This window comes from Falco cherrug, chromosome 1, assembly GCF_023634085.1.
Source record: "Falco cherrug isolate bFalChe1 chromosome 1, bFalChe1.pri, whole genome shotgun sequence".
Lineage (NCBI taxonomy): Eukaryota > Metazoa > Chordata > Aves > Falconiformes > Falconidae > Falco > Falco cherrug.
The window spans coordinates 78,376,468-78,518,006 of record NC_073697.1 but is presented as its reverse complement, the minus strand read 5'-3'; the positions used below and the strand labels follow the sequence as shown (position 1 = coordinate 78,518,006).

At 40.9% G+C, this 141,539-nt stretch overlaps 2 protein-coding genes and 1 non-coding gene across 3 annotated transcripts; 2 read left to right on the top strand and 1 right to left on the bottom strand.

Moving 5' to 3' along the window:
• Positions 1 to 7,420: 7,420 nt before the first annotated feature.
• LOC129735278 (protocadherin-23-like) lies at positions 7,421 to 9,534 on the top strand. Its single transcript, XM_055700964.1, has one exon. The coding sequence runs from the start codon at positions 7,508 to 7,510 to the stop codon at positions 9,422 to 9,424; it is 1,917 nt and encodes a 638-aa protein (XP_055556939.1). The 5' UTR covers positions 7,421 to 7,507; the 3' UTR covers positions 9,425 to 9,534.
• Positions 9,535 to 54,612: 45,078 nt separating this feature from the next.
• On the top strand, positions 54,613 to 127,591 carry DCHS2 (dachsous cadherin-related 2). Its single transcript, XM_027804509.2, has 20 exons — positions 54,613 to 54,645; positions 55,721 to 55,912; positions 64,518 to 64,749; positions 80,193 to 80,429; positions 81,820 to 82,839; positions 84,246 to 84,433; positions 84,923 to 85,022; positions 91,661 to 91,818; positions 93,059 to 93,899; positions 94,829 to 95,068; positions 100,178 to 100,312; positions 100,533 to 100,742; positions 101,995 to 102,846; positions 108,707 to 108,817; positions 111,377 to 111,588; positions 113,090 to 113,241; positions 116,105 to 116,235; positions 117,685 to 117,971; positions 121,342 to 121,480; positions 123,970 to 127,591. The coding sequence occupies exons 1-20, from the start codon at positions 54,613 to 54,615 to the stop codon at positions 126,588 to 126,590; spliced, it is 8,091 nt and encodes a 2,696-aa protein (XP_027660310.2). The 3' UTR covers positions 126,591 to 127,591.
• On the bottom strand, positions 119,443 to 119,549 carry LOC114015694 (U6 spliceosomal RNA). The gene has a single exon (XR_003559757.1). It is a non-coding gene; the product is annotated as a U6 spliceosomal RNA (small nuclear RNA).
• Positions 127,592 to 141,539: the final 13,948 nt, after the last annotated feature.

Genomic DNA, 141,539 nt, shown 5'->3' with positions numbered 1-141,539 from the left:
GTGTGATCTCTGCGTTTGAGTTAAAAGTTTAAAACCAGTGCTGTGACACTGTGGTCTCAAGCGTCTCATAGTTGATGTTCCAGCTACCAGGGCAGAAGGTACAGAAGAGCAGAGCTGAAACTGGTAAAAGCCTGCATTATTTTATTCTTCAGCACACCAGGGAAAAAAGGTCAGCAGTCAAGTCAGCTAGAACAGGCTGGGAAAAGCAAAACAAGCCCAAAGGCGCTGCTTCGGGATGCAGGAGCTGTAGGTTGCCTTGCTGACTCCCTGTGTGACTGGGCACGCTGAGCTAGTGCGCGGCACAGAGCCCTTCACCCCAATGTGCAGATACGCTAGTTTGGCTCTGGCAGCTGTGGTGGTGAGATAGTTGGGGGGCTTTTACAGCATAGAACCCACCCCTCGAGTCTGTTATTTCAGGCTGGGGACCCTGAGGGGTGGTGTTACGACGTCTCCAGTGGAAGAGCAAGGTTAGCTTTACCTAAGGGCTCTCTGTCCATTGCAGGATGCAAATGTGCCCTATGGACATGTAATTCAGTGCCTGTGTGTGGTCCTCTGGAATGGTGAGAATGAACCTTCTCAGCCCCATAAAGATTCTGTGAAGATAAACTCTGTAAAAAAGGATGAGGACCTTGGATAATTCAGTGAGAGCACCATAAAAATAAGATTTCCCCCTACAGACCTGAAATGGCTGGAGGAAGCTGGCAGAACTGCTTCTAGGTGCAGTTTGCGTGCCCTAAATTAAAATACGCAATTAACTTCTGTCTCCAGCACTCAGACTGGCTTCTTTTCAAGCAAATAAGATCCATTAATTAGGACTTGCACAACTGTGTTTTCACACACAGTAAAAAATGGGTGCCTATTCAAAAGCTGCTAGGTGCTCCGCCACCACTTACTGAACTGAAACGAGCAGAATTAGCCAGCACCTTCAGCTGCCAACAAAACCAAACCTGCTACAGGAGGTAACGCAAACATCTGCTCCCCTATGGCTCCTGATGGGTTTCACCCCATCCAGCCCCACCTCCAGCTGTCACCTCCCCAAAGAACCACCTAGTCAAGTGTAGTAATCTCGTGTGACCTGAAAATCGGCAGGTCAGGGCACTCGCATGCTGGGCGAGCAGGATCGCTTTGGTCTCATGTATTTATAGCCGGGTCTTAATGGGTTCGTTAAGAAAACAGGCGAACCTTTTAGGATCGAAATTATGGTAGCGTCAGTTGGAGCACAGCAGCCAAGACTTGGGCATCCAAACTCCTTATGAAATGATCATCTAGAAAAGGAGTGCAAAGACTCAAAAACTGCTGGTGAATTTATGGCTTTTAGTGTTTGTGTGCATGTGAGAGAGAGAAAATAGCCAGGGGCCTGAATTCACACATGGATTACAGTATATTTTACTTTTAAAAGCAAAGCCCTTTTCTGATTTACAGCTATTTTAAATAATTACGTAGCTCAAACCAGCAAGGGAATCAGCTGGCATAGTGGTTTAGCATATTAAGATACAACTTTATGTGTCAACCCTCTCTCCACTCAGTGCCACAAGCTTGAGTCCTCAGCAGGGACTGCAGCTGATGAAGTGGTAGCAGCCGGTTTCCAGATCTGAAGCACGCTGTGTGGGCTGCTCTTCTGCGAGGAGGGCAGCCACCCTGGGAAACGGGATTTTCATGGATGTGAAAGCCAGAAAGGAACAGTCTTAATCATTTAGCCTGACTTCAGTTTGCTCGGTAATTCCTGCCCGAAGCCCTCTCATTTGTGGCTGAAATGGAACATGTCTGTTAGCTGTCTAACCTTGATTTAAAGACTGCAAGTGACAGAAAATGCACCCTCTCTGTGGCATGCTGTTGCAATTGTTCTTGCTGTTTGCATCTTGTTTGCAGTTTGAACTCTGCTGACAGGCTTTTAACTTCCAACTACTGTATTTTGGGTTGCTGGCACCAGTGGTGCTGTGCAGTGTTAGCCAGCATTAACATCGGCTGACTGACATGCCTGAAGGCAAATCTGGGAAGAGCTAATTCAGAGCAATCCTCTACTTGATGACTTCTTATATCTCCAGATATGGTTGTAATGGTTTTGTTTTGCTTGCTCTCAGCCAACTCTCGCTTTTCATAGGATATTGTATCCTGTAGATATGGAATAACTTCTCTAATGCTGTGCTCATGTCCCTGAGTTAAGAGGCTGCATCTGGATGAAGATTATCTGTGGATTTAGAGCTCTTGCAGCTATGTTTGGTCGTTGCGTACTTTCAGTATCATCTGCAGTTCAGAAAAATACAGCAGGCAACGAGCTTTGGTTCTGTTTTGTTTCTCACGCTTGTGTCTTTTTCTTTTGTTCTTGCACACACACAGATTTTGACCACTGGATCTGATTGCAGGTTGTGATATATTATTGTGTGAGAAAAGCTGATAACCTAGATAATCTCATACATTTCATGTGAAAATTCAACACAGTAGTAAAGGGAGGTATTGTATCAAGGCAGTATTAAACCCAACCTGGGATTATATTTTATCAAGCTTTCTGGAGCTCACCTCCAAGTTTTAGAGAGACCACTAAGCTCTGGATGCATGGTGGCAAGCAGATGGCAAAAGACAGCTTTACTTGAAATGCAACCCAAGTAACGGGAGGTTCTTGCATGTTTATTCCTGGCCCGAAGGGGTGAACCCTTTGCCATCTTAAAGGGATTGCTTCAGATCTGCATCAGCTTGTCAGAAGAACAGACAGCAAAAGAAAGAAGCCTTCCTTCTGTTTTAAAGATAACTTTATGTTACTTATGATACAGATTACAAACCACATGATGATATGAACAGCAATCACAAATAGGGTCTTTCACTTTGGGATAAATCCCATTGCTAGAATAATAAAATCTGTGGCTACGTTTGTGAACCAAATGTGTGTGTGTATATATATATATATATATAAACGGTTTGTATGTCAATATCTCAGTGAATATCTATCTAGTAGAATTGCATTTACTTATTTTCATATTTTATTTAATTTCATATTTTCTAGAAAATTTGTTTATTAAAGAGGATGTTAGGTATTATACGTAACAAGAAATGTCTTGATCCTGCAGAGGATAGTGGGATTAATATGATGTCAGTAGAAGACGTTCAAATTTTCCAGGCAGATCCAGATATATTTGAGCAATCATCTTGACAAATGATGTGACACTTGGTTTTGCAGCTGGGAGGGTGTGGAGTAGAAACAGAACAGGATTGACAGCAAAGAGACTAATGAAGATCCACAAGATGGAAACAACATTGGGACAGATGATTAGGACTGGATGAAAGCATATGAGATAAGCGAACTATAAATAAAGTTAATGTGAAAATATTGATCTGGGTAATCCTACTTAGATGGTTATATCTGAATGACAGATTCTGAAATAATTGCCCACAGAAGGTGGCAGCAACGTCCACTCCGCAGACAGGGTGAAGGCATCACAGTACATCTGGAATGAAAGGAAAAGAACCCACTACTACTATTTGTACCATAGCCTCATAGATCTCAAACCAGCATGAAAGTCTTTCCTACCTTTGAAGACAGACTCAGGTACATTATTTCCAATCAGATTCTGGCAACAACATGATCCTTCATCAGTGGAGGCAAAACATCTGTTCCACAGAAAAATTAGTTCAGCAAATTAGTTTGTGATCAAGAGTGAAGGGCTGGCTACCAGTAAAAAACCCCATCACTCTTAACTACGTTTCACTGCATTTATAAGGAAACCAGTCCTTTACATAGCTTTCTATTATACTAACTGTAACCGGCTTTTGTTTGGTCACCAGCAAATCTTTTGTGCAGCTGACACTCCTTCAAAGAGGTGTTGCTGAAATCAATAGACATGTGCCTGGGGAACCATAAATAATGGAACACCTGATGCTCTGCAAAGTTAACACTTTCTCCATACATCACATATTCCAGGCTGAACATCCAGAGTGACCCCGGGCAGAAGACAGACATCCTTTCTTAGATCCAGCTGCAATATTTGAAGACACTAGTGCTTCCTTACCCCACAATTTTGCCAGAAAGCTGATTTATATGGAATCTCTGTAATCCAGCATAGGAAAAAAAAAATCGTCAGGGTTAATGGAAATCACTGTTTCAGTGTTGCTTAAACTAATCTTTGTCCTTAAAGGTAAAGCTACAGAGGATGAAGGAACACCACCTGGTAGGCAGAAATGGAAGCAAGATACCCACTGGCTGAAAGGCAGTAACAAACAGCTGAGACCATACTGCCTTGGAACAGCACAGGAAATAACTTCATGGAAAGATTTTATGTATTTATGTATTTGATTTGATTCAGCTCTGTCTGGAGCAGTTCAGCCACTCTCTGCCCTCAGCTGGCTGCTACCGCCCATGCGATGAGCACTGGAATGGGACACGCTCCCACCCTGCGTCAGTCCCGAGTCAGCTGGTTTGGCTGAAACTGCTGCTGCTGTTGCTGGTTTGGTTAAGAACAGTCATGCTGCTTTTCCACCCCAGCCCTCCAGGTCTTCAGCGTGGGAGGGTCCCATCTTAAGCTGCCACAGCTGTTGCGTGGGCCAGGCGATGTTTGTAGGTAGAATTAACTCTAAAACTGTTGGACCTTCATGGTTGTAACAACACTTCCCTTGTTTCAGTGATCTTTTGTGCTCCGGTATCGTACCACAGCTTCAGTTTGCTACAGTTTAATTCTTCCTGAAAGAAAAAGAATTTCCAATTAATCCAAGGAGGATTAAGCTACAGCAAATATTGATTTACAAATACCAGCCAATTAAATTTGAGCAGCTGAGACGGTTATCACCTTCCCGTTTCATTCCTTGCTGCTTTCCTGGAGGTTGGGTCCCTGCCACAAGGACAGCTGAACTGGCATACGGAGCTGCTCCGGGAGCACCAGGGTCCCCTGCCTTGCGGAGGGGAACAGAGCGATGCCCACCCAGGGTTGCCTGAAGAGGCAGGGCTGGAAATTTCAGTGGTTTAAAAGTGGATTCACCTGCTGTTCACCTGCCTACAAAGTCAGAGGTGGCCATCTCCAGGAAAAGGATGAGAGGAGAGCTGGAGCAGTAACTGCTGCTGCTCCCTGAGCATGCTGCCTCACAGAGAGACAGTCCCTTCCAAACGGGAATGCACAGGCATTTAGCACGCCTTAACCAGCATCCCTTGCCTTCAAACACGGTTATGCTACTGTCCACTTTTCACACTAAAAAACTTGGTAGATCTGAGGACCTGGCAAGTGTCTTCGCCATGAGAATGACCTGTTGAGGATGGAGGAGGTAACTTGTGCACTAAAACTTTGCGCCCTTCCTTCCTTTGGGATAATGTCATTGTGGCAACCTCCCTCCGTGTCTTATGTGATGCCTCTTCTCTTTTTCCTGTAGGTCAGCATGTCACTGTGAAGACAGGGAACAGCAGGGGTAGCTAAATATATCCAGAAGATGGCAAAGATCTCCTCAAGATTTAGAAACTTCTGTTTATGATTTGTAGAAGAAAAGGAATTAGGTCATGAACATGGCAGAAGAGTGGGAGAGAAAAAAAGGGAACAGAGGAAAGAAGAAAAGGCTCAGACTGCAGAAGACGAAGAAGGTGGAGGAACACTTATGAGGCAAGGCTCATATTCACAGTAGATAGAACATCTGTAGTGTCCCAAAGATATGGTATTTCTGGAAACATGCTGTAGTTGGGCAGTGCTTTTATATGACTTGACTTGTTATAAAACCGTTCAAGTGTCCTGGTCTCACAAAACACATGAACACTGCCAGAACCACAGATAGCCACCTCCACCTCACTTCTTCCCCTGCTATCTTCATGCACGCTGTGTCTGAATACAGGATTTTGCTTTTTAGGCTCTAACTGACCTTGGCAACAGAAGGTTTTGTTTAGTTTTTTCGGTTAATGTGCCTGACTGAACGTGATTCACATGTTTTCTTAGTGACTGCATGGGCTGCATGGGACATGGCTGTTTTTCCAAACTTGCTGTGATTCAGTGGAATTCAGGCATTTTCATATTGAACATCTGTGACTTGGGGAGGATCCATGTGTTTTCTCAATGAATATGAATGAAACTGGCAAAAGCCTCAGCATTTCCTTCTTGCTTCTATGCTTGTAATTATCACAGTATATAAATACACAGAGACTTTCTCAGAATGTGCCTAAGAAGATCTGATAAAATCTAGGTTTTGCTTAGCCCTGTCTCTCTGTGTAAGGAGGCAAGTCAGATCCAGTGGATACAATCTCCTGTGTCTCCCCTCCCATGCATGCAGACACACATGTGCACCAAGGCTTCTGGACTTACTTTAGAACCTAATTCTTCCTCTCACCTGGATATGCAGAACTGTCGGGTCCCGACAGTGTTGGAAAAACCACTCGCTTCTCTTCCCCTTCTCCTTCACTGCCCGGATACATCAAGGGCTGTTGCAGCAGCTTTGTCCCCTCCTCGGGGAATGGCTGCTCTGGCAGCAGTGCTTGGGTGGCTTTTCTGCAACTTGGAGCAACTTTGCAATAAACAAACTTCGCAAAGTGGCCACCAGCAGAACAGCTGCCCTGCCAAGTGCCCTTGGTAGGGGAGGACGGAGCTGCAGTAACTCCTCCTGCCACTTTATTGTCTTTGCCCTGGTTTTACTTATCTGTCCCAGAGTGAATTTACTTTTCGCTGACCCAACTCTTGCCAGAATGTTGAAATTAAATTTGGTAAAGGACCAGTGGGAGCAGCAAGAGACTGGTAACTGTTGAAGCATTGTACTTAGCTTTCATGGAAAGATGGATGCCTGCTACTTAGCATTTATATGATGCTGTATATTCTCAGTGTCACTGAAGAAACACTAATTCATTCTTAGACCACTCCCAGCTAGATACGGGAGTCAGGAACAGTGAGAAAGGCAGGCAATACCGCTCTCACTGAAGCAGATGGAAGTTTCTACTTACAGCTTATTTCTGGTAAATGTTTCCCTGCTGCGCTGAGCGCTATTTACTGACCTAATGCTAGGATAACGAGCAAGCCTTTTCGCGGAAAACGAGGACCAGAATATTAAGGCAAGAAAAATCCTTGCTGAACTGAGCAAACCCGTTTATCCTTGCAAATTTCTGGCTCATTTAAATTCTCGTCCTTCCCGAGGCATGCCTCCGCAACCAGAGGCAGCCCGTGCGCCAGCCACCGCTTTCCCCCATCCCAGCTAAGGCAGCTGATCCCCTCCCGCCATGCCCCCCCCCGCCCCCCGAGGAATCGGTGTCGGTGAAGACCTCTCCGGGCTCAGGGCGGCCGCAGAGCAGCGACGTGCCCGTGCACACTGCGCCCGCGGGGGACGCCAGCCCCGGCAGCGCGGCGGGGGCGGCGGGGGGCAGCGGGGGGCGGCGGGGCGGGGGCTGCGCGGGGCGGTGGCGGAGGGGAGCCGCCCTCCCCGCCCCCTCGCACAGGCTTGTCCTTCCCAGCACCGGCGGCGGCGGCTGGGATTGCCTCCCGAGGCGGCGGGGCGAAGCCACCTGCCGGGGAGCGGCGCGGCGCGGTGCGGGCTGCCCGCGATGCCGGCTTAGCGGCGGGGCATGGCGGGGCGGCTGCGGGGCGGCAGGTGCAGGGGCGGGCGAGGCGGCGGTCCCCCGACGGGGCGGGCGCTGGCGCTGCTGGTGCCGCTGTGGCTGTGCGCGGCGGGCGGCGGCGGAGCGGCGCCGGTGTATAACCTCAGCCTGGCGGTGGACGAGGGGCTGCCGGCCGAGACGCTGGTGGGGGACATCCGCGCCGGGCTGCCGGAGGGCGCGGGGCCGCCGGGGGGCTTCCTGCTGTCGGAGGGCAGCGGCGAGTCGGCGGTGCTGGCGGACTTCCACGTCCAGCCGGAGACGGGCATCATCCGCACGGCGCGGCGGCTGGACCGGGAGCGGCGGGCGCGCTACAGCTTCGCGGCGGCTACGCTGCGCGGCGAGGTGGTGCAGGTGGAGATCGCGGTCACCGACGTGAACGACCACCCGCCGCGCTTCCCGCGGGACCGGCTGCAGCTCAACGTCTCCGAGCTCAGCCCGCCCGGCACCGCCTTCCGCCTGCCGGCCGCCCGCGACCCCGACGCCGGCCGCTTCGGCACGCAGGGCTACGCGCTGCTGGAGGAGGGCGGCGCGGCGGGGGAGCCGCCGCTCTTCCAGCTGCGCTACGGGCGGCCGGAGCCGCTGGAGCTGGTGCTGCTGCGGCGGCTGGACCGCGAGCGAGCGGAGGTGCACCGGCTGGTGGTGGAGGCGTGGGACGGCGGCAGCCCGCGGCGCAGCGGCCGCCTGCGGGTGTGGGTGCGGGTGCTGGACGAGAACGACAACGCGCCCGCCTTCAGCCGCGGCGAGTACCGGGCGCGGCTGCGGGAGGACGCGCCGCCGGGCACGGCCGTCTGCCGCCTGCGGGCCACCGACCCCGACCTGGGCGCCAACGGCGAGGTGCGCTACGCCATCAACCGCCGGCAGAGCGACCCCGACGGCTACTTCGCGGTGGAGGAGCGCAGCGGCGTGCTGCGCCTCCGCCGCCCGCTGGACCGCGAGGCGCGGGCCCTGCACCGCCTGGTCGTGGAGGCGCGGGACGGCGGCGCCCAGCCCGAGGTCTCCAGCGCGCTCGTCTCCGTGGCCGTGCTGGACGTGAACGACAACCGCCCCGCCATCCGCCTGCTCTACCTCACCGAGAGCGGCGGCCCGCGGGTCTCCGAGGGGGCGCGGCCCGGCGACTACGTGGCCCGCGTCTCCGTCTCGGACGCCGACGAGGGCGGCGGGGCGGAGGGCGGCGGCGGCATCGCGCTGGCCCTGCTGGGCGGCGACGGCGCCTTCGCGCTCCGGCCGGCCGGCGCCGGCGTCTTCTTCCTCTGCGTGGCGGGGCCGCTGGACCGCGAGAGCCGCGACCTCTACGAGCTGCGGCTGGTGGCCACGGACGGCGGCGCGCCGCCGCTCTCCGCTGAGGAGCCGCTGCTGCTGCGCGTCGCCGACATCAACGACGAGGCGCCCGCCTTCGCGCAGCCCCACTACCGCGCCGCCGTCTCCGAGGCCGCCTCCCCCGGCACCGCCGTGCTCCGCCTCAGCGCCTCCGACGCCGACGAGCCGGGCTCGCCCAACGCCGAGGTGCGGTACGCGCTGGAGGGCGACCCGGCCGCCCTGGCCCTGCTGCGCATCGACGCGCGCAGCGGCGCCGTCAGCACGCGCGCCCGCCTGGACCGGGAGCGGCAGGCGGCGCTGGAGCTGCGCGTGGTGGCGCGCGACGGCGGGCGCCCGCCGCGCGCCGCCGCCTGCCGCCTCAGCGTCCGCGTCGAGGACGCCAACGACAACGAGCCCCGCTTCGAGCGCCAGGTCTACCGCGGCCGCCTGCCCGAGCACGCCGCGCCCGGCCGCTGCCTCCTGCAGGTGAGCCCCCCCCCGCGGCCCGCCGCCCTCCCCCCGCCCGCACCCACCGGCGAGAGCCCGGCGAGCGCAGGGCGGCCGGCGCGGAGCGGCACCGGGCCTTAGGGCCGTGCGGCGTGGCGCGGCCGGGGAGCGCCGGAGCGCCGCCGGTAGCGCCGGTGGCCTCGCAGACGCGTTCCTCGGCCCAGAGAACGTGAGGCGCGGTAACGGGCGCGGAGGGTCAGCTCATCGGCGAGGGCCGGGTGCGGCTCTCCCGAACGCCCAGAGGAACTGCCTGTGGGGTGTCCCCCTGGGGATGGGGAGCGGGACCCCCGAGGGCAGGGGGGAGCCGCTGAGGGGGAGCCGAGGGCCGCACCGTGCCCGGGGGGCAGGAGTTCCTTCGGGGCCTGGCGGTATGTCCAGGGCTCCCAGCTCACGGTGAGAAGCAATGCACGCTGCCTTCGCAGAAACCTGTCGGTGCCAACCCGAGAAATGTTCTCCTTGTCCATCGAAAAGCCCGTTACTCTTTGGGAGTGCGTGGAGTGGGGGCTTGGTGGGCCCGGGGGCTGCCAGCCCTGCAGCTTTTGGCTTGGCAGGACGTTTTGGAACCGTGAACCGGGCAAAGTCTTTTCCACCCGCAGGACAGTCACAGCGGTAGGTCCTTAGGTGAAGGTACAAGCATTTCAGAGGTGGTACTTTACATGAGTCTGGAGGAAAACGTGCTTAAAGAGGAGACGTATGGAGAGTTGCAATGTGTTTTCTCAGTACTTTTAAAGAAAAATAATTTTATCTTTATCTCTGCATGGCCTACTTTATTTGTCTTTTAAAATCAGGAATCATTGATGATGATCAATGGTCTAAGACCAGTTTATTTCAACAAAAAGCATTTTCCTCTCTTGGTGTTTGTTTGGTAGGTTTTTTGGGGTTTTTTTTGTTTGTGTTTTTTTTTTTAATTTGCACTCTGAACTTGAAATGTACAGCTGTAATGAAAATCAAGCTATAAAAAGTTTGGGAGGGTTGAGCTCATGGAGCTTTTTATTTCATATCCCAAACTGACAAGAAAATTCCATCACTGCCCTTTCTGTGACCTCCAGCCCCTGGGGAAAAAAACGCACTGGCGCCCCAGGAAAAGGCCGGGAGAAAGTTAATAACGTAATTTAAAAAGTTGTTTTTCTCCGGGGAGGAGGGGGGGTCCCACTGCCGCAGGTGGGCGCGGGCCCGGGGACGCGCCGTCGGCGTCCGTGGTGCTGAACGGCGGCGGGACAGGAGCCGTCGGGGTGCACGGCCACAGCCCCCTGCCGCGGCTGGGCGTAACGAACAGGCGCTTTTTGCTTTTGATTTAATCAGAAGCACCCTAAAGGGTTCCTGAAGCGTTTTAAAGAAAATTACCTCTGATTGTGCTTTTATTATTATTTTTTTTTCTTGTAGGCTTTGATGTATTAATAGTGCAAATTTTCGAGCAGTTCAAAGGTGTGAGGCACTGTGGGTATCACCCGTGGTGTACTGAATTTTGAAAGCATCACCATGCTGCCGTAATCCTGTTCAGAGTGTAGAATGAAATAGTTAGGTCCTGGTGCCTGATGGATCAAACGTGGCATATTAAAGCCAAAGGTGACCGAGAATGAGGCATCAGAGACACGTGCAGATGAGCATCCCATGAACTGCCGGGGCAGGAAGGTGGTGTTCCTACTTGCAGGTTAATCCTGGGTCATCATAGTGATGTTCAGGTTTCATAGTGCATTGTATAATAGGCTTAAGCTTTAAATGTACCCACCTTTTAAGCTTTAAATGTACCCACCTTTTAAGCTTTAAATGTACCCACCTTTTAAGCTTTAAATGTACCCACCTTTTAAGCTTTAAATGTACCCACCTTTTAAAATTATCCTCTTTCCCCCTATTTTCCTTCTACTCAACCACTGTGAGCAGGAAGAGCTATCATAAACCAGGCAGCTTCATTTATGTTGCTCTAGGAGTTGCAGCTAGTGGTAAGAATGAAGAAAACGGTTTTGGTTTTGGCCAAGCCATTTTTCAGGGTCTGTGGTATGAGTCCTGTCTCTGATAATGGCGCTTGAACTTAAAAGCTAGCATGAAAAGGAGATAGCCACAGGCCGTGCTATTGCTGCTCCTCAAGAACCGAAAATGAACCAAGACACTGCAGGAGACTACTGAAGTCACTTAGCTTCCTCTGCTCTGCAACCCGAGGGACAGCAGAAGAGGACTGTGGGTGTTCATCACCTATTTGTGATAATCATTGGTGCTCCTTTTTATGTTTGGGTCACAGTCATAGTAGCTGGAAGTCTTCTAAAGCTTCCCGTCTTTCCCTTCTGCAAGCAGAGGGGCTCTTGCAATAGCGCATCACTGAAGTCTTGTTCATTAGTAACCTTTGCTTGGGGACCAGCTGGTGACAGACCATCACTTCATAGGTTGTAAGTCTGTGTAGAGGCATGAGGGCAGTGGGCTGATGAGCATTGATAACATGCAGCTGTGGCCTTGCCTCGAAGGCAGTGGGTTGGTTGACATGGACCATATGCAGCTGTAGCTCGTTCCCTCTAAGTAGTTAAATAGCCCTGAGGAGTGTAGGAGAGGGGGCTGGGTGGAGGAGGGGCAGTGTTGGGGGCTGGCCTCTGGAGAAACAATGTGGATGGTAGAATCTGACTGATGGTAAAGCCCTCTTAGCAGCCTGGTAGCTTGCGGTGCTGTAGCATGTCTGCAGCTTTCTGCCCTAGTGCTTTGCTGTAGCTCTGCCCAACTGCCAGATACCAGGTGATTTATTCCCTTGTGTTCTTGACTGCATGTTGGTAATAAGAGATTTCTTTCTTCCTGGGAGTTCTTTTACTCCTGCTGTGATTATTATTTAGGCTATCTTTGTTTCCCCCCTACTTACTCTTCACAAATCTAGCCCATGATGTGGGCTAGATCTATGAAGTGTATCAACTTGCATGTAAGTCTGTCTTTTAGTCCTTTCTCCTGCTCCTCAGGAATTCAGTGGTTGGAGGAATTGATTATGCACTTAGAAGACCAAGTTTTCAGCCACTTCTGGAAATGCTGCTTGATTCCAGGCATATGTATGGGCTTTTCTGTGTTGACAAAAGGCTTTCCCTTTCAGTGCAGATTGACTAGTAAGGCTGAATCCGCCTCCTGAAAAATAAGTGGAATGTGCTTGCATCAGCTAATATAAGAAAGAAATGTGCCAATATGATGATTGTGCCATTGGGGAGGATAACGCAGGTGGAGATCAGAAATCTGAGCAGACAAATAGGGGCAAGTCTAAATGGGGTAAAGGGAAAGCAATGGGTTATCAAACATTAGAAAGCAGAGCAAAAGTATGCAGTGAAACACGTAAGTAGATTTTTGAAGACACTACAGTGTTTATCATATTTTTGTCCATTTTTGGATACTGAATTTCTGGTTTATTATTGGTTGTTATAGATACACCTGTGTTAAAATTTAAGCTTTACTAGTGGGATGATTAAAAAGAAGAAAACTAAAAAAGATACAGGCACAGGGAGGAAAAGGTGAATGCGGTTGGGGAGAAACTGTAGTGCATTAACAAACATGGAAGTAGCAGTAGCACTCTTTGTGTGATGTCAACAGAAGGTTTAATAATGCTTTGGGTTTGGTAGATGTATTGGCATTCTTGTCTCTTCATGTAGAGGTATGGTGCATTATTTTTGAGTGGTCGCTGGCCTCGTGGATATTTCTTGTTCAATTATTGTGATGAACTTGAATCATGAACTTGAATATAAATCTGTTTCCTGGAGACCTAGTGTGACCTAGAAAGGCGGTAAGATGGAGGAATGAGTGAGAGCACCTTGGGCTTTCTCCTGTTTTACTTACTATACCTTTCATCCCATTCTCAAAGACCAATGTGATTACAAATGCCTGTGGACTATTGAGTGATGGTGATGATTATGCCCTATTTCTGCACTCTTTGGTGTCAGCTTGGCAGTTTCCGGTGGATTTAGCATCTGCTGATGCATACGTCTGTGACGATTGCACCTCTGTGGCCTAAGAGTGAGGAGTGTGACAAAGTGTCTCTCTTCTGAGCCATTCTCTTAATCCTATGAATGAATTAAGGAATAAAGCTCTGCTATAGACCTGCCTTGGTAACATAGATTTAACTGTGACTGCAGATTTTATTTTCAAGCTTTTTTAGGTGGTTGCAGTGCTTCTTAATACTCGTTGTGACAGTCCTCTTTATTACAACGTGTCTCAAAATTATAGTACTGAGTTGCTAGGTTTGTCAGGATTTTCAGTCTTCTAGCTGAAGCAGCAGTATATGATGCACCCTTCTCTTGTGTCTTTCATGGAGCAGGCTAAAACTTGATCTAAAGGGAAATAATTTGGCATGTCAGGCTGACATCAGTTTTCTTTGTTGCACCTTTTACTTTGATGAGGTGGAAACACCCCATTCTGTTTCGTATCCTCTGGGGACTCCCGCATGAAAGAGTATTTCGCCCCTACTGGGCAGTGCAGAGCTTATAGTTAGCAAGAGACCTGGTGACTGTGGCAGCTCTCAGCTGAACTTGTGTTTTGAACTTCATGAAGGTATTAATTTTGTGTTATACAGCATAGTATATTCTGTATATGTTTGGGGTTTGTAAGTTAAACTTGCTTCTACTGTCAGGGTGTGCTGACAGATTGTAAGGTACTCTGTGGCATAAATGTCATTCATTTTATACTGCCACATGCATTCTTATGAAAAGTATAACGAGTTACGTACCTGTAATTGCATCTTGAACAGAACATCAATTGTCATGAATTAGTGATAGTCATGTCAGTTGTTTTTTACTGAATTTATTTGCTTTTATGGTTTATTAGAAAATAAATGTTTGTTGGCTTTAGAGTCATCTCTGACGGAACAGAGGAAAAGGAAGAATGCATGTTATCTGTCAAATGATAAACACTAATATGCATTCCGCTGTTAGGAGAACTTGTACTTTTCTGGTCCATTAAGGAGGGTGTTTTAGCTCACTGGTTAGAGCTCCTCAGTTCTTTTTATTTAAAAGTAACAGACTTTCTTATGCTGAGATTGGGTGGGGGGTGGGGGTGTAAATGCAATGACAGCAAAGAAAGATTTTGTTTAAAGCTGTTAAAGCTAACCTATAGTATTACGGAATAATAAACCTGTGGGGTTTTAGAAAATGATATTTAAAGGTATAATATATGCAAGCAGAATGCATGGATTTTGAGGACTTTTTTAAAGTACTTCGTGTATTTGAGAGAAGTTGTTCATTCTTACTTGAAATACACATTTCCCAGAGGTTGGATGAGAATGGGAGAGTTCTAGAAAAGACATTTTAACGTGTATGTTTTCCTAATTTTTCTCGGCTTTCTGAAAAAGGAAAAAGAAAACTAGGAGGACAGAAAGGCATGGCAGGTGCATCCCTGCTGTGAGGGATGGAGACTTGAGACTGTAACCTGTCAGTGAGCTGCTGAGCAGGTGGCAGCATTGGCTGCAGACTGTATTTCTCTTCCTTTTCTTTCCCTGAATGTTGAAGCAAGGAGCTAAAAGGACAGTCCTTTCTCTAACGGTTTTGGTCCTGGATCATTTAGTCCATATTACAATTACTGAAACCAGAAATGAAGCCAGCAAACTAGGCTCACATAAGTTATAAAGAGCTATAAAATCAAGTTCATCCTAGTTAGAGGTAAGACAAAAAGAAGCTAGAAGAGATCAGGGCATGCATTCCTTTGTTGGCTTCCTGAGCTTTCCAGGTGTAATTTTCACTGCATCCAATTTAAAGAAGTCTGCTGCAGAAAACACAGATTTTGGTTGTTGGCTTAGATTGCTACTGTGTTTTAAAACTAGTACAGTTGACAACAGGAAGACCAAACTGCAGACTGAACTACAGTTACAGCAGAGAAATTCAACACCTAACCTATAACTATAATGCAAAACTGTTTGTTCATCCAATTGCTACTGTTATTTTACTGAGTCTAAAAGCAGTTAACATGTCATCCTTTATCTGTTAGGTGTATGATTTTGTAGTTATTTCTTTCTAAATTCACAACAAACATCCCTTTGCACTCCAAAAGCCATTTAGTAGATTCTCAGTAGATTATGATAGCTTTGTAGCTAATCACTTTTCATGGCTATGTACAACTTTTTGTAATCTACTAATATATGGCTTTAGAAGCAGGATAGTCTGGGCTCAGAGGTTAATAAATGTCTCTTTGAATCTGTGCAGTAGTGTTCTGATTGCAGTGCTGAGCTGATTGCATGAAGGGGAAAAATGGAAAAAAAACCCACCAGAAAACTTTAATTATAAATGAATAGGATTTCTACTTTTGCTGAAGAATTCTGATTATGGTGCCCTTCTAGCTTTTTAATAATAGGAAAACCATTCCATTTAATAACTAAAATGTTTATAAGAATGAGTCTGTTCCTTGATGCAGTCCTTTCAGTGCCAGCATCCAACAGTGAATGGGTGCTTTGTGGATGTAACCAGCTGTGATCCTGAAAATGCAAGGATGTGAGAAATGGGAGGTAGAAGCCTGGGACTTCTGCTGCTCTTAGTTTGTAGTGACTTTTAAATGTGGGAAGTGTTAAATTTTCATTGTCCGCTACCGGCAAAAAACAGATCTCTGGAGGCAAGTAATTCCCCCACTCATGTACTGAATCTACAGCTGTTTGTTAACTGAACACACCGCTTGGAGAACATACGAAACATTGAAACATCGCAAACATTGACATGGAAATACTTGGCTTTTATTTGAGGATTAAAAATTATGTGAAATTTTGAGAACAAAAACATTTCTCAAATTGATGCAGAAAAGGACCTTCTTCCCCCAGTTCTTGGGGGAGTCTTAACTGTCGTCAGCAAGCTGGGTCTGGGAAGAGGGAAAGCGTGAAGGCTTATGCATGGCTAAGTCTGAAATTGTCTGCACACTTTGGTCTATAGCCATGATGAGAAAAGGGATATGCATGATAAAGGTGGTAGTAGAGAAATTAGATGTATCCCTAGCTTTGGGGTAGTGGAGGAGGAGTGACGATACTAAGTAGTCTTAATAACATGCTTTATATTGCAGAAATCTCTATTAAAATATTAGCTAAAAACCTACTCTGATCACCAGTGGCAGAGTCCTTGAATACCTTTGGCTGCTAGTTTTGGAGAGTTCTGTAGCACAAGGAGTAATCAGTTAAGTGTCCAGCAAGCATTCATTTATAGCTACTGACCTTCTGGAGTAATGATGGTGAACTATTTTAGATGGAAGGCCTTCCAATTCAGAAATGTAGTGGTTTTGCTGGTGTTCACCTTCATACAAGGAGCTGACTTCAGCAGTTGTCTTATAATACACTTGAGCAAATTATTAATAAAGCTGCAAATGGTTGGTTATGGCCTGTCTGTTCATTTATCAAATATTAATGTCAGTTTATCATCTGTATAGATTTTCATAAATTGCTGGGTCAGCAGAAGGCTCAGCCTTTCCTGGAAGGCTTTAAAGTACTGGGAAATAGATGAGTTGGGAATCTTTAAGTTCCAGCTCACTATGCAAACAGATTGACCCACGGCAGAACGAGCCTTTTTATTTTACTTCGCTGCGCAATTCGTTCTTGAAAACAGACTTCTAATTGCATGCTGAAAAAAAGTCAATGATTTACAGGGTCTGCATTTCTCTTTTAAAATGCATGAGTTTAATTTAGAACCTAGTCAGAAGCTTTATGGGCTTCAACATGCATGTAGATAGCTTGAAGAAACTTACACACACAGTTAATGATAGTTTGATAATGATAGAGAGAATGATAGTCTGAGCAATCCCTACTCTACATTCGGTGTAAAATGGTAAGTAATATGAACACTGCTGTAGCAAGGAACGGGGGTGTCTGTCCCACTGATTATCCAAATCCTGCTGCAGGTGTCAACAGTACAGAGGTGCAGATGTGAGCTAACAAACACTTTGGGAAAGTATCACACACTCACTTGGCACAGGTGTTCCACCTAAGAGCCTGTCTGTGTTGTGTTGGACCAATATCCCATCTAGCCCTATATCCATTTTCTCATAGGCGCTAAAAGCATATGCCCTGCATGAGTATTAGAACAGGGCAAACGTGAATCTTTCCCTCATGGATTCTCGGTGTTCAACTGTTTTCAGCTTAGAGACATCCCAAGCAAGGTAGAGTTTCTATGTATTTGTAACCCTGAATGGATTTTGTTCTGTGAAACATACACACAGTGTACTGTGGCAAAGGGTGTGCTCATCAGCTGCTTGCTCCGTGAGGAATCTCCCCTTTCCTTTGAACCTGGAGACGGGGGATGGTTGGTCCTGACTACTTGTGATTTCACATGTCTGTTGTATCACCTCTCCCTTGTCCAGTACTTACTCTTGTTAGCTCGAGGAGGAAAAAAAAAAGCATTTGGCCAATAGCTATTCTTCTGAATGGCAAATGCAGAAATGTGACACTAGTGAAAATATAAAATAAAGCCTTGTTTGTTAGATACAGTAGAAGAAAGTGCACATTTCATATAATTGATAGAAAATACTATCCTTGCTCTCAGTCTGTGAAGAAAGTTTACTAATCTATGTAAAAAGGCATTTATTTTAGGAGGAGTAATAGATTTTTAAAATACTATTTATAAATCACAGTTCATTCAATCAGTTCTAAGCTCTTTGAGACTGTAAGAAGCTGCACAAAATCAGGAGCTTTTTAATTTCACTGGCACTTGGGTGAAATCCCTGGTCAATGTTGAATTGCAAGGGATTTATGTCATGTCTGGAAGACATGTCCAGTGGTGGTGTATTTAGCATTGCAACAGAAATGTGCAAATACTTCTCACCTTTTGTTCTCACTGAACTGCTCTCCTATATAAATTTGTATGTATAATTTTATATACAAAATTTTATATACAAAAATTGCAGCAGATTCAACAGTTGTATCCTATCTAACACATACATGACCAAATGAGTAACTGTCAGTGTTATTTTGCTATATAATATATAAGATAGTAAATAACTGCTGATGCAGAAGGGATGTTTATAAGGACCTGGTGTGCTGGCTGGCTGTGTTTGGATGTAAAATCTCTGCTGATTCCTCTTGATAATGACTTGGTTAGGATTTTCACAGTAGATGCAGGAACTACATACCAAAGTAGGTGGATTGCTGATGGAATTGTGCTGTGTATGAAGTAAATTCTTGTTCCTCGCTCAGTCCCATTTAAATTCAGTAGTGCAGAGGTTTTCACTAGGCTTCCCTTAATGTGGGTAAACTTGACAGCCCAAAGCCTCACTCTTCATTGTAGCATCTGACAGTGAGTGTTAGCAGAACGTGTGTTCAGGGACAGTGCTTCTGTTACAGCCCTTTTCTGTGCCGATTTCCTCACTTCCACAAGCTTCCCATTGACAATGTGAGTCATTCCAGATGGAGCAAATCTCTGGACTTTGAAATGGTGCTTTGTTTAGAAGTGAGGTTTTGTTCTGTAAGTATGGCATTAGAGATGCAGCTCTAGATTCTGTCTCTTTCCTTTGCACTAAACAGAAACAAGTGTTACATTTATGCCAGACCTTACTAGCTCCATTTCCTGCTGGATATGACTTAAAATAAAAATTGGGATGCTGCCATGCCTATTTACTTGTGCTCACTGCTTTAAGCATGAAACTGTTGCAGTACCAACACTGTTGGCTGTAGTAGAAGCAAACCCACTAACTCTCAGCCTTGACAGTTCTCTGGGTCCCCTGCACTGACCTTGTGTAAATGTTTTTGTCTCTGCTTCTCCCTCCCTGTCCCCAGCGACTTCCCTCATGCAGACAATTAAGTCCTCATGCTTATGTCTGCTCCACTTCCACTGGCTGGTGCCTACATCTGGTACTGGGGAAGGGGTAACAGGAAGGGCAGTTTTTTAACTGATGTCTGACTAAACACATGCGAGACAAACAACTTGTGTATGCCCTGGTTTTTTAACAGTTATAAACAAACACATATGTTTTCATGCAGTCTCCAAGGAACTGGATGTATCTTGCCAGTCAGAGAAACTGCTGGAGACAACTGCACTTGGCCTCTGAGACATTACTTTCTACGTGACCTTTTGTTTTCAAATGTGTAAAAACCCCAGTAAATACAGTTTTATCCTACACACAGTTTTTCCTGCTATGTTTTGTAGGTGCTTTGAATTCAGTCCAGACAGACCAGCGTTAGGATTTACCAAAGCCTTCTCTCCCAAGTGTCGTCCTGCTGTGTGACTCCATTGGTAACAGACCTATCATTTTTAAAAGCTATGTTTTCTTATAGACAACATGTTATCAGTTACAGATACATTGATATCTTTATCTGTGCTTCTGTACACAAATGGGGTTACATATTAAGTATTCTCCATAGGTATAGGCACCTAATTATTTTTACTTAGGGATACATTATTGATCTTTTGATAGGCTGTTGCCTTGGGCATTTATGCAGTTTGATTCTGTAAGAAATCCCACAATTTTATTAACTAGCTGATTTTATGGATACATTTCAGTTTGGTACTTTTATCGCTATGATGCTTAATGACATTTCTGTAGGATTGATGTGCACTTACATGGGCATGAACTCAATAAAATGTGTCTGTCATTCTTTTTGGAAAAGATTTTTGATTGTCTTAGAAGCTCCCAAATGGAGGAGATTAAGCTCTTTGAGACAAGGATTATCGCTCTGTAATGCTTACGCTGTATGTTGTACTATAAGTGCATGATGTATAGATAGGGTTTTTGGTGTACTGTTAGAAAATATGTTAATCTCAAGAATTTAACAACACAATGTAAATCCTAAAATTTGCAGTTTACATTTGGGGGAAGGCGCAGTAACCTGAATGTACCAACTCGGCGCTTGCTCAGTTCTCAGCAGGTTGGTTCCAGTTTTGAGTGTTTTGTGTGCTGTGCTGTTACTCTTGCTCATGAAGGCATCACAAAGAATTTGATTTTACAGTGTTTCGAGAAATGAGATCACTGAAAGCACTTCAGTGTTCCTGGGGCATGTTGTGTTTGCACTTGTAGTTACTCCAGTGTGGTTCTGGGGTGGCTTTTTAGGACCATTAGTACAGCAAGGGTTGGTCAGGGTGTGGAGCCCCATCAGGTTCTAGTCTCTGGTTCATGGTGCAAAAGGCTGGGGATGAAATTGCTCAAATTGAAGACTGGCTGTTTAACCTCAGAGCACAAAATTCAGTAACACCAGATTTTAAAAATGACCAAACCTGGTAATTCCTGTCTGCTCTGTGTTGTGTAGACCTGTAAGCCTGTGCAAAGTAAATGTAAAATGCTGCCATATGGTAATAGTATACAACAACATTGTGCCAGTTGATGGCTGCACAACTTGTGGGGCACCGGGAGGGTCTTTTCAGAAAAGCTGTTGTTGCACAAGCATGCAGGGAGCTTAGAAACATAAGCTGCAATGAAATCAGCCACAACTTGTTCTTTGCGGGGGTGTGTGTGTGTGTGTGTGTTCAGGTTCTCGGGATTTTGAAAATCCCAAATAATTTAATGTGTCTGTGGGTTTCTGAGGGGGAGGGGGGCACTGTATGCATAATGCTGTAGGAGCAAGGGAGCGGAATGAACTCCAATACAAATGGGATGTGCTCTCCCAGACAACAAAACTTATTCTTAATGTAACATATTTGAAAACAATATGTGCTGCCATCACTAGTAATAGTAGAATAATTATTTCCCCCAGAGTTTAATTTGAAAACAGTCACAATTTAGACAATGCTTTTTCCTTTAGATTTACGATTGTGTAATTTTTAAAAGATTTAAGAGACAGAGTTTAATTCCAGTTTTAAAAAGAGGGAAGAAAGGTACACCCCCTTATATTTGGCCTCTCTTGTTTGTTTGCTCCTTTTGTTACTATTAAAGTAAACTTCCATATGCTAGAATTTGTTGTTTCTTTTCTTTTTTTTTTTAGCTGCCTTTGAAGTTGATGTCTTTAGCAATAATTTTGGCAGTGCTGCGCCTTGTAATGATTTTGCTCTGATACCAAGTTCCTTTTGTGTTCTCTTTCCACTGAAAAAACCAAACACCAAGTCTCTTAGATTTGTAATCTCCAATTAAAGAAGTAAGGTTTAAATTTTCATGGAACTAATCAATAATTACTTTTTAATTTATTTTAATCTTAATTTGTGCCCGTATCTGAGGTGGGGGGAAGAGCTAACAATTTAAACTTTTTGAAAGGCTGACTGCTTTTAATTTTCAGAAGTTTGTCTGAAGAGAGGACCCAAGCCAGTATTTGGGAGTTAGAACAGAACTTGTGTTACATTTCCAGAACCCTGTGGTTATGGGACACTAGTTATCCCACGGTTTCTAACACTGTTGTTGAAATGCCATGTTGAAAAAACCATATGTTTCCTGGGAGATGTTTGATGTCTATTGTATCTTCTTGGAGGGCACTTAAAGAACTTTTTGAGACTTTGATTTTATGCTATGGCATTAATCTTACAAATTGCTCATAATGGAAAGAATGTTTTGGGCCTATGCACTGAGTCGTGGTTATTTTTCCTACAAAGTGTGGATGAAAGTTGGAAATGTTGCTGGGGATTACAGGTGCAAATCTCAGCACCAACCATCCTCAAGGGCTCCCAGTGGCTCCAGCTCCCCTTGCCCACCCCATGTTTCTGGGAAGCTGAGCAGAACTGCTGTGCCATCTGAAACGCATGGGCAGGCACGTGTTCTCATCAGGTGTCTGGCTTTAGCCAGGTCACCAGACCTCTCTGTCCCATCATCTTTACTCAGTATTTTCAAAATGGGAACTGATAAGTTATTTGCACAGTAATATTAATACTTATCTGGTAATATCTCACCTAAATCAGTTCACACTTGTCTCTTTTTAGGCCAGATCATGTTGACTCCATCATCCATGTATTTTTTTTTCTCCTCTTCAGTATCCAATGAATAAATTTTCAGCTAACAGCAAAAAAATACTAGTTTATTGGTATGTAATTTCATATTTTGTCATACCATATTTATCATTTCAGTATTCTGGTTCTTCTGTGTAAAGATACTTGTGATCTTCTACATTGAAAGTGCTTTTCTAATTTCAAGAACTGGTGAATGTTATTGGAAGTGCTTATGTTCTGCTTTTTTTTCTGGTTAATGAATAGACTTAACAAGCTGGTTATCAATACAACCAACCCATTTGTTATCTCTGTTTTTCAAAACATCTTGTTTCCATTTCTTTAACTAGTTTTTTACCATATGATTCTTTGACTAATGGCTGTGTTGTCTGTACTAAATGTAAAGAAATGTAATTTACATTGGTTGCTTTACTAAATCCAGATCAACTTACTTCTGTGCCTAGAAAAATCTATTATGGAAAGGATACTGAGGTACTTGGAAAAATGTTTTATTTTATCATCTTTTCTGTCTTTATCCTGTGAAACTTGTTCAAAAATTTTTATCTGTTTAGGTCAGGCTGATAGGATTATAGTGACTGCATTCAGTTGTTCTCTTTTTCTAAATGTAGTCCCTCCATTTGGTATTTTCAAGAGAGATGGTTTTGTTAAGATCTGGAATGGTTATGGCTGCAAGCTTGTAGTTTATTTGTCAGTTCTTCAACAGTTCTAGGTTGGGTCCTGCCACTCTGAATGCTGTTTGAATTTTAACTTTAAGGTGCATAACTTCCATTCCTGTGTTCTTAGTCTAGTTACGATGGCCACAATTATTGCTGATGACAGAAGTGAGGAACATACTCAGGTCTAGCACAGTGGCTAATTTTTAAGTGTGCTATCTTCTCATCTGAGCACACCCATTTCTGCTTATTCTCTTCTGTTCATGAATACCTATATGTTTTTATCATGATTGACTGAAGTCCCAGACTTCTGTCATATCCAAACCCTTTTTTTATTTGTCTTTAAGTGTTAATTTTTAATGTATTTATCACTTAAAAATTTTGAGATGCAGACTAACTGTTGTTTATTCCTCCATTTAATATAAACTTAAGTTACAATTACATGGTCTGAAGTATTCATGTCCAATGGCATTATTGTTTTCACTGATTTGTGAGTCTCTGAGAAGTTAAAGCTTCTCATAAAGATATGATTCCTGCTGATATTTTTTTCTCCAAGAGCATTATAGTTCTCTCTGTGTATCTTCAAGTCTAACCTTGGGGCTGAGGAAGCCTGTAGCAGATACTCAGCTCTATTCCATGTGATGCTGGGGAAGAAATCCACAGAACAACATAGCCTCTGAGCATTAGCTCAACAATTTACAGCCGTTAAGATCTCATCTTCTTGCTCTGAGGACTAGCTATTTATGTTTCTCTTGGCTCATAGACTTGTATGTGAATTAATTCTCGGTTTTTGTTTGGTGTTTTTTTTTAATAACATACAGGTTAACTGGGGTTGCTAGTAGAGTTCCTCTGGTGAGACCTTTTACCAGCTGATGTATTAGAGATTTATTTCGTTAGGCCATTCATTCTTTAAGCCCCTGGCATCTGAACCTCCATGGCGTCTCTAAGCATCTTCTGGAGATACTATAAAGCTACTGCTGGGATTCAGTCCAGCTCCTTTTGGCTTCTGCACCTTCCGGTTTTCTTCATAACAAAGCTGTTCTCATGTGAATCTTACATGTCTCCAATTAAATAAGACATTTTCTTTCACTCCTCTGAAAATTACTGAGATTGCTTCTTATGTAGGCTCTTCTTTCAAGTATTTTTAAGCTTGTGCTTTTATCTGCTCTTAGTAGTGAATTTTTCTTACTTGGGTGTTCTCTGGTCTCCCCACTTCCTCCTTGTGGACAAGCAGGAGAAAACTCATTCCTGACTTTGATCAGCCTCACCCAATGAAGCAACTGTTAGTGGCCAGTCATTCTCTGGTGGGAGTGGTATGGCTGGAAATAGTGTGTATGAGAGTTACTCAATGAGAAAACAATATTTATAAAAGAATTTCCAAATGTCAGACAAAGTCACTTACAGGGAAGATTCCTGGCCTGTCACAGTGAGCATGGATGTTGTCACTGTGCAGTACCAAAACTGCTTTTCTTTGGTGTTAATGAAGCCTTCAAAGAACCTCAAGAGGCAGACAGTCATCTGTCATATTCCTCGTCCTACTTTTAAAAATGCTCTAGAAAATGCAGGATATCTGAATACTTAAAATATCTGTAATCCCTTTCAGAAAAAATATTTATTGAATTAAGATGCATCCCTAAAAAGCAAGAAATAGAAACTATGACTGGGGAGAACAAGCATCTCAGTCTTACTCCTCATGTGTCTGTGATGTTCTCAAGTATGAGATCTTTGGCAGCTATTATTCAGCCTACTTCTGTTTATAACTTATATATATATATAAAAAACTGTTTATAACTCCCAAATGGGAGAAAAGAAGATGACCCAAGTAATTCAAGTACTGATGGAAGATAAAAGCTGTTGTAAAGTATCAGAAGGAGGCAGACTAACAGAGACAGAGATGAGACTGCAATATTATGCTGCCATCAGCAGTAGCCAGGAAAAAAAGGCATTGTGTCATTATCCTGACTTAGTGGTCAGAAGAGAAGGGTGACCAGAGCAAAGAGGAATGTGAATTGTCTCTGAGAGAGTCCTGCAGAGTGTTTAGGTTTGTGTGAGTTGTATTGCAAGTGTATTTCAATTAATGTGCTTAAAATAATTGAAAAGAAAGAATTGTAGTTAGAGAATGAGTGCTGTTGTGAAAGTTTCAGCTGGTCAATAGGATTGAAGTAGAGCTCTACAAACTGCCAGAAATTCATTTAACCTTTTAGAGCAAAAGGCTGTATCAGTTTTCTTTTTGTATGTAATTGAACACTGTCAGTGTGAAGGATGCTCACCCAGAGCTTTGTGTTACGGAGTTAATGATTTGTGCAAATGGTTTTGTAATGATGTGAAGATACATATGATTAGCATTAAATATACTTGTCTCCATTCTGATCTACAGGACCGCTTTCCTAGCAGTGACACAGGAACAGGCCATCAGCTGCAGTAGCATTTTTGGGAGAAAGTCAGAGGCACTTATGTGCTCAGTATGTTCTGGTCATTTACAACACAGTAATGTGAGAGTGTAGGTGTATGAGGCTTCAGTTCGATACAAATTTCCATTGTGTAACAAACTGATCTAAAAACAAATTCTGCAGTGAGTGGGTGGGGAAGAGGAGACTAATGCATATCAGAGAAGAGATTTCCTCTAAAGTAGTAAATATTTTTGTTGGAAACCATAGAAGGGGACATGTTGGGAGAGTGATAGGCAGGCTGGCTTATTTTTGTTTCTTGCTGTGAAAAGGTCCGCTTCCAGAGTTAGCTGTGAAGCTGATAGCCCCATTTAATACCATATACAACTAAAACAATTTCTTCTCTTTAGATATCTGCGTGCTTTTTACCAAGTATACAGTAATCTCTCCATTCAAGATTCTTGTCATATTCTTTTGCAAAAATAAAGTGTTGGTGTTAGTCTTCTTTAAAAGACAGTGACAATGGGATTCACACAGATACAGAAGCATAAGTTGAGCTGTAGTTATTTGGATACTCTTATTTAAAATGTGAATTTCAAGAACACTTTTTTTTTTTTTTGCAAATGACCCCTTTAGGATTATTCAGCTTGCTGGAATAGTACATGTCCTCCTTATCTGTGCAATCATTGTAGACCTTGCAAACTGTAATGTAGTACACAGACTTAGATATTGGGAACATTGTGTGTGCTTGTGACAATTCCGGGAGGATTTTGTATGTTAAGAGAACTAGTAGGCTTGTAACCATATTAATCTCTTGTAGCTGCAGCATCAATAATATGGGTAATCTTTATGTGATGAATTAAACTTAAAATATAAGTATTAATTTGGTAGAGCAGTCTTTAATTTGTTCTTTCAATAGGTGTTTTTTGGGGTAATTTATCAATTTTTGGTAACTCCAGCACCATCGCTAAGAAGTTTTTAGGTGAATTTTTGGATCATCAATCTGGTTCTGACACTTAGACCAGCAGCACAGAATAAGTAATAGCAGTGTTAGGCTGTTACTGATATTTTCTCTACTTCACATCCCCAGAGCTGTGGCTTCTGTTGGCTCCTTCATCACACTTATTCTGGTTTGGTGCTTCAGATTTTGTCCTGCCTTCTCTGAGCTGAGAAATTATTACAGGCTTTCAATTAGAATGAACCTGAAATTTATTTTATTGCTTTTTTCTATTTCAGATTAAATATGAAACTAACAAGGTATTGCAGGCTGAATGAAACATTGACATTCTTCAGAAATAAAGCCAATTTTTTTTGATCCCTCAAAGAAAGCAATGAAATGGATAAAGTAAATGTTATTTTTTTTTTTTCCTGATAGCTCAGCTGTTAATTCACTCATACAGGGACTGAGGCAGAAATCAAGCTCCCATTTCCCATTTTCTGGAAAGTGGTGTGTGATATCTGCAGGTGAAAACTTTTCCTGATCATTAAAACTAGACACAATTCAGACTATTTTCCACAATCACAGCTGTAGAATTGTGCTTGGAAAACATTTCTAGTCTTGAAGGTGTTCTTAATCATTGCGATATTATTCTGGTGAGACGCTGTAGCATGCCGGGATGTTTCCCAGGGAACTGATGATAAGAAAACCAGAACATGGAATTAATCTTGTGGAAATAAGACTTAAAGGAAAGTTGAAAGAGAAAGAAAAGTCCCAGACAGTAAAGCAAGGATCTCTTTCATGAAGGACAAGTTACTGTGACATTTTGGTTTTCTTTGTTTGTACTCCTTGCCTGTCACTGCTGTTTTAATTTTCCCTGAGGCCACTTTAATACTGAAAGCCTGACTTAATTGTCTTGAATTAATTAGTTCAATTTAAAGTAGAGGACACTGAATATCAGTGGTTGACCGTGAGGGACCTGCAGTGAAGCTGTACAAAGGGCATAAAAATGTGAGTCTGGAGAAACACTTGTGGAGGTACAGTTGCTGAGTGGTGATGAATTACCTCGGGGCCTAATTGCTTTGTCCAGGTGTTAACAATCTAAAAGGGAACAGCCTCAGCTGTGTTCACTTTAGTGGGATGCAATGCTGTAGGCAGTTAATTGCCTAACAGATTTAATTTCTGTGGGAGAGATTACTAATGTATTCATTTCCATTCCCTAGAAATGTCACCTGTTCAGCGTTTAATGTGCCACTTGCCTTTGCTTGCAACTTAGTAGAGTACTGTGTCACTGATCCCTCTGCTGCATGTTAGTCTTTGTTTTTTTGGTTAGCACATGTTGTGAGCAGGAAAAATAGGTTACTGGAAACTTAAACCTGTGTATTATAATTAAAACCTCACTAAGTTTAGATAGTGTCATGAATGGCTGTTGATCACAAAGCTCTTCATTTTGGTAGTTGTATGTGGGAAAAGCCTTTAGTACTTTCAGGTATTTGTGTCTTAGACTTTATTTTCCTTTGAGGATTGTATTTTGGTGAACTCTGCTTAACTCGAGCTTATGCTGTGGCTCCCTGCAATTGGCAACGGATGGGTTTAAGAAGTTAACAGTAGATGTCTTTGTCATCTTCTTGTCTTTATTTAGCCATTTTGATATCTCAAAAGTATTGTGAAGATACTGAGATGTGGTAAGTGCGTGCCCAATTTAAAGTCCCCAGGTTAGACTATAGAGCTCCTTAGGACAATGTGTTACAGTTACAGTTAGCTTGCTACTGCACGGGAATAGTGACTTACTCTGCTGTGCACAGGCTTTACTATTTGATTGGAAAGTCCCCTTTACACTTTAATGTCAGGTTGTGGTGAGTCTGCACAGCAGAAATTAGGAGTTTTTTACATTTTGGTAGAGGTGGTATCTAGAAACTTCCACAAGTCCAGCAAATATTTGAACCAGATCTTTTGGAGAATTTTAGACATCAATATTTCTCATAGGAATTGTGCAAAAAGATGCACTGATTTTTCTCTGTGACACCAATGTTCGTAGGAAAGGGAATTAAAAATAGTGATTAGTTACCTTTCCTACTCCTACCTATGCCAGAGTCCAGCTCTGACCCATATCTTGCCTCATGTAAAGCCTTTGGCCTCCAAACCCAGCAGTACGGAACAGGGAGCGTGCCCGATTGCCAAGGCTTTTCTGCAGTCGTGCTTTCAGGTAAGCCAGTGTCACTGAGCAGTGAGCGGGGGTGACTGATAGTGCTTGAATTGGCATGGGAGGGAGGGTTCTTCACTCCTACTTTGCTCTTCTACACAACCTTCAAAAGCAAATCTTGTTTCTTCTGTATTTTTAATGTTTTTATCAAGGTGTGTAGTGTTTTGACCCTCTGACTGTGTGACTAGTTGACTTTTCTTACTTGATTTGCAACTGAAGGTGTTTCAGCTTCTTACATCTGTCATGTACGTTCCGGCTGGACAGATACATTCCTTCCAAAGGCATCATACGAAATGCGTGTACTGCTGCACTGTGCTTTATCCCATGAAACTCTTCATGTTATAAGCAATAGCATAGTAAACTGACATATACATGAACTGTGAAGACTGATTTTGATACAGTAACATTTCCAAGTATATAAAGCAACTTCAGTTACATGGGGTTTCTTTCTAATTGTTCATGTTGAACTTTTACATTATATTCATCAGCTCAATAGAATTGTTAGATTTTTTCATAGCATGAGCCAGGATGGAGACTTGTTCTGTATGCTGTTAAGAAGCTTGCTCATATGAAAAATGTGCTTTTAATAATACAGATGGCAGTAGATTATTGAAGCAGCTTTTATGTTTGTCAGCAACCTTTGCATTTTCATGCTTTAACAGTCAGGAATGCTTAGTAACATCAACGTGACAAATGTGGAACATTTAGTCCTGTCATGATGCATTTTTGGTGCGTGGCAGAGTTTCTCTTTTTCTAATGAGATCAAGCAAAGACTCTTTTCTTGTCCCTCTGTGGTGTGGCTGGTTTCAGTCTTACTCAAGATAGTGGTCAGTCTGTTTCATTCCTGCAGAGAATTACTGATGCATATTGGCAGACTTTTCCAAATGTCAAAGATTAGTCTATTAACCATCATGCTTCTCTGGTTTTCTCAGTGTGGTTATAGTTTTCTATCAAAAAGTATATTTTTCTTCTGTATTCTTGGTCATGATGATTCTTTACTTCTAGTTCAGTAATTGTGGAATTGAGTATATAGTCTTATAATTCCTTGTCTGCTCAAGTTCAAAGCTTTAATTGCTAAAAACGGGGTGAAAATAATCGCTCAGGGATGGTTTCTCAGCCATTTGTTCCTCTTCCTGCTGCTGTTCTTAGTTTTCACATTTAGTACTGACTTGAAAAGAGATCAAGTGTCTTCTGTTGAAGCTGTTGATTACCCTCTGGCAATGCTGTCCAAAGTTTTAGAGCAAAAGTAAAATCCTTCTTGCAGTCTAGTCCTGTCTTAAACCCTTGAAAATGGCTGGTACTGAGGGCTTTACCAAAACATGAATGTACCTGTAATTATAAAGAGGAAGACCAGTTTTAATTTTATCACTATTGGTTCTCTGATGTCTGTTATAATATTACTCTTCCTGTTTATTTAGATCTAGCTCTGGGTAGTGTACTTTTATAGCAGTTCAAGCTATCTCATTGACTACAGTCATAGCAGCCATGAAAAACAGTAAAACTCAAAACGCTTGGCACTGGCATTTAGATTTCCATTTGTTTCTGGAATCTGACGTCACTATTTTCATTAGTATTATAGTATAAATTCCTTATAATTGTGAGTAACCTTTCTAAGGTTTTCTACTTTATAATTTTTGCTATTGTGAATTTTTCTCTAAATTTCTGTGATATTGTGAAGAGTTATTCTGAACAAACATTCTGATTCATTGCATCCTGTCTTTAAATGCATCTATACAGGAGGAGCAGATTGATTTCACTGTCTTAGTCCACAGGTGTTTAAGTTCAAAACCTGAATTCTTTGATACTGCTGTATTGCAGCAGGAATTGAAAAACTTTGTGGGATCACTTTAGTTGATGGTAACTGCCAAATTTCCAGGTGCCTTTATTGCAGAAAAATTCCACCCCAGCTGTGTAGATTTCCTACGTATCTCACAGATACAGTTTGTCAACAACTGTCCTAAAACCAATCTAAAGCCACACATTTTATAGCTTCAGAATGACTGCAGGCAGTATTTTATTACAGAATGAAACTTGCTTTCTTCCGGAGCTGAGCAGCTGTAGTGTGTCCAACTGCCTTCATCTGAGGAGCTCCAGAGCCAGCAGGTCAGGTCCTATTGTGAAAAAGAAACCAACCGCCCACTTTTCTTTGTAAAACAGGATACTGACTCCTCACTGTGAAATCAGGGCTCAAAGGAGAATGAGAAACTCAACAGCTGCTTTTAGTTTCTCTTGAGAAAGCTCACATGCTTCCGTGAGGCTTGTGTTCATTGTCCTTAGGTAGCAAGAAACCTGACTACTCTCATTCCTTCCACTTGCCTGGATGTTATTATTCTCTGTGCTTGGGTGATGACTGTTTCCACAGCTGCTTATCCTCAGCTCTGACTGCAGAGAATGGGTAGATGTGTAGGTAAGTAGGTGTGAGCAGACTTGTTTTCACAAGCAGCTTTGCTCTTGAGGCTACATGACAAAAACAAACGTGGATTTCTTGGGAGGGAAGAAAACTTCACAGGGCAGAACCTAAAATGAACCATAAAGAGTACTTTTTCCATGCTGGCACTAGGTGCGTGGGAGATGCAGTTATAGTAAGGAGGGAATTGTGCATACATTATCTTCTGGGACAAAAGCAGCCAGTGTAGCTGACCTGCTGCTTCTTGGGAGTAGAAAGTCTTTATGGAACACGACAGAGCTCTGGTGCCACCTCCTTATTCAGACCCTTGGGTTGGAAGCTTGGCACTGCCAGATGATACACTTTAATAACTTCTCTGTGTATAAAATGAGGCACCACTATGTAACATTAATGACTGGAGAAGGAGCACATTAAGTCTAATTTATAAAACTTGTCAATGTACTGGATTTTTGTTAGTGTAAGGAAAAAAAAATCTGTTTTTCTTAAGCATGTTGAATAACTATACTATAAAAATACTGTTTTCATAATATGTCCTTGTGAGATTTTCATTTAGTAGTTACATAAATGCTTAGCTTGTTGAAATGGCTATATTGAAAAGAGGCACTTCTGACCTTTTGTGAAGTAACCCCTTAATAAGCTTCAAGTCCTCCTCATCAACTGTGTTCAAAGTGGTTTTGAAAAGGAAGGATTTTGTCTGTCAATAAGAATACATAACTTCATAGGTAGGTAGAGTATGATAGTGTTGAAAATGTGAGAATTCTCCTCTGCCTCAACATTGTGTCAGATCTTGTTCCTCTAATGGGCATCAGCAATGTCTTTTCTTTAGGCCCCAAATAACAGTAATTCTTTCATTGGCTGTAATTCTCCTTCCGCAATTCCATTCTTTCCTTTCTCTCTCCCTGTTTACATACCTGTGTTATACCCAACTGTCCCCAGCCTCTCCAGAATCTGCCAGTGCTTCTGGGAGTCTCCATCCTTGCAGCGTGGGACCTGTCTGAACCACAGCTGTAGATTGCTCCCACTGAACAGCTTCTTCAGTGTTCATTGCTTTGTTAAGAAGGGAGGTTCTGTAATCATCTGGAAAGAATTTAAATTTCTTTAAGGGAAGGACTTTCACGTCTGCCTCCTTCAGAAATCAGTGGTGCCGTTGGCTGTGGTACTTGTTCGCCGAAGGGAACGCAGATATGTTTCTTCCTTTCTTTTGATGGTGCTGACCAAACACTGCTTACTTGGTAGGGAGATGAATTTTGTGTTGGCTGTTACTGTCAGAAGAGTAGCTTGAGGAAGTGGGTTTTGCGTTCTATTTTGATAAAGCAGGTTTTTCATTGCCCTCATCCTTTCTGGAAACTATCTCCAAATTTCTTTTGTCCCCACCACAGAAAAGACCATTTGAACATGTAACTCGAAACTGATAGTTCTTTCACTTCAGGAAATTAGTTTCTCACCATAGGGGAGCCATTTCCAATGGAGAGGTCTAAAGGTAAGGGTGGGATCCTTAAATTTGACCTGTTGTTTAATGGAGAGTTAGTCAAAGGAGAACAGACTGAGAGGAGATGTGCTGAGTGACTGTAGCTGCTGAGCAGCGGCCTTGCTGCCTTTCAGTCTGGTTGGAGCCTTCGTAGAATTCAGAGTTGTGGTGTGTTCAGTTATCTCCGCTGTTGCAGTCAAAGTCGTGAGGCCTGAAGGTGAAACAGCTTGTGATTGTTGTGATTAAGCCTAGTGGTGGTGGGAATGGGACTCTTTGAGCTGCTCTGGCCTTCTGAGTGTTTGGGGAGAATGAGAAATTCAGGTGAATACCAAAACAGGTAGCCTAATGATCTGTAGGGAGATTACATTTGATACAGGTGATCCTTGAAAGGTGGTATGGCTTTTTTAGCAACTCTTCTTTTCCAGCAGCACCAGCTTAGGATTGCTAGGGTTTACCTAGCTGTCTAGCATCCACATGTAGATCCTACATCTTGGTTATCTAGGAAATAGCGCTTTCATGTTTGATAGCAGAGAGGGATATTAGCAGTACATAAGCCATTATACTTTAATTTTTCCTCAGTGGTTTTGTGAAGAGGAAGAACAGGGATGCTTTATGAGTTTTTTTTAAGAATTGCTCTGAAACCAGCTCAGCACAAGCTCTGTAACCCCTGTGAAGTGTTTATGGCAGTAACATCCCAAGCCAGGAGGAATCCCACTTCTTGGAAGTTGTGCATAGACTTGCAGGCAGTTCTTGTCAAGTCTCTTACTTGGCTTCCTTGGGAATTGGGAGGTTGTATTACAGACAGTGAGTAGAGGTGTTGAACAAATGGAGAGCCAAATACGCTGTGCTTCAAAGGAGACCCTTCTTGAAAGAGTTTTAAGAGGGAATATGATGTAACTGAAAAATAAGGAAGAACTTAAATTTGTCCTTATCCTACAAACCCAGATTGTTGGGAATAGCTTTGTAGCATGTTACTAATGAATGCTTTTACTCTTCACTCCTCCTTAGCCTTCAGGAATGGGACTGAATGTCTTGGGCTGGTTACTGCTGCTTCATTTGTCTTTGTCACAGAAACCACTGTGGAAGAAGCTGCTCCTTTTTGCAGCTGAGAAAAAAGAAGAAAGTCCAAAAGCGTACAGATAGTGAAACCTCTGTACTAGAAGTGTGTTCCTGTGTAGTTGGTGCTGATATGCATCAACAAGATCAACTCCTGTTAGAGGAGAGAAGGGGTTTCATTTTGCCAGTGCTGTTGGTTTGGAGCTTTTATGGGAAACCAAATGTATGTTAAGGAAATATCAGTTTCCCACGAAATTCATAAAGTCTCATTACACTTGTTTACATTAAAAGGTCCAAATGCAGTTGTTCACATGGCATTATCTGGTCACACACAACGTGACTGCTGTGTGACCTTTCAAATTTGATAAAACTAGTATGTAGTTGTGGACAGTTTAACCCAATAGACAAAATAATAATAGTTACTTTACTGAGTGATTAAAGCCTAAAAAAGAGGGAAAGTAGATCTGTTTAGATATTACCCAGCCAAATAAAATAAGGATAGAGACCTCAACAGTAGCTGAGATTTATGGGATTCTGATGCTCACTGGAAAAAAATAATTATAACAACTATATACTACCTTAAAATGAATTCAACTTCTGTAACTTCACATCTATATTGTAACTGTATTTATGTGTTTAAACATGTTAATGTGTGACAGCTGCTACAGCTTCATACAGAAATGAAGCCCACATGATGAGCCATTTTTGCACACAATAAAGGATCTAGTACTATTCATGCTTCAAAGTGTTGCAGAAAAAGGCTGTTTCACTGCAGAACTTTGTCTTGGTGCTGAACAAGCAGTAAGTTGTATCGCGGTGCTGGTTTTTCAGATTGCCACTGGTTCAAAGTTCAAAACTGTAGATGCTTGTTATCTGCAAACCAGCAGAAACTGGTGTTGGTAACACATATGAAGATGAGAAGCTTTTAAAGATTGCCAAGGGGCCTGTCAATGACCAACATGTACATGGATGATGTCAGGTGATCTTTGGTCAGTAGTGCTAATTACTCAAAGAATGCAGAGGAGCTGTGTGTGAAGTAAAGCATACTGCAAACACAGTCACCGCAGGATTTGTTTACTAAAGATTCTGCTTTTTTTACACTTGATCTTTTGAGTTCTGTCATTTGCTGTCATGTAATTCTTTTTTTTTTAGTTAATGAGTTTTTCCAGGTGAGATCACTCTGACAGACACAATTGTATAATAAGCAGGTATTTGTTAAATCTTTAAATTCTTCTGTTGAGTTCTGTGCTAATTTTACTTGTTTGAAGAGGCTTTGAACCACTGTATTTTGCAGCAAGATATAGTTCTCACTTCAGTCATGAAATTATCCCATCCAGTATTAACAAACCCTCCTTGCTTTTATTGCCAAAAGTCCAGAAATTAAGAACCATAGAACTGAATTTTAGAAGGGGAGTTTTTATGCTTAATGCATGAATCCTACAGCTTGCTTAATTCCTGAAATGCATTGGGTTTTTCCCCCCTGTTGCATTTGGTATCGAGGCATTGGTAGCCTGGGCTGTGGGCAGGGCTCTTGGCCCACAGTGGTATCATCCATAGCAGCAGTCACTCCTGCCCGTGGCTGCCTGGAAGCAGAGGGCACTCATGAAGTTGTAGTCCAAACCAGTTGATTGTTCCAGGTTTCCCATAATTTGTCTTTATCCCTTTATTTATTTTGCAGAACATTGACAATACTTAGTAATTTATTTTCATAGTCTTTGGGGAAGTTATCCTGATGTGGTTGATCTGGGCACAGGTATCAGGTGAATACCTGCCAGCCTGACTTTACACACATTTTATCACTGATACTATTGCCATGGAATGATGTTATTTTCTATACTAGATGTGAAACAAGCTTTGAATCAGGCATGGAGTCTGCATTACTTTTCCTTTAAATGCCAAGGTGATGACAATATAAAGCTAATAATATTTTTTCTGAAACTTCATAATTATTGCTAGCATATTAAAAAAAATAGTGGAATTCTTTGCAAGGGGCAAGATTATTAAAGAAGGCTAAATATACCGTGGCACAGTTTGCTTTTGTATTAAATATATTTTTATTCATTCCATAATAAACAAGAAATTGTATGAGTGTTTATTTATGAAAATTTGTAGTTCAAGAATGTTGAAACACTGCAGATGTAATTCTGGAATTAAAGGAGTCATTGAGACAAGGGGGAAGCTAGAGCAACTAGTAGTTACTTTTCATCATGTTACAGATTAGGTGGCAGGGCAGAAAGGAGACAATAATGCTGAGAAAGAGACCTTGCTCTGCATGCTGGCCTGCATAAAGGGCTTTTCTTTTGTCTGGAACCTACAGGTGGTGACAGTGGGGTTAATTTCAAAATGTGTTAAAGTGCGGTCATGGCCAGTTAAAATCAGTCCCTTGGGATTTCATGCCGTAATAGAGAATACAGGCTACGCTGGGAAATGGATTTTGACATACATTTTGCAAATGCCTTTGCGTGCTACCGTGATAGTGTTATTAAAATCCTGAATTCCTCATGCTGCAGAACAGTAGGAACTAATAGCAGTGTTGCGATGTAGTTTTTATCTTTAGCACAAGAGCAATTATGTTGCTTTTTTAATTTTTATCTTTGTAGTATAATTTTATATTAATTTTATAGTGGAATTTTGTAACATCCCCCAAATTTTGCTTTTCCTATCAGGTCTCTGGCTTTAGGAAATGTTTTTTTTTTTTTCACACATTTTCTACAGTTTTCTTTGTCCTTTCTTTGGTGTCAGCCTGTTGTTCCTTTGCTTTCTTCTGTATTATGTACTTTAAAAGGTATTGGCCTGTGGCCATATAATTACAAAACAAATATGAACTTGAATTTGCTCTTGGGTTTTTCAGTTTGCTCTGTGTGTGGCTGGCCACAGCTTTTCCAGGAAGACATGCAGCTAGAGCAATGCATAACTCTGGTGTCAGTGTCTTTACATGAAAGCTCGTTCTTTCCTTCAGTCGCTTTGTTTCCTTACACGCCAGCAAAATTTGAATGGAATTTGCCCTTTTGACTTGTTCAGCTTACTCTATTCTTTTGCTTTAAAGTTGTCTTTTTAGTGTAAATAATTTAGGTTACTAAACTTTCTCTTGAACTGGAGAGGCCTTTTTTCTCCATTCTTTTTTCTCCTGCTAGTAGGCTGAGATGGAGGAACCATAATGACTTCGGAAAGAGTATTTTTTGGCTCTGAAATTATCCTAGAAATTGATGTTACTTTTTATGAATGGGTAAATTGCTCTAATTTGGTGGAAGTGGATCTTTATGTGAGCAGAAAAGGAAGACCTTTGCATTGTGGTCTGTGAAAAGCCTGACACTGTAGCCAGTATGGTGTTAGTATTGAGAGCAGCTTTAGTACAAAGGAGTGTACCACTTGGTACCCATGATGTCTATCTTGTTTTCTCTGAAGGCTGAAGACCTGGATTTCTCTGGTGATCTCATTTTCCTAGAGATTGGTGCTGTTTCCCCTTCACTCCATTTCTGCTTTTGTAATGAAATTGCAGTGTTGTTTTTCGTAGTGCTCGGTCCAAGGGTTGATATTCTCATGTCTTGCATTAATTATCACTGCTCATAATAATTAAAGTCTTGGTCTGTGCAACAAAGTATGACTAAGAGCTGCTGATTTTGAGGTATTCCCTAGCTTCTTAAACAGTGCCTATAGAAGATGCTTATGGAACTTAGTGGAAATGAAGTACTCCTCTACAGAAATAAAGGTAAAATACCCCAGGATTTAGTAAAGGATCAGTTTGCAGTTCCAGCTTTTTGAACTACTGTATAGAATAGCTTTTTATAATTGTGTGGGACCCCCCCGATATCTTTATTGCATTCTGTTATTTTATTCTCATTACAGATGTTATTCTGAAAATAAAAGGAAACATTACTTTAGCTCTTTAGTCATGTCTTTCCAAGCACAGTAGTGACATACGTGCCATGATCCTGCTATGACACAAGAGGGGTGGGAACCCTTGGTGACCCTAAAATCCCCCTGTTACTCTTAGGACGAGACAACTGAACCTTCTCTGACCATTATTTCCAATTAGAGGAAAAGTAAATTAATTTTGTTATGAAACAGATGAATTGGCTGTCAGTATTTGCCTGGATTGTGCATACTAACTGCAATAGCATACAACATGTAGTGCCCCAGTTGACAGATGGTTCACAAACGAGCATGTGTGTACAGTGCACAAGTGTTGTCATCGGGAGTTGTGCAGTGTTATGTACCTTTACTCTAACTGGGGAGAAGTAAAGCAAATACTGCAGAGTGGGTGGAAAGGAGAAGGCTGCAGGAAATGAGACCATGGTGTTGGCACTGTACAAGTGACGGAAGAACCAGGAGATTACATGAAGGGTCTTTTAAGGATTGGTTATGTTTAGCTAGTGAATCTGTCTCCTTTGGCTTTACTGGAGGCTGCTTAAATAGTTTGCAGGAGTTGATACAGTCAACTTCCATTAGCTGTAATGGTGTGTTCCTGGCACAACTAGGCAAAAAGCTCCAGGCACTTACTGGCCTTAACTTACCAGTTTGGATTTACATTATAAAGTGTAGTAGTGGTGCATGTATGAAGCAGTGCATTTGCCTGTATTTTCTCTTGATAATGGCAATCTTTTGTGAGTAAAGAATACTACGGTTCCTATGGATAGTTTTCAGACACAGAAAAAACACTTTAAATTCTCACTAGTGAGAGAAAATTACTGTACATCTTATCGTTCCATCTTACAGTGCCTTTGGAGACTGCCTCTGGCAGATGGAGAATGCATTGTAACTTCAAAGAAAGTTTTGCCCCTCAGTGAGAACACAAAGTATCATCATTGTTTATTTTTTTCTATAAATCTCTTTACCTTGCTTACCAATCTTTTTGAGCATATTGCACAGCCTAGCAGGTAATTATTGTAATCAAATACTTGGCAAGCATCCCCTGCTGTGTGGCAATCGGATTTAGGTCAGCTGCTGTCAAGAAGCATCAGTTTCTTTTTTCCATGTAGGCTATTTGTAAGCATGTGTTAATGGTAAAGTAGTTCTACCAAGAATTATTAAAGACAGCTCGCTGTTCCTGAGCTTTGGCTGCTACTGACATGGTCACTGCATTCTGGATGTACTGCCAATCCATTCAGCATTCACTTCAAAACACACTCACTTTATATCATCCCACCTGTGCTCCTGGTGCATGCAGTGTGCACGACATGACCAGATGTATGTTCAGGCTGGGCTGCTGGAGCATTAGGTTACAGATGCAAAAGCAGCTCGAGTGACAGAGTTGTGAATCTTAATGGAGCACAGAGCATGGTGGCTATGTGGAGACCCTGTTTGTTTCCTGTCACAAAAACCTGCATCTGCAAAGTGCAGCAGTTGACTTCTAAAGTGCACAGGCTTCTCTTAATTCTCCTAAGAATTAGAGCACGTGTGTAGCTGGTGGGCCAGATGGTCTACACTTACTTTGTGGTAGAGCAGGTGCTTTCCCACCAAACCCCATCACTCTCAGTATAATTAATTCTTTCATACGTTTCTGAAGTGTCTTTTTTAACAGTAATAAGAAGAATCAGTTATAAAACATTATTTTACTGCTTTTTTTCCTGTTAGGATTGCTCTCTGTTCATTCTTAGTTTTCACATCGTTCTGGAAAGTCTAGTTCTTTGATGCTAGCACACATGCATAGTCATGGTGGGCTTTTTCCCTTGGGACTGACTTTTTAAAAATGTCATTTTTTAACTTTAACATTTGCTGTTAAGACACTGGGTTTCCTCCAACTGCATGCCTTCCCCCTGCCCCCATCGCTTCTCTGCTGGAGTTAGAGCTGCACAGGTGCCTTGCTTGCTTTAGGTCCCATGTGTTCTTCTATTATTCCTTAATGTCAATTTGTATTTTTTAGCCTTTGTATTGGTTGATTTCAGTCCTGCTCTGTGTACCGTTATTGCATCCTACCTTTAAATCTGCACACTGAATGCTTCTAGCATTACAGTAAGTGATCTATTTCTGCATTTGAAAAATCTGCTAATTAAGAGTGCAATAGTTTATGGTGAAGTGAATCTAAATGTCAGAAGTTGTGGTGGAGGTATGCCACATCGGTGTCTGTTGATGTCAGCTCAGAGGATGATAAAGATCTAAAGAAGGTACATCAACTAGCTCCATCTTCCTTCTTGATGGAGGACTCTGGCACATTAGGGTCTTTCCTGTAAGAGATTACTTCATGCCTTTTCATCTTCCTAAGTGATCATTAGCAGTTATTGGTTATTAGTCATTACTAGTGTTCCCACAGGCTCAAGAGACCTTACTGCAATTCCCATGGACAGAAGTATGGGTGGACATCAAGGATAAGTTGATCATGTTCAGTGGAGAAAGATCTTTACTGGTACTGCTCCACCATTATCTAGAACATTGTCAAAGACTCAGGTTTCCCTTTTCTACTGTGCTGACTAATGCCAGCTTCATACTCAAAGGGGTGGGTTTTTTATGGCTGAATGATGGGAGTCTGCAGATCAGTTAGCCTGCTTTCTCAGTGCAAGCTGTGACTGGTGTCAAATGTTTTCAGTTTGAGAAATAGGAAAGAAAGATTGGTATTGTTTATCTTGGCCAGAAAATGAACAAAGGGATGTAGTAGAGGAATTAAGAAGTAATGAATAGTTCAGAGTAGGTATTAGGAGCTTTTCACTCCTTGTTTAACAACAGGAATTACTCCATTAAGTTGAAAAGACATAAATTTAAAAATAATGAGATAGAATTCTTCCTGAGCAGAAAACTTGTAGCCATGACTTGTCTTGGTGGGTAGCGTAATGTCTTTGGAGAAAGCTTGGAATTTATGCACATAAAATAAGTAAAGACTGTTCATTCAGAAAAGTTTGGGCAAGAATAAACCCTGACCTTTGGTTATTAGTCTATTTAACTGTTATGTTGAATCCTTCATGGGGGAGGAGAGGGGGAGAGAGTAGTTTTATTGACTGGTTTTCTTGCATCTTACTGTTCAGGCTCTGGAACTGGCCATAGTCCAGAAACAAGGTCTGGGACTAAAGGCTCAGTTGTGCTCCAGTGTGGAAGTTTTACATGTTTATAATGTTCTCTCAAAAGCTAGAGTTTCACTTGGGGAAGGAGGAAGGGAAGAAAAAAAAAGAAGTTATAATGTGGTTGGACAAACTAGGAAACAAGCTGTAATTCTGTGCACTGGAACAAGATCTTGAGAATAAAATATGCGGGTGTATTTACAAGGGAAGTGGAAACAGTGGTGCAAAGTGGAAAGAGCACACATTGTATCCCAGACATCCCCGTCTCTACTGTACGCTCTCCAGTGTCTCTTGTGTGGCTGAAATATAATAGCTCTCTTGTGAAATTTTAGCTGCTGTGATTCCCATTTGTGTAGTTCAGCAGGAGCCAGGTCTCTGTAAGAAACTGTTTAGCAAGTTAAATCAAAAGACTCTTGCTGTGTCTGCTGTATAGCTGCTGGGGAGGGGGGGAGGAGCTGCCAGTCTCTGCAGAGGTCTGGGAAAGGATGGAACCAGGGCTAGGGATGAAATGGCATGGCAGAGCTTGGGAAAAACAAGCCATTTTTTTTTGTCCAGATGGTGAAAAGCTCCAATGAAGGCAGCTGAGATGAACTAGCATTATGGACAGGTACCAGCAGTATGCATGAGAGACAGAAGCAATTGAGAGCAGAATCTCATTATTGAGCAGTTCCCTGTTCTAATGTGTCTTTTTAGTTTCTCCAGAAAGCAGAGGAACACTACACAACAATGAAAACTAAAGAGCTACAAATTTAGTACATAGATGTGACAAAACTGCAGGGATCCTTTTGGCTTAATAAGAATATCTGGTCTGTTTATAGTTTAAATACCATGCTACAAATGGTCTCATCCATTAGTTTGAGAAAAATGCGATGAGGAAATAAGGACTGGATAATCTAAAAGTAGCACATGTGATAAAGTGATTTAGTATTAGAGACATACTGTCCGATTATTCAGGGAGGCCTCAAGCCTCCTTGAACATCGGGATGTACACATTCTGCGTATACCAAGTTGGACATACACTTCTTTTTGGAGTTGCTATGTTTTTAATTTTTGTTTCTGCAGACCAGATACTGAAGAATGCCTCTACTTGCCAGCACCACCTCGCTCTTGTGATTGCTGAAGCTGAAATCCATTCTGGTTAACTGTATTGATCACTGAAGGAGCTACATCCAAAATGCTCAGAACCAGTCCCCAGAACAGAGTATTTCCTTTTCCTAAGAGGAGATAAAAGACTTGGGAGAGTTCTGGAGCTGAGGAAATGGGCCTAGCTATCTGATTTTCATCATCTCCCACTTCAAAACAGCTTTCACTACTGCTGTGCAAGAAATACAGGAACAGCATAGGGCTCCAGTGTCCTGGTTGTGGAAGATTTTCTTATCAAGAGAAAAAAAAAAAAGGGATGCTTGTCTGTATCACTGATGTGGTCAGTTTATGCCCTGTCAGCCCTGCCATTTTCTTCCCTGAACTTAATTAATCTGTTGCTTTTACTCATGAAAATTTTCTGCTAGTATACAGTGTGCTTTCCTTAGATGTTACACTATAACACTTAGCCGTATTCTGTGCTTCTAGATGTGCTTGAGCTACTCCCACATACGATATTCCATTTGTTATGTGGTTTATTTCGTAAAGGCTTAAAGGTTCCCCAAGTATTAGATCATGATGCTTTAAAAACTCTCAACTTGTGCAGCAAAAGATACTATGAATAAAGTGAATGGAGCTTGTAATACATCAGCTGTAATGGCCTGGGATCCACTTGTGCTGCAGGTTTGTTATATATAAATATATATATTTATATAACATAAATCCCCTGTCTGCTTTGACACTGTTAGTTGATCTGCACGGTTCTGGCCTGAGAACTTTTGTAACCGGACGTTTCTCAGCTGTGTAGTGGTTGTGGCCTGTGGTGACGCAAGTCGAGGCGGACTGAAAAGAAACACTATGTCTGCGTGGCTGGGTTCGGACAAAATGGCCTTTATTGTTTATACAAACTATTTATATATCTTAGTGCAGGTGTCAGACCCTGATAGGTTTTTGTGTCCTTCTTCTTGCTTGCTATTTGCTGTTGCTGTAGGTGCCCTTATGCTGTGTTTCTAAGTTCTGGTTCTTCACATCCTGTTTACATACCTGACAATTTGTGGCTGTCTTAAAGGTACACAGCTAAGTCTTTGAAGTCAACTAACTTGTCTGCAGACCCCAACAATGGCCCAGCAGGACAGTCTACTCCTGGATCCCCATCTGATGGAGGCACATCCATCGTGTTGTTAAATGAAACGTGCATGTCATGCACCCTGTGCCTGTGTGTCCTGACTTGCATACATGGAACATGCTGGTCTCGTGGCTCATGTAACTGGGGTTGTGCACGGAGGGTGTGTGGACAAAGGTGGATTGTAGGAGAAGGAGGGCTGATGCACATCATGGTTTCATTCAGACATCTAGTCCGATCTGCAGAGGGGATAGAGGTATTTCTGGCCCCAAAATTCTGAGATGGTGAGTTAATGACCTAGATGTCACGGTGTTCGTTTGAGGATCTGTAGCTTGTGAAAGGGTATGTACACACAATTATTTTCATTATTGATATGTATGGCCTAGTTGGCATGATAATGTGTATCAGGTAACTTATACTAGCCCTTCACTAAAGTTTTCTTTGTATGCATGTTAAGTGTAATTCTTATAATGCTAATTAGGATTTGTAGTTTGGGATAAGGAAGTAATTTATAGTAAGCTCCTTTTAGATACTGAGAGTGCTTGAAAGCTCTTTTTAGAAGAGCTTGTGTTAACTGAGTGGTACTTTGTGGTACTTCTGCATATCATTGCTTGAACATCATGGATCATAGCTGATGTCCTTAACTTTCTGGGAGTGGCCCTGCCACCTCCATGCAGTCAGAGCTGGGCCATCTGAATCATATTTTTAAAATATATATACAACAAATTGAAGTTGCTGGCTTGGTTACACACATTTTTTGTGCACTTGGGGGGCTTTCTCTTTCAGTACAAAGTATTACAGTATAAAGTACTAAAGGCTTCCTTTTTGACGGTATCCCAGATTTTGCTTCCTGTCAAGGTTTTGCTTCCTGTCAAGGTTTTGCATGTTCTGTGCCTTTTGATCTTTCTGATGATTGCTTATTGTTGCACGTTGTAGTCTGCTAGCCTCTAAATTGAGAGACAGAGCAAAAATAGCTAGAGATATAGACGTGCAGCGTTGGAGAGTTAGGAAGCAAAATTGGTGTGTATAATTGATTTAGAAGGAAGGAGGGGAGAAGTGTCTTTATACTTTGTTAGGCTTCATTTCTGCACCAATCGCTAGGAGATATATAGATCCCTTGCTAATTTTTTATCTACAGTGAACAAAATAAAAAAATATTTTAAGTGCTATGAATACATTATCCAAGCTGTGAGTTTGGACATGTTGAAAATTTTCCATAAAAGCAGAAATGAACCAAGAGAGACCTCATCTGCTTGCTTCCAAATATAAATTGGCTATGATTTATAAGACTCCAGTTACACAAAATACCTGTTTTCCTTAGGGGAGAGTTTATTATTCTTTTCAGTGCTTAGGGACACAACTTTTACAGGGAGTAAGTGAGAGCAGTGTGCAGGCTATATTTCTGAGAGCCAAGCTAAGGTTCTAATTGGTGATTAGGAGATGGTATTAATAGTGTGATTTTGCATATAAGCACATTAATAGATATTAACAAGAGGACAGGGCAGTAGGGGCCAGCTTTCTGAAGAGATTCAGGTGCTACAACGTACCTGAGATAATTTGCTATGGGATTTGCAAACTTCTGTGACTCCTGTGGATGCACAGACACCTTAAGCAGAACAAAACTGAAATACAAACCAAAAAAACCCCACAAAATCCAACACCCAACCAAAACAAACCAAAAAATAAACCCTCAAAAGGCCCAAAACCCAAACCCCGACCAACCCCAAAAAGCCAGCCCAAAACCCTCTTGATTCTAACTGGTGTCAGACTCCTTCAAGAAAATGGTCAATCACCACTTGCAGAGCAAGGAGCGGGAAACAAAAGCATTACTGACTGACCGCTGTTGTCCAAGTCCAGAACACTCATGGATTATTTTTTTTTCCCTGTGTCCTTTCACATATTCCCTGTGGGGCAATTCAAGCTCATTTTTTTTCTGTCATTCTAACTGCTGGAGGACGTGGGAGGAGAGTCGGGCCTCAATCTGTAACCAAGCAGTGTCAGAACACTGGAAGGCATTTCTTACTTGTTAGTATTTGGCAGCAGACTGTTTGAGCATTCATATTCAGAGCATTAGAGGTGCAAAGTGATAGAAATCTTAGCCTGCCTGTGCTGATGTGTCCTGTAAAGCCTATCTTGAAGTGGTGGTGTTGAACATCACCAGGCTGATCAAAACAAAATGGTATTGCTGTTATCTGACCTACATTAGTACCATTGGCTGTAGTCATTACAAAAGCTGACTTTTAATGAATGCAATAAAAATACCTGTTTTTCAAGGGTGTTTGGATGAGCGTAGGTAAATTTAACAAATCCGTTGTTACTTAACTCATTGACTCATGTAGCAATCAAAAGGATAAATATTTTTAAAATAATTATGGCTAGAAGGAAGCCCATCACTAATTGAAGAAAGAAAGAAACTGAAATGGCGGGTCAAAAGCTGATGCCATGAGGAATGCAAAAGAGGCTGTCTAGCTTTGGTCAGCTTGTTTGGGGTTTTTTTGAGGACTCCTTCCTGATTTATGGAAAGGTGGTGACTAGCCATCAGCAAACATCCATGTGCAATGCATAGAATAGCCACAGCTGTAATACAGGCTTGGGGGGGATGGAGCTCTGGGTGGACCTGCTCTGAGACCTTCTCTGGGCCTGAGCAAAGCTGTACATTTTCTGAAGCAAACTTCTGCTAGGGGTCTTTGGGCCAGTAATATTATCTGTTTTGACTTGCTTGTCTGGTGACAGCAGGCTTCCAGCTGGCCTGCCAGACTACCCTTTCCCCTATGCTAAACCACCACATGTACCCAACAAGTGCAGCAATTTACAACTGTATTCGTAAGTGGCAATTTAGGCACCCCACACATGGCCTTTATTTACCATAAAAGTGTAATAACAAACCCTTTTACTCTTGACAGCAAAATCAGTCTAAGAGATTTCTACTCTGGATACTCATTGATCCTTGCTAGTGTGATTCTGAAGCGAATTAGGAAAAGAATTTTTGAAATAATCTGACTAAATACAAATAAAGCTTCCTGGGGTTTACTCTGTTTTCTTTTTCTTTCAGTGGAGGAATTAAACTCTGCTTTTAGTGATCTTGTTCAAAACACTGCTTCGTTAACAGTTGTATCAGTCTAACCAGGAGTATTGGTAGGAGCATTGTGGTTTGTGGGCAGGAATAAGCAGCTCAGACTGGTCTTGGGGCTTGGAAGACATTTGCACAAATGTGTAAGTGTGCATTTTCAGCCTAAGTCCACGGCACTGCTTAAAGAGCTTGTAAGTTCTACCTGGACTGCATTTCCCTGCCACCCTCCTACTGTTTGCTCTGGGGTCGGCTGCATGAGGAACTGGCTTGGCTGAAATTTAGTGCTGCACCAATAATGAACTGTTTACGATGAGCTTTTACTGGATTATCTCTCTGATCTGACTCGAAGGCCAGTTGCACAAACCTGTGTGCCAGAAGGAAGGGGCAGCCCGGTGCAAGGTTGCTTATCCACTGCTGCAGTTCTTTCTCTCCTTTGTAGCATCCTCCTATCATTTCTCTCTTGGAGACACCAGTATAGTTGAAAGATCTTTTTGTCATTCATGTTCTGTTTCAAGGTTACACACCTAGCCTGTATTCAGGATCATTTTGATCATTTAGGCTCAGATAGTATATCGCATTGCAGCTTTATAAATATAGTCATCATATTGATTGATCTAAGCAAAAAATTTTGAATTATTCTAAGTAATTTTAATCAATGTAATAATACATGCTGCCAATAGAAGTCGTGTTATCTACTTATCGTTCATAGTAAGACTTCCTAATGGGAAAAACATCCTAAGCAACAAGATAGCCAATACCTGGCATCATGCTTTCTAAACCATCTTATTAAATATAATTTTAAAACTAATTCTCCTACGAAAATTTAAAACATGCTCCACTGCAAGATTATTAAAATAACATGTTCTGTACACAATATTTCTTTGTGTAAAAGATATTCTGTATTATTAAATCCATGGCTCCTTGCTTTGTGCCATTAGCACAGAATAGGGAAGTTTTTGTGCATTGCTGTTTCTTGGCAGAGGTACTCAGACTTGGAGCTCTGTAGCTTACTAAAGTTAATGAATAAAAATGGATTTGTACTTAAACTCTTAACAGTGCATAGCAAGGTTTTAGCATGTTATAAAATCTAAAATTATAGCAGAATATGTGAGCAGCATTAATGAAATGATAGAGCTTTTACTGAAAAGTAGGGGTCTTGACTTTGATGATTAAATAAGACTTTAGACCTGCAAGTACTTGCTAGTTACTATGAAAATTAGTTTTCCTCCCTCAGAAATACATTCTATTTTCATTCCCGTTTTTCCAGTTTACATGGGCATTTAAAAATAAATGATGTTCTGTTTGGTTATGTTAGCATGATAAGAAGGGTGGCAATGTAGACCAAATAGACTGACAGAATAGATGGTCCTTTTAGCAGATACTTTCAGAGCTGGAACCTAAGCTTCCTGCTCCTAAAACGTATTTTATAACCACTACTCTACCACGTAATAAGTAGGCATTAGCAGCACTGCTGCTTGCTATAAATTCAGACATCAAAACCTTTACTTTGTAGCAGTCCATATTCTATTGGTGTGTTCAGAATGAGAAGGGCATGCCTTCCAGGTTGGACCTGCATCCCACGCTTTGGGACCCTGGCTAGTATCAGTGGGATTCAGCTGCTTGTGCTGTTTCACAGGGGGCACAGCAACAAAACTGAAGGCATGCCAGGAACTTTTTGGGGTTAAATAGGGGTGTGTTCAGGCTCTGGCTAGCCATAGAGCAGGAACTGTGGATTACTGTACAGACTGAAATGCCCAGTTCTTCCTGGATCTGGACCTGGCTTGCTGGATGATGTCTGGTTTTCAGAATGAAAGCATGATGTTGTAATGTACTTACGCTGTTTCCTCCTCCAGTAATTTTAATCTTTCTTGCTTTCTATAGACTAACTGGAAGCAGTAAATCAAATATATGTCAATATTTTTTATTGGCAGGTTTGTTCATTGTCATCAGTTATATACACAGAAGAGCAGAGAAGGCAAAAAGCTAAAATCTCATACTCATTCATCAAGGAAAATTGTTTCCTTTCGTTTACTTGTCTTGGGGAAGATACAGAATGTTATAAAAAAATCAATGTGTTATTAAAAAGATAAAAATCAGTGTGATCTTTCGTGAGAGATTCATAGGTAAAATGGGGTTAGTCTTACCTCATTTTAAAACCCTGTAGTTTTTTGGGAATTTTTATACCATTCATGGGGGTCCCCATAAGCAAAAGAAAAAAAAAAATGCAGGTAAGCACAAAATGCATTTGGGGAACTATTTCATAACTGTTTGAAATGCCAAACCAAAAGCCTTATCATAATTAAGAAATGTGATGCTTTCTTGAGGTTACAGCACATTCCATACGGTGTCGTTGAGCCCAGAGGGTGTCCACACTCTTTCTCTGCTTGTGTTTAGGCTTCTGTGCTTCCATTTTAAAGGTTGTAGAAATCTAATTACCGAGTATTTCTGATGGGACTTGAATCGAGCGGTGATGAGCACCTTTGGAAAACTGATGACAATTCTGGAGTGACCTGGGGGAATTGGCAGATGCTGCGGGAGAGATTAACAAGGTCATGGCTGTGTGGTGCTTAGTTGGTTGTTGAGCTCTGGTAGTCTCTGTGCTATAGTAGATGAAAAGAATGCACAGACTGAGATTGGTCACGTCAATGGACTTGACCAGCATAGTGGAGATATTTTGCATCAGAGCAAGGATGAAGGCTAAGGATTTTGCTGCCTTTTTTTTTTTCCTGAGTACATTGTACCTGTGGTGGTTGGCAAAGTGAGCATCAGTGTCAGTTGAATGTTCAGCTTAAATTCCAGATACTATTTTGGTCTGTGGCTTTCCAGATGGACCCCAGTTTGAGGATGAGGAGTGGGGTTTTGTTGTCAATGCCAGGTGTTGTTCAAGGACATGCTGTTAAGTCCTCAGGCAAACGGTTCCTGTTCTTGAAGTCAATGTTTATGCCTCTAGGACTAAAGCAAGTAGATCTGAAGCTTAATTCCTGTTTCTGTATGTTAAACCTGCCATACCAGGGAGATGGGCGGTGATCATGCATGTTGAGACGGACAGATGAAAATCCAGAGAAGTAATATATTTACTAGAATTCTTCAGGTTTGGTGTCAGCATTGTCTGCACTGCCTTAGGTAGTTAGGAGGTAAAGATCATTGGTTTTTGTTTTATAGACTGTTTTCTTGCCAGCCAGGGGAATAAGCGAGGGCACTGAATTGAAGACCTCTGACGCATGTCTCTGGTATCTCAGGGGATAATCTCACCGTTACACCCAAGGGACTCTTCAAGAGTATCAACTACCAGGAATTTAACTGCCAGTATTCCTACAGTCTCATCTTACTGACTGCATGCCACCAGCACAGGCTGCACCTCTCCTTCCCTGTGGCCATGGACCTGCCATGAAGGTCTGGCGTAGCAGACACTTTCACAGTACTGGTGGCCAGCCGTTCCAGTAGCACTTGGCTTGCAGCATTCCTCTGGTAAGGGTCTGCCATCAGGCATTGCTGTACCTACGCAAACAGGCCCTTCTGTCCTTCAGTCCTTTCATTGGAAGGATGTACGCTTTGTGTCGGTGGTGTCTGCAGGACGGGGCTGTGCTTACACCATTCAGCAGCAGCATAACTCTCCTGTTGAACTGTTTCCTTTCATTTTCCTGGTAGGTTCCCTCTGTCTGTATCCACCTGTTTTGTCCGCCTTACATTTTGATGATGAATATTTTGGAGTAGTGGAGTATGTTGTTATTTACCCTACATTCTGATTTTCCTTAAAACCGACTGCTGGCAATTAACATGCTTTTCACGATAGCGGTACAACTGAAAGAATTAAACACGCTTTTTATGCACAAAATAAACTGTCTCATGCTCTGACATTGAGTCCCCCAAACAGATTTTATAAGCTATAAAAGCTGTGTCTTGGTTAGCTGCAATCCAATCAAGTAAACTTGACAAAATTTGTGGTATGGGAGCAATTCTTAAGCCATGAAAAATTGATTTAATATTTTTTTGTCTCATTTAATTGCCATCGGAGATGACCGCAGTCATGAGTTATGTGGCCAAACTGCCTGCTCTTTCCCATTGTAGTCTACTTTATTCTGTCAATCTGAAAGCCATAAAATTAATTATGGTAACCCACATGTGAAACTCAGCATTGCAAAACAGTCAGATTTAAGGCTGCATACTGTGAATCCTACAAATGGTCTTTATATAGGTCCTGAATTTTTGATCCGCACAGTTAATAAGATTGTATTTTCTGATGTGGTTTTGAGTGCACAAGCAATGTCTCCCATTTTGCATATGAAATAAAATATTTGCTCTGCTTTTCAAAATATTCAGTTATTGTAAAACAGGATGCAATATATATAATGCCTAGGAAAGAAAATAAAAAAGCTGAATCTATAGACAGGAACTTTATTTTAATCTGTTCAAATGATAGGATGACGCACCTAAATACATGTTTGAGGATTTAAGCACTGGAAATAATAAAAAATAAAAAAAAAACCCAACAACAAAAAACAGGGGACTTTTCTCATAAAATAGCTTAGTGTTTAAGACAATCTGGGCATCAGGAGGTGATATAATTCTCTAAAATCTTGTTTACTATTCTCTGATTGGTAACACTGTTTTCCTGGCCATAAAATATGGGGACATACTGCCCGTTGCTGTGAGTTGTCATCATTCCACTGACGTGAATGCAAGCAACTGAGGATCTGCCAAATGTTTGCTTTCTATAAGCTCTAAAATCTTTCCTTCCTCAGCAATATGGTTCTATTCCCTCCTATTTAGAGGTATTGCCAGCATTTTTTTCTCCTTCAAACTTGCACATGTGTTATAGGATTAAGGTGTACATCTAAGGTGAGGTTCATTAGTGAACACTAAGGTGAGTGTACACTTAAGATGTACACTCAGGTGTACATCACATAAGATGAGGTTAATTACACAGTGGTTCCCTTTATTTTCTTTGAGATGAACCCCTCTTTACGAATGCACATAGAAAGGTTATTTCTGCACTTCCAACACTGTTTAATTTTCTTTATCTTTTTACACCCTTTGGTGTCTGCCAGTTTCCACCATTTATTCTCCTCATGCCCTGGTCTGTCTGAGCATCACATAGATGGGTCGATCAGCCTTTTTTAATTGTTCTCTGTAATGTTTCTCTAGGTCCCCCTTTTCCTTCTCCTGAGAGGATGTCTGCATTCTGAGCATTTATTACTCTATTGGCAGTGTGAACAGGACAGAAGAAACTTAATTTTTCTCTGACAGATTTGCAGTTTACACAGTGTACAAACAGAATAAAGGGTTTGGGGGACAGAAATCATGACTGATGGGAGAGGTCCAGCGAGTAGCTGTCCATACCGTGACTTCTCTTGGCTTTTAAAAATGTTTCTTGGGGAAATACTTCATCCTGTCAGTACTTATTGCCAAGTTTATACTCCTTAACAAGGTCTTCAACTTAGTGTATTGAAAACATACTTAGTGAAAGAAAAGCCCTGTGAGCATAACCCTTCCTTCTATTTCTTTTCTCCTGGATTCCAGTCTCATATCCAGCCTGTCAGAACAGAGGTGTTACAGATTTGGTACTCCCTTGCTTCCCACATCTCCAAGGCACATAAATCCTTTCAGCCCTGTCAGCTCTGTGATACCGCTGATGTACAACACCCTTGATCAATCCACTGTGAAAATTCCTGCTGCTGTCTTCATTTCCTCGTTTGGACTGCTGTAATTCACAGCTCTCGGGCACTTAACTGCAATGCTCCGTAGGGTTGGTCATGGCACGGTATGCTATCATAACCTGATGTGTTTGGGACAGTGACTACTGCGCTTTAATTTCTAAAATCTGGGATTACTTGGCCTCGTAAACGTATCAGTGTCCTGGTTTTGGCTGGGAAAATTTTCTTCTTGGTAGTGGTACGGTGCTGTGTTTTGTATTTAGTACAAGAATCATGTTGATAACACACTGGTGATGTAGTTGTGGCTCAGTAGTGCTTACTCTAAATCGGGGACTTTTCAGCTTCCCGTGCTCTGCCAGTGAGCAGGTGCACAAGCAGCCGGGAGGGAGCAGAGCCAGGACAGCTCATCCCAACTAGCCAAAGGGATGTTCCATACCATAGAGTGTCATGGTCAGTGTATAAACTGGGGGGAGTTGGCCAGGAGCTGCAAATCACTGCTTGGGACTGCCTGGGTAGCAGTCAGAGGGTGGTGAGCAATTCCATCGTGCATCGCTTTTTTTTTTTTCTCTTGGGTTTTATTCCTCTCTCACTCTCTCTCCTTTTCGTTACAGTTCTTGTTGTTATTATATTTTATTTTAATAAGTCGTTCTTAACCCATGAGTTCTACCTTTTTCCCCATTCTCCTTCCCATCCTGCTGAGGGTGGGAGTGAGCAAGTGGCTACTTGCCAGCTGGGCTTAAACCATGAAAATCAGAAAACTTTTTTTTGTAAGCATGTTTTCACTGGATTCCTCCTTCTAAATCAGCTTGCATTGACTTGATGATCTTAAGGGTGTTTTGCAACCTGAACTATTCTATCATAATCATTAATTGCTCCTCTGACCTCAGCTGTACTGCCATTCAACCTCAGCTCTGTCTGCTACAGTAAAATTTTCATTTGCTTTTAATTCCATATTCTTCCTTCTTAAAATCAAATGTTCCATGGTAAATGAGTAAAAAATAGACTTTCAAGTGGGTGGAAATTCAATGGATGTGAGGCACTTGAACAGGGGAAAAAAACCCAAGTTTTTATAAATGCAAAAATTGATGCCACTTAGTTATGCTGCCTAAGAGATGATTAAAGTAATTGAAGTTGATCACAATTAGACCTTCAAATTAGTATTGCTTTGAACTGAAGCATTTTTATTTAAATTTGTCATTCATTATGCCTTTGCATGTGCTATTCATTGTCTGAGGACTGCATAATTTACCAAAAAGAGAACAAGTTGCTGAACATAATGGGCTAGACTTCTAACAATACCCTCGAATTTCACACCTGTAATTAATCACCCACTCTCAATTGCAGCCATAAATGTGTAAATACAAACATGTACCTGTGTGCCAGGCACAGGGACACAGAACCTTTCAGTGTTGTCCTGCATTAGATTTCAGGCACAAGAAATGAAGTACTTTCTTACAAGGGCCAAGTGAATTACTGTTCCATAGCATCAGGGTGGCAGAGGACTGAGAGCATGCTAGAATTAGTTTTAATTTTTTATGATAGAAATAACGAAGTACAAGGTTAGTGAAATACCTGTGGTGTAGGTTTGATTTATATACAGCTGTAAAGCAATTTTAGGGCCAGGTCTTTGTTCTGCTGAAGTTGAGTGTGAGTTCTGCCTTTAACTTAGCCAGAAGGAGTGGTTGGACTGGGGTCAGGAGTGGCCATGCATCCACCCCATGCTGCAGCCATGGGATACCAACTGCAAGGCATGAAAGGGTCTTGGGGGGCTCTGCAAACACGGGGCTCCCATGGAGGAACTTTCTATCTACAGCACCAGAAACTCTGGTATGATGGATGGCCTTCAGTGCTGTGAGAAACTGTTGGGGAGGGGCAAGGTGCGTTGGAGTACATGGTACAATTGCAGACACAGTGATACCTCTTCTGAAACAGCAAATCTCATTTTGTGTGGAAGAAGTGGGGAATTCCACAGGGTGCTTAAAAACAGACAACAAACCACAATGAATAAAATACTGAAATAACATGTGTGTCTTTGGGGCTATCTGTCACTTTAAAATTCTGATGGAAGTAACTGGTCTAAAGTAAGATTTAGCTTTATAATTTGCTTTGGCACTTTTTACATGGTTTCCCTTTCCCCACTGCTAGGATTTTTAGCCTTCCCAAGCCACGTTTTCATTCATTTGGTTTTAATTCAGTCTTAGTTCAGTATCTTAATGCCAAAACAATTCCTCTGTGGGCAAAGAAGCGAGTGTGTAATGAAGGCACTGACTGGTCTTTCAGGCAGTGTTTGTACTAGTGGGAGAAGCAGCCAAAGGCTGTTCTGGGACCTGAAGGCCAGATGACCTGGCACAGCTTGTGTCCATGCAGCTAAATTCATTTACATCCCCAGACCAGGATGACCTCATCCAGACTTACTACTACAAATAGACCCTGGCTTGTCCTGCTTGGCCTTTTCTGCAGTTGTGCCTAAAACCTTGCCAGACGCTGATCTGTATGGGCAGTCACGTACAGACCTCCAGCTTTGCCCTGTCTGTGGCTGATGGCTGTGGGTCTCCCCGTACCAACCTGGGTCAGGTGTGTGCGGTACCTGGCACGGGTCTTCTCTGTGAACTCCCACCAGTTCTAACTCTCAGGCTTTGTGATAGTATGGTTTCCAAAGCTGCATTAAGGTCTTCAGGCGTTGTACTTGTGCAGGTAGACTGATGGAAAAACCACAGGATTTATCATCTTCAATGAGTAAGTAGAGAATGAAATCAACTGAGGAGGAAAAAGCCTTTAAGTATCTCCAATAATGACAAATTAGAGAACTAGAAATATTGGCTCTCTTAATGTATACATGTTTTTATGAATTGTTTTCTTCTGAGATGTTTGTATATTTAAATGAAAGCTTTCACAATGGGACATGCAGGATAGCCAAACTCAGCACAGAACAATTTGTTGTCAGAGATTATAAGGTGATAAAATTGACGGTGCATTGTACAAAACTGTTCTGTTTATCAAACACTTATTTAACCAATCCACCCTTTGTCCAAAGAGCAAGATTTTCACACTTGAGCATCCTGTTGACTTGACTGGTCAAGCTGGTGAAGCAGAACAGTTGTGTCGTGGTGCTGACGCAGCTGGGCAGCATTTATTCCTTGGCCCTGCTGGGGATGGAGGGGGTGGTGGGATGTCTCTGTCCACACAGGGCTGTGCCCACTTGAGTCTTGAAACTCCAAAGATGAAGACTCCAGCCGCTCTGAGCAGGGAACCTCTAGTGCTGAATCATCTTCACAGTGAAAATCCTGCCTTAGGTCCAGCTCTCCAGCTTCAGTGTGTGACTGCTGTTGGCTCGTCTGGGGACAGAGCCTGGCAGTGTCTTCCAGTAGCTTCCTCTTGGGCACTGGAGGGTGGCTATTAAAGCCCCTCTCAAACCTTCTCTTCTCCATCCTAAACGAGCCCAGATCCCTCAGCTTCTCCTCGTGCAGTGCACATGTATATGTTATTGGCAAAACATATCACTATGGTAAGCGTTTATTAAAATATTTTAAGAGGTAGGTTGATTTCTGACTACTCCTATGTGCATAAACCCCAAAGTATTAATGTTAGAACATACCTGAAAGGTTTGGGTTTTTCCTGTATTAAAATCTAAAATCACCTGATGATTTTAAATTATCGGGTGGTGCGTGCCTTAATCGCATGTTCTGTTAAAGAGCATTGACCTCCTACTGTTTGTGTAATGCCTTGTGAGTCCTTTAAAATGCAGCTGAGGGACGGTCATGCAGCATCTTGAAAGCTGCTCCAGGTTTTCATGTCTTGTTTGGGATTTATGGCAGAATTTATGCTGCATCAGATGTACTTAATATAGCTGAAAATAAAAGATGTTAGGCTCGTTTGTCATTCAGCAGTTACAGCTACATGCAAGACTACACAGGTGAGGTGATAAAGCCTCTCACAGCGACCTGCCGCAGCCTGTGCATGTCCTGCTTTGTGCTGTGCATGCATGTGATGGTCGTGTTTAGTTGTGTTGGTAGAGCTCTAGGTCCTTGAAGAGTGGACTGGACATCAAAAACTTCTCCATTCCTTGACTTGCATGGCTCACTGTGCCACCAGGCCCTGAAAGAGTGCTGAATTGAGCTTGGGGGAGTCTTTTAGAAAATGCATTAGGTAAGAATGTCCTGCAGCCCTTTTCTGATCTATTTATGCTGTAGTTTTCGTAAGACCTACCGCAACTGGTAAAAATAACATGAAAGGAAAGTGGCTTCATGTATGGTCTACTGACACGGCTTAACATGCGTGGCTTTCCCAGTCACAGGAAGCCCACTTGATTGAGGTAATTATTGACACATAAACAGGTAATATTATGGACAGGTCTAATCGATGTTGCATGCTTGTTGCAGTGCTTACACTGTCAGTCGTGGTCATTATTTTATGAACTGCAGGCAGACAGCTTAGGTAGCAGAATATGTTTGTATTTATTGTGCGCATGCACATTTGCTTTTACAACACAAACAGGTAACTTCAGAACAAAGTATCTCTGATTTTTGAATGAATGAGTAATAGTTTCACTGGCTTAATTTTGCCTCTCTGTTTCCTGGCAGGTCAAGGCAACAGATGCAGATGCCGACCGGTTTGGTGAAATTGAGTATTTTCTTTACGATGGATTTCATTATTATGAAAAATCCAAAGCCTTCCAGATTGACCCACGTACTGGTCAGATCTGTGTGTCTCAAGACATTGACAGAGAAGAAGATCCGACCACTTATGATCTCTTAGTAAAAGCTACAGATGGGGTAAGTTTCATCTTTCCATGCTGCCAGATTTGTGAATGCACTTGTAAATTTGGATGTGGTGTGTACTTCTAAATGAGAATGTAATGAGTAGGTAAAAATTGCATGAATGTGCATTTCTTACCTCTACAGAACGCAGAAAGTGATACTTCATGAACCATAAATTTTGACCCAAACTGATAACATTGGCTGTGAAATCCCCAATTACTCCTAAACAAGGTGTTGAAACCTTTCTAGGATGTGTAAGTCCCTGCTGATTTTCTTCCTCCTCTTGGAACCAGTGGACTCCAGGTTACCTCTGCTTCCTGCTTTCAAGGTGACTGCAGCAGTAATAAACTTGTGCTAGAGCTGCGTGGCTCCTGTGCATGCCAGTGACTTTCCTGGATAAATTCCTTGTCCTTTCTAGCTAGCTGATGCCATTGCTGCTGCTGTGGCTGGGTACAGCCTCCCTGCAGCGGCATGTCTGAAATTTTTCCCACATTACAAGATCTGGTGCTTGGAAGTGGGTATTCATGGTATGGTGAGGGCAGGGTGGTAGTATGTGCCTGAAACAATCCATTTCAGATCTCTGGCAGGAAGGGCGAGGAGACGTTCATTGTGGTAGAAACACATTGAGATTTCTGGGTGTAAACACGTGGTCTATCTGATGCCAGGTGAAAAGAAAATTTGGGTAGCGTGACCCCTGAAAAGATGGGAAGAAATTCCTGGGTTCATTTTGTTATGAAGGTATCCACAGGCTATTTGCAATCAGAGGCCCAGAAAGAGAGCAGCTGGTACTTAATTATTTTCAGCTTAAGTGGTGAACTGTGAGGAGGCTGAAGAAGATTACTGGTTGTCTTTGAATACTAAAATAAACATAAGGACACTATTAAAAATGTTTTTCAGGCTGCATTTTACAGCACAATTTGAGCTGAAAAACATTGAAATTAAGTTGTTTCAGGCTATACAATCTTTATTTCATACTTTGAATATTAACATTGCATTTAAGATACTGTCGTAGGTGTATCTAATATGAGTTTTTAAAAATGCAGTTGTGCTAGAAATATGGTATTTTTCATTAAAATGTGTGTACTTTTTGTTACTGTACACTGAAGAAACTTAGTGAACTTAAATAGCTGCAGTTGATGCTTGGTATTGTTGCATTTTGAGAATATAGAAGTTGAGGGTATATTTGTATGCTGTTGAATTTGGATATATGTGTAATAGCTAAGCAGTTAATCTGCTTTATTTCTTTAGCTGTCACTATTCAGTGTTTATTTCAGAGGCTACAGAAGCATTTTTTGGTATGAATGGTGCCTTTAGGAGTGTGCCTTTTCTTCCCCATAGATTTCTTTTGAGGATAAATGGTTATATAAGGATTTTTTTTGGTATGTTTTCTGACTCTATCTTATTTGAACACCTAATGATTTAAAAATGTAAGTCTTTTTTGTTACGACAGCATCTGTAATCTTTACAGCAGAAGTAAGTCCATGTGACCATTTTGGAATTTCTCTGATTTGTGATTTCTGTCTTCAGAATTCCTTTCTAGGCAAAATTTTGTAGCATGCACCTGAGTACAGACATCCAGGCCTCGAACAGTAAAGCAGTATTACAATGTATAACAGCAGAAAATTGTGTTCTGCTATACTTTATCACTTCATTTTTCCTCTCACTCATGTGGTTTGAAGCTGTTTAAATGTAAAAAACATACACATATCTGGAATATCAAGATCAGTGTCACTAACAGTGTACGTGAGAGCTGAATAATAGCACTGAAATTCTGACAAGTTTCTAAGATATCTGGTCTGGTCCAGAAGATTATTTTGAAAATGTGGGGAGGCAGGGGAAAAAAGTTAACATGAAGAAAGCTTGATGCATTTTTTTGGTTACGTTATTTTGAGTGATAAATCTTACATCAGAAGTTAAAGGAAAACACCCAATGCATTGAAACTATAGAGTATTTCATTTTTAAATTGGTCTTAATTTAGGATCCTTGTGTTTTCAGAAATTCAGTAATGGGGAGAGGGGATCAATTTTTTATTGCCTCGTCTGTGACAAGCAGGACTTGCGCTTTTTACTGAAAGTCAGCATTTTGTAGATCCCATTGATTTCTCTTCTAAAAATTTGCCTGACACCTAAATACTAAAGCACCTAAATTCAATATTGGCTTTTTAAAATTTTCGCTAAACCTGAAGTTATGCTGAGCCACTCTGCAATTGAATTATAGTAGGCTATTTTATCTCCTGGCATTCTGCTGCTAGTTTTGATGGATTAAAGATGTTAGGTGTGGAGTTCAAAGCAGAGGCTATGATCAGGGGAGATGTGTGTGCAGAAAAGACAGAGGAAGACTAAGGGTCACTGCTGACAAGGGGAGGGGGGGAAGAGAGATGAAAAGAAGGTAACAAAGTTAATTAAGTGAGGAGGAAAAGAAAGTATTTTCCAGGTGGTGCTCAGTTTATCTTACAGCAAAACTATCAGTTTCCTCCACCTGTCCATGCCTACTCCATTACATGGTTTCGGAGCTTGTTGGTCACGTCTTTTACGTGTTATGCAGCAAGTGTAATGGAGAACTGAAATAACACACAAAAGCCTGTGGGGAGGCAAGTGGAAAACAGATTCTGTTAAACTGGTGTTAAATACACATCCTGATTAAGTGGGGTTGAGGCTGATCATAATATTAGCATTGACCTTTCCAGTTGGCAGAGCTAGTTTTGGTCGCAAAGTCACTTCACGTACATATTTGGTACTCCTCTTTGAAATGCTTTTATATGAAAAGAAATCATGTAGTTAGGTTTATAGAAAGGTGTTTGCACGGAATTCCACAGCATCTGCATCTAGCCCTCTCCTTTGGTCTCTGAACTGCAGCAGACAGAGCTGTTCCAGTAGGGAGGGTAACTCCTGGGATTTGTGTGCCAGCTCTGCCTGGGACATCCCCTGCTCAAACTGCACCCTTGGTCACATCAGCTATATTTATGCACTTGTGACACATCAGAAACAGCCTCAGCAGGTGTTTGAGCAGTCTTCGAATTTACAGTCAGCTGAAAATTTCTTGTAATGATATTAAAATTGTAATTTTTTTCTCTCTCTGGAAAAAAAATCAGATTAATAATAAAATCAATCAGTAATCAAAGTATATGCATGCTTCCAAAGCAGTATAGGGGACAAAATTAGTGATTTTGTTTGTTCATTTGTTTTGAATATGTGCAAATTTGATCTGATACATTTTTAATTCTTCTGTTTGTGAAAACAAACAAAAAAGAGCCAATGTGACTGTAGTGGACACTCCATTGTGTGTTCTTCTCTATTTTCTTGGGGGTCTCCAAACTAACCATATATGTAAATTTGTGCTTCCTTTGTTTTGTGTTCTTCTGCCTTTAAGAGTCTTGATGTGAATTCATTTTCATCCAGGAAACCTTTTATTTTAACAGCACACACTTTTGCTGCTGTACAGTGGCAAATTTTATTGCTCTGTATCATGCATAATTCAATCATTTTGTTTATTCATTTGCATTTTTATGATGCCTGTCACTCCTCTTTTTCTTTCAACCAAATAAACAGTAATGACTGTGACTGCTAAAGAAAACCTGTTGTCATCCAGGGAAATTTTAATTGGACTAATGCTAATTTAAATTCTGTCTAGTAGCATCTGCACTACCTGCTTACACACGACAGTTGTCTGGCCTTCAAAGCCAAAATCTGAGTTTTGCAGTCTTGGGGTTGGTGCACAAATAGAAGCGTACAGGAGTGTCCAGCCTTGACTCTGGGAGCAGCTGGCCCACGCAGTTTTCTTCAAAACCTGGGGAAGACTGTATGACCTATGCTTGTAAGAGCTGCTACCAGGCATGGACCAATTCCAGCAATGCACATTTCTGAAGCTAACAGGACCTTGTGCTGGTGTACCCACTCTCTTCATCGGTGTGGTGAGAAGTTTCAAAAACTGCAGAGCACAGGCAGTGTGTTCTTCCACTTTGTCCCCCACCAGTATAAGGGGTGCCACAGACCAATCTCTGTGCCCTACTGATAGTCCAGAGGTTGGGTTTAGGGGGGTTGATGCCTTTTCCCTTTGCAGATTGGACTGCCTTGGTTTTGTTTTCTCCAAGTGAGGTTCTTGAATGCTGTGATAGGACTGCCCCTAATGGTGATTTGAAGACTGCCATTTAATGGTGTTGGGAGGTAATTAAAATTCTTATTATCTTAATAATCAACTGGAGATGAGAAGAAGCATCCTTGTGTATATCTTCAATAGGAATGTTAGATCTTCAGTTTTTCAGCTGCTACATAATCATTGCAAAAGGTAAAATACCATTGGCAGGTCTATTAGTGACCCTCTTACTGCCTTTCAGCATAGAAAAATACTTTGTTCTTCATCACTTGCTTTTTTCTAAACCGTACTGCTTGTCCAATTTTCTCTTTTACACTGAAGCAATTGAAACACAGAGAGAAATACTCGACGCAGGAAAACCTTCTGGAGAGGTTAAGGCTTTTATAAGAATTGGTGATATCTCTCTATTTTGACAGCATTATGACTGCAAGGTGACATGTCTTTTTAGGTTTGACAAAAAAGAAGAAAAAAGAAAATATGTCTTCATGTCAGATCTTGTATATCACAGTTTAGTTTGGAACAAAAAGTTGACAGCACAGTTCATTGACAAAAACATTGGAGGCTACCAGTGGTCCAAATCTTGATGGATTCTTAATCATTTTACAGCATCAAGACAAAGAAATACAGCTATTCAAAATAGCACCTTTTCTACTTACTAAGCTAAAGAGACTCATGCCAAAGGCAGGATTAATTTTCCTTTTTTTTTTTTTGACACATGATAGAAGCATACTAATGGCTTTGGATTTTCACACAAGTTTGGTCCTGCAAAAAGTAAAGAAAATACTACTTGTGGCTATTTTGATTTGGTGGTAGTTTATGTCCCCTCTTTGTTCCACAGGGCACACAACTCTCAGGAGTCTGACGAAGAAGCCATTCTAATTGTGACTACTTGTGGCATCAAACAGCCCAACAGTCGTTAAAAATACTTTAATATTTGAGAAGGGGCTTGCAAAACGAAAAAACTATGGGTTTCTGTTGCTTGTAACATGTTTTGACAAATGTGATTTTCTATCAGCAACAGACTTGTTTAAATCAGCCTTCGTATTTTGGAAGATCTATGTTGTGCTTGCTCCTGAGTAGATAAATTACATCCATGTGGTTAGAAATAAAGCAGTTTGTCCCTTCCTATTTGGGATGATAGTTAAGAATTCTGATAGCCAGAGCAAGAAATGGGCCATTACCAGTTAATATTGTACTTGAGTTGTGTGTGGGGGATACACTGCTGCTTTTGAAAAAGAAGGTTCTGTCTCCATCATAGAATTTGGTCTGTCTTCTGAGAGATTAGGTTCCCCCATATACTTAGAATTAATCAATTTCCAAAGACTTTCCAGTCTTTATGTAACTCTGTAGGATAAATATGAATTGGTTGGAGTGTGGTGTTAGGGTTTTTTTAATGTCTGTTTAGCAATAATGAACCTTGGAAGAAGTAATTTAACTTCATGAGAAGTTCTCATGAGTTTTTGCAGTTTGGTTTCATGCTGTTAGAACCATCTTTTTAGATGGTTTTTATTCTTGACCTCGCTTCTCCCTTGGCCCTCTTAGAAATGTTTCTGATTCTGTCCTAAAGTACTTGATAGCCACAGAGCATCTTCTGACAGTGAACAGAGCACATGGGCCTCCCTTTTAGCTCCTGTGCAGGGGTTTCTTTCCTGTGGAAACCAAGGTATTGGGGAAGAAACTCTCTCCAAGGTGGGGTTGGGGTGTCAGTAGTGAGCCCACTAGATCTGCATTCTCCACTTGTCCCTATCAGCAGAGGGTTTCATGGCTGCTTCCGTTTTGAGGCTGATGGTAGCACAGTACCCTGCTGCCATGGTTTAACCCCAGCCAGCAGCTAAGCACCATGCAGCTGCTTGCCCGCTTCCCCCTGCTTGGTTGGGGGAGAGAATTGGAAGGGTAAAAGTGAGAGAACGGATGGTTAAAGGCAGCGTAATAGGTAAAGCAAAAGCCATGCACACAAGCAAAGCAGAACAAGGAATTCATTCAGCACTTCCCGTTGGCAGGCAGGTGTTCAGCCATCTCCAGGAAAGTGGGGCTCCATCACAGTAATGGTTGCTTGGGAAGACAAATGCCATCACTCCAAATGTGCTCCCCTTCCTCCTCCTCCTCCTCCCAGCTTTGTATGCTGAGTGTGATGTCATATGGTCTGGAATATCCCCTTGGTCAGTTGAGGTCAGCTTGCTCATGGGGTGAGAGACAGAAAAGGCCTCGTGTTGCTCAGCAGTGACTAAAACATCCCTGTGTTATCAACATTGTTTTCAGCACAAATCCAAAACATAGCCTCATACTAACTATCATGAAGAAAATTAACTCTATCCCAGCCAAAACCAGCATGCCTTCACAGTCCTAGTCCCCAGGTATGTGTCCTGACTGCTGGCTGCCTCCATAGCAATGTAAGCCCTGGACACATGCCATGCCTTATATTCTTCAGAAGAAAACCCAAGCACAGCAGGAGCATGTGGGCCAGATCTCCTAGTCTGAGAGTGAAACAGACACACGATACACAAGGTCATCTTTAATTTTCCACATACTTGAGCCTTCATGGGAATGTCACTGTCACTCAACAGAGGTGATATTACTACATGGAAGAAAAAACCCAAAACAGAACAAGGCAAAAATCCCAATGGAAATGTGGAAGAGAATGCTGGTAGTACTTTTTGGCCAAAAGTAAGTCTGAAATTGTGGACATAATAAGCAAACCCTCAGAAGTAGTTTTGGGGTGATTGTTATGCTGCAGGGCAAGCCTAAAGGAATAGTAGTCAGTCTGAATCATTGGATAGTCTCATGAAGGTCAAGTTTAAAAACAATTGACATGAACAATTAGGTTGCTGAAATATGCAACCTAGTTTGTTTTTTTTTATATCATAGCTACTGTGACTGCAAGATGAAGTTTGGGCTAGCTCAGCATAGCTTGGCATGTGTATGCACCAACATCTGATCTGTGTCAGCAGTTTCTGTAAGTGACTGATGGGTGCAAGCACAGCGTGCTCAGCATGACTTTGAGCACAGTATACTTCCTCTGTGTCTTCATGTACTGCGTACAGCACATGCAGGCTATACATCACATCTTTTGCTTTGTGCCTCTATTGCACATGTCAGTGCCACAGCATTCACTGTTAGATGTGTGCAGTGGAGCTGCTTTTAAAAATGTTTGTAGTTACAGCTGTAAATTAAGTTTGGAAATACGAACCCTTCCAAACTGATGGACAGAGTCTGCAGAGAATATGAGGTAGCATCTCTAAGAAGTAAATTGCCATTTGTTTCACTCATGGCCCTGTGGGGTCTACACTTCAGCACCCTCAGAATTGTGTTTTTTTCCAGGTTGTCACAAATTCAGTACTTTGCCATTGCAAATTGTGATTTTGCTGTAGCACAGTTTGGTAAGCCAGCTTGCAGTTGCTCCTTGGTTCTCTGGTTCCACTGCAGAGCAAGGTTGAAGGTGGTCCCCTGGCTGCCCATGTAGTATTCCAGTGGGGTCTTGGTGGGCACCTGGAGCAGGAACTTCAACTGTGTGGAGAGCAGCGCAGCAGCTGAGCTGGGGTAGCGAAGAGATGTGCCAAACCTGCGACCAAGGCCTGGCGCTTTTCCTAGCTCTTTGTGTAGGGAAAAGAAACAAAAGCAGAGCAGTTGAGCCAAACCCCCTAGAAAGCATGGTCAGACCTCTTTCCCTGCAAAATCACAAATGCACTGGAAATAATTTTATGTAATCGGTTACGAATTTTGTATTGACAAATTGTTTCAGCTATGTGCTTCAGTTGAATTTACAGTGTTCCAACTCAGTGTACACAAAGTGAAGGTATGGGCATGTAGACAAACACATGTACATATATATGCACACACTCACACACATATATACACAAATAAAATATGCATCTATGAACACAGACACACACTGCATGAACAGAACTGCTTGAACCTGCCAGAGTGATAAATTGAGGATAGGTCTTGCAGATAGCAGCTGACAGGTAGCTTTTGGCTGTCCTGCACTGCTCTGCTCTCAGTCTGGGTTCTTAATAGTTGAAAAAGCCGGATATTTGCTGTTATGATGGTTATACTTTTAAAAACTGGAAGATTGGTAGATAGAAAGTTATTTTGTTTTACTGAAGCACTGGTCACCTGAGGGGCATGTATTTCTGGGGCAGAAAACCCTGACTTCTATCTGTGAAGGAAAAAGTGGTGTGTAGGTGATTACAGTAAAACCAAGTGTGGTTAGACTAGCAAGGATGTGATATGCGTAGTGCTCATTAGTATTAACAAAAATAACTTTGTGTTCAGGCCTCACAATTGTAAGAAGTTGAACTTCTTTGTGTACTTAGCCCACTGGTGGTGTTCTGAGCATGTAGCTTGCCTAAATGCAGTATTTTGAGGTACTACAGATAGGGTAAGTTGGTTTTAACAGACATTTTCAATATTGTTGTAGCATGTTCTGTTTCCTAATGATGGGCTGAAGCCAGATTTGTATCATTTTATTGTGTACACTTTTAAAATTGACCTTGGTTTTTGCTTTTATCTTTCTAATTTATCCAACAGGGTGGATTGAGTGCCCAAGCTTTTGTTCGCATCGAGATAGAAGATATTAATGATAATCAACCTGTTTTTGAGCAAGCCGTGTATGTGGCGAGCATCAGTAGTCACACACAGCCAGGAACAGAGATCATCAATGTTGTTGCCACAGACAGAGATTCGGGAATATATGGCATTGTCACATATGAACTAGTCCCGGGAGAATTTTCTTCTTTTTTCACAGTGGATACATCCACAGGTACTCTGATTCAGAAAGACTATAATTATACAACATGTATTTTTGGCTTGATGATGCTTTTTTGCTTTTATTTGGAGTCCTGTCATACAGTTGAAACATATTCTGCTGGAAAATGATTCTAGAGGAAGGAGGAGGATTTAGGTTTTATGTGAAGCATTTGCTTTCACTGGAATAAACAGGAGAATGGGGAACAGAGTACATGCCAATGCAATACAGGACAAGCAGTATGCTGCATCCACTATTTTCAGCTATAAATCTATTCATCATTGTAGGAAATAATCAAAGCATTATTTTTTACAGTAATATCTGAATTCCTGAAATTTTTAGGTCTTACTCTTGAGGAGCAGTAAACGACTTTTCAAGTTGCCCTTTTGTTTAATCTCTCTGTTTCTGTCCCAGTCTTCTTTCTGCACGCTATGCTAGAATAAGGCCCTGTTCTGCTCATAGTCTTACGATATCCAGCTGCCTTCCTGTTTGACTCAATGATTGGCTTCGTAAGTGGCTTTTTCTGCCTTTTACTTCCTGATATGATTCTTCATCCTTCTGGTTTCTGGAGAGAGGTTCAGTGAAGAAGTGATGACAAGAGCAAGAAAACAATGATGGCGAAAGGAAATCTGGGTGAAATTTTTTGATGACAGGTTGAATTTCACAGATTGAATTACCTTTCCCACGGCCATAAAGCAGCCCCTGTAGTCTGCTTTTCTAGCCTTAAAATAGTTACTAACTTCAGCTGGAAAGCACACGAGCAGCGTATCTACAAATGTCCATGGTGTCTTTCAGGGAGTGGTTAACTAAACTGCAGCTACCATTTTACTTGAGAGCCAGCCCTTGCACATGAATGTACCCTGTTCAGCAGTTTTGCTTTGTGATGGTCGTGGCACAGGGGACTATTTTATATGTTTTAAGAATTTTTTTGGGCTGTTGCACATCTGTATGTATTAGCTGTTTGGTGTATGAAATGTCACAAGGATCTGTTCTTTCAAAATAGTGCCTATTTTCACTTTCTTACACAGTCCCCAAAATATGAACAGAAGAAACTAATCTTAGGAAGTCAGTCCGCTTGTCTTGGCTATTTCAGAATTTATTTAACAATGGACTTTTAATTGCCTGTCAAATCAGATTCTGTGGGGCATAACTGATGCCAAGAATACATAGCTCGATCAAAAATTAGGGAACTGGATCTCCACAGGCATTGAACTGGTCATTTTAACAGTGCCCCAGGCAGGCTTGTCAGGGGAGCCCCTGTGGATCATGCTAGCAGCACTGGCTTTGCAGCAGTCCTCTCTTCTGAAAGGCTTCTTCCTCGAATTGTGACCTTTTGGCCTTTTTTTCTAGTTTTGGCATGTAAGTTACTATTATCTTGCAGATTCATCATGGTATTTTATCAAAGGCAGACCAAATTCAGGGTGAAGTTGCTTTAGGTCACTATTGCTGACATTTCATGATGAGAAGAGCATTTAGGTCAGAGACACTCTTCCCAACGTTATAATGCTTGGAATCTGATTACACTCCTGGGCAATTCAGGACGTCAAGACTGTGTCTAATTTTAACTTACTAATATTAATGGTGTGTGGGATTTTTATTCCCTGAAGATTACATGTTTTCCTTTCATATTCTTCCACGTCTGCCTACAGTAGTGCTTATGCTCCATCACTGATGAACAGAATGATTTTTAAGCTCTTGGCAAAAATAAACATCAGAAACAAAACAAACATTAAAACTGCCAATTTGTCACACTGAAATCTTGCAATTGTTGCATGTTAAATAGCTGCAAAAGCTGTTCAGTGTTCAGAGGAAGATGAAACAAGTGGCTTGGTATTAGGTCACAGAGATTTTGAGCTCTTTCTCCTTCTTGTTAGGACTGACATTTCCCAGTTTTCATTGTGATAAAGCTGTCTTCATGTGCTCTGATACATGGCCTGATTTAGATGTGGCTTTCTGAAGGTTACATGAGTGACTTTATCTAGTTGTGAGCTGTATTTTGTGAACAGAGGGCAATGGACAAGTCTGACAAGAAATAAGAATTCTTCAGGAGGTGGATCCCCAAACCTGTAAGCCAAACGATCGTAATACAGTTTTGGTCTTTGGTTTTCTGATCTTCTGGGTGTGCAGTCTGTTAGTGATGAGTTCTGCAGTTCTTCCAATTTGCAGTATGGCATATTCTGGTTGGGCTGCTCTTTTGATTATTAGAGGACCTAAAAGGAGGCTCAGCAGTGGTGGTGCTGATAAAGCATTTATAAATGAGGAATGAAAATCAGTGCATTAATCTCTTTGACTTACGTTCATTGCAGTCCTTAGCATTATACCTGTAAGTGGACAGAGATATTTTCAATAGTATGAGCTTTAAGTTAATCAGTAGCTAACAGTTTGTCACATTAAAATCATATGCAGGCTGATGCTGTTCTCCATGGCATATGTAATTTCTTTTTTATGGCATCTAGATTGTGATTTTGAATGTTTATCTTACTGTAGTTTTCTTCAGGGATGTTTTTGGAGTGCTGTACTTAAAATACTCACTAAAGATTAACTTTTTATTCCCCTATCCCCTTTTTCATCTTTAAAAGAGGAATTGATAAAATAATAAAAAGTGCAACCCGAATCCTTCACTACTATGCCTTGCTTCTGGCTGTTGTTTCGTTAAAACAATTGTATGGATGAATCAAGAAAGCTTTTGGCTTTGCATAGCAAGCTGTGTTCACAACACAGGATATCATACCAGCTGGTCAACCGCTGACTGTATAGCATATATCAGTGGTGCTTTTGATATATAGATACTATGAGGATGAGCCACATCCAAGCTCCTTGAAGGGCTCCATCTTTTGTTTCAGGCACTGTGACATGTGGATGTGCAGATAAATTCAATGAGAGTAGGAAGGAAGAGCCTTTCACAGAGCAGACAGATACTCCGTTAAAAAGTTTTTTGAATTCTAAACAAGTCTTTATTTATATTTATTGTATCTATTAGTTACATTTGTTTCCTATTTTAGCTTTTAGGTAGTGCATTTATTGTTTGTGATATGCTCTTTTAATAACTCTTAAATAACATTTATTGCATTTCCCTTTGATAAAAAAATTGAAATGAAATATTTTGTTTGATTGATGGTAGACTGTCCACAAAAAAAACCACTTTAAGAACTGTGTAACTAAAAAAATATATGGATAGGGAACTCTAAACCAGTTCCTGTGCTAGTTCGTGACTCTTGCTATCGTTTGTTTCTAGTGTTAGTGTAAACAACATCTTGGCTTCATTATGTTTCCTTTTGTAGATATCTGATCCATGCATGATCTATGAACAGCACTCGTGAATTGATTAGAACAGAGCAAGTTGAAACGCTCTTCTGGCTAAGAAACTGTTTGAGCTATGTTTGTTTATTTTCCCATCATTACCCAACAAGCTATCTGAAAAACAGTATATTTATAGTTATGGCTCAGCAGGTAATTAAGAATGTAAGTCACAGAAGACAATCACAAGTGTGACTGAAAACCTATGCAGTGCTTAACTTTAAAGCTTTGGGATTAATAATTGAATTTCTAAACTTTCATTAAGTTACAAGCTTTAATATTTTCTTTCACCCAAGGGCATATAATTCATTTTTCCATTGATCTTAGTGATAACCTTCTTGAGAGCTGGATAAAAAGATGGTTATCATCTTACTGTAGCCCTGGTTCAGGGAAGCTCTTTCAAATCAACAAAGTTAATATTTTTTGAAAATTATTTTGGGGCAATGTGACTTCGTGTCGGTTTTCAGGTAAATGGCCTGTTCATATTTTTAGAACAAGTGCCCTACCTAGTCACTGTGTGCAGAGAAAAACTCTTATCAAAGCTAAGTCAAAGGCAGCAGCCATTGGTTTCTGGTCATTTGAAGGTATTAGTGATTTAAACGTAGTATGAAAAGGCTGTAGGGAAAGTAGCATTCACACAATGTACATTACAGCAATATAAGCATTTAACTGAGCTGCTCTGTTTCTTTTGCCTGTAAAAGATATTTAGGCTTGTGTTTCTGTGACTCCTGCCTAAATCAGATGCTTGAAACAGAGGCTATGACATTCCTCCTTTGTATTTTACTGAGAATATTTCTGTGAGTGTGGTGGTTGGACCCTGGCTGGATGCCGGGTGCCCCCCCAAGCCACCCTGTCACTGCCCTCCTCTGCTGGACAGGGGAGAGAAAATACAATGAAAGGCTCGTGGGTCGAGATAAGGGCAGGGAGATCACTCAGCAATTGCTGTCATGGGCAAAAGAGACTCGGTTTAGGGAAATAATTTACTTTATTGCCAATCAAATTATGGTAGGGTAATGAGAAATAAAACCCAAACTTAAAACCCCTTCCCCACACTCCTCCCTTTTTCCAAGCTCAGTTTCACTCCCAATTTCTCTACCTCCTCTCACCCAGTGGCACAGGGGGATGAGGAGCAGGGGCTGCGGTCACCTCATCACACATCTCTGCTGCTCCTTCTTCCTCATGCTCTTCCCCTGCTCCAGCGTGGGGTCCTCCTGAGGCAGACAGACCTCCATGAACTTCTCCAACATGAGTCATTCCCGTGGGCTGCTGTTCTTCACAAACTGCTCCAGCGTGGGTGCCTTGTGGGGCCACAAGTCCCGTCAGCAAACCCGCCCCAGCCCAGGCTCCTCTCTCCATGGGGCCACGGGTCACAGCCTCCTTTGGGCATCCACCTGCTCCAGCGTTAACCCCCACGGGCTGGGGGTGGGATCTGCTCCAGCGTGGGGTCCCCACAGGCTGCGGGTGGGATCTGCTCCAGCGTTAACCCCCACGGGCTGAGGGCACAGCCGGCCTCCCCATGGGCTTCCCCTGGGGCTGCAGGGGAGCTTCTGCTCCGGCCCTGGAGCACCCCCTGCCTCTCCCCCTGTGCCGGCCTGGGGGGCTGCAGGGCTGCTCCGCTCACATATTCTCACTCCTCTCCTGCTGCTGTGCGGAAACTTTTTCTCCCCATTCTCAAACATGGTATCCCAGAGGTGCTACCACCATCACTGACAAACTGTTTTGGCCAGCGGTGGGTCTGTCTCGGAGCCCCCTGGCATTGGCTCCATCGCACATGGGGGAAGCTTCTAGCAGCTTCTCACAGAGCCACCCCTGTAGCCCCCCTGCTACCAAAGCCTTGCTGCACAAACCCAATACATTGAGGAATTCGGAGGTCTTTGCGTTGACTTGAAGATACTTCGATCAACTTTGTCATAATACCATCTGTTACTTATTTATGCCAAAAAATACATATTGAGTACAGCAGACAAGTCTTGTTACAAGAGCTGTTTAGTAGTTTAGCGTTAATATTTTTTTTGTCAGCACAGAAGTACAGCTTCTGCAAAATGAGCATTGTTTTGAGGACATTTTGATTTGCTGAAAAAATAATTTCCTCCAAGATTAATTCTGATTTCTTAAGTGAATAGCATAGTGTATCATGTGACTAAAATGTCCTGTAAGAGTTGTAGAGCAGTCTGGGAGCTTAGTCCGTTGGAGAAGGATAAAAGGAGGGATACAACTGAGGACATGCAAATTTAAGAATATAAGAATTATTAACTTAATCAGCCAAAAGGCAGATTTAAGTCCAGCATCTTATCTCTTTAACAGTGTCTGGTAATGGATACAAAAAGAGAGGTGAAGTGTAGCGCTTGTACGGAACAGTCCCCCCACTGACATTTTTTCTTTGTTTTGGCAGTGTGCAATTTAGTGCTGTACTACTTCCATTACTGTACTGTGGCACCATATGTAAATGTGATTTTATGTCAAACTGACTTAAAATAAACTTTTTGATTTAATCCAGAGCACCAGAATAGATTCATTCCAGTTAAGGATGTTGACAAGTTTTGTTTTATTGAAGAAAATGGAAATGTTGTTGTTCAACAGTCACATCTTAGGACGTTTTCATTGCATGAAAAGGTTTTGCTCTGTTTTTATTACAATACAGGTTGGAAACAAAAGTTAAAATACCAAAATTTCATTTTGGGGAAAAACAAAAATCTAAACTTTGCTTAACTCCATGTATTATACAATGTTTAATATATAGCAGATTGTAATATGCATCAAAGTGAAATGGGGATGCATCCTTTCTAAAGAAAACAAGGCCATTTTTATGATGATTAATGATGTTTTCCTGTAGTATTGTAGGAAAAAAATGGTTTATTTTTAAACTACTTCTGGCATTTTCATACAGCATGTAGTACATTTGCTAAACATATGAAGAGGTTCACATAAATAACATTTAAAATTAGGAGTGTTTTGTTTTGGAACATTTTGAGGCCACTTTTTTTTAAACTGCAGTTTCTTCAATTACTATTTTTCTGATCTTTCATACAAATTGATAGCATATTCAGAATGCTGCAGATCAGAGGAAGATGTCTGAGACACTGGTTTAGCTCACTAAGTTTTCACTTTCTAAGAGTTTGGAGTTAAGTCACAAAGGAAAAATTAGTGGTCTCAGTCGAGTAATTTGTGAACCTTTACCTTCAGTGAGGTCTTATCTAATGAGAAATCTAACATGAAGAATACAGGAAACGGTATATTCTCCTTGAAGCACACAGAATTTGCTGTAGTAAGTGTGAGAGGACAGATTTTGGCCCTGAAAGAAAGCCGTGTAGCAAAACAGCATGGAAAAATATGCGTAGTACCAGCTCTTAATGGATCTTTTTTTTTCTTTAATGAATACAATCCAATAGAATCAACCATCTACAAAGAGAAAAATTCCTACAAGCTATCTGCCAAAAACTCAACCACGCGACAGTGGGGTGACAGGCGTACGTGAGATTCATTGTGCATGACACAGCGCAAAGTATTTACAAAAATGCTGTAGCCCATCCCCCTTCCCTGTAGTTAAGTCAATGACAGATCTTGGAATCAGAAGAACCCACCAGATGGGACAAAGAGTGAACTGCCATAGCATTGCACAGATGCTGTGGGCTGGTAACCAGAAAAATGGAGAAAAATTTTGGAAAAATTATGCCCAAACCTCCCAATTTGGAGGAGAGGAATAACGTGAGATTTGTAAAGTTCAGACAATCAGGACTTTCTCTTTGACAGAGACTGCGTGAGTCTTAAGAACAGATGTACTTATTCTCAGTTAACCTAAAGGAAAGAAGAAAGCGGCAGGTTACACAAAGAGTTCAGATAGCCTTGGCAAAATGCCTTCACGCTGTTGGACTGGTAAAATGAATATAGTAGGGGAGCGCATGTAGTAGAAAATCAGTTCGTAAGTATTTAAGATGAGCACCTGGAATGTTTCGTAATGCTCTTAATATAAGAACAGCAAATATATCTGATTGGGCTGATACTAGGCTTCATTCTATAGCTGTGCTGGAAACATGCATCTTTTGGTACAGCACCTTCAAAGAAATATCATCTCCGATTACCTTGGCAGTTGAGTTTTTTTAACAGGTTTTGCATTGAGCTATTTTTGGATCAGCAGGCTGGCAGCTTGACTGAAAAGGTCCTGGATTAAAAAGATGTTTTTTGAAAACTTCAATAAGCCAGGCAAGCAAAGGTGACCTGGTGGGGTGGGGTGGCAGTACTGGAGCTGTGTGGATTGTGTGGGGAAGGCTCTGCCTTTGTCTTTGAAAATGCAGCAGTTCACCAGGCCACTGTCCTGCCCAGTATTGCTTTGATTCTTGATGTGAGGTTTTTTAAAGCCCCTGTTTTATGTGGAAGTGTTCTTTGGATGCAATCAGACAACAAACATACTCTGAGCTACTATTATGTCAGATAAAAGGAAACAAAACAAGGCAGAAACAGAGGAGATTTCTCTGCCATAGCAAATTACGTCTCTTTGCTTATATGCTGGTTTACTGACAAATTACTATGGCGGTTTTGGTTTGTGGGGTTTTTTTTTTGTTAGGGAAGAATTACTTCAACATGTAGTAGTACAATATAGAAATAGCTACATCAAAGTAATAGTTGTTTTTTTTGTACTAAGTTTAGTTTTGATGTCCTTTGAGTCATAAAACCTTTGTTGTGCTAACATTAGGGTTGTACTAAGCAAAAATCCCCAAACCCAAACCCTAGTCCTGTCCCAGGAGGTTTGTAGTAGGTTGACACAGTGAGACAGCAGTGGATTGACATGATAATCAGTTGGTTCAGTATCTCCAGGTTTCTTTCAAGATGTGCTGTAGAAAAGAAGAGTTTTTGAGGAGCTGCATTTTAGGTTTGACAGTATTCTGAAGAATATGTAGCAAAAATAAATTTGTTGACAGTTTAGGGGGGGTTCAATTGAAATTTAAAATGGGAGGAAAAGGATCAAGCAAAATGTTTCATTTGACTTGAACATTAAAAATAAAGGAAATGAAGCAATAGTTTTGAAAAGCAAGCAAGAAAGTGAATTCCCTAACCATTTAGCGATTGCTGTGGTCACCAGAAAGACCTGGTGGAGTTCTTTCTTTGCTTTGAGAAACATTGGATCTGTGTGCCTTCTGCTTGATGTTGTAATCACCTGATTAAAGTTGGGAGTTGCAGGACGTGTTTTTTTTTACTCTATTAATATTTCTTTAAGCATTTTGGGCAAAGTGGAGCTGCTTTCCAGCTCAGGATAGCCACATGTACTGGGGGCTTCATAGCTAAAGCAGTGCCATTTCTTGCTAAATGAGAAGTGTGAGAGCGTTTTGTTGCCTGCAACTCATTCAGAGTGCTACTGCCTGGCTTGTAGCTGGTGGGGCACGTTCAGCTTGCTTTGCTTGCTCTCTTCATTGAGAGCTTGTTCAATGAAACACTCATTTTTGAACCAATGAAGGGGTTTGGAAAGCTCTGAATCCAGCTTGAGACCTTTCTTTGATGGGCTCTTACTGTTGCTCTGAAAAATTTGCCTTCTTTAATCTCTCAGCTTCTCAAAATGATTGGAAAAAAGCATTACGAGGTTCTTTTATCTGTCTGCAGCTTTTCATGGAATTCATGAGCATTTTTTAGGATTGTCCAGCACCTGAGGACTTTTTACAGAAGATAATTTATAAATAAGTTTTTCCTCTACAAAATAAACAACCATCATGCTAATTTGATTTGTAGTGAACTTTGAACCATGCATTAAGTGCACCACTGAAATCTTAATATTACCTCTAATTTAAGTTCCTAAAATTTTTTTAAATAAAGAATTTTAAATTTTGGTGGTGTTTTGATAGCAGTTAGGCCAGGCACTTGATTCAAAAAGTTGGTAATGTAAATAAAAGTACCACCTTACATTTTTAAGTCCAGCCCTCTAGCTCACTACTTCAAGTTGCAGAATTGTTTAACCTTTTAATGGCTAGATGGCAGATAGGAAGGCTGAAAGAGGCTGGCTTGACATGTTCCTTCACCTGCCCCTGAGCACTGGGAGGCATGTGGCCTCCTAAACTAGCAAACTGTAGTCTCCAGAGACAAAGTAAGTTTGCATCCCGAATAGTCCATTGCAAGACGTTGTCTGAAAGCACTTGTGTAACAGAAAACTGAGCCTAGATGATGCAAAATCATTCTAGTACTAGGCTCGTTCCCACTGTTGCCCAACATTAGAGGCTGATGCTCAGGTGGGTATTCTGCTTGTGAATAATGGAACTTCCTTAATTAGAAACTAGTATTTTGTGTATTGATGAGTACTACTTAGCTCACTAAAATTGTCTGTAACCCATAGTATTTAAAAAAAACGTTGTGCTTGTGGGAGAGCCTCACTTTAAAACTGTGTACATTAGCTAATAGATCCAGGTAGTGGTTTCTTACATTGCTAATTACCAACCTTGGCAAATTTGGATGAAGTGCTCTGGAATAGACTTCCATATGCTAAGCAAAGTCTTGTGATTAAGCACAGTAATTAAAGTTATTAAACCAGCTCTTTGAACAGTGCATTTGGCAGTGTTATGGTTACCATCAAGAATGCAGCTTCACTAAAAAAGGTGCATTTTAGGTACAGTAAATTGCTAAAACTGGAACCTAAACACGATGCTAAGATTAGAGCATAGGCAATGAGTTAGATAAATAGAAATGTCAAGCAGAAACACTATTATTCTTCACTAGAACAATGATGAGTTTAATGTTAATGCAAGTCCTCACCTAACTGCATCCACCTCCCGGCGAATGACCCTGTCTATGCTCATCTTCAAAATTTTTCCAGCATAAAAAGCAAACAAATATGTGCATCTGCACTGAGAAGATGGCATGCTGGGCTGGGCGAGACATCCTCTGAGTGTATCGGGGGTCAGCGCAGACCTACACAGTATTAACAGTAGGTCCAGCGGCCAGCTTGAAGGTGAGTTGGGGTGATGAACCATGCGTACCTTTTTGCCATCTGCTTACTGTCTGAGCTGTGTTTCAGATCATGCCAGCTGACCCCCTCCTAGGGTATTTGCTGAAGAAATACTGCTATCGTTTAAAGTTGTTAGGGTGTTCAGTGTTGTGGTCTTAGGGAACACTACTGATGTAGTGTTGTGGATTTTTATTCCTCTTGCCATGTTTTAAAGTTGCTTTTTTATTTCATGAACAATGAGAAAATACTAGAAGCTGTTTACATGAGTACACATTTCTATGCAATCCAAACTTTGTTACCGAAGTTAGCACATCCTGATTTTTATCTTTGCCTCTGCAATGTTTGACTAGTGGAAAATGTTTTGTATACCTGTGAAAGTCTATAAATGTAGGGCTGGTTTTTGCTTTGCTTACCTGAGGACCCTGTGGAAAAGCAGGTATGTTTTCAAAGTGGTTAGCTCGGATTATGTGTGGAAATCCTATTGGGGTAACCAGTGTTATTTCTGTCACACAAAAAGTGCTTTTGATGAGTGGACCTACTTTGGTGATGTATGCTGTTGTAATGTTAGAACTGAACAAAGGATCATGAAGATGATCAGAACTACATTTTAAAAGAATCGCTGTATGCAAGTGCCTGTCTCCTGCCTTTAACTCTTGAGAAACAGCACTTAGCAGCTAACCCACCTGTGGAGTAGGATGCATCTCCACATCAATAACAACAAAAACCCATGAGAAACTTTGTCATAGCCAGAGGATGGCGGGTGCCATAGAGTCGTGTCTTTCACTGATGTGTTTGCACATTCTGGGTGGATAGGGGCTTTATTTACCTTTTGTTGTTGGTAGGCACGAAGTGGAGAGCAAGAACTTCTTGGAAGTTAATGCCCTAGCATGTACAGTGAGTGAGGCAGTATGAAACAGATCAGAGTTGTCAGTCATGATTTCACCCTTCATTAGCACTAGCTCTCACGGTACATTGAATCCCCAAAACTGTTGTAACGATTTATGCTGGCCAGTGAGCTCAGATCGTTCTGCAGCAAAGCATCATAAATTTCAACGTGACTGGGCTGAGCTAACGTCCCCTGGAGCAGAGCTGTTCCCAAACTACAGCCTGCAGTGACAGTTGCTAACATGCAACCAGCATTGCAGGTTCTGTCTAAAATGTGATGCAAATCGTGATAGGCAATGTCTGCATCATCTTCCTGATTCATAAAGGTTGGACTCTGCAGTCAGTTACACCCGTGCAGATCTAGTCAAGAAAATGAGACTGCCAAGTTGCGAGGTGGATGTTCATACTTCACTTGGTATGTAATTATGATTGTTCACCTGCGAAGCAGAATTGATTCCAGCTCTCTTGTGCAGAATGTAGAATTACCAGAGGGAAGATCTTCAGTGCACTGCAGTAATATAAACAATTAAAAAGGGAATTAAGTGTTATTTAAGGCAGCAGGTAAGACCATCCATTTATATAGGGAGCCAAGCTGTAGGAAAGAAGGTGGCATTTTTAATGCAGTGATTTCTTAAAGTGGAACCAAATTTGTGTCTGTGGTGTTCCCTGCTGGGAACAAGCGTTCCTTGTCTTTTAAGTTTGCCGAAGCCACGAACTGCATGCTGCAGAAGACTATGGGAATAACAACAATAAGCCTCTGTCTTTTCCTGATTACAGAACAGGAAAGAAGGGAAAACTGTGACTCTCTTCAGCCTGTTACTTAGCCAGGCATGCTTCTGTTGAGTTTCTCACACCGAATGTGTGACTTACACAGCTAGTTCCTGCTGTGTGCTTCTTGCAGATAGCCCCATTTCTGCCTTTGCGATGTGGCGCTGGGGATCTCCTGCACCGTGCTTCAGTGGATCAGGTACACCTAGCCCGCTCTGAGGTGTGCTGGCAGCTGCTTTCCACACAGGCAGTCACGACTGTTTTAGTCAGTCCAGTGTTTTTACCTAACCATATAGAACGTAGGATCCCAGGTGTGCTTGCTTCTACAGCTGCTTTCCTGTCTATATGGTGCCAAAACAGAGTCTAGTGTGGTGTGTTCCCCAACGTACGGTAGAACTGTCTCACATGTCTGTGTAAATTATAGATCAGCAGACACAATGCTACTGCCCAGTCCTACAAATGCTGAAAGGAACAGAATGTACGTAATTAAAAGTTGACCCGGGTTGTACAGTTTTCTGCATACTACAGTTTTGAGGCTGGAAGGAACCACACGGAAGACACGTAATTTTTACTTGGAATCTGCCACTGTTCTTAGGGCATCACTGGTCCTGCAAGAGGAGGCAGAGTTGGTGAGATGTACTTGCCTATTCTCCTCCCTCCCTTGGGCACAGCAAAAGAATGAAGAGAGAAAGCAAAATCTTTTATCCGTTTCCTTTTCTGTCTGCTTTCTATAGCTGAACTGGCATGGACTGTGCTGTAATCCGTCCAGGTCACCAGAGAATGGATTTTGGTTCGAAATATTTCTGTTCCACCGGGTCTTCAGAGTTCCTGGAGTGGAGTACTGTTTGCTCCGATGTTCTGGAGTCATTAGTTACTGCTTTGAGAGAGTTTCAATGTGATGCTTTTTCTGTACTTTTCCCACCCTTCACATACATCTTGAGGTATCAAAAACAGGAATGAAATACTTTTGGCCTTGTCAATAGAAAAATACCCAGTTGGTCAAGTTAGTCAAATACAGTCTGATTGGTTTCATTTCATTTGAGAGCAACAGTGTGTAAAATCCATGTTTATGCATTTAACCTCTGGGGGAAAAAAGGTTAAAACCTTTTTTCCTTTGAGCTACAGTTGCTCAGATGACCTCAGGAAATGCCAAAAGTTTATGTCCTTGGAAGACTAATTTTTTGAGGTATCTAATTAATCATAAAACCCAGTCATCAGAAGACAAAAAAGAAAATGAAAGGCCAAAATAAGGTTGATTCTTGGAAGTGCTCCAGTTATATTGCCATAGGAGCTGGATCAGCAATGAATTCTGAATCCATCTGTATCTCTGTTGTGTTTTTACTGTTGTTTGTCTCACTGGAATTAGTGTCCTTTGTTGTTAGTGGAAAGCGTTCTTCCTTGACCTGATCCTGAAGACCCTCTGAATGCATTTTAAGCATGTCAAGACAGAGTTTGTTATAATGTCCTGGCAGATAACTGGAAAGTATACCACATGCACATCTGAATATTTATAAGGATTTTATGTATTTTCCATTATTCTGCTTAAAAATGCATTGTAGCAAATTGGCATTGTGGCTTCACCCTGAATTTTGAGAAGATATATTGTAGTTGAATTATGCACTGATTCTCCTAAGGCAGTTTGTGTTAAATCTAATTTTTACCCTATCTGGCAAATAGGACCACTAAATGTCTGACTTGAATGCCAAGCATCATCCCTACTAAACCTGTCTTGAGATTCAGGAAATTACAAGGGTAACTCACAGTTTAAAGGTTTGGTTTTATTGAGCTGCTAGAGGTTTTTTGTTTTTACCAGCTTCTACAAAAAGCCTACTTGATTTCTTGAAAATATCAGTTGGTATGTAGAAAGTTGTCCCTATTACCTCAATCACTTGAGTTTATTGCAACCTCACTACTTGGCCTACTGCAATTTTAGCATTTAGTGTATAGTTAAACTCGGTCATTGTTAAGAAGAATTTTCTTGCATTTGGTCGCCTCTCATCTTCATTTAAATGTTGAAAAACTTGCTTTATAAGTAGTTATTTGTGTGTTGCAAAATCTGTGACTACCAAAGGGTCTTAGAATATTGATGACTTTTTTGTCATCTCAGAATAAGTGAAAGTGTTCTTTCTCCTGCTCAATGATAGAGCAGTTGCTGGAAACAATAAGAAAACCCCGTAGTAATGCTCCCTAGGACACAGTTATGTTTCCTTATTCTGTCTTTTACCTGGATGAAAGCACTTGGCCTTCGACTGTGTGCCTCAGGTTACAATTTAGTTATACAATTTATGAGGTTATGAACATAACGTGATCTGCTGTATTGCTCTGTGATCTAGTGTTGACCCCTAAATTTAAGTATTTGTGTTCACATCATCTAGACCAGAGATTTCACGAGTGCTCTGAGGGCTAATGATTTTTTTTACAGGTTTGTATATTCAATCATAAACCTTTTAATTTGCTTGCAAAGGGCAATGAATGATTGTCTGTCATGGAATAATTAACAGGTATCAGTTTTGGATAATCATTGTGGACAGTTATGAACATTCCACAGAGAGCTATGGTTTGAATATAATTCTTATTGCTGAGACTGAAGTCTTCACTCAAGCAAAGCTTGTATGAACTTTAAAGAAAGTAAAAAAACTTTTACTGTAAAAGATGGGACAGGATTCCTGCTACATTCATTCTTTCACCCATACTACCATGTTAAGTAATAAGAGTTAATGTGGGTTTCTGTAGTTATATAGAGAGTATTTGAAAATTGGGCATAATTATCATTATTACTAAAGACTTTTTTTAGCAGTCAAAGAGAATGTATTTGGAGACAGCTAGTCTTATTTAGCAGAGTTAAAGAATGAAAATGTATTTATCTTGAAGAAGGCACATCTGAAGTGCTGTACTTCGGGACAGAGTATTGCATTTTCTTTTCAAAGAATTATTTCATATAGTTTGTATATAATGTAATTGTTAGCAGCTTGCAAATTCATCAGACCTTAGAGTTCACTATTAAAGGGTACTTTACCAGAAACTTGTGATCAGACAGCAGGTGATTGCTTCCCAGATACTTTCCACGGAGGCCACTCCCCTTAAGTTTTTTATTTTGTGGCTTCAACTCTGTCTGTGTGCGTGCTTTATTTGGGGGCTTATTCAAGCAGAATGTCTCCGCAGCCTGTTGGAAATAAAAGTTAACTTTGTTTGCAAAGATAAATTAAGCATTTTTTCCTCCCAATGCACTTCCAGACTCCTATAGACTAGTACTGGTAAAATTGTGTTTTTCCTAACATTGCTGAAAATTCAGAAGTCATCCACCAACTCGGTGAAGTTGTTCAAGATTTAGCTGAATCTGTGTTTCTAAAATCAGAATTATCAACACTGTGTTTTGACACAGAACTTAGCGTGCATCAGTGGCTTTGTGCATGGTAAAGACCATACAATTTGAAAAAACTTGGCTCTCAGAGAGGAATTGGGAGTGCTGTCTCCTCATTGTCTGGTCTTCTCTTAGAGCAGCTGTATATGTTGTCATATATACTATTTTGTCAGCCTGCTGAATTTATTTTTTTTAATATTTTTTTTTTCTGTGTGCTTTCAGGAATTATTTACCTGATCTCAGCTCTCAGCCACCTGGCACGTTCTGTGCTCTTCCTGACTGTTTCTGCACGGGACGGGGGTGGCCTTCCCTCTGCCGCCAATGCAGCTGTCACAGTCAACGTCCTTCAGGCTGCTTTGGCCCCTGCTGTCTTTGAGAGATCCCGGTATACTTTTTCTGTTCCTGAAGATGCACATGAAGACAGCCCAGTTGGCACTGTAAAGGCCAGAGGGCCTCCAAGTAAGTTGTGTGCTCAGTCAGGGATTACATTGCATTTCTGCTGTGACCATTAACTGGAAATATCTGCAGATAATTTCTTTTAAGCCTTCATATAGTTTATTCAGTCTGTCTAGCATTAAATAGTATTTACTGTTGGTATTTACAGCAATTGGTGTAAGCGCTGCTTATCAGGATGCTCTTTAGAACAGATGAAGATTTGTGGTACTCTCCTTGGTGGTCCATGGAGATTGGCAATTGCTTCCATTTTCTTCTGGATAGATTTCTGTAATTGTAAATGGGGAGATGGGAAGCACATTGTGAAAAGTGTAAGGAAGGGTTTGTGTGGCAGTGTGGCTTCTGTTGAAGCATTAGCCATGCAAGACACATCTCAGAGCAGTATTCATGATCAGAGTATTCAGAAGTTTCAGAAAATCTATATGAAGTGCTGCTGCTGCTGGAGAAAAAAAAACAACCCAAAACCAACCAGATGACTCCCCTCACCAAAAAAAACCCAAAGAAAGAAAGAAACAAAAAAACGCCCGCCCCCCCCTCCCCCCAGTGCCTCGAATTAAGTGGTGAACTCCAGATGAATGTTTATGGAACCTTTTGAAAATGTATTTAATCTGTTTGGTTTCATTGTCATTTTTGGAGGGAAATGGATTAGCTCCTGCCAGGCCTTAGTCATAAAAGACCCTGTCCTGAGGGACATATGTGTTTGATTCCTATGCAGAGCAGTGGGAGCCATGAGTCCACATACCAGCTTGATGAAGGACCTTTACATTTAAGGTGGTAGAGGCAGAGGTTTTATTTAAGTTTGATTAGTCAGGTCCTCCCATGTTCTCCTTCTTGGAAGGACAATGCATTAACCACTGTCCTCAGGGTGAGGTAGCACCTGTGGAGCAGCCGTGGTAATAAGCCTGAACCTTTAGACAGCTTTTGCTTTAGGTGGCATCTGATGTATAAGAGTTACAGCAATTGTCATCCGTGAGCAGTAAGTTCAGTAAAATGCAGTTCTTTCAGAGAACTGGCACCTGTTTCATTCCTGGCTATAGTGAATGCCGGTGTGTAGTGAAATTACTCCCATAAGACTAATTTATAGGAGTGGTTTTTCTGTATTTTAGATCAGGGAAAAACAAGAGGCTATTATACTATTTTCTGTATAGAATTTTATCATACCAGTGAGATGAAAATCAAATGGCACACCAGTGGACAAACTGTATACAGTCATATTTTACTGAAGGGCTCCGGGGATGGGAAGAAGGAAGCATAAAAAGCCCAAGAAAGTCAAAAGACTCTGTAGCTTACATTTGTTCTGCTGAATGTAACTGCATGCGTCCTTCACAGATTTTCTTACCAACCTTCATGTTACTACTTTCATATACCTTTTTACATTTTTTATTTCCATTTCTAGATTCTTTAGAAGTGGTTTCTTACAGAATTTCCTCCGGTGATCCACATGGAAGTTTCTCTATTGACCCCCAGTTTGGCATCATCCGCACCAAAAAACATCTGGACTATGAAACTCAGGCTGTTGTGATGCTGACTGTTCAGTCACAGTTGGGTAACTCCCCTGTCTACAGTAGCACCCAGGTCAACATATCTGTGATAGATATTAATGACAACCCTCCCGTATTTCTTACCAAATCTGATAAGGTAACTATTTCACATACCCAGCCTCCTGGTACCGCTGTCTATATTGCTCATGCAGAAGACAAAGACAGTGGTCTAAATGGGGTGATCAAATACAGTATTGCAAGCAAGCAGTCAAATGTGTTCAGCATTGATCCAAGCCTTGGAGTGGTAAACCTCAGCAGCACAGTGTTTGCAGATAAGCAGCAGGAATATACTCTACACATAGCAGCTGAAGACTGCGGAAGGCCTCCTCTGACTTCTTCGCTGATGTTGACGGTGATTATTGAAGAGCAGAAGGTGGGCCCTACTTTGTGTTTTCAGAACTTGGTGTATCAAGTAGAAATCAGTGAAGCTACCCCTCCAGGTGCCCAAATCCTTCAGGTTCAAGCCCACTCGCTTGATCCACACAGTGCTACCTCCAAGCTGATGTATTCCTTAGAGCCTAGCACAGAATCTGTTGCATTTGGAATCAGCTCTGATACTGGCTGGATTTATCTTCGGAGGCATCTGAACTATGAATGTGCACAGATCCTAAGTTTTAGAGCCCTAGTCAGCACCTCTGAAGATGAAGACCTCAGGCAAAATGCAAGTACATCGGTAATAGTTAATGTCCTGGATGAAAATGATAATTCTCCCATGTTTATGCACGAGAGCTACTTCTTTGAAGTGGAGGAAAATCCAATTCCCAGGGGTGTGGTTGGCACCATTACAGCTGTTGACAAAGACTCAGGAAGAAATGGACAACTTTCTTATTTCCTCTTGTCTGATGGGAAATATTTCAAGATGAATTCCAACACAGGTAGCATTTTATGATTTGTCATCTGCCTAATACTGCTTGGGGAAAGCAGCCTTCCCTAAAGGAAGTAAAGTGTAAAGCTTTCAGGAATCGCTGTGAATCTCTTGGGTTGATATGTGACTATTCTAACTCCCAGCTTCGCAATTTGGGGAGTGAAATAAATCTAATACGTGGTCATGAAGAATTAACTAACTCTTAGTATTTTATTTTTTCATGACTTCATGCTGGTCACTTGGTCATAAGTTTCAGTGTTTGACTAACAAATTAAAAGAAAGAGTTTGAAATTATAGCTTCAGTAGTTCATATGAGGAACTTAATTGCCTGTGATTAAGTGCAGTTGAAAAGAACAGATCAGCCATAAATAATTGTAAGGGTAACTATGACATTTGGCAGTTACAGTGATTTAAAATATTTGTGAAAACTTCTGTAAGTTACATCAAGACTGAGTTCATGTTGTACAGGGCACCGCAGAAATCAAAGTGGCCGAGGGACATTTTCCACGGCACAGAGTATACTCTGAATAGCGAATCCTAAATGCCTTGAGTAATAGCTACTAAGTCCACACAGTTTAACACCACAGACCATGGCATGGAGAGCTCAGAGAAAGAGAATCCTCTGGTTTAGTAAAATGATCCATACTGAGCAAAGATCTGCTGTTAAAATTCCTGTTCCCAGCTGTCCTGTCCTCATGGGGAGTGAATAGGCTCTCGGAGAACTTCTCTGTATGAATGTCAAAATAAAATTGTCATTTCAAAGCAGGTTCCTGCTGAGTATAGTATGCTTATGGAAGTTTAAAGGCAAACAGAGTACTAGGAGTTAACCAAGAAGTTCTTGAAATAATATGTGGTTATCTGTGTGAAGGACTTTGGTCAACTGCAAACCTACAGATAGCTTGAGCATGGTTGAGCAGATGGGGAGAAGATTGGGTCAGATTTATTCACAGTGTTTACCAGAATGTATAGGAGACGTGAGGGTTCCTGATTAGCGTACAGACGTTGTGTTGAGAATTTCCTAACTCAAGGGCATAATAAAGGCAAAATGTCAGCAGTTAAAACCCTGTGCTTAAATATTGTCTGCCCTAAAGTGTGGTGAAGAAAAGGCCAGATGGATTTCTGTGGAAGGTCAGTGTGTTGGTTTGTACTGTGTTCTGCCTTTGCTCTGAGGCTTCCACTGTACAGTAAAGGATGTGAGATGGTACTAATGTACAAGTGCAAACTGTGATTGACACATTTGTATGGAATGGAGCTTGGACATCTGAGGTTATATACTTACGATATAAGTAAGTTGTATTAGAAGACATGTATTGTTATTTCATGATAAATTAAATGTGTAATTGCATGTAGAAAGATGAGTGCTAGCATATAGTAGATATCAAGCTCCCTTTCTCCTTCATTTTCTTTCTCTGTCAGGTGAAATCATAAACTGGGTTGCACTTGACCGTGAAAAACAAGCTCACCACCAGCTGGCCGTGCTAGTGACTGACCACGGGGCACCGCGGCGTAACGCGACAGCAGCCGTGTACGTCGCAGTGAGGGACCTCAACGACAACAAGCCCCTCTTCCCGCAGGTGGCACCGGGGCAGGAGCTGCGCCTCAAGGTGGGTCTGGCCCCGGGGTGCTGGCGGTGTCTGAGCACCACCCTGTGGCAGGAGCCCAAACCCCCGTGCTGTGGAACAGGGACAGCACAGCACCAAAACAGACATGTAACCCGTTCTGAATCGAGACTTTTTTTGTGAATTTCAAGATTCATGAAAGGGTTGCACTTTTCTGCCTTCTATACTGTTAGATGTAAAGGATATACATGTATAATTTCATTTATGGATGCAGTAGAATCTCTTCTGATTTCTAATCTCTGAGTCTGCTCTACTAAAGATTTTTTAATTAGCAATACAAGCAGACCGTAACAGGATTGTTAGAACTGTTATTATTTAACCATTTCCTGAAATGCCGTTTGCACTGACTGTAAATGTTACTGAAATGGAAAATAGAACAACAGCTAAACCCTCATGTTATGGCAAGGAATTTATTTTAAGACTTGCTGTTGTCCATGGATATTTCTAAATTATTTATAAATTGCTTGATGACAGGTTTTGGAAGGGCAGCCATCGGGGACGCTCATTACCACTCTCTTTGCAAAAGACTTTGATTCTGGAAACAACGGTGTTGTATTATATTCAGTAGAATCAGGTAAGAATTTATAGTGTTATTCATAAGAAAAGATACATTGAAATAACTGGAGCTTTAAGGGTGCCACGTATACAGGCAGGATTTTATGTATGTTTTGTGTCTGTTAGATAATGAAGGTGCCTGTGTAAATAGGAATCAGGACCATTATATATGTCTTATGAATGATCTAAGGAGGTGCAAGCTGCTACCTTTCTTCCCTTCCCCCTCTGCTCCATCTCCCCGGGGGTTTGGTTTGCTTGTGTGGCCGGCCGGAGAGCATTCAAACAGCACTCAGAAAAGATTAGGACTGTGATCTTGCACCGTACAGTTTAGTGTTTCAGTCAGTTGTTTAACATCTTAAAGGAAAGATGATCTCCCTTTTCCCATGACCAGCTGAAAATTTTCCTGCTAGAAGAATGGTACATGACAGTTTGAGATGGGGATCAGAGGGATCAGCAAATAATCTGAGCAAGCAATGAGGCTTGTGGTTTTTAGTTCGTGTTTCACCCTTTGTTCAGCACTCTGTTAGCCTGACATAGCCTGGCTGCTTAAAAACACTTACCTTCTTCAGTTTTCCCTGTAATTCCTACATGTAGTAGTTCACTTCTGGGATAAGCTATAGGATCTAGGGGGTTTTTTGCAGTGAAATCAATAACAGAACAGTCCTAAATTAGAGCGTAAGTGGGACTGGGGCATTAATAATGGTAAGAGACATAGCTGTGATCTCTCTTTTTCCTATATACCACTTGCTACACTTTTACACGAGAGAGAATTCCTTTCTGTAACAAGTGAGGAAGACGTGCCTGTTCCTCCTGCTTTGCTTCACTATTGGTTCAAAACAGCAAGAGGTGCTAAGAACAGAACTATTTATTTCATTTTGGTACCTGCTCTATTCTACCAGTTTAAAGTAATCAATACCTTTCAATCTCAGTATTTGTAGTCTATGATAACTTGCATGTGGAGCATACTGTTTCATCAGAGCAAGAAAACATTTCCAGTATTTCCACCCACTCAGCGCATTTCCTCACGTGTTCTTTCCCGTGTAGGCAGAGCTCAAACGTGGGCTCAGTTCGTTTAAACTCATTACAGTTTTTTGTCACTGCAGAGACAAAATACTGCAAAGCTACATTACTTCTCGCTTTTAAAGACCAAGAGAATCTGTAGCTTCCTCTTGCCAAGGTTGAGATTACCAAAAGATTCCCGTGGATTATGTTATACTGTGTCTTTATGTACCCTTTTGACTTCTGTGGAGTAATGGAAGGACTTTAAGATCCAAATCCTCAAGGGCCAGCGAACTAACTCTGCTCTCTTCCACCAAGAGATGCTTTAAAAAAAATGAGACATTTAATAACTCTATTGAAAATTTTGCTGTTGAAATATATATTGATAATAAAAGACTGTAGAGTCAGTTTATGGCCATACTGTTATTCCCTTAATTTGGATACAAGTGGCTGCCTCTTCTAGAGGGAATTGGACAGAATCATAGACTTCTGCACTATGAGTAATAGTATTTTGCACAAAATTGATCCCCCTTAAGAAAAAGGGAATGAGTAGTATATAACGCTTTGTTTGGAGGGTGATGGCCAGGCAACACGGGAAGTGTCCTTCAGGGGTCTCTGGCTGTCTGTGTATCTAACTATATCCCCCTCCTTTAAACAGCACATTGGAGTTTCTTACTGGCTTCACTGTAGAGCCCGGGAGGGGAGTAAGTAAGAGTTCAGATTATAAAAATGACTAGCAACACAAAATATCCTTGGTCTTGTAAATGTTGTCTCTAGAAAGAACGAAAGGATAAAAACAGCAGCAAAAAAACCTCTCTAAAAGAGCCCTGCCAGCCTTGGAACTAGATATTTTCCTGATAAACAAATCCAGAAACAGCTGAGCTTCTCTGATACTCATTTTTGTTGTTGTTGTTAGTTGGCTCACAGCCTTTAACATCTGGTCTTCTGTTTCATGGTGAAGTTCTTGCCTGGTTTATATTTAAAATAGTATATTCTAGTTCTGGGACACTGTTCAGTACTAAAATGTGAAGAAACATGATCTAATTTACAGCCATATTTGTTAAACACAAAGACATCAGGTTAATTGGCGGACTGCATGCAGACCAGTGCTCTTTTCAACAGTTGAGGGACTGCCACAAGATTAAGAGCTGTGAGTGTCAGTGTCAGCTGTTAAGAAGCTTGTAAGACTCACAGGGTAGTTTTTCATGTTCTTGAGACCTTAAAGAAATGCCAGGATAGCAGCAATAGAGTAAGCTACGCAGGAGGGCTAATGCCAAATTCCAACAAATTATGTAAGGAAAAATCTGTAAAAGAACTATGAGGTTTACCCAACAGATTAATTTTAGCCTTCAGAGGACAAGTATTTCCTTCAGAATGCCCCTCCCTCTTCCCAGGAAATCAAAACAAATCATCCATAAACATTTAGGTGTATAGAAATGCATGATCATATGGCCATACCTCCGCTTCAGTGTTATCACTGAAAGCGTAACCTAGTTCAGAGGGAGGAGGATCCCGGCTATGTGTACTATTCCTTAGTGACACTGGCAATTGCTAAGTGATTTGTCTGCCCTTCTTTATGATTGTCAATAGGTTAGAGTATAGCATTTATAACAAAAATTAGTCTGTATTTAAAGTGCATCGTAAACTATTGCTTTTTGTTTTAAGACTAGCACTGGCGAAGTAGAGGCTTTTACAGTTGTATTTGGACCAGTTCTGCAGATACATTGGCACTAGACCACCAGAGTGCCAGGAGAGGAGGAGCCTGGTTCGCACTGCATACACACAGGAGTTGGCAAGTGGTGTATGTGTCCGTGGATGAGTACTCGTTCTCCAGGGTGATTTGCAAGCAGCAAAAGAGCATCTCTTAACTTGAGAGGGCTGCATTTCTGCAGCAGCCCAGTGGTGTTCGAGCTCTGGGAGCCGTGGCATTGCCTTCCTCTTTTTCTGTTAAGAGAAACATCTTTTCTTTCCTCTCAAAGGAGAATGAGATGGCCAAGGCACTAACTATTTTAAAACCTAGGGAAGATACTGTTCTTCAGGACATTAGGTAAGAGTTAGCTGTACACAACCACTGTGTGCTGAGGTCATGAATGTCTGAGAAAACTCTAGTGTCACCTTCTCTCTGCTTTCTGGGCCATTTTGCCTGAATGTCAGTGCCTGGAAGGCTTGACTGTTCTGCCACAGTTCACAGCCACACGTGGCCTGGAATTTCTCAGGCCATCTTTTTTTGTCCAATACTGCAGATTATTATTTGAGGGCACAGAGCTGAGAAGGTGCCTGGGCTTTGGAGAACCTCATGTAAATCAAAGTCTGGCCAACAGGCTGGAAAACGCAGAGGTGGGAAATTTAAGTGAAAATGCTTATCCATTTATTGGCACGTTAAGGTAGAATTGCAAGCACAAGAAGAGACTGGGGCCATTAGAGTCTAGTTATTAAGAGTTGTAATTTTTTTCTGTTCCACGTTTCATCTGCTCTTCTCAATTTCCTTCTTTCTTGTCCATGTCTTCTATGCTTTCTTCCTTTTCTCTTCATACAAAAAGGGACATCTTTGGAGTATATGATATAAGCAGCAGTTGCCTAATTCAGGCGACTTAGGGAGATGAAAGCTGAGCAGTTGTTTCTGGAGGTGCAGGGTGCACGAGCTTTTAGAGCTATGACTGACATGCTATTTGAGTGTAAAACCTGAAACTGCCTTTTCCCTTATTCCTCACTTTGAACTTCAAAAAAACGAGGAGGATGATTTGGAGTGTATTTAGAAACTGAGCAAGATACCACTCACGTGCACATGCCCTCAGTAATCTTAGGCAAAAGTATTCAAAAGTGGTCTATCTCTTCTCTTAGCACATCATCTATGAAATCAGTTCAAAAGCAAGATCTGTCTTTAGGTAGATTTTTGAAATGAAAGAAATTAAAGGAATTGCTTTATGTAAAAGATGTAATATAAAAGTTTGATTAGTCTGTAGATGAAGGGAAATCAATTTCATAAGGGTTTTTTCTTGAATTTTTTTCTCATTTGGAATGAAATAGCTACACTTTGAAACTGTCCATGAATAAATTAAAAATTAGACTGATAAAAACCACCAGAAAAATAGAAATAAAGATGTTTCAGTTTTGATTGTCTTCATAGTGCAGTACCAGATGAAATAGATGAAAATGAGACTTTCAAAATGTAAGTCCCAAGGGGTTCTGGTTTTATACAGTATCTCTTTCCAACATTATTAGACTTTTCTGTTACTTTCATCACTGCCAAAATATGTGCACAATGGAGCGTTTCATGCAGTATTTGGATTTGAGTGGAGATGCAGTCTCTAGTGAATAAGGCTATTGGTAATTTTTCTGACCACTTCTCCTTTATGTTATTCAGAAACGTAGATTCTGACCATTCCTTTCTCCTATGTATAAGCCTCAACCTTTCCAAAGCTCTGTGGACTGACACCTTCAGTTGAGCTTAGCTATCTATGTTCTGCTACTTGAAACTGAACAAGTATTGGTCTTGATGTTAAGAGGTACTGACTACCCTCATCACTGCTGAAGCAAGGGTGAATCCTCATAGCTTCATGCTCAGATTGCAATTATGCACTTGCAATGGTTTTGTTCTCTGATTACCTTTTTAAAAAAAAATAATTTTTATTTTTCATTCAGTTTGGTAACTGTAGCTCCATTTTTGGTAGAAAAATTATGGGAATAATGTTTGTGCTCATCTGTTTACTGAATTGTTTTCTTGTTAGTTATTCCTATCAGTTATCTTAAATGTCAGTTTTAGCAAAATCTTAAAAATATGCATGCAGTTCACATTATGTGTTCTGTTTTTCATATCCCCTGTCTTTTGCTTAGGTGGGATTTTGTGTCGTGAAACAGTATATGGAACAAAATAGCCTATCTGTGAACGTAGACATACTGTTGAGACCTAAACCAGGAAAGTAACCAAAAGCAATTTATGAAAACAGTAACACGGCATCATTAATATTTTGAAACTATCATGAAGAATGCAGAACTGTCTCATTCAATATAATTGTCTCTGCATATTTGTCTTTTGTTGGCAATTTCCTTGTTACGTTCCAGACTGCAAGAGTCAACCCAGAAGGGACTCGTGGAGCACTAGAAACCTATAGTCAGTCAAAAATAGCAGAACAATATTGGAAAAAAACTCCTATTTGTTGGCTGTGAAAACCCTGTTTGCTAATTAACCTGCTCAGTGTTTTTTCAGATTGTACAGGTGCAAATATTTTACAGTTCCAGGTGACATGATTGGATACAAAAATGAACATCTCTATGTGTAGCTAATTAATTTGCATGTGCAGATTTGGAGAACGTAAACAGCTTCATGCTCACTTAGGTGCCTATGGAAATACAGTTCTTTATGGGTGTTTTGTGTACTACATCTGCACAGAATTTATTTTTACCACAGTTGCTTATTAGAATAGCAGCTGTTATGCTGCATGACTTTGTTTAACCTACTAGCACACCTTATTAAAAATTCACATAGAAAAATGTTGTTTGCATAGTATTTGAAGAGAGAAGTAGTTACGACAAATTCAGTTTTCTCAGTTTCAGGTAGGGTATACCAAGTAATAGATACTTTCCCATTTTACTAAATATTGGAGAGTAATCTGTATTGCGTTCCTTGAAAATGATGGGAGGGGAGGTGGGTGGTGGCGGTCTCTTTTCCCAAGTAACAAGAGGTAGGATGAGAGGAAACAGCCTCAAGTTGCACCAGGGGAGGTTTACATTGGATATTAGGAAGAGTTTTTTCACTGAAAGGGTTTTCAGGCACTGTAACAGGCTGCCCAGGGAAGTGGTTGTGTCACCACCCCTGGGAGTATTTACAAGATGTGTGTGTAGATGTGGCACTTAGGGACATGGCTTAGTGGTGGACTTGGTAGTGTGAGGTTTGCAGTTGGACTTGCTCTTAAGCATCTTTTCCAATTTAAATGATTCTATGATTCCAAGTCACAGAGCTATTTACTCTTCTATGGTAGAATTTTTCTCTGAAACTCTAGAATAAATGTAATGTGATGTAGCTGCAAGTAGTAATTTTACTTAAAGTTGCTTGTTATTAGCATGCAGCCAGTCCTTGATGAGGGATGTAAACATAATTTCCAATATTCACATGTTGCTTTGCAACAATTTACTCTAAGGTTTTAGCTACCCCAATCAGCTCCTGGTTCAGAGTACAGACAGGGCAGGTGGCATCACTCAATTATGGTGTCTTAGGGGTAGATATGGCTCTCTGCTACCCATAGGCTATGAAGGACATGAGCCAGCCAGTGTATCCAGCATTACTTGACTTTTCATGCTGGTTCAGAGACCAAGACTTAATTCTTCCTCTGGCCCTGCCTGCCAACTGATGTTGGAAGTAGGAGTACCAGTCCTGGGGTGTCTTCTGCTTTCCCGTTGCATGCACCACTGGTGTCAATAATGATCCAAAATTGAGCAGTTGCTTTAGGACTCAATAGCATTTCTCTCTGTAGCTTTCTAAATCCAGAGTAAGAGGTTTATGTTAACCATGTACTCAGTGAAGGACGGAGTTGTGAACCAAGTGAGTGCAGCAGGTTCCCTGTCCTCTGGGTCCTGCTCTTACCGTTAATTACGATGTGCAGTACTATGGAGGCAAGCTGAAGAGATCTGCAATAACTCGTATCCATTTTTTCCCCATAGAAGAAGGTATAGGATGTTTCCAGATCGATGCTGTCAGTGGGGAGTTAAGAACAACCCGGTCTCTGTCGCATGCTGAGAGATCTGACTACAGAATGGTGGTCACAGCCAGGGACCAGGGGATTCCTTCACTTCAAGGACATGCTGCTCTTTACATCCAGGTACTTGTTTATGTCATACGGGTGGAACAGTTATGTTAGAAATTGTTTCTTTCAAAAACAGTTTTGGGAGAAACAAGTTAAATAAGCTGAATAAAGGCAGAAATTCAAAATTATAAGCACCTTGTCTCATGGTAGTTTTCTCTATTAATTTTTTCTGTTGAGGGGAGGAAATGAGAGGGCAGACTGATTTCGATTTGTTAAGAATACACAACAGCATACTGGGTTGTCTTGCAAATAGATGATGTTTGCAATTTAGTAGAGGTCATTATGAACACCAGAAAAGAGAAGGAAAAGGTAGGCAGAAGGAAAAGCAGATATCAGGAGGAGACTGAAAGTGAGGGAGAAAGTAGATTTCTTTTTTTTTTTTCCCCCTCCGCTATGTTATTCTCTTTTTCTAAATTCTGTCTTTGTAACCCAGTATAAGGATAGCTTATTCCTTTGTGCTGGTTTATACAGTGCTGCTCTGCATGTGAGTGTGAAATGCAGCGTGTGTTCTTTCCACAGCCAGCCACCTGCTGTTCATCAAGCCGCAGTGGGGCTGCTTTGTCCGGGCCACCTGCGTGCTCCTTTATCAGAAGCTGAATGTCACCAAGGCTGCTATTTTCATGTCACCTAAAAAAAAAGGTTAATTTTGGATAGCTTGGAAAAAAACGGCTTCAGTCAAGGCAAATGCAGTTCTCACAGTTAAAGGCATTCTTTCATTTTAAAGCATTAACTTGGAACACTGCAGCAATCAATAGTGAATGAAACCCTGTAATACCATAAACAACCCCCCAAAACCCCCAGTTATCTGCTTGTGTTTGGCAAACCACATAACGTACCGTGCTTTTTGTCACATCTTTCCCTGTGATGCTGTCCTATGTGGAAAGACAGCTGAAATGTTTCAGAGAAGGGGCAGAGATAGCAGTATTCAAGTCATCCGTCGTTGTACCCCTGTGATTCAGAGGGTGAGAAGACAGTCTTGTGTCTTTTTATATTTTTTTTTTCAATGTGGGAATGAAAGATAGAGTTACAGAATGACTGGCCAAGGACTGTGTGAGCTCTTACGGAGCACATTGAGTTGGTTTCCTAGCTTTGGGGCATATATAAGTATATACATATATAAATATATGAGTATAAATATAGCCACAAATAATAAATTACTAAACTCTCAATTAAGGAAATTAAGGAAAACAATTTTCATTACACTATTGATAATAACAATGGGAAAATATTGCAATCTTTGTGTGTTTTTTTGCAGGTGATCCCACTTCCCAATGGGAGATCTGGCTTCTCTCAAGATTTCAAGCGCTTTGTCATACCTGAAAATTTTAAACCTGCGCAAGTGTTGAATTCTCTGAAGTGGCCTGAAAGTCATCTAACAACTAACAGGAAACTGCATTTCACTATTGCTAAAGACTATGATGATGATCATTTTGAAATAGACAGCTTGACAGGAGACATTTTTCTTTCCAAGGAACTTGACTATGAAACAGCTTCACACTTCCTTTTGCAAGTTATTATAAAGGATTATAGTAAGAATCCTCTGGAGGGTAACACTGTCTTCCTAAGTATTGATGTGGAAGATCAGAATGATCACTCCCCATATTTTCAAGATGACTTTGTAGTGATTGGCATAGAGGAAAATTTACCTATTGGCACTCTGGTTTACACATTCGATGCAAAAGATGGAGATGGCAGTTTTCTGAACAGCAAAATACAGTATTCCCTAGAAATGAGTGACATGCATGAAAATCTGTTTCTTATTCACCCTTCGTATGGCACCTTGACCACAGCTTTTCCATTAGACAGGGAGATGACTCGCTCTGTGATCCTTACAGTGTCTGCAGAAGACCAGGCAATAAATCTAACTGACCGCAGGCTTGGTTCCCTGGCGGTGAAAATTGTTATTTTAGATGTCAATGACAACAGTCCCAGTTTTACATCTTCACCTCTTTCCTATGTCATGGAGGATGTGGAGGTGGGCTCCCTTTTGCACCGCGTAATTGCAAAGGATCCCGATGAGGGAAGAAACGGGCAAGTTACATACCACCTTCTTTCAGGAAATGAAAACAATGTATTTGTATTGGATAAAATCACAGGTACTGTAACTTCTGTTCTCAGGAATTTCTTGTACTGTGCTTCTCACAGTAATATTTGGGAGTGCATACTATGCAATACCGAAATACCACGTTACTATGGTATTTGACCCAGGTGACTTATCCTCAGGGGTGATTACCTTGGGCAGAGCATCACATGAGCCTGGAAGTCCTGTGTGCAGTAGGCAAACTCAGTGAGACTCAGCTCAAAAACTTCTGCATGACACTGTGTTGTGTAGATGTACTGGAGCATCTTCCAGTAGCCCATTAAAGAATGTGGGAAGAAAGTGTGTGCAGTGAAATACTTAATTCTGATAATTGCATGATGCATACTTACAGCACGGGCACACGTGTATGTTGCTGTGTGTACACATGAGAAAAGGCAAAGTCAAGATCAAGGAATGTGCACTATACTGTGCATGGAACATGTTCGATGAAGGCTCAAAGTGCTGATGAATTTCATTCTTCAGCCCGCTGAAATTCTTTGGTTCCTGAATGAGTTCTGCAACTATTACACTGTCTGCGCACAAATGCAGATTTCACCCCAATAATTGCAGTGTTTTCTGGTGGTTCTTCTGGTTTTGAATCCACTGTTTGATACAGCTGACACTGATCTGTAGAGCTCCTAATTGCATAACTTATGTGCAGAAGAAGTGAAATGAAGTTAAGCCCAAAGTTAAATAAAAAGGAATCTCTGAACTTCACTTGAATATGCCATGAATCCCAGTTTCTTTTGATGTCGAAATGGGTGTTTCTGGGCCAATTAGCATTCTAAAGGGCATCACAGGTAATGATTGACTCCAGAGTCTGGAAGCCTTGCAGCCGTGACACAGCATGCATGATGATGCTACATGGGAGCTGAGAGTGCTGGAACAACTGGGATCCTAACTTGGACCAGAATACTTTTATAATACCTTCTTTCTTTATAATAGGACTCTTAACTACAGCCCACCTTCTGGACCGTGAGATTCAGGAGCACTACAGTTTGACAGTCATGGCTCTCGATGATGGCAGCCCAGCTCTCTCTGCCACACAGGTTCTAACCATCATCGTTGTTGACGTGAATGACGAGACCCCAATATTTCTGAAGCAACTTTACGAGGCTGCAGTTCGTGAAAATCAAGATCCAGGGGAGTTTGTCGTAAAGGTGGAAGCTGTGGACAGAGATGCAGGTGATTTCTGGCCTCTTGCTATTCATTTTGTTGCGGACCATAGTAGGCTGATCAAATCTTGCTGCCTGCTGTGCTTGCCTGTACAGCCGTTGTGCTTTTCCCAAGGTAATGGATGAGTTTTGAGTTTCAAAACGTGGCTTGTGGTTCAGACCCTCAACCTTTATTCACAGCTTGGAGGTATTCTGCCTTGCACACAGGCATGTTACATGTGTTATGTGCGCTTGTGTGATGCAGAGCAGTAGCTCAGTGTGCTTTAGCTTTCGTGTGAGGATAGCCGGCGTGCTTTTGTTATAAAACAGCAAACGATGGTTCAGCTGGGTTAAAGTTAATATTTGAACGTTGTGTTGCTCTCCCATCAGAGCGTTTTGAACCGTTTTAAAACGGTTCATTAGGGAAGGGTCCCGGTTTTGTAAGAGAACGGGCAGACACGCACTGATCTTTGCTAACCAGAGAGGGGCACTGTCATCCAAGATTTTCCAGCTAGTTGAGCTGCAGAGAGATCGTGGAAGCCGCACCAGATTCCAAACGGGGTTTTGCATATGTAAGAATATTAATGCATTGCTTTTCAAACATGCGTGGATGAGGAAGAAGGGGTGGTTTTTCTGCTCTTTGAATCACAGGTAAGAACTAAAAGTGAGAGTCTTTGCTAAGCGACAAAAAATGCGCTCCATCTCTTCAGCTGCCTGCTCTTTTGGAATACCTAACAGGCGTGTGATGGAACAGGTACTCTGTGTGCTGGGGAGAAACTTGTCCGAAGTAGTACCACACACAGTGCATGCCGTTGGTGTAACGTGGAACAGCTACACAGGCTGCGGTCTGCAGTAAAGATGAAGTCTGGAAAATAATTAAATATTACAATACTGTTGCAATTGGCCCAAAGGTGGTCTCAGCTCTGTGAGTGACTTGTTACTGTAGGTTCGCTTTTTGCACATCTTTAGGCTTGTTTAAGGTTGTGCTATCCAAAAGTAGATAAAACAATCGATCTTGTTACCAAAATTATTTTCTGTATTTGGTAAGATTTCTCATTTAATGTAGAGCACGTATTGATTACAAAAGGCTGATGTGAGCTCAACAGAGGTGCTATATAGAAGAGACATTTCCCCACAAGTATGTAAAGTATTTAGAAAGTGGGACTGGGTGGGTAGCCCTGTCTATGACAATCTCCATGACAGCTGAGCAGCATTATGGTCTACCTTTGTACCTTGCTCTTCCAAGTATTTTCTTTTTGTGGCTCACATTATTGAGGGGAAAAAAAAAAAAAGGCAGTCTTTGAAGTAAGAATTTGCAAGATACTAGAGAAAAGAAATGGGAATTTGCTTGAATTCCTCTCCCTCTTTTTTTTTCCATCCCTGATATTTATGTATTGCACATGTTGTGGGAAATACAGCAGAAGGGAAATTTTGGGAGCTGTTAGGAGGAGGGATGGGGGTGGCTTGACAGGGTGGAGAGGGAAGGGCATTCCAAGTGTACTGGGTGGCACAGCATGTGCCTCCCTGTGCAGACACTTCGGGCTGGAGCACTATTGTGGCTGATGGTTCCTTCCTGCCTTTTTTTTTTTAAAGTACATTTTCCAGTAACCACAATCTTTCTGTTGCGCCTTTTTCTCACATTTGGCTGTTTTGGCCCCATGTCATATGTGTGTTGTACAAGTATTGTTCCAAACAAGTACTGAAGTGATGCTCATAATGTAAGGAAATAGAATTTATGTAAGAGTTATATAAATAAAAAGCTACTCACTTTTTTCACATTTTTGGAACAGAATTTTGAGTAAGGTAACTCCTCTCACACTGTTCTTAATTTTTTACATCACATTTTTTACTTTTATTTTTACGTGCCTTTTAAATTTCAGTTCACATCCCAGTAATATTTGCATAGTCTCAGTGGAGGACTTTTCTCCCATCACAGTTTTATTTTTTTTTCCCATATGTTCTGTGACTGACCACAGGTAAGAATCATTTTTATTGACAGTATCAGCCATCATCAACCTTTGCTTTATTTGTCTTTGTGCTTCATGCCTTGGGAAGGGATGAGGGAAGGCAAGCAGCTGTCACCTTCTTTGTGTTTGACCCAAGCTTTAAGTTTGCTTCCTGCTCTTTTTTTTCCCTTTTTTTCTTTTCTTTTTTTTTTTTTTTTTTTAGGAAATCACTGCAAGTTTCTTTGTTTCTAATGATTCTTTCACGTGGATAACCATGAAACATCATGTTCATTCAAGTTCCTCTTGCACATACAAGAGCTGCACTTGCTGCAGCTCCATGTTGCCTCGCTTTCTGCGAGCTCTCCACCTGCCCCCAGGCCAACATCTAACACCACACCATGAGTAAATGCAAGTGTAAAGATGTGTGTAGTACAGCTAAAAGCTGGGGGGGGGGGGGGGGGGGCGGGGCGGGGAATGCATGGGAAAACAAAGTTAGCAGCAGCATTTTTAAGATAGATCAGGGGTTTGTCTGGAGATAGGTCTTTGCAGAAGCTCTGAACGAACTGAGCTAGTGCCAAGGGCTGCTTTGAAGCTGATGTGGACCTCTGTGGTTCAGTAGCTATGTCTGGAGCCTTAGGAGAAAAATCTCCGAAAAGTTAATAGGGGGTGCTGACTTAGAGTTAGGAGACAGGGCTTATTGCTGTTCAGTAGACATTTTGTCTTGCTCATATTCATGGATTATAGTCTTAACAACACTGGTATCATAAAGATGAGGTTTGAGCCTAGGTTTGGGGCAGTGGGGACATTTATTCCCATTGCTTCTTCACTGGTCTTGGCACTAGACATATGCACAATGTACTACCATGGCTGCTGCTGAGCGCCGGGGCTGCCTGTGCTGTGGCAGGGGAATGGGAAAAAGGGCTGAAGCCTTTCCCTGGCTGGAGCTCGGGCCCCGTGTGTCCACCCTGCCATCTGGCCTGCAGGGAAAGGGGTCCTTGCCACTGGCCAGTGGCAAGGAAGGGGCTTTGCTCCTCTTCCAGCTCATAATGTGCGGCAAGTATAGTTTGTTTCTCATTTAAGTTTGTAATTTCAGCCCCTGAAATGTAGCCAGCACTACTGAATAGTTAACCAAGAGTGCAGATGTGCAGCTGCTGTGCCATGGTATGTGAATGCAGAGAGTTGTCATGCTCCTCTCTTGGGCAGGGTGTGCAGCTTTCTCGTACTGTTAGGTGTATGCTCCTAGCAGCTGTGTATGAGAGAGGAAGCAGTAAGTGCTTGGTAAATAACTGTAATTAAGGTGTCAGGTATCTGTGTCCTTAATTAAAAGTTTTAATTTCAACAGTGTGTGAATAGTCAACTTGGATGGTACCTGTGTTTTTTCAGCACTGTCTGTAAATCATGTCTGTTGTGAAATATGCCAGTGAAGGCACACACACGGTTGAAGCAGTTCAGTGGCAAGAGACCAAAGGCCAGTAGTTAATACCAGCCCTTTAGTATCATTTTTTCCATCTTTAGCATATTGGTAATTAAGGATAGATAAATGCAGGCAGAGCTATGAATATCTGTTTAAATGTAGTTGAATGGTATCTGGTATGGACAGATCAGATAATGTGTGTTGGTAAACTTAAAACTTTCAAGACGTTCTCCTTGATTGTCCTTACTACTGTGATTTTTCTCCTTTCTTCCACAAAGCTGGAAGGATTCCGTAACTCATTTTTCCTTCTGCTGTACGTTGTATGAATGTATCTGTTCCTTGACTTAGTTTAGGTGCAAATGCATTTATGGTAATAATTATCTTAATCAAATTTCAGTAGTGTTGTCAACTGTTTAGCAAAACTATTCAAAGGCAAACGAAGTCATGGATGTTAAAAACTGTAGGCTCTGTTTCTTCTCTCACACCAGTGTTTTGCCATCAACTCCACTGCAGATTGTCCTGGTTTTGACTGCAGCAGATGAGAACAGGCGGGCAGTTTTGACTCTGAATAGCAGTTTTCCTATGACTAGGAGTGCTGCAGTTTTCCAGGTGCACCAACTGTCCCTACCTTATTAAAAGACTAATTGTTGGTTGGAAAACCACAGAATGAAACTTAGAAAAATTGGGAAAAAAAAACCAACCCCAAAATTAACACAATAGTACAAGCCCTTCAAATATTATGTAGGATTAAACTCCTTACAGTTAACAATATAAACGTGATGAAGACGATACTACACTTTCCTCATGAGGGGGTTGAAACTAGAAGAAATATGGAAGAAATTATTTTATAACCACATTAGTTAAGAATGTGGAGTCACATTTCTTTTTCAACTCAGGTGGGCAACTTTGGAAGAAAGGTTTCTAAAAGTCTGTTTGGTTTCCTAGAGAAAGACAGGAAGGCTAATATCCCTGTACTATATACAAATGGTAGGTCTGATAAGAAACTGAATGGAATTGACATTCAGACAAACTTGGAGGGAAGGAAACTGTTTCATCTTCCCTTCAGGAAATCCTGCACAGCATTATAAAACCAAGAGTATCGTTTGGAGACTGGCTACAAGTGGGAGCCACCCGAAAGGCTTGAGATGAGCTGTAGGAATGCCCACCAAGTTGGCTTTTCTGTTGAAGACGACTAGGAGATGGCTACCCTGTGAGTCCTGCTGTGACTTGAGAAACTGCCTGCTCGGTGTTACGGATATTTAGAACTGGTGGGCATGCCAAGAAGTGGATGTTTTCTCTGTTTCTACTTTTCAGTGTCTTACTGTATAGAGATCCTTGCATTGGCTCCGAGGGGAGAGCCAGAGGTGCCAGGGCAGCCTCTAGTACTCTGCATGACAGCCTGTGGAGAAGTAAACTACCTACCTCTGGGGGAGCAGAAGACAAATGCATGGATCCCGTGGTCTAAATTAATGCTGTCTTGCACAATGTTGATAAGTCAGCTTTTTTGGAGAGATGCCCTGAGTGCCTAGAAATGTTTCTGGGGTCGCTTTGAGTGGCTGGAAAAGTCAGACACAAAGCAGCATCTGGACAAGGATTTTGAAGATCCAGATTTTGAATTTAGCCCTTTTGTGTTAGTGAAGAAGCAATTACTCACTGCACTAAAAATAGTAATTTCACCCATAACCCATTTCCTGGGGAGGGGGAGAAGAAAAAGAAAAATCTGAAGACCTGAATGTGAGGACAGTGGCTGTGTTTTACTGACTTTCATTTTGCTTTTAAGGACTGAATTCCTTGCTTCGGTATGAAATTGTACCGGGAGCTGGTTATGAGAAATTCAAGATGAACTCGGACAGTGGAGAACTCGTAACAGCTGCATCACTGGACAGGGAAACCCAGGAGGTTTTCAGTATTAAAGGTAACTATGAGTGCCTGTAAAACTGGAAGTGAGAATGGATGTGGTGTTACCTTTTTTGATGACGGCTGAATTAGATGGAAGTGGTAAGATTTTCGGGTACAGAAGAGCATGTGCTTTTTGCATAGCACAAATGACTTTCCTGTTCTGCTGTTATTAAGGAACATCTATTGTTGCAGCCATAACCACGGTATAAAATTTGCTTTATTTTTATTAATCTTAGTTTTGGTTCGAGATAGTGGAACCCCATTGCTGTCAAGCACGGTGACAGTTATCTGCAGGGTCCTGGATGAAAATGATCACTCTCCCATATTTCTTCTTCCCACCTCTGAGATCCATATTCCAGAGAACCAACAGCCTTCTGTCATTTACATTACCCGGGCTATGGACTTGGATGCTGGCAATAATGGAGCTCTAAGATACAAAATAATCGGTAAGTTTACACTCCATCACTTTTGTTAGCATAAATCAGGAAATATATAAACAGCAGTATTGAAGTTTTAGACTAGTCTTGATTTTACCAGGCCTCCCTGGCTCCCATCTTGTCCATGTGCTACTTCCGTGTGGGGAAAAAATAAAAGATCTTTCACCCCTTTGTCAGCATTAATAAGCACTTTCCAGGCACAGTTTCAATCTGCTTTCTGGATTTGAAATAGTACAGAAAAGAAAAAAAACTACCAAATGCTAGAAGCAGGCATTAATCATGAAGGCATAATTTTGTCCTTTTTGTTACAGTTGTGGAAGTTCTGCATGTAAATATACCATTGCAAATAAGCACAAGAATTAATCTAATTTGATTTAATTAATTTTATTTATTTGATTTTATTTCGTGAGAGTTTCTTTCACCCAGCAATTAGTAGTGTCGTACTTGGGTTTCATATTGCCAAACTCCCCCCGTGTCCACTATGCCAGTGTAAGCTCTACAGCTGTTCAAAGCCTCCTGTAATACTTTGCACAAATACTGATTTGCTGTGCTTGCTTTGGTTTGCGGCTCTCAACAATAGCTCAAACGTAGGCAGATAGCTACTGTGGTAACAGCCAACACGTTTTCCTTTTGAAGAAACAGTTCTGAATTCCTTTATGTTTTCTTGGGTTTAATTTCACGATCTTTTATGATCTTTAATTTAATTACCTTTGATTTTTCTACATGTTATAAAGTATATATGCCATTCACAGTTACTAAAATGCTGACTTTTCTATTGACTGCTTCATATTTACCTCCCCGTCCCCATGCCCTCCAAATCAAGACCTTACACAACTATTCGCTTCCAAGAGACAGGCTTGTAGAAGAGAACAAGGAGCAAGTAATTACAATTGTCAGCAATGCTTTATAGGTTTCTGGAATTTGTAACAAAGGTTGGGAAGAGGTCACTTCATGCAGCAGCGAAGTTGCAGGAGATTTTATAAGGTGTGCTGCTTTGGGAAAAAAGACATGCATCTGGCAAAATAGCCACTCTGTAAATTGATATGACATTCTGTATTTACTGTCATTGCCACCCACTGATTTAAATGAAATGCAGGTTTTAATTCATATAAGGAGAATAAAATATGTGAAAAGCACATAAGCGCACCAGCTGTATGAGCAATTGGATCATGTTATTGCAATTACCATAGTGGTATTCACAAGGGATTCTTTTTTAGAAAGCGATTGTTTGTGATCATGTTATTTTTTATGTATTTGAAAGGTGGAAATGTTGGAGAATACTTCACACTAAATAACACTTCAGGAAAGCTGCTGGTCACTCGTAGCTTAGACAGAGAAGACGTCAGCAATTTCACTCTTGTAATTGAGTGCCGTGACCTAGGCAGTCCGTCGAGAAGCTCCACTGCACAGCTCTACCTAACGGTCTTGGATGAAAATGACCACAACCCATTGTTTGCAAAGACCCAGTATCAAATCTCTGTGAGAGAAGACCTAGAGGAAGGCTCAGCCATCCTCGACCTCTTTGCTTCTGACGAAGATGATGGCCTGAATGGCGAAGTTACGTACTCCCTTGTTGACAACACCTTTGGAGCATTCGCTATCAACAGTGTAACGGGGTCTATAGTTACTACAAAGGCACTGGACCGGGAGACCAGATCCCAGTACGCATTTAGGGCTGTAGCAAGTGACTCTAGCATCTATTTGCCAAGAAGCACTACTGTCAGTGTTGTGGTGCACATTGAGGATGTCAATGACAATGATCCTGTTTTTTTGCAGAACCCTATCAGGGCCTTTGTGCCTGCTGAAACCTCTGTGAATGAGACAGTAGCCACTGTGAGAGCAGAGGACATGGACCTGGGATCAAACGGAACTGTCGGTTTTAGTTTGATAGCAGAAACCGTATTTCAGATCGATGCAAAGACAGGTGACATCATTCTTCAGGCACCCTTGGCTTCCAAGGACTTCAGCACCCAGCTGCTAGTGGTGGCTTCAGATCAAGGTATCTCACCTCGGACAGCCACAGCTATGGTCATTATTTTTACGGAAGAAGAGGAGGAGATTTCATTCAGCCGTAGCCTGTATGAAGCAAGCATGCCAGAGAACAGTGCAGCAGGTGGGCATCAAACCCCAATTTGTGTTCTTGCGGTTGCCACCCTCCCCTCCTTTTGGAATGGTAGTTGTAATGAATAGTATAGGGAAACCTTTTTCCCGTGCAACAGCATGGAAAGGTTTATCTGGGTGTAGCAAATACTCATCTGTCCTTTTCCAGTACACCAGCATGAAAAAGAAACATGGTCTGTTAGTTGGAGGCGTCGTCTGGCTTTTGTGTTTGCTGCCCATGTACAATAGTGATGCTCACATGAAACATAAAGTTACCTTGTCAGACCTGGTGTGTTTCTATCCCTCAGCCTGGGAAGCGCTGAGCATCAGTGGGTTCACTCTTTTAGCAAAATGACTTTAATGATGGGTGAACAGCATTTACTCGCCTCACTTGTCAGTGCACACAAGCTCAGATGATGTGAGTGGTGTGAACCAGTTGCGACACAACTTTTCTTGTTTTTTTGCAAAAAACCCTTCATGAAATAGAGTATCTCTGGAAGCTACTACAAAACCTTGCTGAAGATTTGGACTTTCAAGAAGGAGAATGGGGGGTTGGGATTGGGGTGAGGGAGAGAGGAGTTTGGAGGCTGTGGCACATTGTCACTCAGGCTTCTACGGTGTATCTCTGCATAGATCCTGTGCTATTGAATGCTGCCTATAGACAAACCAGCCTCAATCACAAAGTGCTTACAGATTTGTTGTATTTTTCTGCTGTATGATGATCAGAATTACTGCTCTAATTTTTGTCATTCAGAAAATATTTGTAGTTATGCCCCCTGCCAGTTAGATATGGCAAGTACCTTTTTCGACTTCAGGGGATGGGCTCATTCTAATGAGGGGCGGAAAGGAGTGCCTTCCCTGTTTTTCTGCCCACAAATCCCACTGTACAATTGACCAGATGTATTTAGATACCTGACGTGCACTATATTCTTGATTCAAATACTGCCTCACGAGGGTCACCTTGAACAAGTCATTTATCCTCTTTATAGTTCAAATTTCCCTCAGTAAAATGAAAGCAATATTCCTTTATATCCTAAGGGTATTGTGAGACTAGTGAATTCTTAGATCTTGAGTAACAGCCTATATATTTGATTAGGAATCAGTAAAAAAGAAATGTGTTAATAATTTTGGAAAACCAGTCAATATTCTTGCCTAATTGCAAACAGAACAGAGAATGAAGGGTGAAAATAGCTGTTGCAGTAATTACTGCTGTGGTTACTCAGCCATTCCTTTCTCTGTGCCTGTTCGGGACTACAAGCCAAATTTTCAGCAGTGTGTTTTAAGATAAAGATAATGCTGTGAGCATTACTGATGTTTCAATTAACAGATCAAAACTAGGCAATAAGGTGATTTTTTTTTTTTAAGTGACTTTTTTTTTAAAGCGTAGATGAAATATTTTACTTTCAGGCTCTTTTTAAAAAGTCGTGATGAGACATCAAACCACCAAGTTAGAGCATCTGTCTAGCGCTCTCAATGTCTGCCAAAAAGCATGTAGGATTCTGGAAAAAGTGGAAGGCTTCCAACAGGAAGGCATGGAACATGCAGTAGCTTGGTGGTTAAAACACTCTCCTGAAATAGGAAAGGTGTAGGTTCAGGTCTGCTCAGGCAGAGGAGCATTTATTTAACTTTCATTCCGTACTGAGCACTCTTGAGTATGGAACCTTTGAGATAAGAAGTTTGTTAGTGTTCTTTTTCTTTCTTTTTTTTTTTTTTTAACCTATGCTTCTTTTATTGCTTCCATTACAAATGCAAAAATGCAAAAAATAAAAATCCCTAAACATATTTGTCCTGACATTTAAAAAAATGCATTTTATTCCATGAAATTGTCCAGGAAATACAAGTAGGTTTGAACACCCTAAAATTGATTTTTTTCTGTGAATGTGAGTCATGCACCCCCAGGCCTCCAAGCCCTGTTTTACTGGAATCAGCACTGCACAGGAGTTAATTGTGTGTCACTTCCCAAAGGAAAGTGTGCCCTGGGGGAATTGCTTTTTCCATAACATACAGTTCGGATGTCACAGCAATCTGTGTTAATTTCTCATGTTCTGTCTCTTCATTGATCTGTCCACTGAGAATCAGTTATGGTGATGTATGGCGGGGGGAGGGGGGCCCTCGTTCCTAGGTGTCCGGAAAGCAGAGGGATCAGGTGTTTCCAGAGGCAAACTCTAGGCTCTCAGTTTTCTCTCTCATTGCTGCAGCAGGCTTGTGTTTGCAGAAAGTGCTGCGAGAACCTGTTTGTGGGTCTTTCCAGGGGAGTAGTGTCATTTTTTTTGACTTTTCTATTTTTTTGACTAAAATCCAGGGGGTTTCAGTCTTTTCAGGAGACGTGGGATTAACCTGCATTAATCCTGCATTAAAGTTTCTTTCTAATTAAGAAAAAAATAATAAAAGGGAAGGTAAGTTTTGTTAGGTTTACAGAAATAAGATAAAAATCAGGGCTTTATGGCAATAGATAAACTTAGCTCATCCTAATTTTTCCTAAGTGTCGATACATTCCTGGGTCAGGGTAGACAATCCAACCTGAAATCAGGGAAATGCCTCAAGGAACTCTGGTATCAGAATGCCATAGTCACATGTTCTCCCATTCAATCTACAGAAAATATAAATAAGATTCAGTTTAATTTGTTTTGATTAAAGGAAATTTTACAAAGCTTCAGGGTAAACAGGAGGGTTACATCCGAAAATGTTAGTTTGTATATTTAATAAGTCTATTTGCTAAGAAGATCAAATTCTTTTAAGAGCATGAGAGATTTTACTAAATACCAGTACTGTTTTGGCTCTGTGTGTAATATTTTCTTATTTATATAAGCATAAGTAAATATCAAATATTTTAGTGGGAAAAAAAGCATGATTATGATTAAAACTCTCACAGGAGTTAGCTTACAGGATATATGTGATCCTGAGACCCCTACAAATATGAATGGTACCAGTGTATTCAGTCCAGGGGAGATTTACATTACGTACTGATTATTTGTAGAACTGGTATTAATAAATGTGGCTTTTCCTCCTAATTTTATTTCTACCTTAACTAATAGAGTGGGAAAACTCTAAGTTTATTTTAAAAAGAATAAAAAATCTGAATACTATAAACGATGAAAGCCAAAGCTAAGGGTCCTTCGTTTTAATTTAGTCTGAACCAGTCAATTGGGTGAGTGCCTCAGGAATTGGTCCTTGTGGTCAGATTTTCTTGAAGTGTTTGACCTCCAAGTTTGATGACCTTCACAAACCCCCATTCTTCTGCTTTGTTTAATATTGAATATTTAATGTCTTTAAATATTATAAACTGTATTACAACAGACTTAGAAGCCAGTTAATAACTAAACAAGCCACTGCAGTCTCCAGAGGGTAAGAAACTTTTATTATTCACCAAGCTTTCACTGGAACAGTTGGTTGCATAGCACTTCCTTGGAGACAGTTTCACCAGTAAAACTAGTTGAATCTTCTATTTTTTTCCATAATGGGTCTAAAAAAAATGTAGCCTCTTACTCTGAAAGTCCTCTTCTACTCTTTGTGCTCAGTTAGCTTTTTCTTCCATGCATCATTAAGAGGTCTCAAGAAATAATGGCGAACATGAACCAGGGTTAGATGTCAAAGAAGGGGAAAAGAGACTGCTGTAATGAATACTGGAAAGAGAAGAAGAATGATGATATAGTGATACGTAGCTCAGTTCTGGTGTCTGTTATGTCCTAACACAGAGTACAGGGCATTTTTCTGAGCCTGTCTGGCAAGGTAGGCAGATGCTGTCCACACTGCCGGGCTTCAGTTCCAGGGCAGTAGGCGTAAGGTGAAGGCTGGTGTAGGCTATTCAAAGCAGTTTGAGAGACTTTCAAATGCAATCAGGATGTCTGTGATTGAACTGAAAAAAACCCTAAATATAAACATTTGCATCGCTCTTCACTTCCTTTAACATTCTTAACTAATTCAGAAGTTGATGGCATAGTATTTCAAGCAAACCTCTCTGCTTTCTGCTGCGGTCCGGACCTCCCTCCTTCCTTGCACTTGCTTCAGTGCTGATCTCATGCTCATTGTGCCATTTTAGTGTGGCACATTGCTCTTCTTTTGCTCCGTGTTAGGTGTTACCTGTTGTGTCTTCTGCTTGAAGCAGTATTTGAATCATGTGGACTTGCAGTCACGAGCTCCAGCAGACGGTGCTGTCGTTTGCTGTTTACCTGTACAGGGCAGACCACAGAGTTTGCTCAGATTGTGTTGACAGTGAACTGTAAAATTTTGCTGTTTGAAGGAGTCGTTTTCTGTGAAAGGTATCAGAAAGAGAAGAAATGTATTCACTGGCAAAAATAAGTTGTAAATTATTTTAACTACGTGAAAAATACAAAACTGAAATGATGAGGGTTTGAGGGCGAGAGCAATAACGTATTAACCTCTAGCCCCTGAAAAAAGAGATTCAAGTAGAAAAGCTGCTACTTTATTTCTGGTAGGTTTTTTCTTCTTAAACATGCAAGCAAACAAAAAGTCTGTTGACAGCATTAGAATATAAATAGTGATTTTCTTTGGACTTTTAATTTTTTTCCTACCTTTAACTCTGCTTCCAGACTTTTGTAGTAAATCAGAGTTCCTCAGTGATGAAAATTCAACCTAACCCTCCCTGTTCTAGTTCCTAAAAAAAACCCCAGTGCAGTGTTAAATCAGCTTTTACCTATTGGACAGTTGGCTCTCAATTCCAGAAATTTTCTAGTAAATATTGACTAAATAGCAAAAATTGGCATATTTTTGCTATTGACAGTCGGACTTTAGGAGCAAATACCAAACCACTTAAAATTTCCTATTTTTAGAAATTAATAAGGAACAACGCTGAAATACAAATATTTGCTACATTTCTTAAGAGCAAAATTTCCTCTCATTTTTATACTAAAGATAAAAGTCCTTTCCTCTGACATCTAGGACACTGAGTGTGAACAGCAGATGAAATAGCTAGTTGTCTGTAATGCTGTTTGGAGGAGTTCAGGTTGCACAATAACCTCACTCCATCACAGTTGCATGGAATAAATTATAATTAAAATAATTAAAATCCATTAAATTTCCACATGTGCTAAACAATTTAATAAATCACTTGAAAGTAATAATTATTTTAAAATCTTGATAATGCTTTTTAAACTTGCTACGTTTTTGTTAAATGTGATGATGCTGAGCAGGATAATATATTCAGTTCCACTTTTTTCCTCTAATCCTATTTCAAACAGGGTTTTTATTTCATGTCTCTTGCATTCTATATTAAATTACTGCTTTTTTCATGGAATTTGGATTTTGCTTGAAGTCACACATAGCTGTGCATGTAGTTCCACCTTTTCATTCTCTCTGTCAAAAGACTGATAATTAAATTTTTGAAGAATATTTATTTTAAAATATTAAAATCTAAATTGAATTCAGATAAATGAAGGAAAAATAAACTCTTTATGGTGATTCAGGGGTAATATGCATTCCTATGGTGAACAAAAAAAAGGACTGTTTTCCTTAAAAGAATTAATGAAAAAGTGAGATTTAAATGACCAAAGACAGCATAATCTGAATAAAAGGAATACATATGACTTCAGGTAAGAGGTAATTCTGGTGGTACATGGGAGTTTGCAATTACAAAAAATTAAATCTCATTGTTTTATTTAGGCAGGTGATGAAGTTGTGATGAGATGAGCAATTTACTGGGCAGAGATGTGTAGACAGTGCCTTGCCTGTAAAGTTGCAATGCAGTGAAAGTTATGGAGGAGTTACTTTTATTATCTACTATTTTAATTCATAAATGAGCACCTAACCTAGTACATAGGTATTTGGCTCTGCATCTTCTATTAATCACAGTAATATAAATTTAGAATAAAACCTTCTAAAGTGAACATGATGAAAATGTGTTATTGCTTCCATAGGTACATCACTTCTAACTGTAGAAGCTTATGAACAAAAATTTACAGGCGAAAACATAAAATACAGCATCTTCAGTGACAAGGAAAGCATATTCTCCATACATCCCATTACAGGTACATTTGGATTATTTTTTTCCCCCCAATTGTCTGTGTCTATCGCTTCGAGAGTGTGATCTCTAAACCATAGCATGTTCCTACTGCAAGAACCAGGGGTATCTTAAAGTATTACTCTCCTGTTACAATGAATAAATCATTAGTAAAACCAGGGATATGAAGAGACCTGCACAATTGTAAGTTGATTTGGAAAACAATTGAACACAAGTATACCTATTTAAAATGTTCAGTTCTGATTAACTTTGATCACCAGGTATTGGGAGTTGATAAACTACTGCTTTGTGATCCAAGGTGAGACTCCGTCTTGTTTCTCATCATAAAGTTGCTCCAAAACTCAATAAACATAATCCTCCAAAACACCCCAAATGTAGGAGACATTAGACTCTTGTTGAGTTTAATGCTCTTTGCTTCAGGCAAAAAAGAATAGTTTGTACTCTTAACAATTTACTTTCTCCCTGAGTTCCTGGAGGCTTTAATCTCTGATTATTCTGATGTCCCCAGGCATCCTGTAAAGCTATCATGTTTGATGCTGGTGGACAGTTAAAATTGCTTTGTTTTGTTTAGATGAGGGGCAATTAAAGACCATACACTTGATTTCCAAGTCCTTATTTCACTGAAATAAAGGTAGAAAGATTAATCTTAAAGAACATCTTAGACCCAGAGAAGTTTATCCCCAAGAAAGTGAATCTTCTCCAATATCACCTCCTTTTTTTATCAAGCCAGGCTGAAAAATTATTATGTGATGTTTTTAAGAGTCTCCTAAGCACTCTGTTTACAAACAATAGTGGAATTTTTGTAGCAGTGGAAGTCACAAGTCATCTTTTGAGATACTTGAACCGTTATGGTTTCTTCTGTTTCCTTTTTTCTGAAACCTTTCTTCTGTTTCTTAGAAGACATTAATTGAAGTGCAGCCTTTCAGGACATTTTAAGAGCAGTTCTTAGCTTAATTTTGACACCGGTAACTCTCTACCCATTGTTTCTACAGCAGATGTGCTTCAAGCTATATTTATGCCCATTCTATCTTAGGTATTGTAAACAGCTAAAGGTCTGCTCTACTTGTCTTTTCAAGCACTGGTGTTAATTATCCCCACTTTGGAGAAGACTTTCTCCCATTCTAGGGCCATTTATTATATACTAGAATCATATAAAGTATACTAGGAAGTGACCCAGTGACCCATGAACTAGTCTGTCCTCTGACGCAGAAGGGAACTCAGTTGTGCCGGAGTTTGACAGAAGTTTGTCTGTCATGTTCTTAAAAGCCTCCAGAGATAGTGATTCGGCAAACCCTCTTAATAGTTCATACAAGTCTTGGCAGTTGGAAAGCTTTTATTCATACTTACCTGATTGTTTCTTGAAGGGATTTAAACTTATTACTACTTAAACTAGTAACGGTAGACATGAGACAATGGCAAACCCCGTTCTTTATGTATTTCAAGACTGTTACCCTATTACTTCCTCATGGTCGCTTCTCTAGAATGAGAAAATCTGGTTCTTTCACTTGTTCCTCCTAGCTGGTGTACCTCAAACTTCATTATTTGCTCCACTCCACACTAGAGTCTTTCAGTTACTCTCTACCATCTTGAAGTGTATTCCTTCTACTGCTATCTATTTAGCTTTTTCTGTACACAGAATGTGGTAATTTTTCAGTGTTGTGCTGAAGAGACACTACCTGCCAGCTCTGAAATCTTGATGTTCAACACGCAGTTCTTGAACGTTGGACAGATGCATAAGCAATCTTATTATTATTAAACAAGTCGGTGCTGCTTAGCTTAGAAAATGAGAACTGAACCCCACTAGCTTGGAGAGCCACAGTAGATGGGTTCTTATGCTATTACAGGTTTGGGATATGGATATTCCTGGCATCATTACTGGAAAATCCATGCAAAATTGAATTTGAATTCTGATGAAATTAACTAGAAATTATGTATGTATGATGTGTAGATGCAGTGAAGAATTTTTAGTATAATGCTATATTACCTGGACATCAAAACAATGACCATGGATTTCCAAGGATGTTTCAGGTTTAATGTGGAGATGTCTAACTGTGCTTGTAGTCTCAATAATTTTCACTGATTTTTTTTTTTTTTGGTAGAGTAACAGTTGGGAGCTGCTCACAGCATCAGAAAGGCTCTGTATTTTGCCTGTCAGACAGATACAGAAATTGATAGAACTATTGCCTGATTTGGATATAGATGAAGGGCCAGATGTTGCCATTTTCAGGTGAGGGCCAAGAGTCTCTTCAGACACAGCTAGCTCAACGTTGTGTATCAAGGAGCATACATCATGCAGCCATGTTCTTGCTCTCTGTTGCTCTACAATTGGTCTTGTTTTAGGAAATTGCCAACATGGTTGATCAGTGAAAACTTAGCTGTCCACGATTTGTACAGTAACTAGCATGTGGGGGTGATATTAGGTAGAGGGAGGACATGGTGCAGAGCTTGCTAGAATTCTGCCTTGAGTTCAAGGATATATGTTAGGGACTTGATAACTGCATTTGTGCATTTTTTTTCCTGAATACGTATGTCACATTCAGATTTTATTTTCATTTTAATAAACCAGGTGCAATCACAGTAAAAGAGCCAAAGTTTCTTGATTTTGAAGTTAAGAATAAAATACATCTTTCCGTTTTGGCTGAGAATAGCTTGAATTCAGCACTCTGTGGAGTGACGGTTTTGATACAAGATGTGAATGACAATGTACCAAAATTTGAGCAAAGCTATTACAAAGCATCAGTATGGGAAGGCCAGAGTCCTAAAACAGACATCATACAGGTGAGTGGAAATTTATCTTGCCAAGCCCAGTGCTGTAGTTAAAAAGAAGTTTGGTTGATCCATTCATGCCTACATTTCAGCTAGATCTGTTGTGGACCACTGTCTCTAAAAACTGAGTGGGTTTCTTGGAGTTGCTACCAATTTGCTTGAATATCTAAATTATTCAATGATTTTTTTTCTAGCCTATGTTTCAGATCTTTCATTCAAGTTTGTTAACTTGAAAGAGAATTCTTTATCTTCTTAATATTTTTGCAGCTGGACTTTAAATTCTTCTTTTTTTTTTTTTTTTTTCTTTTCTGTTTCACTCCAAATAGTTGAAAAATACCATTCAGAGCTGTGGTTCTGGTTACAATATAGGCTGGGCCTTGCATTAATGCATCTACTGAAAGGGCTGAAGCAATAAAAAGAATACTTTCAACTCATCAGACTAGTAGAGTCAAACCCAAGTGTTCAATTTAAAATCTGATGCCTAAAGAGCAGCTTGTCTCAATTTAAATGTGCAAACACTTCTTCCTCTGAAAGGATCCATTCTCCAAAAGTGTTTCCAGCTGGCCATATTAGAGCAAAAGAAGACATCAATTGGACTAGAAGAACGCATAATTTCCTCAGTGCATGTTCTTGCATTGCAAGTCAGGTCACAGTGAGGGTCATGTTAGGTACTAAAGATATTCCTCCTCTAGAGAATAAATAAATGGAAAGCTACAAATGCCTCCAGGCCAAAGTGATTAGAAACTGATGGACATTGTATTTAGAGAAACATATGTCCAGGAATGGAGAAAAATCAAAAGGCAGTAAACCCAGATGTGTAGTCAAAATTTTATGACAGAATACATTCTGTTCTGTTTCCTTTATTCAATCTGACTGGCTGCCTCTGCGATGGTTTGGATCCCATGCTCATTATAATGCTTGTTCAGCAACCAGGAAAATACAAAGACAACTCTTCAAAGAGTCAGAGGAGTCTTCGAGAAACCTGGTCGCTGCTGTTGAATGTTACTTATTCTGTTGGTTTTATAGCTTGCCTCTGCCCTTTTTACATCTTCTGGTTCGTATTTTAAAAAGTAATTAATGAACCATTCCATGAAAGCTCTGAAAATGTAATAGTTTAATTATTTTATCCTTTGTCTGTTTGCATAGCAGTAGTACTTTAAAGGCCAGTCCTGGACCCATGAGAAAGTGTGTTTTTATGCACTAAACAGAGAAAGCATTCTAACAGTAACATTACAGTAATATAAGCAGTGTAAAATGATTACCTTCAGTCCTAGTGCTTTGTGTAGCTGAATTTCAAATTGCTCAGGGGAAGAATTCAGGTGCATCCTATTGCAATTCATGAGCAGATTTTGTGACCTCACGTGACACTCATGTTGGGGACCTATGATTATTTCCTTAAATCTGTGCAATCAAAAGGAAAGTAACCAGAAATAGATGACTCTGGTATAAGGTTTTTCTCTCTGAAATCACATTCTGCCATTTTGAATTAAGCCTCAGTTTTGCTCCCAAACAGGTATTTGCAACTGACCTTGACAGTGGGCTGAATGGAGAAACTGAATACTCAATTTTATCTGGTAATGAAAATGCAACGTTTCTAATTGATTCCGCACGAGGGATTTTAGCAACTAATAGAGTCCTAGATCATGAAAATACTTCATCTTACAGGTTTGTATGCAAGTTTTTTATAAAAATGTATTGTTCTTTTCGTTCAGTTTAACTTGAAATCGCTCATGTTACTTATTTTATAGTTTTCTGTTGATATCCATTACCCGCAGAGCCTGGGTGCAAGCCAGACAGTGTTGAGAACGGGACTAAAGCTGCCCATTTGTACTGTGGGTTCTTGCATACTTCCCAAATTCAGGGGAAGAAATACAGTCTTGTTTAATCTGTGGCAACACTTACTGATCTAAGTGAGTGTGATGGTTCACTGTAGGAATGATGATAGTTCCTGGATTTTAGTTTATTAAGAACTGTACAGCCATTCCCTCTCTGGAAATGTTTTTTTATAAATATGTAGACACAGAGAAAACACTCAAGCCAAATCCGTGAAATAGGGACATATTCTGTTCTTTAATTAGAATATAGTTCAAATTTTCTTCTCCATAACCTGATAAAGATGCTTCTGTAAACCTTTTCCATCTATAAGCTGTCTTGTACTAAGTATTAGGTTTTTTCCTGTTTTCCAAGAAACTGTGAGTAGATATGATCAAGTGGACATGACAGTTTTTCTTTACAGGTCATGCCATAACTGGAATTAGAAAGCAAATAAATCATGTCTTAAAGAGAAAACATCGAGATTCATTAATACACCCATTTTAGGTACTGCAATCTCTACAAAAAGTAGATTTCTCTGTGTGTGTCAGTGGAAATTACCCCCCCCACCCCCTTTTTTTTTTAATATGGTTGTGGCATCAGTTAAAATATTTGCAAGCTTTCCTATCCTATGGGACCTCAAAATTTTAAACATACTCTCAGAATTCTTATGAATCAGAATAACTTTTAGAAAATAAAAAAAACCATCCAAAAATCAACAGAATGTGATAATTTTTTTAAAGTATCAGTGTAATTTGATAATAGTATCCTAAAGGAAATACTTTGTTTTAACTTAATATGCAGAATACTTCATTTGGAGTTTCTTTTTTTCAGTTTTTCACTGAATCAAAAACATCAGTTCTGATTTTTGGCTGTTTAAATATCATAATAGAATTTTTGTGACTAATACTTTAAAAGAATGCCTAAAATCAGTCCTTCAAAGGAGGGATGTGTACTGTTGATTTAGCATTGAACATGTAAGCACAATAATTTTCATATCTGTCTTTAATGGGCAGCCTATTTTATTTCAGTATTTACATTGGAATTCTAGCCTTTCAAATTGCCGGTTTGAGGAATGTGAAGCTTCATATTCCTTTTTATTAATAAGTTATTAATCTGTACATTTTGAAGTGAAAAATGAATAGCAAAAGAAGCTTTCAAAACTGTTTTCCTGTTTAATTTCAAAATGTTACCATTGGTTCTTTCAAATTTTCAAGGAGTTGTTTATTTTATCTAAATTGAACATTTTCATCTGCAGAAGTTCTAAGTCCCTTATAATAGGAGTTATAATGGAAGTGTTGACAGAAACTTAATTTTAATACCTTGGCTGAGATGTTTTTATGAGAGTTTTTTCCTGAAACCTTAGAAAGTGATTATTTTTAGTAAAATATTTCCATATGTATACCTTACCAATATTCATTCTAGAAAAAACACACTTTCTATATGGAATTATACATGGTCACTGATTGAATACTAGCCTGCAATTCAAGTTATGTTGTTCTGTCAGTGTCAAAAACCACAAGGACACCCAGAGCAGAGCTGGTGTGGTTCAGGAATGGAAGTGCTGCAACCCGCAGCCTGAGTCACAGCCTTGGTGTTCCATACTGACATGTGAACATTTAGGGAGTAACATCTCTTCGACACTTGAAACTGTGACTTAGCAGAAAGAGGGAGAAATAAAGCATTCAGAAGATCTACAGGGAGACAGAAAATATGATGCACCATGCAAACAGTTGTTAATACACAAAACATTTAATTGAGATGCCAGACTCTGCCTTGTATATCCTTTTGCATAGCTTGGTTTGGTTTTTTGTCTGCTCCTGTTTTTTAGAGCACCTATCGAGTTAGATTTAATTTTGAATTCCCTTCTGGATAATTTGTAGTATTGAGGAGTAGTGAAATTTTCCAGATAATCTTTGCTTACAATAAACATCTGCACTGTTGTTCAGAAACTAGTTGCCAGAGACGGTGAACATCCTTTTATCCATGTTTATCACATCGTTATGTACTGTCGTCTTTGCCGTGTTGTTTGTGGAAATCAAAAGGTTGTTAGCAGAATCTACTACGTATCCTTATGCAGGTGTAAAATGGAAGCCTACAGGCAAACTCTCAATCTGACGGTGAGATTCTGGTCCCACTAAGATCAGTGGTAACTTTGCTATTGTCAATTGGTGCATGTATTCAGGTTTTTCACTTTATCGCTTACATTCATAATATACTGGAGGGGCTATTCTAGGTCTCTGCAAACAATTTGGCTGAATATTACTTTGAATGCTTTCATATAACCCGATTTTCACATTCCTGTTGTCCCTTTCTGAACAATGAGGTTCCTCCAAAGGACAATTTAGTACCTAAGTTTTAATTCCTCCTCTGAATTACCAGCTGGAGAAATGTGTCTTTTTTTGAAAGTCTTGCTAGCTTGTTTAACCACCTGTGTTTGGTATGAAATCGGGTGAAATGAATAGATTAATGCTTCCTTTTCTGTGATTTTTTTACGTTTCTGCCACCTAAAATCTCCTAGACATTTTTCCTGCAAGACACACACACACCCTCCAGACAGTCAATCTTATAGAAAGAAAGATGGAATTTAAGACTTGAAATGAGGAGCAGAAAGGGCTAATATTTTCATTTGTCATTTTCCCCCTGCTTATACCACTGGTAGATAATTCAGTGATTTCTGACCAATAGTGACAACTACTGCTTCCTTTAATTGTAGGTTAGTTGTACAAGCTGCTGATAAAGGAAACCCCAGACTTTCTGCCACAAGTATTGTGAGGATACAAGTGTTAGATGTTAATGACAATGCTCCAGTTCTCCAACCACTAGGTGAAGTGGAGGTCCTAGAAAGTAAGTGTGATAGTACAGCAATGTTATCGTAAAACTGGATTTGTCAGACAACGATGCTTTTGGTGATTTGTGTAACTAAGCACCTGTACTAAAAAGGATAATGGATTGTATTAATACTGAAATATCAAAGTAAATTGTGATCTGCTTTTGTTTCAGAGGCATTATTCTTAATCTTCAGACATTGTTTTTAAGAATAGTTTGGAATAAAACCATAGGCAATTCAGAAAGAAAAAAACAAACTCTGCAAAAATACATCTGTAATCTGTTCATTTTGGACTGCAGTGTCATATTCTTCAGATGTCTTCAATTTCTGCTTTTCTCCAATAAAAATACTTGGTGTTAAAACCAGCATTGCCAGAAATTAGACATTTTGAACTTCATGTGATGAAAGAATAATTTCTGTAAATTTGATTGAAGCATTAAAATGCTGTATAGCTTGATGCAGTTGAAGATCATGAAGAGGATGACCCAGGACCCTCCTGAGTTCTCATCCCAGCATACATCTGGCATGTTGTGTGACATTAGTTCAGCATTTGCAGACCTTGAGTCTTAAGCCCAGCATCTGAAAATACATGTACTTGTGATGCATTAAGATACACAGCTGGAAATTTATGAAGATTTAGGTGCTGAAATTCCAGTACTCCTGTTAACAAAAAATATCAAGGCTGTCTTTCTTAGTGATATTTTTTAGCCTGTCTTATATTTAGCTCCCAATGGTAATGAGAGGTATGGGAATCATGGATGCCCAGCAGCTGTAAACTACTGGCTACTTATTTAGATTTTGTATTTTGTTTAAGAACACTTGCTTTAGGACACTGCACAGTGTTTTTGAGGCTTAATTCCCCAGGTGTGCAAATAGGAAATGTTTTGCTTTCTGTTAGCTCTAGGCTTTGTTAGGTGATTACTAATAGGTTCAGTTTGCAATCCCATGTGAATCTAGCACAATGCAAAAGCTCTCTGTATCCAGTTTCTCAATCTCATAGGGCTATACCTTGAGCTCTTAAGACTTTTGTGCTACATAAGTTTAGCTGGAGGTCTCATTTCTCTCTAGTGGCCTCCTTTGGAAAAGCTTCAGAATTGCATTCATTCGTTCTACACAGACATGGGGACTCTGATGCCTCAGTTAAATATTCTTGTGGAAGTCTGTGACAATACTCAATAAATGCTTGGGGAAAATAATGGAAATTCCTGTTCCTCCTAAAAAAACAGTTAAGGCTACACTGGATCTGGGAAGGTCTAAAGGAAACTGAAATTAAAACTGGGATAAAGCAGATGCATTTGAAGAAATCCACTACTGTTTCTGTAGCGTTTATGGACATTGCTTTTATTCTGAAACAGGAAGTCAAAATACACCAAAAACTGAGATTCAATATTGGGAAATTGGCAAAATCTTCAGAAATTATAACATCATATTTTAGCTATGACTTATTCTGAAAATTATTGTTTCAGGTGCCCTGCCTGGCTTTATAGTGACTCGAGTGTCAGCAAGTGATGCGGACTCCAGGCCAGCACTTCAGTTTGGTTTTACTTATGATAATAGTCCTGGAATGAAATTTGCCATCGATCAACACACTGGTGTAGTCACTGTGGTGGAACCATTAGATTTTGAAGAAACTGCTGTGCATAAGCTGAGAATTGTAGTTTCAGATTCTGTACATCAAACAGAAGCAGAACTCACCATCCTTGTTTTGGACGTTAATGATAACCCACCAGTGTTTACTCGGGATTCGTATCAGGTGGGAACATAGCAAATGGACAGCAAACATGTGATGTCTTTCCATATATGATGATAAATAGTAGGAGTGCTTGTTTATATTTGTCTTAAAAATGCATGTGAGCAGTGGGAGGGAAGGTCTCTGCAAACTATGACTGAGCAGAAACAAAGCAGAGCTCTTCTGGTGAAACCCCAGCCCCTTTGTAGGAATTCTGCTAAAAAGGACTGAAGGAATTGTTCAGTTTTCATGTTTGTGATTCCTGACTTCAGGGGGAAAGTGGTGTGAATGCTAGCTGTGCTCCACACACCATGCATTCATCACTGGGCGTTACCAGATATAATCCAGACCGGTCTGAGGAGCAGGGTCCGGTGTTCAGAACTTCCTCCTCCTGAGACAACGGTGAACAAGTTGTATGTTTATTCTGGCCCTGTTACTATGGCATGATTTTTTTTCATTTTCAGTTACACAGCACCACAGAGGTGCAGCAAATGCCCGTATGGTAGGTTACGCACATATAGTTTGTAATGTGTAACCCTGCCTTACAGCAGTGGCGGTCATAGAAGGAAGTAAGGTATACATGTTTGACCTCCCCAGCATCCCCTGCTAGACTGAGGAGGACATACAGCTCAGCTATTGGGCTTCTGGACAAGCAATTGGACTGCTAGGCTGTTGTAGATGTAAGTTTTCCAACAGTATTTTGAAACAAAGCTGCTTTAGCAACTATGGACAACTACGGGCCGCTAAGATGATCAAAGGTATTAGAGCACGTATAAAATAGACTAGACTATTTCAGTTGGAAGGGACAATTATTACTACATGTAATGTGGTAATAATTGTTGTAGTAATAAACAATGATTATCTAGTCCAACTGCCTGACCAATTCAGGGCTGACCAAAAGTTAAAGCATGTTGCTAAGGGCACTGTCCAAATGCCTCTTAAACACCGACAGGCCTGGGGCATCGACCACCTCTCTAGGAAGCCTTTTGCAGCGCTTGACCACCCTCTTGGTATAGGAGTGCTTCCTGGTGTCCAGTATAAACCTCCCCTGGTGCAGCTTTGAACCACTCTCACAAGTCACTGGATACCAGGGGGAAGAGCTCAGCACCTCCCCTCTCTACCTCCCCTCCTCAGGGAGCTGCAGAGAGCAACGAGGTCGCCCCTCAGACGCCTCCTCTCCCATCTAGACAAGCCCAAAGTCCTCAGCTCCTCCCCATGGGACATTCCTTCCAGCCCTTCCACCAGCTTTGTTGCTGGTGACATATTCTGGACACATTTGAAGACCTGAACATCCTTCTTAAATGTCAAGGCCCCGAACTGGACACAGTGTTCAAGGTCTGGCCGCACCGGTGCTGAATACAGTGGGATAATCCCCTCTGCTGACCAGCTGGTTATACTGGGATGCCCCCCAGGATGTGGGTTGCCCCCTTGGCTGTCCGGGCGTGCTGCTGACCCGTGCTGAGCCTGCTGCCAGCCAGCACCCCCAGATCTTTAAGAAAATCTGGAACGCTTCATGAATTTGCATGTCATCCTTGCACAGGGGCCGTGCTAATCTTCTCTGTATCATTCGGATTTTAGGATATGTGCTGCCAAAGTGAGCACAGTATCGTACAGAGCTCTCGACGGAGCCTGTTGAAAGGGGTTTGCTGTGACTTCATCAGCCCTCAGGCCGTGGGGCTTGGGCTGAGCATCAGCACCTGTCATGGCTTGGAGTTAAGGTTGGGGTGGGAGAGAGACAAAGCCTGGAGCTCCAGGTGAAGGTCGGCTGCACTAAGGCTGCCAATCTGTGTACCAAATACTGGCCCAGGTTGCCCAGAGAGGTTCTGGAGTCTCCATCCCTGAAGATACTAAAAACTTAACTATATCCATGGGCAGGTACCCTGCTCTAGGTGACCCGGCTCAGAGCCAGGACAAGGTAACCCCCAGAGGTGCCCATCAGCCTCCGCCGTTCTGCAATCCTGTGAGCTGAGCTGTCTGCTTGGGTTGGTGCTTTTTGTGTGTGGTGGATGTGCTCAGAGCCAAGAATATGAGGCACCACAGAAGACTTGGATTTAAAAATGCTTCTTTTAAAAATCTTCAGTCAAGGTGTAGATCTAAACACTTGTCTGAGTAAAGGTGACATATCAACCTCTGAGCAGGTGCAGCAGTTTTAGGTAACTATGGGACAGACTGTAGATACCTGTGAAATATGCAGGTGCCTGAGTTGTCAGGATTTGTGAAAATTGGCCATTTACAAGTCTAAATTCTGGAATGGGGGGGAAATAAAAAAAGCACCACTAAAGCTCAAGTGATTTTTAGACTTTGCCTTAAGTTTTCCTCAACCCTCATATGTGTCTGATTTTGGAGAATAGTTTAGGCAAGTACTTGCTTGTGCAAGTGCTAGGATATTTTTTTTTTGTAGATTGGAGCAGATGTTGCAGGCAGGGTTATTAACTGATGCAAACCAGCGTAGCTCTGTTGGCTATGCGAGCATAAACAAGTGAGCTTCTCTCTCCACAATCCTGATGTTTTATGTGTTGGTTGGACAGTAAGATGCACTGCTTCTTTTCAGTTGGTGATACGTATAATTCTCTATTCATCATTCTGTGACTTTTACCCTTTTATTGTTCTTTCAAGTGTTTTCATATTTATACTTTTCAAATATAGTTTCATATATATGGCTATTATATGCATATAATCTCTCTGTTAAAATGATTTAAACTAACAGTTGAAGGTACATCAAAGGTAGCTGCTGTATCATACTGTTAATTTGAAATTGGATTTATAAGGTGGAAGGAAACTTTGGTCACAAAAGTGCTGTGTCTGGACTTGAAATAATGGAAGCTCTTAAGAAGGGAAAGGACTTTCTTGGCTTAGAACATATGAAGGAAGAAGGGAGCATTTTAAAAAACTAAATTCTAGCAATACTCCAGTGATGATTAAGTGCTCTGGTTGTGGAATTTTCTGGGTACGTGTATTTATTTATTTTTTAATGGTCAATCATACACTCCAGGCAGGGACTGCAGACTGTATTCCAGGTATGAAAATCAAGGTGTTTCTGAAAGCAGGGAGAAAATCCAATTTTAAGTGCAGTCCATTGTAGATATTCCTTCCGTTAGTTGGTGAAAAAAGAGATTCAGTGATTCTCTGAACTCATCATCATCATGAACTAGAACTAGACAGATTTTACTACCATTTGAAGTTTACTATAAATTTTGGCTGTATTGTGTGCATTGTTTTCAATATCTCAACTCTTTAGTTTTGTCCCAGAAGAAAATGAGTAGGTGAAACTTTTTGAATGCTGAAAACTGTGTTTGTTTTTTTCCACTAAGAGTAAATGAAGAAAATTGTGTGTTTAATTTTCAAAACCTTTTCTTAAGCTCTGTAAAAAATATAATTTTGCTTTCTATGTCAGGTGAGTTTGCCAGAGCTCATTTCTATGGATGCCACTGTTCTGACAGTCTCTGCTGTGGATAGGGATTCAGAGCATAATGGAATAATTTCCTACAAAATCCTCTCTTCTGCTGAGGGGTTTGCTATTAATCACAAGAATGGTGAGTCTGTAAGCACAATTTATTATTTCAGTTTTTTCAATGTAAATGGAAGAGTCCTATTGCACTTCCTTACCTGTTGCCAGTGATCACTTGAGTTCTGGAAATCTTTGGTGGTCAAAGTCCACCATATGTTTTTGCTAAACTGCTTATTGATGAAGAACTGATCGCATCAAAAACTAGAGTTCTCTGTTTGTTCCTGAACCATGCATGAGGCAGCTAGTCACAGCGTCCTGTAGGTGCTATTCTTCTGATGTAATTTGATAGAAAAGTTGCTGCATGTTTTGCATTGATTCGTAACATTTCAGCTGATGTATTAGATTTCACTCAATTTCAGTTCGTAATTACTATTTTTCAGTACAAGTTGAAACTGTCATAATGGGGTTTGGGCAGTATGTATTTAAGATTGCTTCTTTAGAAAACTTTAGGAGTTTTCTAAACTGAGAACATGGAAATACATGTGTATCTCCAAAATACCTAATTTTCTTCAATAGTTAAAATATACACCAATTTAATTTTTTCTGGCCTAATGTTGTAACACTCTGGGAGGTGGAAAATTGTGTCTCTCTCTTTTTGTATGCATTTATACAGAAGATTTTTTGGAATATCGGCTTTAGAGATTGCTAGATACTGCAAAAATGATGTGCAGCTATTCTATGAGAAAGTTCTTATTGCTTATTTGCAATAAGGTTTTTACATGAGATGAATTTTTGAGTGTTTGTTGGGTGATGGCAACTATAAACACTATACAAATGTCTTGCCCAGTTAAAGCTGTTTTCTTTTTTACCCATTTGTTACTCTGTATTGACCAACCTGTCCTTATGTTTGACTAGTGGTTGTTTCCAACTGTGATCAGAAAATTGTCACACAGCATTGGTCTGTGGTGCTTAGCTACACACCGTGAAGAGCGAAGTAGAGGTAGATAGCTTATGAATGAAGTGTCATTGATTGTTTTGGGTTAGGAGGGACCTTTCAAGGTCATTTAGTCCAACCACCATGTTTAGATAAGCAATTTCAATTAAACATGTTTACATAACTTATTGGCAATCCTATCTAAATAACAGGCAAGCCCATAATCCTGTTACTGGATTGAAAGCAAAACAGAACTAATGACCTTCAGTAATGAACTTGCACAGTATAGCCACCTCTAATAAGGAGCCTCTATTTCCTTAGCTTTGATTTGCCTTTTATTTTATGCAGTTTGCATGTTCAGCCTGTTACTAGGAAGAGAATTTTTTGCTGGTCTAAACACAGTATGTTTATTTGATACTGCATCATTGTGTGTAGGCCTTGGCTTTGCAGCATTAGCTATGATTTCTTAGAATCATAGAATAGTTTGGGTTGGAAGGGACCTTTAAAGGTCATCTAGTCCAACCCGCCTGCAATGATGAGGGACATCTTCAGTGAGATCGGGTTTCTCAGAGCCCCATACAACCTGATCTTGAATGTTTTCAAGGATGGGACATCTACCACCTTTCGGGGAACCTGTTCCAGTGTTTCATCACCCGCATTGTAAAAATGTTTTCCTTATATCTAATCTAATTAATAATAAAATTACATATAATCTAATCTACCTTCTTCTAGTTTAAAACTATTACCACTTGTCCTGTCACAACAGGCCTTACTAAAAAGCCTGTCCCCATCTTTCTTACAAACCCCCTTTAAATATTGGAAGGCCACTTATAAGGTCTCTCCAGGCTGAGCAACCCCAACTCTCTCAGTGTTTCCTTGTAGGAGTGGTGTTCCGTCCTTCTGATCATTTTTGTGGCTCTCCTGGACCTACCTCAATGGGTCCATGTCTTGGTGGTGCTAAGGATTCCAGAACTGAATGCAGTACTCCAGGTTGGGGTCTCACCAAGAGGGCCAGAATTTCCTCCTTTGACCTGCTGCTTTTGATGCAGCCCAGGGTATGGTTGCTTTCTGGGCTGTAAGCACACATTGTTGCCTCATGTCCAGTTTTTCACCCACCAGTACCCCTGAATCCTTTTCTGCAAGGCTGCTCTCAATCCCTTCATTCACCAGCCTCTATTGATACCAGGGGTTGTCCTGCCCCAGATGTAGTCCCAGGTGTAGGGCCTTGCACTTGGCCTTGTTGAACCTGATGAGGTTGACACGGGCCCACTTCTCAAGCTTGTCCAGGTCCCTCTGAATGGCATCCTGTCCCTCAGGTATGTCAGCTGCACTGCTCAGCTTAGTGGTGTTGGCAGATTTGCCGAGGGTTCACTTGATCCCACTGTCTACATCAGTGATCAAGATATTAAACAGTGCTGGTCCCAATACGGACCCCTGAGGAACACCACTCCGGCCTGATCTCCATCCAGACGCTGAGCCATTGACCCACTACTCTGGATGCGAGAGTTACTTGGGAGTGTGCAGTCTTTACAGCTGAGTCATTTTCAAATATAACTGGTTAGATTCAGCTTTCGGAATCACGTTTACTTGTCTTAATGAGTGTGAAGTGTGGCCTTTGGTTAATTCTGTTTTACTTTCAGGTTCGGTGTTCGCTACGGGACCAGTGACACAGCTGGAAAAGGTGTCCTTTATTCATCTCCTGATAGAAGCCACGGATGGTGGCAGTCCCACTCTGAGTGCAGTTACCACCCTAGAGGTGCACGTAGAAGATGTAAATAACTATGCCCCTCAGTTCACGAGGGTTCTGTACAATCTCACAGTGAGTGAGGATGCCTCAATTGGAGAAAGCATCCTCACATTTTCAGCCATTGACTATGACTGGACACGTGAAAACACGTATGTTGAATACTCCATTATTGATGGCAATGCTGAGAATTTATTCTCTGTGGAAACAAGTGTCATGGAGTCAGAAACATCCTACAAACTTGTTGGTGGTCTTGTTTTGAGCAGCGTTCTTGACAGGGAAGTGGCGGCTTCTCACCGTTTGGTCCTCCTTGCCTCTGATCGTGGAATACCCTCCTTGAATTCAACTGCTACTGTGCTAATAACTGTGCTGGATGTTAATGATAATCCTCCAGTATTTAGCAGCCTGGAGTACCATGTTCATGTCAAAGAAAGCATCCCTGTCGGTAGTCATGTTACTGAAGTTTCAGCAAATGACTGCGATGCAGGCACTAACGCTGAGATCACTTATGCTATCATCTCTGGAAATGACAAGGGACATTTTCGCCTGGATGGGAAAACGGGATCAGTGGATTTAATGAAAATGCTGGATTATGAGGAGACCATGAAATTCACTTTGATCATCCAAGCCACAGATGGAGGAACTGATGTAAAAAATGTGGCTTTTTCTGTTGTTCTTGTTAGCGTCCTAGATGACAACGATTATGCCCCACTGTTTTTGTTTCCCAGCCTCAGCTGCATTGTCAGTGAAAATCTGCCTACCTTTTCTTCTGTGTGTGCTGTTAATGCACTGGATTTTGATAAAGGCTCCTATGGACACCTTACCTACTCCATCCAGTCTTCGTGTTTGGCTCATCGTGAAGCTCCTAGAGACCATGACATGTTCTTCATTGATCCTTTGACAGGAGATATTCATACAAAGCAAATGTTTGACTATGAAAGTCAGAATAGGTACTGTCTCATAATTCAAGCAAAAGATAAAGGTGACTCACTGGCTACCGTTACCGTTCAGGTAGATATTGAGGGGAGAGATGAATTTGACCCAGTGTTTACACAAGATCAATATTTCTTTAATCTCCCTGAGAAGAATGAAGCAGGCCAGTTGCTTGGCAGAGTGACAGCATCAGACAGCGATGGTGGACTGGATGGAATTGTTCATTACTCCCTGCTAAAAACTTCTCCGTTCTTTTCTGTGAATCAAACCAGTGGTAATATTTATTTGACTCAGACTGTTCACAGAAAGAAGAACGGCAGCAGAAGGAATGACACACTGGAATTGTTGGTAAGAGCTCATAGCCCCAAAATTGAGTCAAAGTTCACAGTATGCACCGTTTTGGTAAATGTTTCCAGTTCTCCTGAGAGTTATCCTGTAGCGTCAGCATACAGCCTGACCATTAGTGTTTTGGTCTCCTTGACAGTGTTCCTACTGCTTGCAGTCAGTCTTGCTGCGCTTATTCTGAGACATAACCAGAAAGATCCGATGCACTCTTGTGTGAAAAAAGCCACAGTATCCTCCTCAGCTACTGAAGTGAATTCAGCCAGCGAAGGTAAGGACTGCCAGCAAATCCAAAGCACTGAGAGCAGTAGGCTTCCCATGGGTGCCATAGCAGAATGGCTGAGCCTAGCAGGAATCGGAGAGGGGAAGGATGATGGTGTCCCCTGCAGGCATTCAGATTCCAGTGGCCACGGTTCTGCTGAAAGAGAAACTGCAGAGGACGAGGAAATCAAAAGGATCAATGAGCATCCTTGCAGAAAGAGCACTGGCTCGGCGCTGAGCGAGCGTGGCTCACAGGTGCCAGATTCGGGGATCCCAAGGGAGTCTGATCAGCTCTCCTGTCAGTCTGGAGAAATGGATGTTGTGCCTCCCACGCAGAGCATGGAGAGCATGCGGGCCATTAAAGGACAAGGCACAAAAGAAGCCTGCGACACAGTCTATGCGCATAAAATGTTGTCTCAAACACTTAAGATTGGAATAAAGGAGAAAGACATAATGACAGACCTCACAAGAGAATATGTCTTGACGTCAGGTAGGCAGGACTCTGTGTATGATTCACTTGCAGCGCTTGGAACCTCTGATGAGGATCTCGGAGGCGATTTTAACTGGGATTATGTGCTCAGCTGGGAGCCCAGATTTCAACCTCTTGCCTCAGTGTTTAATGATATTGCAAAACTGGAAGATGAAAATGTACACATTCATAGCTTCCCTAAGGAGAAGAAATCTCTGGCTTTCCCTCCTCCCTTGATAACATCAGTAGCTCAGCCTGGCATAAGGACAGTGCCACCACGTATGCCAGATATAATAACTGGGCAAGCATTTAAAAAATATCCTCGTTCTCCCGTTACCCATAATCTTGTATACCCTCCACCAACCATGACCCCCAGTTTTTCTCCTTCTCTCTCTTTACTTACCATGCAGACACCTACTGCTTCTCCAGTAATATCTGATGGGAAAATGATAGGAACTTGTCTTATTGATCCAAGCCGTGAACTTGCCGCAGAGGAAGAAATTCAGGTCTAGGTTATTAATTGACGTTAGTTCATGGTAAAAAATGTGTCTTAAAATGTATTTTGTTATTGTTTAACAAGCAAAATATGACTGTCAGAGCTATATCATCAGTATTCTTTTTGTTTTCAGGAGCTGGAAAAGTTAAAATAGAAACTAGCCAGAAACTATCCATCGTGTTCTTCTCAGAATACACTGTGAGGCCATGAGGCTTCTCTTTCAGCTCCCAACAACTGTGGTTTCCTATGCAAATCACGCAGCCAGGTGCCTGATAACCAACTTGACCAACTTTACTGTTTTCCTCATAAAATATGTCAATGACAAATAAATGGTAGTAGTTCTTCACTGTGGAAAAGCTTTATTAGCATGCTGGTGGGTTCTGACTTCTGTGGTGGTATTAGAAGAGGGGACTAGAGGGATGTGTAAGTACGGTGGGTTTTGGAGGGGCAAAGAATAAAGCAATAATTCCTATTGAGCTCTTTCTCAAGTGTTGGCCCAGACTTCCCACATCTCAGCCCCTGGGTCCCAACAACCTGTTGGGCCTGATGCAGTTTCATCATCTGCCGTGGCTCCCCAGTGGGCTTTATTTATCTTCATGCTGTGGAATTCCACTTAGCAGTTCCTGCGCACCTTTTGTTTACCTGCTGAGGTAAAGCCAGCGAGTCGCAATTATCTGAATAATAACAGATCACCCTTGGAAAACAGAATAACCAGTGGTAAGATAAAAGCAACCATCTACTTTATTACCAGATCTAAAATAGATACCTGTTGTTTTTCTGTCCTATTACAGAATAGGTCCCCAGGCAGCTGTAGGAACAGGCAGTGTTACGGTTCTGAAGGGCTTGTATGCCTGCAACCTGCTTTTTAGTCCTGTACTGGGTGTATCTCTGCAAGACCAGATAATCTAGCCTTGTTTGTTGTATGTATCATACATATGGCATTTTGTGTATGTATGCATATTCAGACACATGCACGTGCCTATACTGTTGTGTATGCTTGTATATTGTATCAGATCAATAAAATACACAGAAAATACATCTAGAGTAACTCCGGTTTCTCTTCAGTGTATATTTAAAAGTCTTTTGCATCAACTGCGTTACAGTTGGGCTATAGGGAAGGGTCTAATTGGTGCCTGGGACTCTGTTACAAGTTGGATGTGTACAGAGGTATATATTGTACAGCTTGTAACAGGCGGAGGAAAAGCATACGGTCCAGTTAGACTATGTGATCTTGTGGGATGAGCAGCATGTGTGCAGTGGCTTTTGTCATTTCCTTGGTCATACGTGTCAAGGTTTGCATCCTGTGGGCTCATAACCTGTCTTTAAATAAGATCCTGTTTCTAAGGCTACACCTGCATTGTACTGTCATGCAAGGGCATCCATGCTGCTCTGCAGGGGTGCTTCTTTTAAAGTTGGCGTTTGTTCTTTCTACTGCCATGGAGTATGAAACAAGATGTAGCTTAGAAATTCATTGGGATAGACAAACGTTACTAAGAAAGGAGACAGGATGGTAAGTTTTATAGTCAGGCAAAAACCTGTGCCAGGAAGAGCAAAGCAATGCAGAAGATTCATTCCCAGTTCATAATGAACATGGAGTATCACTTCAAGGCCATTATTTCAGAACTGATACTATTTTCACCTGTTAACGTGCTGTCTAATGCCTATTTGGTTTGGACTTGTATGTCTTAACTTGTAAAGTAATTTCTAATGGAATGAAAGGTGTTCTTTGTGGTGGTCAGTTCTGTGCGGTTATAGTTCAGGAGGCACGCATGGCACACAGAACTACCTTTTCTATATAGTCAACAACTTAGCTAATCTGGTTTTAGTTTCAGGTGGTAATGGTCAAGTGGCAGCTATAGCTCCGAGGAGTAATGAGCACGTGCTCTTCTGATAGGGATCATCTTTGATGGTTGAGTGGTGGAAGAATAATATGTACAGTGAAACTGTGTTTGATCTTTCATGCTCATGGATACAGAGTGGTAGCTAGGGCCTCGTTTCATCTGTAGAGTCTAGACTGATGGTTAAGTAGCTTTTCATTTACTAATATTTCTGTTGCCAATGGAAAACTATTAGCATTAGAAAGCATTCAGTCGTCATATTTAGCATACGATTTGGCCATCACCATGCTAATGTGTGCCCACTTCCTATAGTTCTGCTTGTAAGGTGAGAAACCCCTGTTTCTTTGTACCCTTTTTGCTCCTTAAAATGCAGCTTCTTTTAGATGCCTTTCTGAAAAGATGAAATATGATTTGCATCCTGTTTATCAAATGTGTGATACAACCAATGCATACTTTGTGCTCCTCATAAGTGTTATAGCAATCTTTTCCTTGCCTCTTATGTATTTGTTCATTCTGTATCAAAGGGGAAACAACGCTTAGCTGATAGGTTGTTGTTTCATATATAATCAAGCTTAAAAATGTGACCATTGAAGCAAGTGTCTGCAATAAATCATGTGTAGTTCTTTTAACATTTCTGTTTTTTTCCCTAAGTAAACAGTATAACTTCTATAATTTACCATGAGTTTAATATTAGGTTGCCTCGAGGAGACTGTGTTACTTTGCAATTCTGCACACCAGTTTTAGCACTTTGGAGAAGGTACAGAACTTGTTAGTGGAAAATCATATTAAGCTCAAAATGCATAAGCTATAAAATAAAAGACAGTTGTCTGTTCTGGAATTTTGGCTGCCTGCCTTCTGGATTTGCTTGTTGGCAGCCTTCAAAACACTGGTGTAAATCACTACCAAATGGATATCAAAATTCCATCTACCAGTAGTAATCATTAAATTGACGTTCAAACAGATTCCTGTGCAAAGAAGAAAAACCTTCATATTTTTAGGGAATCCATCATTTACAGATTATAAAAATATATATACCGATTTTCTAAAATGATACTAAAAACACTAGTTACCTACACATGTCCATATTTAGTTTGTATTTTATCCTCAGCTGAAGACAGGAATTGTTCCTAAAGCACTTCTAGCTAAAACCAGTTCTGATAAAAATGAACCCTTGTTGCTAAGTCAATTACACTGCCAATTCCTACTATTGTTTACATTTGCTTGCCATCAATTCTCTGTGCTGTATGTCACTTGTTTTCTTTAACTGACATGTAGCTTCCTGAAGAGCTATGTTTAAATCTTCTCTTTGGGAGACCTAGAAGCCAAAAAATGCTGCACTGATAAAAATTGTTACTAGAGCATCAACTAGTACCAGACTGAAAATTGTGCCCATATGGCTTTATACTTCTACAGCTCATGGCAATCCAGTTGGCCATCGTAGGTGTGTGGGGCCATTGGGATTAGATCTCCTCCCAGTGTGTGCTGACTACGGTGCTCCTTGAAAACCAGTCCCCTGCGGGTGAAGGACACAGAGGAATCCTTGCAGGAAGGGAGCTGGTACTGGTTGGCTGAGAACGGAGAGTGGTATTCTCTAAAGTCCTGTAAAAACACTAATTGGAATAGGAGGCAGTTGCGACTTTGTAATTGAATATACTGTGGTGGGAGGTTTATATTTAGAATTTGGCTTACTTTGCAAGTGAAATGGCTTTGCAGCCTCTTGCTCTTAGTATCTGGCACAACTAAACCAACTCGCTATGGCAGTACATGGCGTAGTTCCCTGTAGATGATCTGGTTAGAATGACTAAGGTGTTGCAGAATCAAATTGAGTATACTTTTGGGTGTTGCATAGCTGCTAGCTCTGCTAGCTGTTTGCTAGCACGTATACAAATTTTAATGTATATTCAATTTGTGTATGGATTTGGATGTCCAGATCTCATTAAAAAGAGCTGCAGTCTGGCATCCAAATCCTCTTGGTGGCTTTGAAAATTCCACCATAAATACATACAACTTTTTAAAAACGTTGGAAAAAATGTGGATGTCTAAGCAAAAGAAAAGGGGCCTTATAGAAAGGAAAACTGAAGGTCTAAAACTTTCTGGTTTAGACTTGCACTTTAAATTGCTGCTAGGGCTATTTGTCATAAAACGTCAGATGCTTTTCTTCTAAAATTTGTAAAACATAATAGAAGAGCATCTGTAAGGAATACAGAGAGGCATCGGGGTAGGCTAGAATTGCAGAATGGTTCTGTTTCTTGACACGTGAGTTACTTGAGCAATATAGGAAATAACAAATCCTTTAGCTGATGATAGTCACAAAAATAAAAATTGCAGCCCCTTACTGTATCAATGTTTGACTGACCTAAACAAGCCCGGTACTGGATGAAGCATTAGATGCCAAACCCAGTGCCTGAAGATGCAGATGTAATGGTAAAAGACTGAAGTGATCCACCATGGTATTCAAAACATCAGCTGAAAATTTCATTCCAATTAGAAAACTCAAATTTCTTGAATATCATGTTAAAAAAAAAAGGAATGCTGAACTACAAACTACACTTAAAACTGTCAGCCATATCCATATCACCTTGTCCACTTAAAAATAATCTTATGTTTAACAGGTTTTTTTTGAAGTTTAAGAGTATTTAACACAATCCTAACGCAATCGCCTTCCCTAAAATTGTATGTAAATTGCCTATGAAAGGCTCTCTGAGAACTCAGAGCATGGAAGTTGAGCTGTTTATTGTGAAAGCTGGTCGGCCAACAGTAGCTGGTATGTAAAGGTGACACGTGAGAACGGATGGAGCTAGATGATGCCCGCTCACTAGCCCAGCCTGAAGGAATACCTTGATGTTACTTATATATGCCTGCAGCATTTCACTGAAAACTTTCAAATGGGAAATTCCAAAGAGTTTCTAAAATGATGTTACTGGTGCCATAAGCAAAAGAAATGAGTAGCAAGTCAAGCTTGCTTGCATTGACCTCGGAAATTCCTGTCTCGAGCCTCATCTAGCTGGGTGTAGACTCATTTCCAGCATGTCCCTTTTAACAAACTGTAGGGTTCATTTAATTTCAAAAGGTTTGAAAATACTGGGTTCTGATCCAACACCCCAAGACTTCTTCCACTGATTTCAGTGGGACTTGAATAAAAGAATGCACCTGGAAGAAATGGACAACATGTGTGCCTCCCTGGTACCGTAACAAGAGTCACTGGCAGCAGAGAACGTGCTCCCCGGTGTGCAGGGCTGTAAACCAGCAGGAAGAGCATTAAAAGAAGGGAATTCAAGAGCCTGGAAAAGAGAGTCGAACCAGCATGGGGCAAGGGGGGAAGGCGGGCGGGATTTGGAGGGGAGGTTCCTCTATGCTTCATGGTGATTGATGCAAGCCTTGCTTTATATGCTTATTTTGGAGTGACTTTTAGAGAAGTCTTGAGAAGGTCTGTAAGGGAAAGGTCGCTTACTGTTTCCTTGTTCTATTTTTATGTAAACTACAGTGTGCTGCCTGATTTCCTCCTGCTTTTACTGAACGCACAGAATAATCACGCCTTCAGACAGGGACTTTTCTACTTGGCTTCATCCTGTAAGCACTTCACCTGAGGTCAAGTGGTGGGTAGAATTAGTCTTCAAAATTATCCTGATAACTGTTAACATTAAGGTAGGCAGGAAGGGTTTGGGATTTCTTCAGTGGGTTGTTGGGTTTATTTGACTTGTTTGGGGTTTGGGAGTTTTTGTGGGGTTTTTGAGAGGTACATGTGGTTTTTCAACTTTAAGCTGAACTCCACGGTCATACAGCTTTTGCACTTTGAATCTTGGCTTCTGTCACACTAATGGAGCATCTTGTGCTATCAGCTGATCACACATTCGCTAGGTAGAGACTGATAAGTTCCAGCAACCTACTCTGTTCTCTGGCAGCAGAATTGCAGAAAACTATAACTTAGTTTCTGAATATCATACGCTATGCTTGATCAATGATAATGCTTGAACTCACTCACTTTTCCTCTAGTTTTTTTCTATATCTACCTAAAATGTTCCGTTGCCCACCATTTCCATCCCTCATATGTTTCTTGTAACTTCGTTTTAATAACTGAAAACTGGGGATTCTGATTCCTAAGTAGTTAAGGTGTGAAGCCAAGATGTGAATGCTTCCTATCAAAAGAATGTGGTATGTTCCATCATTATAATTAGAGATAAATGAGTGTTTAGTAACACAAACCTCTTACCAACAGTTTCTGGATGGGGTTTAATGAGATATTTTGTGACTTAAATCGAGTTAAGTAGTGATGTTTATACCATAGAAACAAAAAGCAACAAGGAAATTTGATTACTGCAAATAGTGTAAAGATAAAATTACGAGGCAAGGAGGACATCTTGATAATTAAATTTTAAAACATGAGACTAAGTAAAAGGCATATGCAGTTCATCTGCCTGCTTGGGACATCAGCTGCCAAGGAAGATCTTGTGATACTCAAGACTGCTAGGTAGTGCTTTGGGGAGTGTGCAGCTGCTAGTCCATTGCTACAGCTTGTTTTGTAGCAATGATAATGCTCACGTATACAAACAAAAGTGCCTGGTATTGTGTCCCGTGGCAGAATCAGTGATGCTTGTGGCAATAGTGGGGACTAGTAGAACGCCATTGAACCTGTCACCTGCTGATCTGCTTAATTTACAAAAAAAACTGCCTCAAAGAAATAAAAAAGGACAGATTTGAAGGTATTGTTCCTGAGAGAGAAATTAATTATAAACAATGTGAGCAAAATCCTTCCAGTGACTGCTGATTACATGCTTCTGAAATGTGTGTACATTTATCTGCTGCGTCTGTCTCCTGAGCAGAGGTGTTGTGAGTCTCAGCAATGAACAAAGAGGGTGATATGTGGAAATCCATGACAGAGAAAAGATGATGAGACAAACTGCAGTTGAAAGGAAAAGCAGAGATGCATACAGACATGGAGCAGATCTGCTAGTGAGGACTCTTGTTGAGCAGAACTGAGTGCCTGCCGGCTCAGCTGGTCCAGAAGACAGTGTTGTGCTGCCTGCCAGGGACAGAATTACACGTTGAAGATCTGACACCAAGAAATAATCTCTAAGAAACAAAATTTTTTCCTTTTCTCACCTATGGTCTCACAAAAAAAAGAAACTGTCGCTTGGAATCAATCAAGGATAGTGATGAGAAGTTGAGGCTTCAAGACCTTGCACCCTAGATGACCTTCAGCAGAGTTCTGCCAGTCTGTCAAGGAGGAGGAAAGGATGCTACAAAACAGTGTGGAGAAGGTCAGGGAGGACACACATAATTTCTCAAGTCTGGTTCTATTATATGGAAAAGTCGGGTGAGGAGATAAGGGAGAAAGGAGTCACAGAGGCAAGGGGAACGACCAAGAGATTTGGAGGTTCGCAAAACTGAATGGGGCCCTGGTCAAATAGATGTGACTTTGAAGCTCAAAATGCTTTGAGCAGAAGGTTGAATTATAGACTTCAAGAGGTCCTTTCTGACCTAAATTATTGTGTAACTGTTACGGTGGGAAAAAAATGTTACTACCAAGAGTAGTGATCAGGCAGGTGATGCAGTGGAAGCTGGAAGGTCAGGTATGGTACTGAATGAGGTTAGGCAGACGCAGCTGAGGTTCCATTGTGTTTCTCAAAAAGATACTTGGCAGCGCACTGAAACTGCTTGTGCAGGATGTGAAATTAAGTATAATAATTACAATTGGAACACGAGTATCAGAAAAATGTGTGCTGCCCAAGGGGAGCAGAACTAAAGGCAGAAGGTGATGTGGTAGCACCATACATTATTAATGTGATAGGCTGTGAAGACATGGGAAGGGACAGCAAAAATAAAGCTGTTTTGGGGTTACTGTCACTTCGGGAGAAAGTAGCCAAAGAGCTGCTCCTGGTTTGTACTTTCTAAGATTGGCTGAGGCACAGGTATATACATACATGTAGGGTTTTCTGTAATTGTTGTGCTGGAATGTTTTTCTGTAATAATATATGCATGGCTGGTGAACAGGTAGTGCTAATCATGCTAGGGCCATATAGAGCTAACACATTTATTCACACAGTTGACAAAAGGTGATCGGTATTATTTTCTACTTCGATAACTAATTAATATGCCTTGGAAGACTTGACTGTACAAAACAAGCTTGCATCTGTAATCCAAAGTTAGTTTTGTTCAAATTAAAAAAAAAACCATCATCAACCAAATAACAGCCTGTTCCAGTAAAAGGAAGAAATAGGTCTGTAACTAAGAATTATGTCTACACAACAGTATCTAGCCAGTAAAGAAAACCAGATTAATTTGCAATGGGCTGATTTGAATATAAGAAGCTGTACTGCCACATGCTTTGCTCTAGTTAACAGATTCAAAGTGGAGCATCACACTGGCATAGCCACACTACCCAAAATAGCAGGGAATATGATCAAAGCTGTGTCATGTAAGCCAAATTCTAGGATTACTGACTTCAAAGAGCAAACTTTAATAATACAAAGGTGAAGACATTGGGACCCAGCAGTCTGGATGCTGGGGAAGTTTAGAATTGTGTCAAGCCAAAGATGTGAACGTTAGCTGGAACTGTCTGGATAGCAAAGGTTATCCAGGGCAAAGAGAACAGGGCACGGACTGTCCGGTAAAAAGTGTTTGTATTTTAAAGGAGGCACAAAGCGTGAGGTTTGCAAAAGGTCAGTGGATAGACTTAAGAAAATTACAACAAACTGCCAAAGGTTCTTTGCTCGTAAAAAGGAAGAAAAGAAGTAGGAACCCTGAAAAATGAAGTAGAGGTTAAAAATAAGCTCTCCTGGCTCAAGTGAAATAATTTTTAACCTCTATTTGCAGTAAAGCGAGTGATCATGTTGACCGTGGAATGAATGACAGGACAAAGTTAATAGTAAGGGCAGGGAAGAAGACCACCGCGCATAAGGTGGGAACTTACCTCAAAGATCTTAAGATGCTCAAATAGAGGGGAAAGAATAGTCCTTGTCCTGAGATTGTGAAAGAGTGTGTGTGTATGGCATTGACATAATTTCATTGGGGAAGGGATGAGAGCATGCCACTAGAAAATCATTATGGAGTCCTGACAAGAAGGGGAAAACAGCGATTCATACAACTTTTGAATAGTTACCTCTATGGGATTAGAATCAGCTTTGGAGAAAACTCATGACACACAGGTGCAATAGGATGCACGCGGGTTTCAGGGTAGGTCATGTGCCCAAACTCTGCAATCTCTGAGGAGATAACTCTGTAGATAAATTCAATGGAATTAATGTATTTGAGTTTCAGAAAAGCGTTCAACACAGTTGCCAATGAAGAATTAATTTTACAATTACAAAATTACATGTTTATTGCATAGTACATTGTCAGTTGGCGGAATAGTGTGGTGGGAAGAGCACTACTAGAGAGGGAGCAAAGGGTGACCTTTAAAAAGGGAAGGACAGAGCTGAAGCAAGGTCACTGGTAGAGACAGGCAGGTTTTTTCCTAGATTGTTTTTGACAGGTAGATTCTTCTGGATTGTTAGATATTTTCCGGTAGAGCCAGTGGCAGAAGCAAGCCTGATTGGAACGGAGCTTGGTCAGTTTTTAAGAGGGCATTTGGATTAATTTCATATAGGAATTTGTCAACAAAACGTCATCTTCCAGCTATCGGTTCTTATAATACTTTGTTCTGCTATAGGTTAAGGAGCACCTGAATTTCGGGTATGATTGCTTACTGTAATCAAATCTATTTTAATCTCTTTCTTCACCTACTAAAAATATTGACCTTTTCTACTGTCACACTTTCTCTAGTCCCTGAGTAGTGTTTGTGGCTCTCATCAGAACCTACTTTTTCAGCATCTTGAAATAAATTTAATTCAGTTGCTATTCAAATATTCCTATAATACCAAAATTATTGCAACAAAACACTTGTAGACCTGAAGCATTTGCAGCCAGCTCTTTTTTGATTCTTGAATGCAAAATAACCTAGCTGTTAATTCAGCCATATTTATCCTCTGTGAGGTCTCTGACCTTAGTAAAATTACGATTCCCTTCACTTACTAGTTATCTGGGTAATGCTTACTCTCCCTAAGTGATGTTGGAGGTTCTACATGTTTCTTCAGTAGTACAGCCTAGAAAGATATATTGAACACTTTTGAATTAATGCTGCTTTGCACAGTTGCGTTTGAAGAAATAATTTGATTTTCACAGAGAAAGAAGATACTATCATTTGAAAAAAATGCATAAAACAGGAATGCAAATACAAAAGAAAATGTACTGAGAGATGGTGGTGTCCAGCATCGTGAGTATTGGCATGGACTTCAGTACTCTTAAAGGCACCATAACTCACAGAGCTCTGGTTAATCCATTAGGCTGTATAGAACGGCCATTTCTTGATGTGAATTTTGGACCAATAGAGTTGTTTCAAAATTTGCCCAGGGATTCAATTATTTAAAAATATTTTGTTTGAATTTTCATCAAGGTATTTTGAAATGTAATAGTGATGATCACATTTAATAAATAATGCATGAAAATTCAAAGGCAGGGACATTTTATTCAAGCTTCCAATTTCATGAATCTACATCTTTTTCCTTTTCTCTTTCCCTGCCTCTGTTTGCTCCCTGCAATATCTCTTCCTGCCAAAAATTGTTTTGGGAATCGAACTCAAACTGGGGAGCTGTAGTCAGATGACTGAAAGCACATTTTTCTATTTAATATTGCATTACTGAATCATTTTACTCCATTTTAGAGATGTGAAAGTAAGAAAGATATGTATATGGGATATATAAAAAGATTGTAGCATTTTTAGAATGTGGTCTGGAAAAGTTTCGCAGCATTTATTTGGAAAGATGCAGTATTTCTGAGTGAAGATGCTGTGAGTTATGTAGGTCATCTCCAAGAAGCAATGATAAGGCCTTTAGAATATTTCTCACCACAGCGTGCTCTGTAGATGCCTGGTATTTTACAGCAGCTTATTCGTAAAATATTTTAGTAAGTTTTAAAGTTTTATTGTTTCTATTTCTGTCTCTGCCTGTAAAGCCAAGCTCCATTAATGCTACAATTTCAACTATAAAGAGTTCTGGGAGAGGAAAAGAACTTATAAATAATGCATTTAGAAACCTCTAAAAATGATTTGCAGAACTTTTGACACACTTCTTAAAGGGGAATATCTCATGGTCAGCCACAGACGGAGATATTTTTTTTTTTACCATAGACATTTAGGTAGGAAGAGCTTCCTAGCTCTTTTTATGGAATTAAATGGAATGTAACTTTTCTGGAATTAATGCAATGGAAATTTGTAATGGAATTTAATGGAATTAATTGTTTTGTTTACAGCCTAGGAGGGTCGTTAAGCTTATTGGTAGCTTTTATTTGGAGCAGGCTAATTCTAAGGGGGAGGTGTGTAGTTTTTAGGGGAAAGGAGTGAACTTGGGGAAAGTGGCACCCTGCTCAGAAGGACTGGGGTCTGCATCCTCTGTGCAAATGAAACTCCTGCAGCTGGATCTCAGTTTCCTGGCTGCTGAAAGTCTGCAAAGTGTCATCTGTGACTCCAGGGCTGAACCGGTCGCTGGATGTTATGGATTACAGCCTGGAAACTGGGTGGGTTTCTGTGGAAATGTTGAAGGAAATGCCCCAAATACAGCAGTACTATCTCCTCCCCAGGAACTTTCCCAGTAGGCTTTGTTGTTGTTTTAAATGGATTGTTGGTGGCTTAATTAACTGTTTTTTTCCTATGGATGTTCCTTCTGGTCAGAGGGCTGCAACACAATACAAATAGTTCCCTTCCCCAAATGGCTTTCAAGCCAGTGGACCGTTTCTGTGATGGGACACAGGAGAAAGAAGCCCACTCTTTTTTTCTTCCCTCTAACATCTTTTCCGCTTCTTGGCATCACCCACAAGGTTTCCCTCTTTTCAATATCTGTAAGTATAAAACTGCAACTTAGCCATCTGGGAATAATTCAGTTGAATACAATTCTCCCCCAGGGCTTCAGTGGGAATTCTCACACAGGACAGATCTCTTAGATACATGGAAGAGCGCTCACAACGTGAAAATCACGTCATTTTATGCTTCCCTCTGCAATAAATCTATCACTTTATGATTTTCACAAAACCCACTAGTCAGAAACCAAATTTACGAGTGAGAAACAACTTTATTGAAGACATGGTAGAAGATGCAGAAGAAAAAGAAGAAAAGAGGTAGCCTTCCTGTGGGAGTAAAATTGCCAGTGATTGAAATGCCTTTGGAAGCATGTACTTAAATCCTGTGTGGTTTCACATTTAGATCTAGAAGATGTAGCTCAATGTAGCTTGAAGAATTTCAAGAATTCCCTGCTGGCTTTCACCAAAGGAAAAATAAATCTTTAACTTCTTTTGTTTCCATCTCTTTCTTTTATTGTAGACATTTTGAATGCTTTTCTCACTTTTTCGTCTTCCGATTCCTCAGTTTTGAAGTATTTCAACACTGTATCCTCAGTATTTAAGCTGCCCAAAGGAATGGAAGGCCAGATTCTTTTCTCTGTTTCGTTCCCATAAATGTCAAACAGTTCCTGTTATTTGCACAAGGTATAGGCAAAACGGAACACCATTCAAGGAATAACTTTGCTTGACAGTGGCTGCTGAAGAACAAACCTGATGGTCTCGAAGGGGAAAGCTGGAGGCTGGACAAAGAGATAAAAAAGGAAGTGAGCTGAATGCTCTCCCAAATTCTGTGGTTGTCAGATGGCTTGGCACCAGTGTTGGGTTTCTTTTTTTGGTGAAGTCCCTGAATTGCAGCTCACAGTTTTAAGCCAGGTCCTGCAATTTCTGTCTTTGGAATGTGCTTTGTTCTCCGGTCAGTTCCTGAGATGATCCACCCACTGCTAGGACAGACTTTAAAGTTATAATCCGGTCTTTGTGGGATCAAAGGCAACCCATCAAAATGAGAGAGACTCTTGAGGATAAATTCCTTTTTCTGTATCTTGCTACTTGCAGTCCTACCCACTTACTGTAAAACCATTTAGCACATGATCAAAGTCTTTCTATGGCAAGTGACAAAAATTAAGAACTCGACTAGTGGGATTGGGAGCCCATAAAAGAAAAGGTAATTTAGGGTTTCTAACAGAAACAACTATATCATGTTGCCAAAGGATTTCAAAGCTGACTCTCTTCTTGGGTCTGACTTGGTTCTTGCATGCCTATGCTGTGATGCTTCAGTGTTCCACTCCTTCCTACATGGGTAATTAGAGGTTGATTAACCCAACGTTAAAATATTTTTTGGATGTTTGGGAAAGAACACACAAGTTGCTTGTTTTGTGCCAGATGCTTATTACACTTCAATCTGGAATACTACTAGAATTAGTATTGAAAGTAATTCTACATTTTGAAAGAAATAGGAATTGTCATGGATCATTTATCTTTGGACTTGCGTTAACAGGTTTTATTCTGTATAGGTGTATCTTTGCAAAAGGGTTTAAACTTGTAAAGCAGTCAAAACCTGAGATTTTACAGAATTTAAGAAATTTTCTTTCCTTCATACCTAACCCTGCCCCAGGTCATCCATTATAGCACTTTTAATATTAAAAGTGATTCTATCATCATGTTTTTACATAATCTTCTATGTGCTGTTACCTGGCCAAACTTTTTGTGCACTTCATTTTCTCAAGGGCTCAGAGCTTGCCATTGTGTGCTTTGATGAAGGACAAAATAGATAATATATTAAACCAGAAGAACAGAGGAGCTCTTTTTTTTTTTTTTTTTTTGGGGGGGGGGGGGAAGTACAATAAGTCTAATTCATATAAATAATTTCTAGAGTTTTGTGTTCCAGTATTGCCTGCTGGATAACAGCATTTCCTGGCGGTGCATAAAGTCAAGGTAGTAATCTGTCATGCGTCATCCAAATGCTATAAAAACCTTAAAAATAGAGAAAAAGCACAATACCAATTTTCAGATGAGTCAGAATGATGTTATCTATCTTTATTCTTGCATTTATAAATTCTGACAAAAAAGGGCTGCTCCTGTAATTAGTTGTCCAAGGAAATGACGAAGAGGAATCTTAAAGAGCTATAAATTGACATGGTGGAAATTGCTTCATAAAAATTTCTTTCAAGATTAATGTTTGAAGTGAAACTTTTCAGATATTGTGGGAACCATTTATTCATGTAAAGGAAACAAAAATGTGCAAATGAGTGGTGCCTAAGTATAAGGAGATATTTCAGGAGAACTCTCAGAAAATGTCACTGGGTGAAGCTGGGGCTGGCTTTTGTTTGTTGGATGTTGTCTTACAACATTACACAATTTCTTATATTGTTTCAAGCACAACCAAGCTTTAAAAATAATCAGATGTGGCCGCTATTACAGGAAATATGCACTCTAAAAAGCAGGGGGAGAAGTTCAAGTAGCCTAACTTGGTTACTGGGCTATTATCAATTTTCTAACCATTTGGCCCTACCAAGGTTCTTGGCTAGTCTGAATTATTTAGTCAGTGAATTCCTTACAGAAGCAACAGGTGTCTCTGGAGATGTGCCACTGAGCAATCAGCTGGTAACTTTGCTGACTCCCGAAGGACACCCTCAGAAGATGCGCTGGCTGCTGGCAGTGTCCCACGAAGTGCACAGAGAACAGCAGGGATCTTCAGCTGCCTCTGGTCACCCAGGACTCATCCTGTTTTCCCTGGCTGCACAGGAGTTCAAGCACTCATCCAAGAAATAAGAGTTATGAGGTAAGATCTATCTTAAGGGGTCCTAATCATCACCATCTGCATCTCAGGGGAGTCCCTCACTGCCAGGGGACCGCTGGGTTTTCCAAGGGAGGACTCTCCCTTCCCCTCCAAAGCTGAGCTGCTGCAGGAATTTCCTTCCCAGAAGGAAAAAATGAGTACCTGGTTCTTTCAGACCCAGTAATGCTCTTAGAAAAGATAGCAGGCTGATGGATTCCTTCCCTTTTGCCTCTGCTAGCCTGAGCCTGTTCCCACAGTGTGAATGTGCACAGGGCCCTCTCGCACCTGGTGGAGGTTGGAGGAAGCTCAAAGGTTGGATTAGCTCAGATCTTGTGGAAGCAAGCTCTGGATGGTATTTTTTTAACATCATAGCCATAAAAGAATATCCCCCTTCTACATGGGGACTTCAGTGAGTGGCAGGTTCTGCAGCAACTTAGAGAGCTCTTTGAAATCAGTATGTGTGCTCAGCGACCCTGCACTGCAT

Bases quoted from the DNA above. Each gene is read 5' to 3' on its own strand.
- LOC129735278 (XM_055700964.1), top strand. From the start codon at position 7,508: ATGGCGGGGCGGCTGCGGGGCGGCAGGTGCAGGGGCGGGCGAGGCGGC.
- DCHS2 (XM_027804509.2), top strand. From the start codon at position 54,613: ATGTATATGTTATTGGCAAAACATATCACTATG. The intron at 82,840-84,245 runs GTAGCATTTTAT...TTTCTCTGTCAG, and splicing joins CAAGATGAATTCCAACACAG to GTGAAATCATAAACTGGGTT. The intron at 117,972-121,341 runs GTGGGAACATAG...TTTCTATGTCAG, and splicing joins TTACTCGGGATTCGTATCAG to GTGAGTTTGCCAGAGCTCAT.